This window comes from Sceloporus occidentalis, unplaced genomic scaffold, assembly GCF_023333645.1.
Source record: "Sceloporus occidentalis isolate IW3139 unplaced genomic scaffold, rSceOcc1.0.p SCAF_54, whole genome shotgun sequence".
Taxonomy (NCBI): domain Eukaryota; kingdom Metazoa; phylum Chordata; class Lepidosauria; order Squamata; family Phrynosomatidae; genus Sceloporus; species Sceloporus occidentalis.
The window spans coordinates 1,460,398-1,593,629 of record NW_028317034.1 but is presented as its reverse complement, the minus strand read 5'-3'; the positions used below and the strand labels follow the sequence as shown (position 1 = coordinate 1,593,629).

Here is a 133,232-nt window from a genome sequence, read left to right as displayed (position 1 = left end):
TTTAATATAGCAATCACACTCCTATCATGCACAAGCAGCCAACACATGAACATCACTTTGAGCCTCCCTGTGCCCTTGCCCCTTACTTACACATCCATGCTATCACACACACATATTCATTCATTCCCTGATTCACGCAGACTCATACACCCTCCTCCACCATTACCTGAACTGCAGATCTTCTGGTGCCGCTCGCAGACTTTGTTTCCATCTGCATTGCTCGAACTCTGAGTGAACTTCTCTTGTCCAGCACACGGGAGCAGGAACGGAGCGGAGTCATGTGATGTGATGTACATTCGCCTAACTCCACTGGATTCCTGTGTTTCCTCACTGAGCAACACAGAGGTAAGCGGGAAAAAAAATAATAAAAATCTACAACCACTGTATAAGACGCACCCTGTTTTTACACCACAAATTTTTCAAAAAAAGGTGCGTCTTATACATGGGGAAATACGGTATATTCTGGCGAAAGTGGTAGAATGAAACTGAATGTTAAAGGTTTCTGCTTCTCATTTTTTTACAGTTAGTGCCTCTCATCCACTCATGTTTGAGACCAGTAACACATTCTTCATGTTGTGTTTATCCTTCATCAGCATTATCCAAGTAGGCATCAATGCATGGTTTCATGCATACGTCACACCTACTCAAAGAAGAACAGAGAAAAAAATGTAGACACTTTATTTAGAACTTTCAACTACTATATTTTTCATGAACAATTTTTCAGTTAAAGTAAAAAAAATAATTACAATGTAGCATAATAAATTGTCAACATTGTGGTTACTTTCCATGGTTGCATAAGCAAAGTACTGGTTCATATTATTAATTAGAGAACTGTTCCAGGTGTCATGTAGTGGTGTTAAATACATATTCACTTACTCTATTAACTGACAGGCTAAATGCCTTAGTAGCCTCCTAACAGTCCCAAAAGAGTAAAAGTCTATTAGATGTCACCTTTTCAGATTCAGAATTCATTGTTTCATATGTCATACGCAGGGGTATACCTAGAGTATTTGGCACCCAGGGCAGATTCTGTATGTGCCCCCCCCCCCAAAAAAATAATGTTGGCCAGAATATTTATTTCACAAATGTTTATCTGTATGTCAACTGGAAAAATTATTAACTCATAAATAAATTAAATGCGTTTAAATAAATAACATTTACTGAACAGATATGGTACATCGTAATACTACTATATACTGACCCAGACATTGACAGACAGCCTGCCTGTGCCACCGCTGCCCATTTAGCAGCCTGCCTGTGCCACCTCTTCTCCTGAAACAGCCTGCCTGTGCCCCGAAAACGCCTGCCGGTGTCTCCTCTGCCGCTGAAACAGTCAGCCTGTGTCATCTCTGCTGCTGAAACAGCCTGCCTGTGCCACCTCTGCCCCTGAGGCAGCCTGCCTGTGCCACCTCTGCCCCTGAGGCAGCCTGGCTGTGCCACCTCTGCCCCTGAGGCAGCCTGGCTGTGCCCTGAAACAGCCTGCCTGTGTCACATCTGCCCCAAAGCAACCTGCCTGTGCCATCTCTGCCCCTGAAGCAGCCTGCCTGTGCCCCGAAACACCCTGCCTGTGCCACCTCTTCCCTGAAGCAACCTGCCTGTGCCTCCTTTGCCCCTGTAACAGCCTACGGAAAGTAAAGTGCCAGGAAACAGATGATCAAATACACACCAGGACAGGCTCTGCCACACCGACACACCAAACACACACCAGGACAGGCCCTGCCACATAGACACCCAGACACACACACACACACACCAGGACAGGCTCTGCCACACCGACACCCAGACACACACACCAGGACAGGCTCTGCCACACCGACACCAAAACACACAGACCAGGACAGGCTCTGACACACTGACAGACAGACAAAAGCACACCAGGACAGGCCCTGTCACACTGACACCCAGACACACACACCAGGACAGGCTTTGACACCCACCAGACGGGCTAAGCTACAACAATAATAAAAATATATATATTTTCCACACTGCTTTGTCATTGACCCCCCTTTTATTGTTTTTGCCCCTTTTGTGTAATGGCCCCAGTTGCTACCCTTGTGTATTGATGCCGCCAGCATAGATAAAATGCTGCCCTGCAGCACGGGGGATGTATAGACTCATGGAAGGAACAAACTGGTTGTTCCTTCCATGAGTCTATACATCCCACGTACTGCAGGGCAGCATTTTATCTGGGCTGGTAAGCAGAATGTAAAAGCTGTGCGTGTCCTGGAAAACATGGCCAATGTAGTCACCCTAATGCGCCCACACCCTTGTGTATTGCCCCCAGCTAGCCCCACATTGTCTATTTATCCCACCGCCCAGCCCCCCTTTATTATTGATTTATGTGATGCCCTCAGCCAGCACCCTCTTGTGAATTAATGCCCCCCCTTAGCACCCAGATTTCACTCACAGGATCTGCCCAACACCCAGAATGGATAGGACTTCCCACGTTTGCCCCTCAAACAGACTCCCTGTGCAATGCTTCCCCCCCCACATTACACATCCATGCAATCACACACGTATTCATTAATTTATTATTCTCATTCATTCACTCATATATTAATTTCCCCACTTAGATACTAATCATTTACAGATACTCATTCATTCACTCATTGACAGATACTCATTCATTCCCTCAATCACGCGTACTCATTCAAACAACCTCCCTCCACCCCCTTACCTGAACTGCAGATCACTCTGTGCCACTCGCAGACTTCTGCAGGAGCTGCTGCTGCGTTCTTGCCTTGTACCGCCCGGGAAAGCAGGAACGGAGCGGAGTCATGTGACGTGACGAACAAGAGGGCGTCTGTGGAAGTGATCACGGTTAATGTAGGCTTTTGTCCCGCATTAAAGACAGTCATGGCGGTCTTTCGGCTGCATCGGCCACTCGCCGGCCTTTTTATTAACATTTAGGGCCATTTCTGCACCTAAACAGTAACTAACTTCATTCATTCACCCACTCACTCTCCCGCACCCCCTTACCTCTCTTGCTGTCTAGATGTCTATGCAGCGCCAAGGCTGCCTAACACAAGCCCTAAACTTACTGCTGTGGCACCCACCCACTGTATGAGGAAACTCTTTCCCCGCCCAGGTTTCTGCTCCCTCTGCGTGGCGCGGGACAGCAGTAAGCTGCGGGCCTGTGTTAGGCGGCCGGCAGGCCACCAGGCACTCCCTGGATGAGTGGTACCCAGGGCATACTGCCCCCCTCGCTCCCCCTTAGTTACGCTACCTCCATTACAAAATGTTAAGGATGATGTATTTCCTATTCAGTATAGAACGTAGGCTTTTCCCCAAAATCTGTACAACTAAATCTGTTGTGTTTACCACAAAGGGTAGATGGGGATTTTTCTTGGCTGCTTCAGACTAAAACAACATAAGAAGCAGCATCTAGCGGTATACCACAACAATGTGGAATTTAGTGTAATATACACTAATGCACAAAGTAAATGCACTAATGTTGTCAATATGGACTTTAAGAAACCTAGGTCTTGAGCCTTTATTGAAACCTCTGTGCAAGAACTTGGGATTAGATGAATATCACCTCAATATATTTTGTGCGACACCAATAACCAAAGATCTTCTGGATAGCTTTCCCCTCTAATCAAGAGACTTCTTGATCTAGATATTGCCCTAGCCAAATCTTCCATTTAGCTTCAAACTGTCAGTCGAAGGTATCACTGAAACAGAAAAAGTGTTCTTAACAGTTCCTCAAACCATTGACTTCTCTGCCAGTAATAAAACAAAGTATATTTATGAAGCTGCAAATGGATTCTCAACCTGCACATAACTGCAGCCATGTTTATGCGAGTTAAAGACTCAATGTATGCATTAATTAACTACAAGTTGCTTCTTAGTGGCAAATGTGCCCCCCAGGGGAATCCTACATGATATGTCAGTACCTTCTCCATGAACACTTCGTAGAAAATAAGCCTTTGGGATATAGAGCCTAAGTATACCCCTCTCATCTCCATCCTCTGCTCAGGAGACTTGGGGTGATATGTATAATAAAATAAATATGTGAATCATGGACCCCAAGTTGTCCCTTCTCCCACATTTTGCTGGACTCATGAATGGGCCCCACTGACTTAAACGGAGCTTATTCAAGTGAAGGGAGGATGCAATACAATGGTGAATGTCAATAAGTGCCATGATGACGTGGACGTGCAGTAGGTGTAAGCAGACATGCTAGATACTGTGACAGCACGACGTGTACTCCGACTGGGTACATCCGCCAAACCGTGCTTCCTTTTGCCAAGACACCAGTGGTTAACCCCTTCAGCGCTGGACGACACTAGCACTGGCAAGGCGAAGCTGGACCACAATACAATGGAGGCATGCTGAGCTTAGCTAAACAGTGCTAATATTGTCCTGAAAAGGACAATAAGTTGTAATAGCAGCCCACTTCAGTCATCAGAGAGAACTAATGTTGAGGTGGAAAACATAAACTGAGTTAATTAGAGCAGGAGTATAAACTCATCAACCACCTCCAGCAATGCCCACCCGACAAAGAGTCACTATTTCTGGCATCAATCCTGGGGTACCAATAGAGAGCACAGGGTCCAAAGAAGTTATGTTCCAAAAAGCGACTCGATCCGTTGTTGGAACCCTGAGTGATAGCACTGCAAGCGTCACCAGGGAATAGTCTGCACAATAGCCGGACCAGAGTTCCAGAGTCGCGGTTGGGTAAAGCCCAGTTCTAAAAATTGGTAATAAAACCAGTTTTCTCAAATGAGCTCCCCCTTCGTAACACCTCTGATTGTGGCCCACCACAAGCACAGCATAACCCCAAAAACAGCAAGATGGTGGGACAACTTACATCTGTTACAACCTTAGTTGCAAATGTCGACAGGCATCACCGCAGTTCCTAGCTAGCGCACAGTTCCATGTATTTGCAGCTAGGTCCTTTCCAGGTGCATGGAGCGTTTGTGGCTATGTATAGACCCCCTAAGCCAGCTACCTCATGGAAGTCTGGTTAGGGCAGACCAGACAGGGTTTCCCGGTTACCCTGGGCCCTCAATGAACACAGGGTGACTTAGACAAAAGCGCGGAAGGGGCAGGCAGGGAGTCACTCCATGAAACCTAGCCCCAGGTTAGCCTCAGGGGGTTACCATGACAGATACATAATATAAATGGTTTGAATCTATACACTCTTGAACATCTAAACTATTGGGCTGCCGGGGCACAGGAAGACCTGTACATGCTCCAATGCAACCAGTGGCATTTTACTTCCACTGCTATTCTTTATGGGGTGCATTATTTTTTGGGGGGGGGACCAAACATAAGGATTCTCTGGATGGATCTTTAAAAGGGAATGGACAAAGTAAAAGACCCAAAGGTTGCTTGAATGGTTCTCACTCTACAGTATGCCACTCAGTAGTGTAAAGACAGGTAGGAGTTTTAATTCTAGTTTGTATTGAAACACTAATGCCCCGTGGAGGGAGGGGGAGCAGCAAAGGATGAGTTCCATGCCTTTCCAAAGTGTTTTTTTTAAGCACATTAATCCTCTTTGCTCAACTGACAGGGTGATACATGTCCCCAACAGTTTATTTTTTTTAATACTCCCATCCAGCAGGCACAGGATAGGGTCCATACCTTCCATAGTTTATCATGAATATCCCCAACCCACAGAGAATAGGAGGGAAAATACTTGGGCTCTATCATCATCTAAGTATCCTTGCCTGGGCCAAAGGTGGCAGGTCCATAGAGACAATAGTAACCTTGCTTCAAAACCATGGCTTTAATTTTTGCCTGTTTCAGTTGAGGACATGAGTCCTGCTTAGGTGCGCTCGTATAAATCGGTCCCAAAAATATATATAAGAAAACAAAAAATTTGTGTAGAAATCAAAAAAACACCTTCAAAAAAACATCATCAAATTTCAATTAATTCACATGGTTATCAAGGTATCATACAGGATAATGCCAGGCTGTCCACCATCCGAAGCTCAATAACAGCCGAACCTCAGTTGAAGTTGTGTAACGCAGCTGGACAATGCTCCTAGGCTTCAAAGTAAATCTACCATACAGTGGTTACAAAACAAGAAAAATACGCTTTTTGGAGCGGCCCAGTCCTTAACCCATTAGAGATGCTGTAGAGTGACCTGAGGAGAGCCGTTTACACTAGACATCTTAGGCTATGTGGCTTACCTTAAGAAGTTCCGTAAAGAAAATTTCCTCCTGAATGTTTTCCAGGTCTGATCCTTGCTTGAGGTTATTGCAGCCAAAGGAGGTTCGACTAGTTATTAAATACAAGGGTTCACTTACTTCTTCCACAAGCACTGTAAGTGTTTAACGGGTGCGTTCAATAAAGACATGAAAGATTATAACTGATTGTGCGTAATTAACTTAAGCACATTTGCCTATACTTGTGACTTACATATAGATCACATTTTATCAACAATTACTTTCTTTTTCTTGCCACTGTGTACACTACTATTCAAAAGCTTGGGGTCACTTAGAGATAATGATTTTTCATTTAAATAATATCCTTCAAACTTTGATTTTGTTGATGAATCCTCAAGTTGCAGTAATTACAGCCTTGCTGACCTTCTTATACCATACACTCAAGCTGCTCCCACAATAGCTCTACAGGATTGAGGTCTGACTGTGTTGGCCACTCCATTATAGTCAGAATAGCAGCTGAACGCTTCTTGCATTTTTGGAGCTGTGCTTTGTGTCATAGTCCTGTTGTAGGAGGAAATTTGCTCCAATCAAGAGCCATCCACAAGGTATGGCATGCATTGCAAAATGGAGCGATAGCCCTTCTTAATCAAGATCCCTTTAACCTTATATAAATTTCCCACTTTACACCACCAAGACCATCACATTGCTTCCACCATGCTTGGCAGATGTCGTCAAGCACTCCTCCAACATCTTTTCATTTGCTCTGCATTTCATGAATGTTTTTCTTTGTGATTCGAACGCCTCAAACTTTGATTCGTCATTCACACTGTTTTCCAATCTCCCTCTGCCCAGAGTCTGTGTTGTTTTGCCCATTATCTTTTTTTCAGCCAGCGTAATATGGCTTTTTCTTTGCAACTCTGCCTAGAAGGCCAGTATTCCAGAGTCGTCTCTTCACTGTTGACAGTAAGACCACTGTTTTGCTGGTACTATTTAATGAAGCTCCTAGTTGAGGCATCTGTTTCTCAGCTTAGACACTCTTGTACTTGTCCTCTTGCTCAGTTGTGCACTGGGGCACTTCCAGTCCTTTTTTTATTCTGGGTACAGCCAGTTTGCGCTGTTCTGCAAAGGGAGTAGTATACAATGTTTATCCGAGATCTTTATTGCCAATTTCTCACAAATGTACAAATACTGGCAAGGAATATACCATCAAAAATTTCATACACTGTAACACCAAAAATGTTATTTACTTACTACAATGTAAGTGTGGGATACAGTATATAGGCAGGACCACAAGAGAATTCAAAGTTCGAGCACTTGAACATTTGGGAGGGATTCGAAACAAAAATATCACAGTGTCCCCAGACACTGTAATACATGTAACCATTTTTCATTATCAGAATTCCTAATGATAGGGATAGACTCAGTAACTGCCCATTGGAGAGGAGGCAATATCATTTCCACCCTATCGAGAAAAGAAACTCAATGGATTTTTAATTTCCAAACATATAAAAAAGTTGGCCTCAATACTGATCTGGACATCCTCACTTTTATATGATCCCTATAAACACCTATACTCTAAAATGGTTTCTAATATATTGTTAAATATGTCTAAATATATTTTTAAAATTAAGTTTTTAAATAATTTATTCTATTTTTCAAAATTAACTTTTAATTAATTTATTTTTTGAATTTATTTTTTAAAGCAATTTATTTTTTAAATTGATTAGTTAATTCTTAAATATGATAATTTATTTGATATAATTTACCCTATTTTTAATTAATTCATTCTTTTCAAATGGATCAATTTTTAAAAACAGTTAATGTATCATCATATTTTGGAGCAAATACATTTTTCATTGGGTAATATAAAATATTCCCATATCTTACCAACAAACATATCCATATCAGCCATACTCAAATTATCAAGTATGTCTGCATTTAAGTACATTCATGACAAGTTCCCATAGTAGAATTAAATTGCCTTTTACTTAGAATACATATCTATATGTACCCGTTCCTGTTTACATATTTATCCGCACCCTTATCTCTCCTATCCATCAATCTCATCATCACATTGTTTCCCCAAACTATAATTTTTACTCTCATTCGTCAGATTAGCTCCGTATCCAGTCCATTCCTATTATATTATTTATTTATTTTCACCCGGTGCATACAAAATCATTTATTTAGTCTTACTCGATATATACATAACTCTTGCCTCTTTTACCTCCCCTATACTTCACTCACGAGTAAAAACTCAGGATCGCTCCTGAAGTTTTAAAGAACTGCAAGATCCGATACCTCTACAAGAGGTAGGACTATATCCATTCAGGGAGGAGGAGCCGAAAGAGACAGAAGCGTCTACGTTGCTTGGATACGCTGCAACCCACAGACGCTATACGCACGGACGGAATGAGGTGGAGCCGAAAGAGCCGAAAGTCTACGTTGCCTGGATACGCCACAACCCACAGACACCACACGCACGGACGGAATGACGTTCTCTCCTACAGGCGTCCGCGGCAAGACTGAAACGGACGGTTTTTAAAGCGAACTCTCACAACAAATAATACACGCTACGATTGCGGATCACCATTGCGGACCACTTTAACTTTATTCTCCTGAGGAAGCCCAGTTTATCAGGGCGAAACGCGTTGAGATATAGAAGAAAAAATCTGCATTTTTTTCTGATCAGAGATCACCTATTCACCTATATATATTTATTTGAACTCAACCATCCTGTAAGTGCATATCTACTTGCTTATACACAGCATAGGAAGTTACTGCACCATGTGGTTGTTTTCCGTTTTATATTTATAGAATTTTATAGAATAAAGAACAGACTTTACTTTTGAAGAGCCTCTTGTACTGACACTGTTTGTGAGTGCATTTAAATATTTTTCACATATCTGAATTCATATCAACAATATTACACTATCATACATTTTTCTTTTTTCCCCAATATACACATGCGCTCCGATTGCTGTTTTGTACAATTTCTCACATGGAATAGTCTTTACATGTGCACTGTATTTTTAGTTCTTTTGATGTTATTTTAATAGACAAAAGTGGCCCCAATATATAAGACAATATTATGTAATATCATTGTACTGTCTCTTCCAAAGCTATCACTTTTTGAGGAGGATAGCGGTACAAAATCACCTACCCTCATATCATGCCTCGTTTATCTAACCTGTGTTTTCCTTCTGTTCCCAAAGGGAACATGCATATATGTTTTAAGTCATAGATGTATCTACTATATGTAGTGGATACACAGTGCTACATATTTGCATATTTAGTTATAGGATCAGATACCCAAATTGAAGTAATCATGTTTTCTAGCTGCGATGAGCACTTTCAGGCATCTGGTTGGCAGAGCTCTTGGTGCAGGGTTGGGTGATGCTTGTTTTGTACTGGTTTATTAATAGACATTTAGACATGGAGAAACAAACTCTGTGGCTTATGTAATACAGATAGATACTTACATAAATGTGCATACCATGTCCAATACTCACGCCTGGAGGGTTGCACTAAAGATTGCAAACCAACCTAAAATGGGACAACAATGTAGATAATCATATAATCAAATTAAATAACGTAAAATACATGTAAGAATGAAACCGAGTCATAGTATATATATTGTTTAATGTTTATGTCATTTTTCAAGATATATATTAAAACGCTTTCCCAACAGACAGGCACTCAAACACACAGCAGCATAAAAATATCACAAAAAAAATACAAAGCCGTACAATAGGTAAACTATAATTGTCTACTAAATATTGGCTCCAGTGATTCCTGAGTAGCAACGGGTAGGAGATAATTGTTGTTTGTTAAAACAAAATCTAAATATCCTCTAAAATATTTTACATACGATCATGACACAGAAAATCAGTGTCTGCAATAAAGATCAATTCAATTTAAAACAATAAAATGTCAAGCACACCTGTAAGAAGTGTAGTGGTGACTAAAACAATTAATTCTGCATTTAAGACTTATCTTTGGAGAAAACCGTTCAGAACAGAGGTGACCAAAACTTCACTAAAATACATCTTTTTATTCGTCATTTTCTTAATTAGCATTACAAAGGATGCAATACGTATTTTGCCATGCTAAACGCACCATGATGAATTAAATATTTACACATCAAATATTTCAGAGTGTCCTACCTTGCACTTTGCTAATTATAAAGCAGATATGGTTGTGCTATACAAAGCAATTGTGCACAGCAGAAACATTATAGGAATGAAAGAAACTGTAGCATTTACAGAAAACCATTATGACAACTATATTCGTGCAATGTAATTTCTTCTTTCAAATATTTCAGGACTGAATTAGAAAATGCTGTGTCAATATTTGACTGCTGAAGACAAAAATTACCAAGACACCTGCGCTTCAAAAGTTAATACAAAGATTGCCAATAAAAAGTAAAAATGCACTCCAGTTCTCCTACTGAAATCAACAGAGGTTCAGCTGACATATTTGAAGGTTAAAGGAGTAAGCCCACTCGCAAATACATGAGTTGAACTCCCACAGACTTCAAAGAAGTTCAACTCTTATACCTGTGAGGGACTTCTGATTTAGACAAACAGGAGAAGAGTCAAAAGTCTAATTTTTTGTCTTCTAAATAAAATAAATTAAAAAAGAATATATATATATATATATATATATATATATATATATATATATAAAATAAAAATGCAAGCATCCAGTGAAATGCACTTGAATCAGACTTCACTGGAGTGTTTCTTTAAGATTTCTAGTAAACCCTTACAACATGTCAAAGTAAAAAGAAAAAAAAAAAAAAAAAAAGACAGATCTCTTACTGGAATTTTATTGCTCTGTTCTTGACATAAAGTACACAATAAAAAAAAAATACTCTCTAAAAATTACATGAACAGAGCTGCTAGTGTTTTTGCAAAAATATACATTTAATAAAAAACTTCATCTAAGTATGTTTTTCTTATTTATTTTTTTTACAATGCAAATGAGTAACGTTCATGAACCATACATTTTACACAAGTCTAACGTTATGTTTAAAATTGGGAATAATCAAAACCTAGCGTTTTCCTATGTGGTATATGCATTGTTGGCTATAGTACATCATTTGGTTATAGAAAATGTGGTTGGTGCCTTTTGGAATAATAAAACTAGAAACTTCAAATAATTACTAGACTTCCCACTCTTTTTCCTATTATAGTGTTAACTAAGAGAATTTAGATTAGATTGGTAAGGCTTCAAGTGTGCTTGCATCTGTCCTTCACTTGCCTTCGCTGCCTTTTTCTTTGTCTTAGGTTAACAAATTATATTTAGATGAGTATACCTTCAAGTACCAGGCTGACAAATAACAAAGACATCTGTAAAAACAATTTAACAAAATATCTACCGGTAAGAACTGAAGCCAGTTAAGTCATGCAAATTGAATTTCTTTATGGTTAACTGCAGCACACCCCACATCCTGTGGTCCATCACGGAGCTTCACCATCACCTTCATTATTTAACTTCATTCATCAAAAATAACAATAATAATAAAAAAAGAAATGCGTGGAAGGAGCAGCTTTCCATGATAAGCAGATGTACCATGAAAATGTGTAGTCCATCCATGGGAGATATTCCTGAAGGCAATCATCCCAAGTGGGTAAACAAAACTTAATCACTATCAGACTCCTCTTTATATTTGGCTCTAATGGCTTGTCCATTCTGTAGTGGCATTTCCTCATAGTCGCTCCTGTTAACAAAAAGGTACTTATTAGACTGGAGTAAGATTGCTAATGCAATTACCACTGCAATAAAACCTGAGATACTCCAGATCCCAGTGGCCATTTTTGTTATTAAGTTGTTGAGAGCATTCACAGTGCTTGCAAAACCCACATGAGAGCAGAAGAAAAATGTATCGGTTAGCCCGTTTTCTATATTACCTATCCTAATGATAATAATTAACTTTTTCACATTTATTTGTAAATTTAGATATTTCTGCATACCTTACTTAGTTACAAAAGCAAATCACAAGTGTAAAAACGTAACCAATTTCTTGTGTATCACAATGTACACAACCGATGCCAGCTTGTATCAGTTTGGATAGCATCTACCTGGCCAGCTACCCAAAAAACACAACTCACGATATTCTGATGTTATCTGCACGCTAAGTTTTTAAATGGACAAATAACAAACCTACGTAGGATTAGGTATGTAGATCTGGCTCTAAATGTAATTGTGAATAATTACTAGAGGAATCAGGGTATCCAAATATATGTTGTAAAAAAGAAAATTAAATGAAAGTGAAAAGCAGCTCCAATATAGCTAATATCTGTAAATTAAAAACATATTCTAGGTGTATTATCTCAGTTCTTGAGCGTATATACTTGGCTTACCCATAAATCACATCGTCATCTGAGTCATTCAGCATTGAAAAGGCAGGATTATCCTTTAACTGAGACTCTGCGGGAAAACACAGTACAGAGAACGATGATTTCATATTGAGGGTTATAGAACACCGAGCACAAATCAGCAACAGAAACCAAAGCACGAGGGGTAAAACTAGGAAAACCGGATAGAGGTTAGAGAATTGTGCATTACACCACAGTAGCAAGCTTTATGGTCAGGTATCTAATAATAATAATAATTCAAAAAAAGAGTGGCAGTTAGCACATTGACCTTGTTCCTATGTTGCATTAGTCAATGAAAAGCTGATGTATCCAGCCATGATTCTCTCTAAGATACTCCCATATAAACACTGCCATTAAAGAAGCAGTAGTCAATTGTATGTATATTAGCAAAACATCTGTGTTCATATAGCATATATGTGTCTGGTGCTTCTTTGATACTGATTCCTGCTTTTAGTTGAGGCCGCTGGCAGAGTGATATCAGACAGGGGTCTTATTTAACGACTTCAGCAACTAAGCCAATTCTAACACCTATCTGCATGCAGTAAAATGCACCGGCGGTATGCAAAATGAATTTTAACATAAAATAGGACTGGAGTGCTTGTATTCAAATATTAGAGAAAGGCATGGGTACCAAGAGCATGCAACTTTCTTGGTTACACATGCTCCATAATAGGATGGATCAAACATACAGATCTTACACTTACCATAAAGAGCATTTTTTGATGGTGAGTACACAAAGGCCAGCGTGTAAAGATAAAAATTCAGAAGGCCATAAAAGGATAAGAATTCCGCAGGTGATAACAAGTAAAGGAAATAATACCAAGTCATGGCCATAGTGGTAGCATGCAACTGGAAATGGTTTGCAAAACAGGGTAACATTTCAGTTAGAGTGTTCACGCAATAATTGCTTAGAGCAATGGCTTTCAATTCCAGGCATTTAAGGCTGTAGACATGTCAGGAATTCTGTGTATCAGTGTCTGAAAAGAAGTAATTTATTTTTTTATTATCGAGGTGCCCACGCACACGCTGGGATATCCTTAAACTGTGGTCTGCGTGCAGCTCTCAAAGCCTGGAGCTGGAAACCACTGGCTTTTACTATTTTGGAAACATGGAATGACCGCAAGTACATAAAAACAGTAATTATTATTAGAATCTGAGGTAGTTATAATAAAAATGGCACAAATTATTTCCTTTGAATATATTCATAAATGGTACTTGGGTTTGGCTATATAGAAACAACATGACTGCACCAATGTATGCGTTCTACTGCAATTTCTTTAATCTGCCATGTAAAAAAAGTAACTGGCACATCCAATGTATAAAAAAAAAAAGTCAGGACTCGCAAAAAAATAGTTGATTGTAAGCTGGCGAGCAGGGCCCTCTCTACCTATAAGCATCACATGCACGTGGCATCTTTATGTAGCACCTTAAATATCTTATATGTAAAAAGACACTGCACCTTGACAACAACATCAAAAAAACCACAATATGAGCACCCCTTGAAGCACACAGGTGTTTATAAAGCAAATAATACCTATATAAAATACATTATCTGTTGACTGATGTTTCTTTAAAGACATATCAAATGTTGAAGTACACACAAGATAATAAGTACACGGTGACTGACAGAAGTGCAGGCAACCTTTGCCCACCAGGTGAGACAGACTTCCACAGTTAAAGGTTGGCTAAGGACAAAGGTTTATAGAAATCCCTCCCAAATAACCAAAAGGCAGAATTCCTATCGAGAAAACCTGAAGGGAAAAAAAACTCTCTCTAAACGTTCTAAATGACCTAAAGATTTCCAATCTTTGGAACGGGAAGAAAATGAACTAAACGGCCATTTTTGGAAGACAATATCTACGTCCAGTGCACCTGGTAGCCAGTGACCAAGATTGGCAGACCACCTACAGAAAAAAAACAAACAGTTTTTTTGTGAAGTATTCATGGACAGTAGAGCAAGCAGGTTTGATATATAACCCCCCTCTGATGCAAACAATCAGAGTGGGGTTATTTGCCATCTAATGGCAAACATGCTGGACTGCCGCACTGGCAAGAATTCCTGCATTTCAAGGAGATGACTGTCAGTACTGCCAGAGAGGACCGATGGTCACGGCTACGGAGGAACCTCTCTAACCCAGCTATGCCCCTATGTCACCAAGTGTGCTGCCTGCGATAGCAAAAAATACACATTTAGTCAGTATAGTTCTTGATTCACAAACTGATATGTTTTGATATATACCCCCTTACGGGCATTTATGTAAACAAGCCATAAAACACAGACTAGACCCACAAGATTTGCATTCATGTGGGGATGACACGTAATGACGACGACGTAAAGGTAACTAGTTAAAGGATATAATTCTGATAATGAGTAGACAGCTCTGCAACAAAGTTATCCTGTAGAACTTGCGCGCCAAACCTCAGGTAAAGAATAACAATGCTGAAGGAAAAAAAAACAAAAAAAAGACATTGAAAAGTAAATATATACATTCTCATAAATGTGATAATGATGAACACACAGAACAGCCAGAGTGACATTACAATAAACTTTTACAAAACAATCCTCCTCCCTCTGAGGACGAAATGAGTCCCAGTAGTAGCGTGTAGTTGCAGTATGTTGAATTTGATGTATAGCGATATAATTTATACATGCATGCAAATAGATTATATCGACGCACAAAGTGCCTCTGGGATTCTCATTCAGAAATATGGCACCTGACCATTACAAGTTGTATGCACACAGCAAAGACAGTTTAACCTACACAGTAAGTGGTAATATTTGTGATCTTGGCCAGCAGGAATAATGCGTCCTCTGGAAAACCTTCTTGGGAATCTCATATAATGTGGTTTTATCAGATAATTAAAACAGAGTGCTAGTGAAGCCAGATATATAACACACAAAAGTAACACAATGTCAAGAGGTTTCCTTTAATGGTGCTTCAGTGACAGGAAGTTAATCCCAGTGCAAAAAATTAATGCTATAATGAGTTGGGTAATCTCTGGCTTTGGCTGGGAAAGCCCACTGACAGGTAGTGTGCATCAACTTCACAAAAGTAAATGTCAAGATATCAGAGAAAGGTCATGGATGAGAGTTTCTATGATGCAGGAGATTTCACTTCTTTGTTTTAAAAGGCTCAATGTACATATGACTGCTCAATGATAATATTAAAAACGAGAGCTTGTTAAACTCAGAACCGGTGATTTTGACTAATCTGTCAAATAAAAAAAGTTGTACTGATCTGGATTATTTTTCCAAGTTAAGGTTATGGAGAGGAAGTGACTTTTAAAGCCCTTTCCTGACTTTTGTAAGTAAGCAATGAAATACAATGCCTATGGAACGAATAATTTTCTTTAGTGACTTTCAAATCCAGTCAAGATTGCTTTGTTTTCAGCATCTCAATGATGCTCTTTACCACCTTTATTGTTTTCATATCCACTAGTAACGTATGACATTATTTAGCCCAGCACTTCCATAATCAATTTGCACTAGCCCTTTATGGATGCTTTGTAATTTAGTGTCTATTCAAAATGTAACATTCTACATGCTTTAATGGCAATCACAAACATACCTGATGATAAGCACCACAAAAGTTAAAGCTGTGAGAAATTTTAGCCTCAAATCTATAAAAAAAAATACCAAGAAAAAAAAGTTAAGATAGAGTTTAAAAAACGAACATGTATTCATTTTGTTTTTCTAATCAAAATCCCATAGAAGCCAATTTTATCCAACCAAGGACCCCATTGTTTTATAATATATATATATATATATATATATATATATATATATATATATATATATATAGCTATATCTCCTCTAATATATATATTAGAGGATATATATTATTTTATGCAAATTTATTATACTACTAATAGGGAATCCATAGCACTTTATTTTTCTATGACACCATACATTTTAAGGCAAACAATAGTTCTATGGATTGAAAAAATAAAAGAAACTGCTACTTACCAACATATGGCATATTTCGAATTTCGGTACATGCCCGTATCATTAAAAACAGTAGATACAAGACGTACACAGCAGCTACCACCAAAAAGAAAATTTTCATCCCCTGTAGCAATGAAACATAATGCAAACTATTAGCTTACTGGTTGTTTTTGTAGCTACAGTAAAATAAGATATGCTTATGAAGAATTAAAAAAGTATTAAATATGACATAACAGGTCTTTGTTCTGTAAGTGAATCATTTTACATGAAATGCAATGGGAGTTGCCAAATGGTTTTAATATTAATCCAACACCAAATAAGAATTACTTTGCCCATCTAGCCTGCCTAGTAAGACGTAAGACTCAGACCATAGTCTCATTTTTCATTTTATATGTGTCTTATTCTAATTGTAAAGCAGAACTAATGGCTCCATAATATGCTTTAACAAAATAAAAACATTTTCTCCATCTTAATTTGTTTTTATTACTTAATACATTGTAGGCAAGGAATAAAAATGACTTACCTCAAAATTGCCAGTGTCTACTCTGTACTGGTAAGTCGGATCATGCAATTCATTAACGCTGAAAAGAGTAAAGAAAAACAAGCACTTCAAGACTAAAAAGACAAAAGACTTGTGACTGCTCCAACGGAAATAAACATTAATGTAATATGTGAAACAAAAATAAAAATTATATCCTTGTTTCTACAATAACTTGTTATAAGATATTTATTTTCACTACTACAAATTAAAATCATGAAACCCGCAGCGTAATCACAAAAAGGCCACCACCCAATTGCTTACCAAATGATATTTTTTATTTTTATTACACCAATTGTAATTGCCTCCCAATTCTACACTTCTCAATATGTAGTACTTTTCTGTTTGTTGTCTATTTCCTTTAATTAATTAACTTTGAATTGTTAGCAAATTTTCCCCCATTTTGTTGTAGACTTTGTCTATGGTTGATTTAATGTTGCATATATAATGTGTATAATACATATATATATATATATATATATATTTTGTTTGTTTGTTTACTCACATATGCAGTTTATGCATGTTTATGTTTCCTTGCTCACTTTTATTGGCATTCACATTGTGACATTACTTTACCCCACTGCAATCTTCTTTCCAGAATGCTACCACCAGTCCAATATTTTTCACCCATGTTATTCTTCATCTGCTGCACTCCTTTGCAAAGCTGTCTATTGGCTTATATTAGCCAATATACATTGCATAGCTATATTGCATAGCTTGAAGAATCAAGTTCATGGGCCTAACATACAAGTCATACAGGATTCTGCTACACCACACAGTTACAAAGTCATCATAAAATATTTATTTTATTCTATTCTATTTTTTTTTTAGAAGACTTTTCTACATTTTTGGGGAAAGCATGAGAAAAATCTATGTGCAATTTAAAGACAATGCTTACGTTTGCCATATTCCTAAGGTCACAGAAGCAAGCCACAGCAGACCAACAATGAACAGCTTGGGTAGATAGAACGGCAAGCATTTTCTCTCGCCCTGGAAAAAAAGGTTTAACGTTAATAATGCTGCATTTTATAAGTAGCATTTTAAACAAAAAATATACCAAGTAATCATCAATGTCATGTAATTTATGAAAAACACCCTAATCATGAGGCTGGCATATTTAGCTAAAGTGACATTGCACCCCTGACTACATGTTCTATTTTGTGTAGCTTTCAGTGCTATTTACAATATTTAGCACTTGTTTTCTTCCTCACCTACCTCCTTCATCTGAAGCAGGTTATGCACCCAAGCACAATGTCCATACATAAGCAAGACACCTTGCAAATATGTAAGCTGGGTTATCACTAAAGTCAATAGGAGCACTGGCAATACTTTTGTTCTTTCCCAAGTTTGTAGGTTTCCACAGAACTCACAAGTTAATACAACTGACCTTTGGCATAGCACATTTATGTGAGTAGGCACATAGGTACAGTAGTTTTGGTCTGCATTCAGGAAAGTGCTATATTAGCAGATTCCAAAGTTCTTAGCTCTTCCTAAGTTTCAGTGGACCCCTTGCAGGCACAAATGTCTGAATAAAGTTTAGCCCAAGTCGATGTGAAAATAGGTCACCTCCAGTCCTCATGGGTTAGCATGTATCTTTATGACATAAGGGCTACATTGCCTCTGAATTTCATTTTCCTCATCCTATATCAGTTATTTCTCAGCTCTACTGAAACTTGCATACTTATGTAACCAACAACTGTTTTATTTCAGTTGGAATCAGCAGAGCGCCTTTGTATCTGATGCAATAGCTTTCTAGCTAAAGATGATAAAGAGGTAGGCAACACTGTTCAACAATCTTCTGTATTTCTACATTTAGTAGAATTGATAAAGTAGAAAATAAGCAATGTAAAATATATTGGCTACCTGCACCCGAATTCCATGATAAACACATAACCAGAAGAGCAGCAGCGCACAGAGAAAGAGTGACTGGAAAAGGTCATCCAACATTCCAGGAAACCAACTGTTCATTAAGAATGTGAGAGGGAAGAACGGGTCTGTCAGGGAGAAGAGACAGAACGTCTAAGAATTTAAAGAGCATTTTGATGGCGCCCCTATTCATTCTGATATTCAGTTCACCAATACTATAAATCCACAAGAGAAGCAAATGCGTAGATTCCATTTACACATGAAAACATAACAAAAAGGTTAATCTACTGCAATAAGAGGTTTAACAGACTGCTAGGTTGTTAACCACAAAACATATTTCTATGGGGGGAAAAAACATTAAAGTAATATCCCACATATTACATACCATTGTAAAGGAGCAGCAGGGGTAAAAGGACAGACATCCACTTCTGCTCTATGCCCCAATCCCTCATAGAGAACTTCCGTAGGGAATGTGCAAATAAGCACTGCAAGTAATGAAATGGGTTCATTAATCCACAGCTAATTCTGCTTTAGGCAGTCTGAAATATGTGCAGAGAATGTAAGATGGAATCGCATACTGGTTCCTTGACATAGTCAACCTCATAACCATTTAGCAGTCACTACATTGTCCATACAATGCTCATGTTGTTCCTTCTTATACTACAATACTGAGGCCTTTGTTCTTAAAAATCAAACTTGTGATCTCGTGCAAACATATCACAAATATAAACAGCAGGTAAAAAGGTAATAAAAATATTAAAGTCCCTCATTTATTCTCAAAGACGGCATTTAATCATACTTGTGTATTTTTTTAAATTCACTGTACTCACCGTCACCATGAATGTGAGCACCACAAACACAAACCGAAACCAGATTTCCACTTGCGAAAACGTTGGGTTGTAGGTTTTCCACTAGAAGAAAAAAAATACATGTAAATAAGAGTTCTTAGTAGTAGAGTCTTTATGATAGAAGCGTGTTTGATTGTCTCGTCCTTAGCTTTAGGGTAACTGGTTGTATTTGTAGTAAGTTGCAAAATAAACCCACTGACTTAATGGCGTGAATGGGGTAAACACTGATGTTTTCTCCCTTAACCCTCAAGAGACTGACGTTTTACTGAAGATGTAGCCAGAAATATACTAGCCACTAAACTTTTTAATGAAAAAAAAATATGGAATTTTGATTTGAGAAAAATATCTAAATGATTTAAAAAAAAAAAAGACATTTAATTATAAAATGATTATTATAGGAAAAGTATTTTTAATTTTCTAAAATGCTTTTGGGTACTGCCAAAAGTAAACTTTAAAACAGGAGGTATATTTGAGGGTCTTATAACTAGTTGATTTGGGTCAGAGTAGAGGTATAAATGCCAACTGCATTGAGACACATGGTTTACTGTGTTTGAAGCTTTTTGATCCTTTAAGTGATTTCTTTTAGACTGTGCTAGAGGTTTTAGCATAATTTACCAGTCCATTGATCAAACATATGTGTTAACACAAACAGTGCGTTACAGGGGAATACTTACTGTAAAGGTTATGGCTGTGATGGGGTACATTAATAGCTTTAGATTTTCAAAGCTGACATTTACTGTGTACTGTGTGTAATTTAAGTAGCCCATATGAGCCACAATGATTTCATCACATTTCTGTAATAAAATAAAAAGAAAGTATGAGCAACGCAAATGACATCTTTAGAAATAAACGCATAAAGAGTCCCATCGCAGAGAAAGTCATAACTGAATCAGCACTGAAAACCAGATTTCATTTTTGTCAGCTCCGACAGAGACATATTTATTAATTTCCAATGATCCTTGAGTGAACATAGATGTGCATAAGCTCTGGCAAAAGACTAAGCTGATTCTCATCATGCCTCCGGAATGAGTGCCTGAGAACACAGCAACAATTACCAAAGGGATGTGGCAGCTTCCACATACATCACAACATATAAGTGTCATACATTAGTATTAGAAATAGAATTGATGGTACTCCAAATTGTCAGTGGCTTTCACACATCAACAGCAAAAAGAGCGCAGACTTCTAACATTCAATTTTGAAACACAGATGTCATAATTTTATCAATGATGACTTTTAAGAAATGGCACAAGTGGAATTATTTTTATTATTGTTATTTTATTATTAAAATATATTATTATTACTCTGCCAACAGCGGAACACACAAAGGCAAAGTGAAACATACCTGCGCGCAGCTAATGGTTCTGGGCCGTACGTGTTCTTGGTTATTGATAAAAGTCACAGTGGCATCTGTTGTTACGCCGCGTATTTTCACTGTCATAGTGATATTAGTTTGGATTTTTAGAGCTGTAGAAGGATAAGAATAACAAATGAGAAACAGATAAAACGAAACAATTACTAAATACCAAAACATTGTTTTAAATGCCTGCTATATAAGTCAGAGTCTTGGAATGAGCAAGGTGGAGGCGTCAAACCTCAAAACAATACTCTGGTATTGGGATGGTTTGGGCCTTAACATAATAATAAAGAAAGAAAGAAAGAAAATAGCATTACTATCCCCTTAAATGTTCCATATATATCCGTACCAAGATAAACATTAACAAATGATCAGAAGTTATTGCTCTTTCTGTGCCCTGGCAGTGTTCTTCCTATTACATTGGGTACATGTACACTTCTTCTTTCTAGCAAGTTGTGAGTTTCCACTAGATTTGTTCTTTTAAGGATTTGACAAAACCCACCAAATGGTAAACAACTGGCGTATGGCATATTGAAGATGAATTGTAATGTGAAATTGAAATGTTTTACTCTACAGAAAGGGCCGTAGATATCTGGAATATACATCCACAGGCAAATACAGCAGAAGATTTCCAGAACGCTTGGGACATGCAATATACTGATGTAATGAATAGATAGGGTTAGTGAAAGGTGCAGACTAGATGAGCTGATTGGTAAATCAAATTAATGGCAAATATTTCTTAATTCTGGTTCTCCAGGAGTGCCTGCTACAGTCTTCTCCACATTATGATTCAAAATGCTTTTCTGCAGTGAGGACAGACTTTAATCACGTCAAGTGTATATGTTGTTAAGATGTATGTAAACATTTATCATTTGTGGCCGATATTTTCTACTTTAAGAAAGAGTCAAATTGTGAATAGCTTACCATCAGCCTTGTTCAGTTGTATTTGACATGTGAGCCATAGTTGCTGATTATATGTGGATAGGACTGGAGATTTTAAATCATGCTTGGAAGAACATAAAACACAAGAGTTAAAAAAAAATGCATTCCACAGAAAAAGCCATTGTGGCTTATAGAATATTTCAACATTCCATTAAGCCTATTGAAAATTTTAATTTTTGTAAGACATGTACATATCAATCAAAATCCTTTTTTTTTTTTTTCTTAAAAAATCTTCTGAAACAAAAATGCACACACATAGGATACATTTTAAACGAATATCTGTTTCCACACACTCTGGAATATAGCAAAATCAAAAAGCCAAAGCTGCCATTTTTGAGATGCTGGAACCAGCCCAATCTGACATCAACAATCATACTACGGTCAAAGTCACTTAAATAATGCTTCTTTCCCATTCTAAACAAGAACTATACCTCTTGGCTATTTATACCTTCTTTTTATATTCAAGTAAAAGCATTCATTTATTAGTAGAGTTTTTAAGAGGCTTGTCACCTACTGAAATTTCCTCTTAAAGCCCATTGATGTTTGGCCCAGGATGATGGCTAAGAAGTCACGCAAACAAAAACATCCTTACCTTGGACGCATTTCCTGCTGTTGGTCCAACTGCTGTAGATTCAATAATGTTTGGTCCTAACAGAATAGAATGGACCACAATAACAATAATTCAGTAGCAAGCAGCTACATTAATAGCGCAGGCTGCATGAAAGATTTCTGAACTCATAATTTCAACTGCCCTTAAAGACTGAAGAATCACTTAAAATGCCCTTTATATTATAATATAATAATATACTGTACCACACTTTATAAAATACATGCGTGGTCGAAGTACGAAACAGGCGTTAAAAAAAAATGTTTAGAACAATGTATCCATGTTAATAATATCATTAAAAAAAATAGCTGTCACCAAGGAGTTTTAAACCACATTATTTATGTACATTCCATCACAATGCAATGTTAGTGCATATGATAGCAGAGAGGTCAAGTTAAATTTCCATGTGTCCCCCTTGCAAATGTATGGAGGGACTCTGCAGTGTAGAATGATTATTATTATTAGAATCAAGTAAATACCGGTAAATGTAACTCTTTCTACAACCTAAGTTCTAAAAGTTTGTATATTATAAGATTTTCCCATAATATATCTGAAAAAATAGACTTTTGGCATTTTGGAGTAGTTTCTCAACTATGAATTTAAATCACAAACTAAACACAAAAACTAAAATAGGATTATTTCAATATGTAATCATTCTGCATATCAGGTGATTTTATTTAAGCATATCTAAGACAGCCTGGTGAAAAAATGTTGATAATGTTATAACTTGAAATATTGCATACAAGAATTTGTTTTAGGATTTATGAAACATTATTTTCATATCAATTATTAAATGTTAAAATGTAATGTTAAACTAGGATTTTATTAATGCACTGCATATATATCTACTTATGGACCATCTCAAAAAACTCCGAAATCATTTACATTTACGGTTGAGGTTTTATTAGGTTTATATTGAAAGAAAAAGAAATATGTGCCCTGTCGAGTTAAGAAAACATGATAAAGTATGAAGACAAAAATATGTGTGAAAGTATGGGAGTGAATTATTGAAGAATGTTGATAGACAAGAATGAATTCTAATAGAAAGTACATATATTGCCCAAGCACAACAATGGCTGTGGCGTAACTTAAATAATCGCTTAATTTAAAGGAAAACATTTTTTTTACCCTGTAATCTTTCTAACACAGCCTTAAGTCAGTTTCTCCCCAATATTTTTCCCTCTGCCTTACTTTTGATGACATATGTTACACAGCTAGGGGGAGTGGGGGCAGGCATGAGATATATATATATATATATATATATATATCAGCCCTCTATATGATTTGGGCTGATATATATCATATGAGTTATTTGCAAATAATTTCTAAGCCTTAAAACACAAACCATGTAACATTGTTAAAAAGTTTCTTACCCGCAACACCGATAAAAACTGTCAACCCAAAGCAGATGAAGAAAACAACAAACACCAGAACAAAGTGGCGTTTCGAGAGGGTGTACAGTCGCATAGGGGCCAACCTGTAACACACAAGAAATCATGTTAAGCTCTCATATAGTGGAGGTACATGCAGTAGACCTAATTTGAGGATACTTTATCTCAATCATCTTCCTATTGACTTTAAGCTTATTTTACCTTTTGAATCGAATTCTAATGTTTCTTTACGCTGAGCACCACAAGGTGGCCAGAAGGATAAGGTAGGTGGGTGGGTGGGTGGTCCTGCAGCAAGTAAACCTTACTCATCTCCTTCCCTATCCGAATTTGGTCACCTGATACAATACACTAAATAAACCTCTTTTATAGGGTTTACAATTTAGTACTATATATGTAGTAGCAACCCTTATGCTCAGTGGGAGCAGCCATCTTAAATGCTTGATGACGGGTAATAACTGAGTCCCAATACAGTTACCCTTCTGAAAGCCTAATCAGTAATGATCCGCAAAGTGCACCATATCCTGTTGGAGGTGTATTATTGGATCAAACTAACATTTAAATGTCCTCAGCTGGGTGCCGACATACTGGGAACAAAGGGAGGAAATCTAGAACACCAAATAATATACCCTAAGAATAAAAGGATTTGAAAGTGTATTTGTTACATACATAAACTGTATGGCCTGTCTTTAGTATATGTGGCAAAACAGATGTTCTTAAATCAGGGGAAGATCTTTTCTAAAAAGTCCTGATCGGTGCTCCTTCATTTGAAGATATATCTAATTTTGCTGTATAACTGCAGAAGACATACTTTATTTGCTCAACAAAACCAGCATATTGTGAGTAAGCCAAATATTTGGATAACTGTATTTGTTTAAGTATATTTTTAAATTGTGTTTTATCGGTATCCATCTGACACTTCAGGGATCTCTAAAATTATGAAACACGGACAATAAATGCAATTGAACCATGAAGTAGATTAATCCGGGTCCCTAATACACATCATTTTTCATAGAATTGGGCTCTATTCTCTAAATAGAGCCCAATGCAGAAAGAGCTTGGCACGCCTAGTATAATGTATAGTTAAATCAGTGAGATTTCTTCCAAGTCTCCTGTTAAATTTGATTTGACTTTACTAAGAAGGTGGTAGAAAAGCAGAATAGCCTCGCAGCAGAAGTGTTACAGGCTGAATATAAGAGACCAAGGACTGTGTCTTTATATCAGGAAAAATGGCCAGACTAGATGGTTCTTATTTGCCCTAAAATTCTATGTATCTAAGTGTTATGAAAATGATTTTCCCATTTTATGATTTACGTCATAGACAGCAGAATGACAGTAGAATTAATTTAATATAAAGGCTGAACTATTGACCTACTGGTCAATAGTTGTCCTAGGATCCCAACAACAACAATAACAACAAAGTTGCTATACAAGCTATCCTAGCCTGAGGCGATAACAGCCAGTTCTTGCGTTATTGGTGTTGCTTAGTTACATATAGGCAGAGGCACATTTTCTTTTGATTCACATGTGTGTAGGTATAGGATGTGTTAGTGATTCCGGTGTGCATGGTTACAACCAAAATATTGTGCACCTTTCAACCGAAAAAACTGTCACCTGTTTTGTAAGCGCCCTGGGTTATAGACCGGAATCCTTCCCACGTTTCATCAAGTAGTCGTTATGACCAACGGAGTTCCACTTGATATTGTTTTGCTGGGTTTCTTCATCATCTCTGTAAGCTGACCATCTACCGAAGCTAAGTATTATTGTTATGTTATTGCAATCTGTTAAGACTGGTGTGTGATTTTAATTCTGCTGATCATTAAAGTATAATTACCATTCACCACAGTATTTAAGTATTTCTCACCATATGATCGACTGGAATACCTCATATTATATACCATTTGTATATCAAGATACAGAGTGTATATAGATTAAATAAATTTTATTGTTGTTATTAAGGTTCCCTGATTACCTTAATTAAATAATTTAAAGTTAGAATCAGGCCACAACCAAAACAATTGGCGTAGTCGGCAGGATTCGAACCTGCGCGGGGATTGTTGGGAGAATTATTTGTTGTTTTGCAGTAATAATTGCTTGTTGTTACGGTGTGTTAGTTTAAGATGTTTGCTTTGTTTAAAAAGAGATCACCAGCTGTGGGAAGGCAAGAACGGTCTAAGTATGGAACTATTCCTGAGTGGGCTAGTTTCGGTTGTTGGCAGTCTGTAGCTCAAGAGTTGATTAAATATGCCGCCCCAATATACCCTGAGACTGGGACAGAGTTGGGGAACCATGCTTTAAGGTTGAATCTGAGTGTGTATGGTAAAAATGAGCGAAAGGCTGCGAGTGAGACAGGATGGATTATTATGCAGGCATTGCAGAGAGAAGTGCAAAAGAGGTTAGAGTTAGAAAGTAAGTTTCAATCTGTGCAAGATGAATTGATAATGACTAAAGAATGTATGCATAGCAATGCTGCACGAGCTACACAGCTGGAAGATAAGTGTGCAACTTTAGTTGTAAACAAAATTAATAAAAAGAGATACCAGAAAGGTAAAAAACCTATGCCAGTCACTAAAGTTAAGGCAATGGTTATGAATTGTGGATGGGATGAGGAATCATTTATGTCTTCCTCAGATGAGGAGAATGAGTATGTTATTGTTTCTGATAGTGAGAATGAAAAGCAAAAGGCCCGCCCAATAATAACTCAACAACGGAAACGTAAGATTCACAGAGACCCTGATGGGAATCTAGGAATGCGTGAAACTGCACGTGATGAAGTGAATGAGGTTGTGCGTGGTTATACTCAAACTGAATTAACCGAACTGGCAAAGAATTTTAAGCAGAGTGTGGATGAGAGCATTGGAGAATGGCTGCTTAGACTCTGGGACTCTGGGGCAGATAGCGTAATGTTGAATGCCACAGAAGCAGTTGCTATGGGTCAGATTTCTCTCCATCCACAGGTTCGACAGGTTTTGAGGAAAGTTAGAGAGATTAAAGGGAATTTTCCTATGCTAGATATGGTTCGCCATGCTATGTTACAAGTGTTCCCTTCCCATGTAGATATTGAACCTACTACTCCTTGGTTTACAATAAAAGAAGCTATTAATAGAGTAAGGATTATGGGTTGTGTTGCTGGTATGGATACTGATAACTGGGAGGGACCAGATATGGAAGATTTTACAACTAGTATGCGATCACGTTTCTTAAAAACTGCACCACTGGCTATGAGACCTTCTCTGTTGTCATTGCTTAGTGGGTTGGGGAGTGCTGGAAAAGTACATCAAATAACCGCATTATTAGCTGAAGTGGGAGAATTAGAACAAGAAATGAGGCCTAAGAAGGGGGTGTTTAAAGCAAATAAATCAGGAGAGGTAACAGGGAGAGTGACACCTAGTGGAAGGATTAAGATTTCTAGAAAACAAATGTGGATTGATTTGTTAAAAGCTGGGGTGCCCCGAGAGGAAATAAATGGTATTACAACCACTGAAATGTTAAAAAAATGGAAAGAGGTTGTAAAAAGCAATGTGCAGAAAAATATGCAGGTACAGAAAATGGGTGACATTGACACATTTGAGGAAATATATTTACTAGATATTTTATCCTCTGAGACCTCACAAGACAACACACAATCTCAAACACAGAAAAATAAAACACATCACCCACATAACATAATCGCAACCGCTAAGACCAAAGATACAAATAGAGTACAGACAAAACCCCTTTACCCTACAGATGACTTGCTGATTCACGAACAGACTAATTGGGCAGATGTAACACAATATTGACAAGATGGCAGATCTCCGGTAGTACATGTATCATCAGTATCTGCTGGAGATCGTCGCCCACATGTACCATTGACTGTTTGGTGGGGAAGGGGGAGGGAAGCAACCCAGGTACTAGCATTGGTAGATACTGGGGCAGAAGTAAGTGTACTTCATGGTAATCCTTCAAAACTGTCAGGACCCATAGTGAGGGTGGAAGGTTTGGGTGGGAGGATTACAAAAGCAGTACAGGTTAATGTATCACTATCCATAAACAAAGGCCCCAAATTTAAAGCAAATGTTTTGGTTACAGAATTGCCAGACAACATTTTGGGAATTGATGTTCTTATGGGACAAAGTATTCAGACACAATGGGGGGTATTTACTTTCGGGTTTCCGCACAAGCCATATTACCTTAGACCAGTCAAGGATATTGTGCGGGGACATGCAAAGTGGACACCAGTGGTGATTCCTCCCCCAGATATGCCGGTTTGCTTGAAGCAATACCGACTTCCTGGGGGACAAAAAGAGATTAGTGAAACGATTGCTAAACTTTTAGAATCCGGTGTAGTGCGACCCGCTGTTAGCCCTTTTAATGCGCCCGTGTTTCCTGTTAAAAAGTCTGAGGGCTCTTGGCGTTTGACAATAGATTATCGGGGATTAAACAGGGTAGCGCCTCCTTTGAGCGCAGCTGTCCCGGATATTGTCACTGTGATTGAAAAAATAGCCAAACAGGCCGGAGCATGGCACGCGGTAATCGATTTAGCGAATGCCTTCTTTTCGATCCCCATTGCACCAGAGTCACAGGACCAGCTTGCTTTTACTTGGGAGGGAAGACAGTATACCTTTCAAGTACTGCCACAAGGATATCTACATTCTCCTACCATCTGTCATGGATTAATAGCAAGAGATTTAAGCACATTAACCCTAAAGACTCCTATATTCCATTACATAGATGATATCATGCTTACAGGAACTAAGGAGGAGGTTGAGGAAGCACTCCCATTGCTGGTAAATCATTTGACTGGAAGAGGTTGGGCTATCAACAAGGATAAAGTACAAGGACCTGCTACAGAGGTAAAATTCTTGGGTATGCTATGGACAGGTCCTGTGCGTAAAATACCACAGCCCGTGTTGGACACCATCCAGAATACACCTGAGCCTACTACAATCAAAGAAGCCCAAAAGTTTTTGGGGGCTGTGGGATATTGGAGAGCCTTTATTCCACATCTTGGACTTTTGTTGCGTCCTATTTACAATGTTACTAGGAAAAAGTCTACTTTTGCATGGGGACATGAACAACATACCGCATTCGTTGCAGCAAAGGAAGCGATTATACAGCATCAAGGCCTGGGACCTATTCGTTCAGGAGCGCCATTTCAATTGGACGTTATGGTAACTGATAATGTGGCATCTTGGGGATTGTGGCAGCCGCACCAAGAAAAAGGTCAAAGAGCTGTTCCCATTGGTTTCTGGTCAAAGCAACTGACAGGTGCTCAGCAGAGATATACTCCATTAGAAAAAAATCTACTGACTGCCTACCTGGCCCTACAACATGTGGAACCTATGACCGGAACAAGCCCAGTAAGTGTAAGGACTGATTTGCCTATTGCAGGCTGGGTGCGTGATGATGGACTACCATTAAAGACAGCTGTGGCACAAAACCAGACATTGATGAAGTGGAAGTGGTACTTACAAGAAAGAGGTGGAATCAAAGCAGGCGAAATTAAAGAATTAACAAAGCTTCTCTCTGGTTTAGTGACTTATGAAACCTTATCGCACCCCACTTTCAGAGAGGTACCAATACTACAGCCTTCTCCAATCAAATCAGCTCCACCTTATGAGCAACTGAATGAGGACCAGCGAATTACCGCATGGTTTACAGATGGGTCAGCTGTCCTGACGTATAAAGGAAGGAAGTGGACTGCTGTAGCATACAACCCAAAACAACAACTTATTCTTCAAGAAAAAGGAAACGGAGGTTCAAGTCAATATGCTGAACTGGTTGCCGTATCAATGTTGCTTGAAGAAACAGAAGATCATCAGATCTTCATCTACACTGACAGCTGGGCAGTATACAAAGCGTGTACAACCTGGATGCCCGCTTGGAAAGCTAATAAGTGGCTTATTCATGGTAAACCAGTGTGGGGTGGAGAAGAGCTGTGGGGGAAGATCTGGAATACATCAAACACCCGTATAATCCATATGGGTCATGTAAGTGCTCATATGAAAGAGACTTTAGGAAATGAAAATCCTAACAACACGGCTGACAAATTAACAAGAGTACATCAAGCAAAAGATGCAGACCCAGTGGATCCAGTACTATTAAGGTTGGCAGCTTGGGCCCACGACATGGCAGGCCATAGAGGAAATGCAGCCACATTTGAGTGGGCACGAACAAGAGGATATCCAATTACTTTTGAGATGATTACACAAGCACAAGCAGCATGCCCTACCTGCAGTGAAATAAAAAAATGGCCTCTAACTAAGCAAGCTCATGGACATTTAAATAGAGGTAAAAAAGCTGGACAAATTTGGCAGTTAGATTATATCGGTCCATTGCCAAAAGGAAGAGGAGGACTGATATACTGCTGCACTGCAGTGGACACATTTTCAGGACTGTTAAAGGTTTTCCCTTGTAAACATGCCAATCAAGCATCAACACTCCAAATGTTACAAAGTATAGTCACTGCTTATGGACTACCATCAGAAATACAGACTGACAATGGAACTCACTTCACTGGACAGCTCATCCAGCAGTGGGCTCAAGACTCTGGGATACAATGGATATATCACATCCCCTATCATCCCCAAGCCTCAGGGTTGATAGAACGGTGCAATGGGCTTCTAAAAGAGCAAATTCGCAAGCTGACCCCAACCAAAACACTGAGAGGGTGGGATCGGGTACTTCCACAAGCAGTAATGATATTAAATAACAGACCGATAGGAAGGTTTTCACCCTATGAAAGACTGACTGGTAAAGCAGATACGCTGACAGTAGCACTAAGACTGAAATTTATAGGGACACTTCCTGTACAGGTGGGAAAAAACAAATTCAGGGTTAACACTCAAAATGTGATCAAGGTAGAAGAGGGAGGAGAATGGCTAACATGTAAATTATGTATAGGTGGTCAGGTACCTGAAGGGACAGAAGTGATTCTCCAACTGACTGATGAGTTATGTAAGAATGAGTGGATGACTTTAGGGAATGTTAACACAAAATCTGAATTTTGGGAAGCGTCACTTACTAGGGAATCATCAGGGGTTTTAACATTAGGAACAGAGTTGGGCATTCTATCAATCTGGATACCCAAGCCACTCCTGATCACATGGGATAAAAGTAGCCCAATGCAAACAGGTTCCAAAGTTTGGGTCCTCCCTACAGCTGGTAATCAACAAAATAGACAGGCAGGTGAAGTAATAGCTGATGGGCCTGGTGATACTAAAGCTGTTTTGTTAAGAGGAGATGCTTACCCTGTCTTCTTTCCTTCCAACAGGCTTGTGGCGATTTAAATCCAATGGATCCATGGTCATCAAATTCATATATGAATTTACTGGCGAGATACTCAGGAATATCAAATAGCACTGAATGTTGGATATGTGGAGCCATTTCTTTCAGTGAGGAAGGTGGATACCCATTTATCGGTGTTCCGTGGACATTGGAAGACTTGAAACGAATCAATACAACTGGATTCGGCTGGTACAGAGAAGAGGGGATGCCACATTCTACTGAGAGACTGCGTATTCTGAATATCCCAAAAGAAGGAACTGTTTGTGTCACTTCAAGTACAAATGGGAATAATGCTACCCAATTGGGCCATTCAAATTGCAGCTCTGCTTGGATCAAGGGTCATGGTAATGCTGATCATTGGAACATAATAGTCAATGAATCCACTCCCATTATAAAGATTATAAAAACTCCAACCGGTGGTATAATAAAAAGACTGAACTTTCCTTTTATAGCCCATATGATGGACACATGCTTTAGTGGACCTCCTGATGACAGTTACAATGTTCTCCCTAGAGGTGTATATTTTCTGTGTGGAAACTGGGCATACAGATGGTTACCACAGTATTGGGAAGGGGAATGTTATATTGGCTCAATTATTCCAGCAATACGCAGAGTAAATGAGTTTCCTACTGGTAGAATTAGGAATCGTAGATGGACTAATTTTATTGGGGATATAGAAGCGAATTCAGGAATAGTATTCCCTTCATATGGTGTTTATTGGGCTTTTAATAGATTGGAAACACTGTATAAATTATTTGATGAAGCTTTAAACTCTACAATGGACTCAATCGATAAATTATCTCAGGAGCAAATACAAATTAGGGCAGTTGCATTGCAGAATAGGTTAGCCCTAGATTATCTTTTAGCAGCTAAGGGAGGTGTATGTGGTTTAGTTGGTAACGAATGCTGTACTTACATCATAAATAATGCTGGAGCAATATCACATGATTTATCTAAAATAGTAGATATACAAAAGAAGCTCCATGAGCCTCCAGATCAGAGACTATTCAGCTGGTTTGGAAATTTAGGCGGAATTGTGGTACACTGGATGCTAATGTTTATTGTAATTTGTGCTCTTGCTTACCTATGCCTCTCATGTATTCAATGTGTCATGAAGCGTGTCATATGTAAAAGGTCTTTGCCCATAGGAAAAGTTTCAATGCATGATATGAATGGTGCTCTATGACGAAAACCAACAGGTGGTTTGTTATGAAAATGATTTTCCCATTTTATGATTTACGTCATAGACAGCAGAATGACAGTAGAATTAATTTAATATAAAGGCTGAACTATTGACCTACTGGTCAATAGTTGTCCTAGGATCCCAACAACAACAATAACAACAAAGTTGCTATACAAGCTATCCTAGCCTGAGGCGATAACAGCCAGTTCTTGCGTTATTGGTGTTGCTTAGTTACATATAGGCAGAGGCACATTTTGTTTTGATTCACATGTGTGTAGGTATAGGATGTGTTAGTGATTCCGGTGTGCATGGTTACAACCAAAATATTGTGCACCTTTCAACCGAAAAAACTGTCACTAGTTTACCATTGATACGGTTGCTATTTACATAGCAACCTATCAATACTATAGTAAAAAACACCTTAAAAAGAACCATACACCATATGCTAGTGGAACTTCAATCCAGGGCTTGATGGTGCCTGGATCCAGAGGGCTTCACCTGTTTTGTAAGCGCCCTGGGTTATAGACCGGAATCCTTCCCACGTTTCATCAAGTAGTCGTTATGACCAACGGAGTTCCACTTGATATTGTTTTGCTGGGTTTCTTCATCATCTCTGTAAGCTGACCATCTACCGAAGCTAAGTATTATTGTTATGTTATTGCAATCTGTTAAGACTGGTGTGTGATTTTAATTCTGCTGATCATTAAAGTATAATTACCATTCACCACAGTATTTAAGTATTTCTCACCATATGATCGACTGGAATACCTCATATTATATACCATTTGTATATCAAGATACAGAGTGTATATAGATTAAATAAATTTTATTGTTGTTATTAAGGTTCCCTGATTACCTTAATTAAATAATTTAAAGTTAGAATCAGGCCACAACCAAAACACTAAGTAACCCCATTGTGAAGCACGTAGGTTTCTTTCCTAAAAAGCGAGTAGGGGAGCAGTAGTGAAATGATATATTTTATATTAATTACTTTACTATTTATTATGAAGGGGCACCAACTCCTTCTGTTACAGAGCCTGGTTTTTCAAGTATAATTAAAAGTTACTGCATTACAGTTTATCTGTCATTTTACCAAAACATTACATTTTACAGTAATAAAAACATTCTGTGTGGGCTGCTCACCAAAGCTGCAGTTGTCCCGCCACCTACAAGACCTCTTAGAACCACAATGGCGTCTGCAGCTAAAGTGCCCCCTAAAAGTATTGCTGAATGCGTGACTGAGCAGAATTCCTGTACATCTGCTCAACAGTCTCCTCCATCTCAGACTATTATGTCAGATGCTTTACAGGAGAACAAAGAGCTGGAGCAACTAGAGGAGCCGCAGCACGATGTGCCTTACTTCCGAAACATACTGAAGTCTGAGACTGAGCGGCTTTTCATACTGTCCACGGAGTGGGAAAAAAAAGTTGATGCAGACATTCCAGAGGATGCAAAGGGTCTGATACGCACAACTGTTGGGCAAACACGACTCCTAATTACAGAGCGGTTTAAACAGTTTGAGGGACTTGTGGACAACTGTGAATTCAAGCGTGGTGAAAAGGAAACGACGTGCACAGATCTCAATGGTTTCTGGGATATGATCTACTTTCAGGTTGAAGATGTGGGTAAGAAGTTTGTCAATCTTGGGAAGCTAGAAGAGAACTCATGGCAACAAAACACAGTTCAGACCAAAAAAGCTGTAAAAAAGAGAATTGTTTCAGTACCAAAGCAGAGTCAAGGTGATAATGGGAGGGCTGCAGCTCGAAGTCGTCTCGCTACAATTAAAGCTGCCCTGAAAGACAAAGGAAAGCCAACAGAACCAGTAGCTGAAGTAGCCTCAGATCTCCCCAAGCAGCTTGATCTGGTAGTCTTTGACGCTGGGTTCTTTTGAATTGAGAGCCCTGCCAAACCAAAAAATTACTAAGATTGATTCTGATGGAATCCCTCTCTGAGGAAGCTGCTGTCCATCAAACATGGTAGAAAAATAATATTCTCTTCGTCTTCCTGCCACATACTTTTGCGGCCTATTTGCCCACATTGAATTTTAATATACACAATAAATAACATTTTTCTGTTTTCTTTGAAAAAAGAAAAAAAAAACATTCTGTGTGCATATGGCGTCTTAGTTTACTTCTCAAGATCTGCATGATTACTCATCCTCATGTCCTCTCTCATTTATTGTTGAAAGATAAGTTGCCGATTATTGACGAAGCACAGGTCTCACCTTCCGAAAAGCACAAACTATAGGTAGTTTTAATTGTCACATTTAATTATGCAAAAAGCATTCATGGTGACCTTTAAGTGTCGTATCTTGTCTGTTCTTTTTATAACCACATTCCTTAGAGTCCTTTCAAGTCATACCCTTTAATAGAACCAGCTTTTTTTGAAAACTAGCCCCAGGTCATCTACCCTAATATCTGGTTCTTCTAGTGTGACCAGTGTATAGTGAAAACCTGAATTGTTGTGTTTAGAAACCCTGCTGGGTTTACACAGTCACACCTGAAAAAGGAAAACCACATTTAACCTAGAACAGTTATCTTCTGATTCCAGTTTTTCCAGTGTGATTTACATGTGGTACATCCATGGTTTACTACAATTGCACATTACTATTTCTACCCATATCTCAGACACAAGGGGCGGCACTAACCCAGTTTGTGAAGCCTAAATATTGTCACCAATCTGCAGCATAGTTAAGCAAATATATTGTGCACTGCGTTTGTGGGCATATGTATGGTGCATAGTCAGTGTGTGTATATGTACGGGGCTGGAGTCAGTGTGTGTATATGTACGGGGCTGGAGTCAGTGTGTGTGTATGTACGGGGCTAGAGTCAGTGTGTGTATGTACGGGGCTGGAGTCAGTGTGTGTGTATGTACGGGGCTGGAGTCAGTGTGTGTGTATGTACGGGGCTGGAGTCAGTGTGTGTGTATGTACGGGGCTGGAGTCAGTGTGTGTGTATGTACGGGGCTGGAGTCAGTGTGTGTGTATGTACGGGGCTGGAGTCAGTGTGTGTGTATGTACGGGGCTGGAGTCAGTGTGTGTGTATGTACGGGGCTGGAGTCAGTGTGTGTGTATGTACGGGGCTGGAGTCAGTGTGTGTGTATGTACGGGGCTGGAGTCAGTGTGTGTGTATGTACGGGGCTGGAGTCAGTGTGTGTGTATGTACGGGGCTGGAGTCAGTGTGTGTGTATGTACGGGGCTGGAGTCAGTGTGTGTGTATGTACGGGGCTGGAGTCAGTGTGTGTGTATGTACGGGGCTGGAGTCAGTGTGTGTGTATGTACGGGGCTGGAGTCAGTGTGTGTGTGTATGTACGGGGCTGGAGTCAGTGTGTGTGTATGTACGGGGCTGGAGTCAGTGTGTGTGTATGTACGGGGCTGGAGTCAGTGTGTGTGTATGTACGGGGCTGGAGTCAGTGTGTGTGTCTGTGTATATATACTGTAGTATCAGTGTGTATGTGTGTATATGTATAGTGCTGGAGTCAGTGCGTGTGTAAATGTTTAGTGCCAGAGACAGCATGTCTACTGTATTGTAGTGCCAGATTCAGGTTGTATGTGCCCATAGTGTTAGAGTGTGTAATTTTATATATGTATAGTGTTAGTTTGTGTGGGTGTGTGGTGCTATATGATGTCGTTTTTGTTACAGTATGGCATTAGCATGAATGTGTATGCCAACATAGTGTTAGAGGGTGTCTATGGTGTTAGTGTGTGTGATTGGTGTAAGCATGTGTGTGCACGAGTGTAAGGTGTTAGTGTTTGTGAGAATAATATGTTAGCCTCTGTTACTCTATGGCAGGGGCGTCCAACATGCGGCCTGCGAGACCTCGAGGTGCGGCCCACGTAAGATCAGCAGCCAGGGCAACCGATCTTACCCGGGCCGCACCTCGAGCCCTGCTACTTACCTGTGGGAGGGTCTTCTGTACTGCATAGAGGAAACGGAACCTAGCAGAGTTCACGTGACATCACATGACTCTGCTCCAGTCCTGCTTCCTCTGTGCAGTAGCAGAGAACGCAGAGGGAGGCCACGCCCTCTGCTGAAGTCTGTGAGCGGCATCGAGGAGCTGCAGTGCAGGTAAGGGGGTGGGGAGGGTGTTTGAATGAGTATGCGTGATTGAGGGAATGAATCTGTGAATTAATGAGTATATGAATGAATGAGTGTGTGTGTGATAGCATGGATGTGTAAGTGCTGGAACCTAGGCATGATGGGATTGTGATTGCTGTTAGCAATCACACTCCTATCATGCCAAGTCAGCCAGTACATGCTGAAACCTAGCTAGCTGTCCCATTGTGTATTGATGCTGCCAGCAGTATGGGGTCTGCACATCACTTACACCCACCCTGTACCAGCATGTACTGGCTGACTTGGAATAATAGGAGTGTGATTGCTAACAGCAATCACAGTCCCATCATGCCTAGGTTCCAGCATTTACTGGTTGGATGTGTAAGTGCTGGAACCTAGGCATGATGGGACTTTGATTGCTGTTAGCAATCACACTCCTATCATGCCAAGTCAGCAAGTACATGCTGAAACCTAGCTAGCTGTCCCCCTTGTGTATTGATGCTGCCAGCAGTATGGGGTCTACACATCACTTACAGCCACCCTGTACCAGCATTTTCATTTTGGTGCATCTCTAGAATAAATAAAAGTATTTCATTTTTAATTATCCTGAATTTGCAGTCACAAACCTTTCTAGGCCCAGAAATCAGTGAGAGGAAAAGTAAAGGTTTTGTGCCATTTACTTTATTTTAATCTGCATATTTTATTAAAGGCCATATTTTCTCACAGTGAAAAATGAGTGCGGCCCTCGCACGTATACAATTCTGATGAAGTGGCCCACTGCAGAAAAAACTTGGACACCCCTGCTCTATGGTGTTAGAGTATGTAATTGTATGTTAGTGAATGTTAAGGCTCAACAAACCCTGGGCACTAGGGGGGAAAACGCTGACTCCTAGATCCAAACTAAATTTATCGAACCATGGACTAGTCATTCACAAGGATGAAAGTGCGTCAAACTTCTTTTGGACAGAGTTGCTTCCACCTGAATCAGTGATGCCCACTTTGCAGATACAATGCTTGGTACACAGAAGACGGCTCCAAGGACCACCACCAAGGAATGATTTTTAGATGACTATAAGGATGGAGATTCTTCACATCATTCTGGATTCCAACGAGCCTATAGAATTTGTGGAGAGCCTAGTTGTAAAGCAAGTTGAATATGCCAAAGATGATGGCTTGACAAAATGTGATGATATTTTAGGTACACTTCCTGCTTATGCGCTGTCAGTGCATGGGAGTAGTGCAGCCACTTGTTCTAACTAGATGCATGCAAATTGGCTGCCCTTATGCTTTTACTGGAGCTCCATTAAAGTAGACTTTGTAAGATTTTCTGATAGGACACTTCACGTCACCTTTTACATATTAAGCTTGCCGTTATCTCAGCTAATTATGCCATACCTATTCAATACATGTGGGAGAAAGCCTTAGTCTAGGCTTCAACCTCCAACATGCACACTGGATCACATGCCCTAAAGGGGTCATCTTTCTGTATGTACATACAGGGACAAATAGTGCATTGATCTTTCTACACATATTTTAGAAACATTACTTTACATTGCCACATAATCAATTTGCAGTTAAGTCATCATATGTTTTTAAAACTACAGAGCCTAGCTAAAAAGCACACATGGTCCAGGATATGGACCAAGAACACAATCTACAGGTCCATAACATAAACATAATAGAGCGGCGTGCATCAGAAAACTCTAGACACAGCCCTCTGTAACCTTAAAGTAAATGCTGTATTCAAATTCACCGTCCAAAGTCTGTTAATCAGCTTATAAGACAACTCAACACTGGCAGGCTTTTAAGAATGACACCAACGTGCATCCCTTCTTCTAACAGTTTTTAATATGGTCATTCATCCTTGTTGACCTTACCCGCTCAATACTATGTCTAGATAGTGTCCGAGTGCTGGAAAGAAACTATATAACAATACTTCGCAGAAGCATGTAGCACACCTCGCCAAGCACAAACCACCATGTCAGTAACGATTAACACAATGATTTTCAAAAATATATCACTATTCTAGATGATGCAGAAAACCGGTAGGTAAAAATCACTCACATCAATATTCTAGCACAGAACAAGTTTGCATTTTACATGTTTTACGTCAATTTATGAAAACACGGCACTAAAGTACTATGTGTCTTTGGCTCAGAAAACAGAAGACGTGTATATGGATACATTTTTGGTTCACCATAGAAATCAAGGGTAATAATGAAATGTATACAATATGTACTAATAAATTAGGATATTTACACTAAAATATTTTAAAACAAACCTTAACAACCAGACATTCAAGCCAAAAACATTTAATGATTATATAATATTTAATATCCCTTTATTCTTAAATATTATATATGTATTAACCCTTTAAAAGAAATACGAGTGAAACAGGCCCAAGGGCACTAATGGTGCCTGTTCTTTTACTTGGCCAGAATTAGTTATCTCCTATCTGATCACTCTTTTTTTTCTTGCGGTGGTCACGTCAGTCTTCTGTATGTCAGCCTGGATCAAATTCTCTTTTCTTTCACTCTGTCAATCCCCTGGTATACCTGCTGGGCAGGCCAGGAACACCTAATGGAATCACAAAAGCTACACCTAACAATTTAAGGGCCAAGTTTATAGCAAGACACCCAAGAGATCTGGGCCAATTAACCGTAGCTCTAGGACACCAGTCATGTCAAAGTACTGGTAAAAAAAAAAAATCATTTCTCCAAACAATTGAACACTCAAGCTCCTTAAACAAGGGGAATGTATATGTCCCTTAAACTGGGATGCAACTGTATTGTGGTGAGTGGTGCATTAACCGGGCCGTGTCATCGTGGATAGGGCATGATGGGTGAACCTTCTGCATCTATGCCTAAAGCACATCATATAAAAACATGCAGCATTCAGACCAGGTATTTTTTTTTTATGCAGCCAGACAGTATTTCTTCTCCTTCTGCTTCCATCGTCACATACCTCGGGGATGCTTCAAATACAAACACAACCTGGGACTGACTTCTTCAAACCCATATTGCCGTCTCAAGGCACCAAAGGGAATCAATAATATGGCGAGGGATCACGCGCTAAATGATGTGATATTTCATTCCAGAAAACTCCTGGCAATTATAGTAATTGTTTCTTTATATACTTCAGACTAAGTTGTAGACATATGCCAAGAGTCTAAAATCTAAAACAGCGTTACTTTTGTTGGCATTTGGCAATAAAGAGGTTAAATCCTGCCACGCAATACTTTACCCAGGTACAATTCTAGAAAGTTGTGTTTTTTTTTATCAGGCAAAATGATTGCATCACGTGACAATGTATTAATAAGCTCCGTGCTTTTCTTAAACCTTCCTCACCAAGAAGTGCACTTATTTAGCTAACTGGATATCCGGAAGACAAAAGTGAAAATGCTTTAAATGGCCAAACCCATTACACGAAACATACATTGGACATCTTTTACCTAGAGCATACGGGAGATTATTCCCCTTATGCATGAATGGGACTTCACATCCTCTGTCTAACAACACAGTAATAACTATAGAATAATTATGTCATTATTACGGACGTCTCCGCACACCCCTAAACTTACGGCTCCATTGCGCGCACCCGACGTATTCGTGTCCCCTAAAAACGAGTTGATTTTGGACCTGCCACCTCACTGGGGCTGGTACAGCCACTACTCAATGGATCCACCCACTTCCGCATATGTCATGGACACGCCCTCTCACCGCAAACTTCCAGTACCAATATACGAAGCGATTCTCTCCCGTGTAATGCCCGAGCGAGGAATAGAGATATCGTCACGTGACAATGCCGGCAAATTGCCGCCATCTTTGATTCTGGAAGAGAAAGAACTTATTTATTTCTGAGATGGATCGTTATTGTATTTTCCCGAGGATAAATATTGCATCAATTATTATTTCAGGTTCTTATTTGCAAAGTTCTTCTAATCGTTCAAAATTAATTTTACGCCAGCCGTTAATGCAAACACGAGACAAGGGTTCCTGTCATATAAGAGTAGATGAACGCGGACGGACCGCCATACAGGAGATGGGCAGCAGTGCAGAGAAAGCTGATGGGATTTTAGTTTTGTATTTGCAGCGGAGATGATATTAACGTATCTACATATTATTTATATATATATATATATATATATATATATATATATATATATATATATATATGTATACACACACACACACAGTATATTTAATATGTAGCTATTACTGATGCCCACCACCATTCCTAAGCCTAGATCTGTATAGACTGAATTGGTTTAAATGTGGGGGTGGGGGGTGTCCTGTGACATCAGCGGGTAGTCTTGGTCGCGTTCCACAAGTGTAGGCTCCTAGTATGCTTATTAATGCAGTTATAAGACATTTGTGCTATAGTTCCGTGAGGTGGAGTATCCAGAGACCAGGGTGGGCCATACCAATATTGGTTAAAGCTACTTTTTAAAGACCAGGCCAAGATTTTAAAGAGGCCAAGCTTCTGGAATCAAGGCCAGTCTGGTCAAGTTCATTCCTATAATGCTGTTTTGCTTTACTTTGCAATAATACATGGGTTTTATGTGTAAGTGCTTACAAAAAGTGGGTTCTTGCTTGGGTCTCTGACCAATCAGCAGCACTCATTCCCAGGGAATAGAGCCTTGCGTTGGGAGGGTGACTGATGGACTGAGCTACCGTATTTGCTCGATTATAAGACAAGTTTTTATTCAGATGCAAATGCACTGAAAAATACCCCCTCGTCTTATAATTGGGGTCGTCTTGTAATCAGACCTCAAATAGGTCTGACTATGAGACTAAGATCCAGATCCCCAGCAGCGCTCACCGGGGAATTGTCTCTTGACAGCCGGGGAAGGTCTACGCGATGGACGCAGACAACCCCCGCTGCTAACCGCACCTCCTTTCGGCTGCAGCGGACGTTGCCTACGAGAATCGCATAGACGTCTACACGCTGCCCAGACAACACACCGGGAGTCCGAAGCACCGGTAAGATTTTGTTTGGGGGGGGGGTTAAATAGGGGCCATGAGGCATTTCTGTAGGCAGTGTCCCATAATATGCCTTTTAACCCCCTTAATGCCAGAGTGGCATATAGGGGTATAAGGCATTTCTGGAAGCAGAGTGGCACATAGGGGCCAAAAGGCATATCATGGGGCACAGTGGCATTTAGAGGGTTAAAAGGCATATCATGGGGCACAGTGGCATATAGGGGGTTTAAGGCATTTATGGGGCAGAGTGACAAGCCTGGGGGCAGATGTGCATAACTGGAAGATAAAAAGGAATTAAAAACAAAATATTTTTCTCAATCATAGCTTTTATTAACAAAAAAATGTTCACATAGTTTACATGAATTAACATTTACTGGTAAAACTTTTTTCCTATAGGGTCGTCTTATATTCAGGCTTTTTCTTTTTTCCTAAATTAATATTCATATTTTGGGAGGGTCGTCTTATAATTGAGCAAATACGGTACTTTAGTCATGACGTTCCAGGCCATCATGAAAGCTTTTCTGGTATGTTTTTATCACAACCTGGAATTTCATGGCGGTTTTAAAGAGTTAAAGTTCCTGATCAACCCTTTAAACAGCATCTGTGTAACTAGTAAGTTTATTGTAAGCAGAATATTTTACAAACAAATGTTTCAAGTTCCAATATAATATTGTTCTACATGCATTAAGGGAGAGCAATCCAATGAGTTTTTTCCAAGTTGGAGAGACCTCAGTGCATAGAGTCCCTCATCTCATCCTCTAGACTGTAAGCTCGTTTGACCAGAGCCCTCCTCACCTGTTGTCTCTGTTAGTCAATTTGTTATGTTACATACTACTAGTTATGTCCTCTCTACCCATTGTACAGCGCTACGGAATTTGATGGCGCTATATAAAACAATAAATAATCATCTTTCCTTGGTGCAGCTAAACCCCAAGCTTGACTTAAATAATCACTTGTTACTCCTGAGGTTACTACGCATAACATTTCCAAGATTTCTGGTTGTGGTATTGCTTTCATATAAATATTTGTCCATAAATTAATTTTTCTGGCCTGCTCACAAAACTAGTTATGTATGGTATATCATTTGTCATTGATTCTAGCTTTAAGCCTAGACATCTACTAGACAAATACCATGACTCTTTATAATGTGGCCTTATGGTCTTAATCACTAGACCCTGACGTTCTGCCTAAAAAGAGTCTATGACCGAAGAATTTAATTGGACAAGCAGGACTTTTACAACATTGTCATAAAGAATCTGCTCAGTGTGGTGTTAAAGCAGGCAGTTGCCCAAAATGCAACCTCTAGATTTTGCTTATAAAAAGACATTTATTGGATGAAAAAGAAAGAAAACCTTCTCCAGTCCTAAACTACATTACAGCACTGTATTTAATGTAAAGAAAATTGTTTTCCCCTTTAACGGTCCATAAAAATTCTGTAGTCACTGTTGGCAACGATACATTACCATTATTTGCCATTACATAAGAATACAATATACAACTACCAACCTGGCTCCAGAGATTGGAGCAGAAGCAGAACACGCTGCGTAACTCTCTTTGTCGATTTGCCCTGGTTTAACAGCTACAGAAATTCTCCAGAATGCAGATATTTTTTATTTAAAACTGAGCACCTCATTTTTTCTTCCTTAAAGGCTTGGGAATATCTAAACCTCACTTTCCAAATGTGTCCCCTTCTTTATGAATACCTTCTCTTGAACAAACAGGGAACGTGTAATAGAAGGCAAGCATAAAATTACATTGAATCTTTATTCTAGCCAGTGAGTATATGGGTACATGTGATTAACTTGCCATGTTTTCATTCATTGCTACCATATTGATCTCCATTTTTATATACACAAGCTGTTTACACTGAGAATACAAAGGCATATTCATTTCATTTTGCTAGCAAACAAATATGACGGTCCTTTTTACAATCTGATGGTGCAAACCATAAAATGTGTAATATTACCTGTAAAATCGATCATCCTTGTAGGGCGTCAGATCCTCCTTCAATTCTCTGTAAGCATCGCTGAGCTTTTTGCAGAAGTCCTTAAAATCATTACACAGGGAGCTTTCAAATGCGGCATAATCAGGATCCATTGTATTGAGTTTCACCTCCCATGTATCATCTTACAAGAACAGTGAAAGGCAAATGTGAGCTCTGCTACCTGTGTCATCCATTCATTTACTATCATTCCATCATTTCCTAGCTGCTCGTTGTTCCTTATTTTGCCAGTCCCACTGCTTGATGTAATTAGGTCTAGCCAGCTGCTTCCTCTCTGTGCGGGGAGGAGCAGACCACCCACACATCAGTGCTGCCATCTATCTATTGTTGGTTAAGGCACTCTACTATAGCAAAGCAGCAATGTCTTCTCGTACTTAGGTGTTAATGATAACAGAGAAGCCGTGCTCAGGTAGAGGACACAATAGGATAGTCGCAATTCAATAATAATAATGGACACATAATAATAATAGATTCAATAGACAATTGTCCTGCAGCAGAAGTAAAAACAAAGCTAATCGCTAATAAATGTAGCTGTTCTGAGAACGTACAAGAAATAATTGTCTTTGGCACTCAAAGTAGATTGCAGCCAGTCCAAGTTAAAAAAAAAAAAAAAAAAAACTGTCCACAGTTTTAGATAATTTTCCAGCCACATTATTTGTGCACATTTCGGTGCAAAAAGGATAACTTAAAATGACACTACAGCCAACAAATGTACTTTAATGCATATGATAGCTGAGAGGAATCCTCCTATATGCATTTGCCCCCTTGCCTGCCTCACATCTCCTTGCATGTGATATACTTACAGCCACAGACCACTGTACGCAGTTAAAAGTGCACCCATTTACTTCAAGCGCCCGGTCAGTGGCAACAGGCCCGGACTGGGTATCTAGCACACCAGACAAATGCCTCGTGTGCTGCTGGTTGTGCGCATTCCATGCTCCTCCAATTTACCACTTCAGAGTGCAGCCACTGGTTGGATATGCCAGACCACACGTTATGTGAGCATGAGAGGTTCTATAGCCAAGTTGCAACTAGCTAACAACATTCTAGCCACCATTTGTAGGTTCAAGGTGAAAACAAGTGTTTTAGCCAATAGAAGCCAGCCGCATGGAAAACCTGTAGTAAAAAAGCCAAGCCAAACTATAAGCTGCATGAAACTGGGAAAGAGAAGGAAGCATAACTGTAAACTGTAGCCAAGTTCAAATGTAATAACTGCCATGAACTAGTGCACCGAATAACTCAGAAATACCACTTGCTTAAATGAGCACCGATTAATTACCTTTTGTGGCTACTTGGTGTCAGCTAATAACCGAAAGACCCAGGAGAGTTGCATTATGCCACTGCCACTTATGTCGCTTATGCAAGCAGGAACGGAACCCCTATAGAACAGAGCCCCTTGGCTGGCAACAGGACAAGGCATACAAAGAGAGCATCAAAGTCAGGACAAGTCAGGTCAGGGTACTAGAGTGCAGCAAGGTCAGCACAAGCCAGGTGAGGATACCAGGAAGCAGTGACGAGTCAGGATACTGGAGAGCAGTGAGATCAAGGAAAGTCAGGGTCAGTGTTCCCTCTAAGCTGTGCGCTTGTGCGCACACGTCCAAAACTAATTTTTTTGAAACTTTATGCGGTGCAGATATTGTGCGCACAAAATTTTTGCTCTCTGAAAATTTTTGCACAAGAGAAAATTTCTGCGCACGCCAACTAAGAAAAATTAGATGGAACATTGATCAGGGTCACTGAGTGTAAACAATGTAAAAAAGCAGAAAATATACAAAACACTACTGAAGAAAATAACCACAAAAATGTATCATCCAAGGGCTGCAGGGTATAGACTGATGCTGTCATCACCGTTTTTTAGTGGAGAAAGGGACAGGGGCTTCTTCTCTAGAAGCCAGAAAGGGAGCTGGGAGGATGCAGACATCGGTTTCAGGATCTCAGGCAAGTTCTGACTGGTTGTGGTTTAAATTCTCTCACCAAGATATTCATTATGAAGAGCTAAACTGGTAAGTTCTTCCAACAAGAAGAGCTGATCTGGCCCTGCATAATGCATGATTCAGTGGGTGAGCAAAGTTGAGAGAAATCTCACTGATGCAACTACCGTATTTTCCGGCGTATAAGACGACCCCCAACTTTTCCAGTTAAAATATAGAGTTTGGGCTATACTCGCCGTATAAGACTACCCCTATACCCAGTATACAACAACCAGCCAATCACTGGTAAGGTACATCGCTTGCTGTGATTGGCTGGTTGTTGTATATATAGCCTGCTTGGATTGGGTGGGTCAGCTCTCCCTAACATATGCCTGTCCACACACACATGTATAGACATACACTGCCCTCACACACATATACACGTACAGACCAGCTTACAAACACACATATACACATACACTGCCCATACACAGACATATACATACATACATACACTGCCCTTACACACACACACACATATATATATATATATATCTCTACACATACTAACATACGCCTGTCCATACATACACATTTATACACTGCCCTCACCACACACCCCTGCCTTTACACACACGCACACTTTTCAGACCTCTGCTTTACTGCTCCCTCATCACTACGCGCCGGCAATTGATGCCGAGCGCCGGGACATGACATCATCCCCACGCTCGTCATCAATTGCTTGCGCGTACTGATTAGGGAGCACGGAAGCCGAGGTCTGAAGTGCCAGACCTCGAGCTCCCTAATGTTGGGCTAGTTAGAGGGAGATCGTGATCTCCCCAACCAGCCCTGCTCATCAGGCACCCGCTGATCAGGGCTAGTTGGGGAGATCGCGATTTTGCACCTACCTCGGCGCGGCCCAGAGGACCGGCCCAAGGGAGGCGGCTTCTCCGTTTGCCCCTCCCCTAGAGATTCGTGATTCTCCAGTCCGGCTCGGTAAGTTTCAGTACCCGGCGTATAAGACTGGGGTACTTTTGATTCGACTTTTGATTCGATTTTTGATTCGATTTTCATGGGTTAAAAAGTCGTCTTACACGCTGGAAAATATGGTATTTATTATAGAAGGTCATTAAGGGGGAAATGGGTGGAAAGTGGGGCATGTCAGGACCCCGCTTCCACGACCCAGAGGATTCGGGTGTCGACTGATGTCGGAGTCTCCAGGCGAAACCCGACAAGAGAGACAGTGAATGACTGCCAGCAAAACAAAGTTCATAAACTTGAATTTGTCCTCAAGAATTACTCTATGTTCTATATATCTATATTCTTACCAAGTTCATCCAATGCCAATTTCTGTGATATTGAAAGATTGTGGTTCCAGTTTAAATCTTTAGCTGTAATTTTCTCAAGATCATCAGTCACTAATTTAATGAATATGTCAATACCAGAAACATCTGAAAAAAAGGGGTGTAAATTGGTTTTTTGCCTTTTGTCAATGGATCATCATCTGATATTTGGTCATCCAACAAAGACATAAGGTTATGTAGACATGTAGGATCCCTAGTTGCAGGCTTCAAGTCTTGGCTTCTTTAAGATCCTTACATCTGAACTGAGCATACAATGATAATATCCGCGCAAATGTATATCATTATTATTTTTTTTAATACAATAACTTATTATCTACACAATTTTATTACACACCAATTAAGTTATGGTTATTTAGTGCATATAGTTATTTTGCACACACGACACAATTGATACTTTATTTTATTTTCATTACCTATTTTAATGTATGTATATCAAACCTATGACATGATGAACTCCTGGATCTAGTCACTTTGTACATACAAATGAAACATATTTTTGGCCCATACAATATGTTTTTTTCATAATGGCATGTGTAATACATTGTTTGTTTTTTTTTATTATTTACACAGTATTATTTACATTTACTTAATGTTCGTTTGTGTTATCATACTTCCTATTAGTTTGATGTTTTAAGTAACATTTCTTTATAATATATTATTTGTATCATGATTGGCACTATATGAATATTCATTTAGTTAGTAATTTTGTCTGTATTAGATCACTTGCTGTGAACCACTTTTTACTTTGTAATTCATTCAGAGTTCAGGAGATAGTTATAACTATTATTATTATCTTTTATGTATATAGCGCCAACAATTTAGAAGTGCTTCTTACGATACATATATTCAAGGGGTATGACAAGAGTAGAATTGACTTATCGGATCCTTCGGTTGAACCTCTTTATTGCTGATCGGTTGGCCTCTTCCCCGTTGCACACTCACAAGAGTAGACTGCATCTCCAGGGGAGACACCTCTTTGTTACTCATTGGAGCTCTCCAACAAGCCCACTTAATAATAATTGGTCCAAGTTTCTCTACTTCTACAAAGCCTTTGACTTCAATTAAATTCAATCTCCTCCCACTGATATTGGGGCATGTCTGTATTTTGGCTTCTAGTTACAGTATATGCTTCAGCTGTATCCAGCAATATGGGCAGATTAGATTTTCTTTTAGTTATGGCAGCAACCTTTGTGTCAGGGCTCGGGTAAGCAGGTAAGTAGGAGCCCAGTTGCAGAGGATATCAGAGGCTCAATTTGTACCCCACTATGCATCATTAACTGAACGAAGGTAAAGACAGGCAAAATGAAGCACTGTAGGCTGAACCTTAATATGAGATGGTCTGTATTGAAGAAACTGACAAGACAGGTAAGTACAGGCTGTAAGTCTCTTGACAGGGTGCTGAGGCTAGAATGTTAACGCGGCAGGAACACGGATAGGGGACAGGCTCCTCAGATAAACGGTTGGAATGTCCTCAGACAGGGAACCGGACACACAGCAGGGAGCCCTCAGGCAGAGCAGACGTAGTCAGGCAGGTCGGCTCAAAACAAGAAGGACAGTATCAAAGCCAAATTTGAATCCAGAAAGAGGGTCAGAACAAGCCGGGTCAACATGAGCAGTGGAAGAGACAAATCAGGAACCAAGGGATGAAGTCAGAAGCAAGCCAGGTCACAATGGGTTAATAAAAAAACCGAATGCTGCTAGCAGGAGAACAAGGCCAGATAAACTGCAATGCAAATGCCCTGAATGGGGGAGTAAGCAGGTATTTAAAGGGGAGGGCTGCACCCAGGTAAGGAAATACAGCTTTATTTTATTTTTTTTATTTTTTTTTTTAGAGCCCGAGGTGCGTGCTCCTGGGTGCTGCACTCTGTGCCATAAGGCATAACCCAGACAAATCCCCCCCCCCATGGGAGGGTCGGATCTTGAGTCACCCCGAAGGGTAAGACTCCATTGCTGGGCTTATTTGAAGAGAGGAAAGGGGCGATAGGCACCCAATCCTCCTGCAGCAAAATCCAGCTTCACTGCGTCTAAAAGAAACAGTGTCCAAAACAAAGGTGCCAAAAAACGTGTGCCAACTCAAAGTGGGGGCCTCGCCGTGAATTTCGAAAAACCATGAGATCAATAAGAGAAAATAATTAATGGGCACTCGTGAAATCACAAAGTGATGAATAAATTAGAAAAAAAATAATTTAGGGGCGGCCATTTCTGGCCTAGCCAGATTCAAAAATAAATTCTTCTCCCCAAGACCTGATGGTTCAGGGGGAAAAGTAAGTGCAAAGCAACCGCCAGTGCGACTGTGCGCTCACCGAAATACAGCTAGTCCACACGGTGCTGTGATCAGACAGGCGGCCTCTAGAGGCTGTCACATATATGACAGGTATACACAAATACAGTGTCCGGGCTAACATGGTGGTATCCTGACACTTTGCTTCAAGAACAGCAAACTACTTCACAACCTAGCACTATAACGCTGGTCCATATCCAGTGTCAGGCACTAGCTTTCAGTCAGTGTATCTGAGCATGGGGTGACTACCTATGCCTTCATTAATTATATTACTTTTTCAATAATATTTTTAATCTAAAACAGACACACCAGTACTGAGCAACAGTAGTATTTTTTACCATATCAAGGATTATTGCCTGTGTCTGTTTGTGTGACTATGTGTGTAATGTATGGTAATAAGAGGGGGTAATGTCACGACTTACCTTTCTTCCTGGGAGTCTTCATCCGGACGTCGTCGCTCCCGCTCGCGGCAAAACGGCTGATCGCGAGTCTCTGCTCCACGGCTCCATTCTGGAGACTGCTTAGGCGGACCTGAGCCCAGCTCGGGGGCGTGGCTTCTCGTGGCACCGGATTTAAATGTCCTGAAGTCCTGCTTGCAGTTACCCTTATGTGGCCTTCGTGTGCAGACGCTCTAGCAGTTCTCTTCATTTTTGTGATATCCTGTGTACCGACTACTGGCTTGTGTGACTACCTTCTCCGTGTACCGATTCCTGGCTTGCTTCCAACGCTCTATTTAGCAGATCCAGTCCTACTACATTTATTCTCCGCTACTGCCATTATTTTACTCAGAGACTGCCTATATATTGCCTATATCCTGCCTACTCTCTGGCTGATATCTCTCCTGCCCTGTGTGTTCCTTTTGGGGTCTCCCCATTCGGTACCTCTCAGGGTGAAGATTGGGCTGAACAGGTTTTGGGTTACAGGTGCATGACAGTTCTCTGAATATACTCATATCTATTAATAGTGAAGTTAATAATCTGAAACTGCTCATCTCTGTAATGATTGTACGTATACTATAATATAAATATTATTGAATCTGAATCCCATTGAATCAGTGTGTATGTGAGATATAGATAATATAAAATGTATTTAATGTGTATGTGACAGTGTGTATTTGTGAATCAATGTGTATGTGACAGTGTGTATTTGTGAATCAATGTGTATGTGAAAGATTCTCTATTAAGGGGGAAGGACTGTGAAACCAAAGGGAATTGTCCTCAGTAGAGCATAATGAAATCAGCCCTTACAATCAAATTGGGTTTCTCTCTCAAGATTCCAACCACCATCCTAGTTTCTGTGACTATACCTTTGTGATAAGATCTGCTTATTGAAATAGAGTAAAAACATTTACTTTTCCTCTCACTGATTTCTGGGCCTAGAAAGTTTTCTCCTCTGAAGTAACTACAAATTAAGGACAGTGCATTATCTCTGGATAGGTAAAATTTGTTCAATTTATTCCTACAGAAAGTTAATTGCTAGTAAACAGTTGGCCAAACACATACACCAGGACAGGCTCTGCCACACTGACACCCAAACACACATACCAGGACAGGCTCTGCCACACCGACACCCAAGAACACATCGGGACAAGCTCTGCCACACAGACACCCAAGCACACATCAGGACAGGTTCTGCCACACCGACACCCAAGCACACATCAGGACAGGCTCTGCCACAACACACAAGTACACACCAGGACAGGCTCTGCCACGCAAACACCCAACACATGCACACCAGGGCAGGCTCTGCCACACCAACACCCAAACACACACACAGCACGACAGTCTCTGCCACACCCACATTCAGAAGGGCTACACCAGGGGTGTCCAAGTTTTTTCTGCAGTGGGCCACTTCATCAGAATTGTACACGTGCGATGGCCGCACTGATTTTTCACTGTGAGAAAATATGGCCTTTGATAAAATATGCAGATTAAAATAAAGTAAATGACACAAAACCTTTACTTTTCCTCTCACTGATTTCTGGGCCTAGAAAGTTTTGTGACTACAAATTCAGGATTCCGGATAAGTAAAAATGAAATAGTTCTATTTATTTAGGGATACACTGAAATGAAAATTCTGGACCAAAACCGAAAATTCAGGGTTCACTTAGCCGAAACCAAAAGACCCCCACCTTTAAAAATAATAAAAAATCCCACACTTTTAATAAAAGTAAGTTACACACCAAAATTGTGCAAAAAATGTAATAACAATGTTAATATATATATATATATATATATATATATATTATGATTGTTAACAGCAATCTCAGGCATACCCAGGTTCCAGCATGTACTTGTTGGCTGGGCATGATAGGAGTGTGATTGCTGACAACAATCATATATAAATTAATATTGTTATTGTATTTTTTTTGTCCAGTTTTGGTGTGTTAACCACACTTTTATTAAAAGTAAGTAATACACCACAATTGGACAAAACAATTCAACAATATGATTTGGCATGATAGGAGTGTGATTGCTAACAGCAATTACACTCCTTTTATACCCAGGCAACCAGTAAATGCTGGAACCTAGGCATGATGGGACTGTGATTGCTGTTAGCAATCACACTCCTATCATGCCAAGTCAGCCAGTACATGCTGGTACAGGGTGGCTGTAAGTGATGTGCAGACCCCATACTGCTGGCAGCATCAATACACAAGGGGGGCAGCTAGCCAGGTTTCAGCATGTACTGGCTGACTTGGCATGATAGGAGTGTGATTGCTAACAGCAATCACAGTCCCATCATGCCTAGGTTCCAGCACTTACACATCCATGCTATCACACACACCCATTCATTCATATACTCATTCATTCACAGATTCATTCCCTCAATCACGCATACACATTCAAACACCCTCCCCCACCCCCTTACCTGCACTGCAGCCCTATCGATGCCGCTCACAGACTTCAGCAGGAGGCGCCGCCTCTCTCTGCGTTCTCTTGTACTGCACAGAGGAAGCAGGACTGGAGCAGAGTCATGTGATGTCACGTGAACTCTGCTGGGTTCTGCTTCCTCTGTGCAGTACAAAAGACCCTCCCACAGGTAAGTAACAGGGCTCTTGTGATCCCGGTTGCCCTGGCAGCCGATCTCACACGGGCCGCACCTCGAGGTGCCGCATTTGGCCCGCGAGCCGCATGTTGGACACTCCTGGGCTAAGCTAAAACAATAAAAAAATATATTTTCCGCAATGCTTTGTTGTTGACCCCCCCTTTTGTGTTTTTGCCCCTTGTGTATAGTTGATTCCTTTCATGAGTCATACACCTGCCCCTTGTGTATTGATGCCGACAGCACAGATAAAATGCTGCCCTGGGGGATGTATATGTATATATCTGACTAGTTGGTTCCTTCCATGAGTCAATACATCCCCCATACTGCATGGCAGTATTTTATGTGGGCTGGTCAGCAATATGTAGAAGTTATATCTAATGCCCCCACACTCTTGTGTATTGCCCCCAGCCAGCCCCACATTGTATATTTCTACAACCACCGAGCCACCCCCTTAAGTATTGATTTATGTGATGCCTCAAGCCAGCACCCACCCCTATAGTATCACTTCAGCCCTGGCACCCTCATTGGATTTACAGGATCTGCTCAACCACCCAGATTGGAAGCACAGGACTTGCCACCTTTGCCCCCAAACAGCCTGCCTGTGGCATCCTACCCTCAAACAGCCTTCCTGTGCTGTGCTTTCCCCCCCCCCCCACTTACACATCCATGCTATCACACACATATTCATTCATTTACTCAAGGCATTAGTTTTGGAAGGACTATCATATAAGCTAAAAAAAATTATTTTGGTAAACCACCCCCCACCCACCTCTGATTAAAAAAATCTACACAAACGGGGAGAAATAATCCTACAAAATTTCTTATAGTCGTTTGAAAAGCCATCTGGCCTTATGTAGTTTTAAATGTTTAATTGATTTCTCAATTTCCTCCACAGTAATTTCTTTGGATAAGAAGTTTTGGTATTCTTTATTAAGAGTATCTAAGTTTAAAAGCTTGCATTGCACTTAGGGGTGGCTGCCGTATTTCAGGGCCTTTCCGCAGATTTTCAGAATTTCCTGCAAATTCTTCCGCTATATCCTGGGGGCTTTTTATTTTAGCTCAGGATGTGTTTTTTATGCAACTATCGTGGTAATTTAGCCTTAGTGGTACCATAGTCCTGGTCCCCCCTCCCCCCTCAATAAATGATACCCGTTACTTTGCATCCCACTTGGTGGAGTTCTTTCCCCAGAGCAGCACACTTTACTCCGTTAATTATAGCGGCTATCTACCTGTAGCTGTGTCAGAATTCCACCCTGTCAACCTGGAATCTGTATTTATCCGCTGCAGCCTCTAGAGACTGCCTGTCTGTACACAGTACCCTGTAGGCTAACGAGCTGACCTGCTGCCTCTGCTTTCCTGGGTGTAACCCTAACCTTTAAATAGCTGCTTCCTCCTCCATTGGATGCCCTTGCATTGCAGTTTAGCAGCCCATTGCTGTGGCTCTGTACCATGTTCTGAATCGTTCCTGGCATCCTGCTTCTGATCTTCGGCTTGATATTGACCGCTCTCCTTCATTCCGTATCTGGCTTTTCTGAGCCCAGCTACACAGAGCGGGCCCCTGCCAGTTCAGCTGCATAGAGTGGCTTCCTGCAGTGTGCCCCTCCACAGGGCCTCCTGCCATGTGCCCCTCCAGAGGGCTTCCTGCCATGTGCCCGGTTCCCTGTCAAGAGACTTACAGCCTGTACTTGCCTGTCTTCCAGCTTCTCCAATACATACCATATCATACTATTCAGCCTGTGGTGTGTTTCATTTCGCCTGTTTGTATCATTCTTCCAGTTATAATGCATCATGGGGTAAAAACTGAGCCTTTGGTATCCCCTGCGACTGGGCTCCTACCTGACCTGTTCCCGAGTCCTGACAAGATGATAGTACTACGTGGAAGGCAGCAGTGGCAGCCAGAGACCTCTCGGCAGACACTTGATTACCGCTACAAAGATATTGGGGGTAAAGCCAGGTGCCATTAGGTGATTCCAGTTCGCATATAAATTAACCCCTTGATGACCCGGTCCGGGCACGTCATGGAAAAACAAGTCGTTTACGACAAATGACATGCCAGGACCGTCATTTGTTAAAACGGGGGAAAAAAAAAAATCGATCCATGATCGATTTTTTCACCCAAATGGCGTTGCTGTAATGCCTCGACCTCGAGGCATTCAGCAACGCCACGATCGGCACCAGGGGCCATGTCTGGCCCCTCCCCGGGGCGTCAACATCCGCCATACATTGTATGGCGGAGGACGCCCATTTTAAAAGCGTTTAGGAGGCGATCAACGATCACCTCCTAAACTTAAATTGTGTCGCTGCAATGCCTCGATGAGGAGGCATCCAGCGACACCAAACACTTACGTCTGGATGGACTGCACCATCAGCAAGATGGCGGCGGCCCAGGAAAAAAAATAATAAAGATGAAAAAGCTCGCTAGATAGTCTACAGACCCTCTAGAGAACTCTGGCTCCACTTGCAGGTTGAATACAGGTACTGCATTCAACCATGCAAGTCAATAGAGCCCAGCTTTCTAATCACAGTGTGATTAGTAAAAATAAAGAAAAAAATAAAATTTATAATAATTAGAAAATTTTTTTTTTTTAAAAACCAGTAAAATGTAAAAATCATTTTCCCACTGATGTTCAGGGGAACCTTCAAGTTGAAAAAAAAATTAAAAAAAGGCTAAAATAATAAAATATATATATAAAAAATATATTTTTGTGAGCAAGTCCTAAAATTAGCACATTAGCTTAAAACAATTCTCGCATGGAAAGAGTTAAAATACTGGCATATTAAATGCCCATGGGGTGTCTACTTTTAAAAAATGTATGATTTGATGGGGTAAATTGAATTGGCCGGGTTCAACAATGTCCCAATTAACATGGGGGGAAGGATGGCCACACATCTAATTTCCAATTAGAAAAATGCACACGTACCAAATGTGGCCTTTTAGTTCCCCCCAAAAATGGCAAACCCATGCATGTGGGATATCACTGTACTCAGGAGATGTTGCTGAACACATATTGGGGTGTCGTGTGACAGCGGCATATACCAGGAGCTGTAAATTCATACATAACATACCTATGTGTATGTGTGGGGGAAAAATACACACAAAAGAATACTACTGCAAACTTTGAAAAAATTCCGGTGGTAAAATGTGTGCATGCAAAGAGTTAAAATACCAGCATTTAAAATACCCTGGGGTGTCTAGTTTTCAAAAATATATTAGTTTGTTGGGCACACTGAAATAGCCCGGCTCAAAGATGTACCAAATAGGGCATGGGCAGTGGATCCCCAAATGCCAAAGTTCAACATTGAAAAATGCGCATGCCCCAAATGTGGCCCTTTTGCCCCCAAACAGCCAGGCAAAATCATTCATGTGAGGTATCCCTGTACTCAGGAGATGTTGCTAAACACATATCGGGGTGTTTTGTGATAGTGACATATACGAGAACCTTTTAATTCATACCTGAAATAAAATGACTACCACAAAGTTTGACAAAGACTGGTGGTAGATATGGTGCATGGAAAGAGTTAAAATACTAGCATTTACAATACCCTGGGGTGTCTAGTTTTCAAAAATATATGGCTTTATTGGGCATACTGAAATGGCCCGGCTCAAAGATGTACCAAATAGGGCATGGGCAGTTGATCGCCAAACGCCAAAGTTCAACATTGAAAATGCGCATGCCCCAAATGTGACCCTTTTGCCCCCAAACAGCCAGGCAAAATCATTCATGTGAGGTATCTCTGTACTCAGGAGATGTTGCTAAACACATATTGGGGTGTTTTATGATAGTGACATATACCAGAACCTGTTTATTCATACCTGAAGTAAAATGTGTGTGAAAAAACAAATGCAAAAAAAATTACTACCATGAAGTTTGACAAAGGCTGATGGTAGAATTAGTGCTTGGAAAGGGTTAAAATACTAGCATTTGGAATACCCTGGGCTGTCTAGTTTTCAAAAATATATGACTTGATGGGGTAAATTGCATTGGCCGGCTTCAAAGATACCCGAAATGGCACATGGGGCGAAGAATTACCAGATTTGGGAAAAAATGGCTTTGAAATAGCAAAACGCTACCTGTACTTATTGCCCCATAATGTGTAGAAAAAAGCAAAAAAGCATAAAAACATTGGGTATTTCTAAACTCAGGACAAATAGTAGAATCTATTTAGCAGGTTTTTTCATTACCTTTTATATATGAGTAAAAGATTTTTCAACTAAAAGTTAGAAACTTTTTTTCATTTTTTTCAAAAATTTTCACCATATTTTATACTTTTTTTAATAGTAAATAATATGATACAATCAAAACAATGTCATCTAAAGAAAGCCCTTCTTGTCCTGAAAAAAACAATATCTAATGTGTGTGGGTTCAGTAAACGGGAAAGAAGAAAATTACAACTAAACACGAGCAGCGCAGAAATGTTAAAACGGCCATTGTCACGAAGGGTACAAAAAGTTAAATCAGCCTTTGTCACGAAGGGGTTAAATTTGCTGCAGTTAAGCTGAGATCAAGCATGCATTGCAAGGTGAAGCAAGCTACTAACGGCCCCAGCCCGAAACAGTGTCCACTTATCTGCAGCCTCTTCCTTGCAATATATTTGGTCAGACAAGAGAGAGGTATCGTCCTTAAATATTGTGCAGATGAAGCTTTCAGGTGACTTTCACTATTCCAGGATAGTATTGGATTAGATGTTATTAACAAGAAAATGCCTTCTGGTTTCACGAAAAATTAACAAAATAACTTTTCCGGAAAATACTTTGACCCCCTTCATTTGTTTTTCTTGTCTACTTCTTTTTCTTCTTTTCCCCTCTCCGGCACTTTTCATTTAGTTAGGATGTGCTGAATACATTTAATATATTTCATTAATTTTCAAGTCTTGCCAACAGGTGGTGCTGTATCAGTATATACACAACATTCATTGTCAATACACCGATCAGCCCTAACATTTTGACCACTGACAGGTGAAGTGAATAACACTAATAACCATGACACCTGTCAGTGGGTGGGATATACATCAGACAGCAAGTGAACATTTCATCATCAAAGTTAATATGTTAGAAACAGGAAAAATAGGCAAGCATAAGGATCTGAAAAATCTCAGTGACTTTAACAAGGATTAAATTCCGATGGCTGAATGACTGGGTAAGAAGAACTGTCTGTGAACCAGTGACAGGCTCATGGGCAGCCAAGTCTCATTGATGCATGTGGGGGGTGAGTGAAGGCTGGCCTGCGTGGTCAAATCTAACAGACCAGCTACTGTAGCTCAAATTGCTGAACAAGTTTGTGCTGGTTCTGATGGATAGCTCTGTCATCCTTAGCTCTGTCATCCAGGGCTGTGATATATTAAGTCTCTGATAGTAGCCACTGAATAAGGTCCCCCACTCCATCTGGCTGTCACACCTTCTGGCCCACAGGTTGTTGGCATGTTTGAAGTTATCTGAAACCACTTGGAGGGTTTAATAAAGCATGACCTAAAATCTGGGTTACTAGTTAAGTAGATGGGGTAACATCGCCAACGTAATTTTGGTCTCCAGCGAGTGTAATACAAGCATGATCTGGGGCATGATCTGAGAGCTATATATTTTGTATCTTAGTGCGATATATGTTTGGCAGAAGCTGAGGGGCAACCAAAAAAGAATTGGTGTTTAGGGTGTGCCATGGAACAACTAATTGTAGATTTTGTGTGAAAAGCGTGATACCTTCTTGCTTTGTGATGTTTTGGATCTGTGGTTCAAATCTGTCAAACTTTTTATCTTGCAATGCATTAAAGTTTTCTTCCAAGATAATGTTCCAACAAAGCACAATAAAAATGGTCATTTGTTGAGTTATGGGTGTACAGACGTATCCACAGATATTTTCTTATCAATAACTAGCTTTAGAAATAAGTACCTTTTTTTTTTTTTAATTAGTATAGTTTAGTGTTTTATTTAGGACAATCGCCACCCCCCTTGTAGTTGAAGTTGAATGATGCAATTATCCATTCCTCAATCCACATGACATGTGCTGGTTACTCTTTGTCCCCGCGGATGATCTTCTGGAGGTGATAGTTGAAGCCCCTATATATGTATATATTAATAGATATTTTACCATTGAGTTGTCTTGTGTTACAATTTATGGGGGAGGCGCAGGTACAATTTACAGTACACCCCATATTTTTGTAAATATTTTATTATCTTTTCATGTGACAATACTGAAGAACTCTGCTACAATGTAAAGTAGTGAGTGTACAGCCTGTATATCAGTGTACATTTGCTGTCCCCTCAAAATAACTCAACACACAGCCATTAATGTCTAAACCTTGGAAACAAAAGTACACCCCTAAGTGGAACTGTCCAAATTGGTCCCAAAGTGTTTTTTTGTGTGGCCACCATTATTTTCCAGCACTGCCTTAACCCTCTTGGGCAGAGTTTACCAGAACTTCACAGGTTGCCACTGGAGTCCTCATCCACTCCTCCATGACGACATTACAGAGCTGGTGGATGTTAGAGACCTTGTGCTCCCCCACCTTCCGTTTGAGGATGCCCCACAGATGCTCAATAGGGTTTAGGGCTGGAGACATGCTTGGCCAGTCCATCACCTTTACCTTCAGCTTCTTTAACAAGGCAGTTGGAGGTGTGTTTGGTGTCATTATCATGTTGGAATACTGCCCTGCGGCCCAGTCTCCAAGGGAGGGGATCATGCCCTGCTTCATTATGTCACAGTACATGTTGGCATTCATGATTCCCTCAATGAACTGTAGCTCCCCAGTGCCGGCAGCACTCATGCAGGCCCAGACCATGACACTCCCACCACCATGCTTGACTGTAGGCAAGACATACTTGTCTTTCTACTCCTCACCTGGTTGCAGCCACACACGCTTGACACCATCTGAACCACAGGACATGGTTCCAGTAATCTATGTCCTTAGTATGCTTGTATTCAGCAAACTTTTTGTGGGCTTACTTGTGCATTAACTTTAGAAGAGGCTTCCTTCTGGGATGACATGCAGACCAATTTGTGCGGAGTATGGTCTGAACACAGACAGGCTGACCCCCCCCGCTATTTCAACCTCTGCAGCAATGCCGACAGCACTCATACGTCTATTTTCCAAAGATAACCTTGTCTATGACGCTGAGCATGTACACTCAACTTCTTTGGTCGACCATGGTGAGGCCTGTTCTGAGTGGAACCTGTCCTGTATGGTCTTGGCCACCGTGCTGCAGCTCAGTTTCAGGATCTTGGCAATCTTCTTATAGCCTAGCCCAACTTTATTTAGAGCAACAATTCTTTTTTTTCAGATCCTCAGAGAGTTCTTTGCCATGAGGTGCCATGTTGAACTTCCGGTGACCAGTATGAGAGCGATAACATCAAATTTAACACACCTGCTCCCCATTCACACCTGAGACCTTGTAACACTAACAAGTCACATGACACCAGGGAGGGAAAACTGCTAATTGGGCCCAATTTGGACATTTCCACTTAGGGGTGTACTCACTTTTGTTGCCAAGGTTTAGACATTAATAGCTGTGTGTGGAGTTATTTTGAGGGGACAGCAAATTTACACCATTATACAGGCTATACACTCACTACTTTACATCATAGCAGAGAGTCATTTCTTCAGTGTTGTCACATGAAAAGATATAATAAAATATTTTAAAAAAATGTGAGGGGTGTACTCACTTTTGTGAGAAACTGTATTTGTTAATGACAGTTTGTTTTGGATAAAAACACAAATTTGCCCAGTAGAAAATTAACATGTTTTCATTTCAAGGTTAATATAGGTTTATTAAATGTACCTAAATTTAGTTATGCCTTTTTCATTACTTCTGGGCTGAACTGACAACAACATATTATTTTTGGAGGAGATCTATTAACATTACAATTTACTTTTCTCAGAAAGAAAATGAGAATATACACTCACTGGCCACCTTATTAGGTACACCTGTTCAATTGCTTGTTAACACAAATAGCTAATCAGCCAATCACATGGCAGCAACTCAATTTTGGAATGTAGACGTGGTCAAGACAACTTGCTGAAGTTGAAACCGAGCATCAGAATGGGGAAGAAAGGGGATTAAAGTTAACATTGCATGGTTGTTGGTGCCAGACGGGCTGGTTGGAGTACTTAAAAAAAATAAAAAATAAAAAAAAAAATATTGCTGATCTACTGGGATTTTCACGCACAACCATCTTTAGGGTTTACAGAGAATGGTCCATTAAGAGAAAATATTCAGTGAGCTGCAGTTGTGTAGAGGGAAATGCCTTGCTGATGTCAGAGGTAAGAGGAGAATGGGCAGAAGGGTTCGAGTAGATAGAAAGGCAACAGTAACTAAAATAATCACACGTTACAACCTAGGTATGAAGCATACCATCTCTGAATGCACAGTACATCGAGCCTTGAAGCACATGGGCTACAGCAGCAGCAGACCACACCTGGTTCCACTCTTGTCATCTAAGAACAGGAAACTGAGACTCAAAATTGGACAATAGAAGACTGGAAGAGCATTGCCTGGTCTGATGAGTCTCGATTCCAGCTGTGACATTCAGATGGCAGGGTCAAACTTTGGCGTAAACAACATGAAAGCATGGATCCATCCTGCCTTGTATCAACGGTTCAGGCTGGTGGTGTAGTGGTGTGGGAAAAATTTTCTTGGCACTCTTTGGGCCCCTTAGTACGAATTGAGCATCATTTAAACGCGACAGCCTACCCGAGTATTGTTGCTGACCGTGTTCATCCCTTTATGGCCACAGTGTACGCATCTTCTGATGGCTACTTCTAGCAGGAAAATGCACCATGTGGCAAAGCTTACACCATATCAAACTGGTTTCTTGAACATGACAATGAGTTCACTGTACTCCACATTCACCAGATCTCAATCCAATAGAGTACCTTTGGGATGTGGTGGAACGGGAGATCTGCATCATGGATGTGCAGCCGACAAATCTGCAGCAACTGCGTGATGCCATCATGTCCATATGGACCAAAATCTCTGAGGAATGTGTCCAGCACCTTGTAGAAAGTATGCCACAAAGAATGAAGGCAGTTTTGAAGACAAAAGGGGGTCCAACCTAGTACTAGCAAGGTGTACCTGGCCAGTGAGTCTATTTTCGTACATATAAACACACACGCACACAAACACTTACCTTTGTCAAAAGGTTTTGTTTTCCAGAAACAAAAAGTTTACAAAATTACGAAAATCACATTCAAGTAACCATAGACGACATGGGTATCCACGTGTGTATCTATGACAAATCAGCCAAGGAACACCATCAAGGCTATAACAGACTTGAGTGTTGAGTGGAGAAGCTCACCCAAGTACTTAAGGCCACATTCCAAGGTGGTAGTCGCAGCCTTTTCTACCTTTCTTCTCAGCTGTCACAGCAAATAAATATTATAGATGCTTATTATGAAGACTGTACCTATTAAAAACACCAAACTTTCAAATTTTCCAGTCTGAAACTTTTTTTTCTGTTTTATTAAGCAACAGCTATATAACCTTTACACATCCAACTCATCATGGAGGAAAACAAGGTAGTCCGTTCCATACAGTCAATGACTATCTACATCTAAGTGTCCAAACACACCACATAATGCTTTCTAGGTACCTGCCACACAATCTTTTACAGTACATAACACATAGTAAAAACAGACAAAGATGGAATTGGGTATTTTGTTTTAACAATGCAATCTGCAATGAGTTTACACTGTAATGTATTAAAAATATGCACAAATAAGTAAAAAGAGTATATATAGTGTTATATTACAGCTCATGCCAAAACATCTATAAGGCTTCCACATTATCGACCAATGTAATCTGGGATCCATTTTCTGCACAGTTCTGATTAGATTGAAAAATCAGTAGAAAAAATGTGACGCTTGGGCAAAATACATACAAAGGATGTCTAAAGATACAGTATCAAAGTTAGATTTTTGAAAATAGATATGAATACAAAGTGATCATATCTCTAATCAATGGCATGCTGTTTAATCTACACAATAGAATGTTATAAAATGTATGTCATTAGGTTCATGTGTACTAGAAGCAAAGTTGAATTTGAAAATGAGAACAAAGAGCGAGGGGGAAAAACTGCCAAGCTGTAGCCACTATGAAGACAAGTCTAAGTCAAATCTGTCAGCAGCATTTGTCATAAAACAGTATAATGGATCTCCTTTACGTAAGTAATAGAGAGTTTTCATGAAACATTATGCAAGGAAATTAGCTGTAAATATTTGACTTAAAATCAAGATCCTTTTATGTACTAGAAAATATATTGTTATATTTGACTGGTACAGTAGATACTTTCCTGTGCGCCAGTCATTATTTCTCCTTCATATTTGGAACCAATGGTCTTTAGACATGAAGATGAAAAGGAGTGCATGAATAAACATTTGTTTATAATAGATAGATTGCAACAAGAAAAACATAAAAATGAAACATTTCATAAGGTAGCTTGATCATACCAAATTGTTTCTGTGAAGGTAATACACAAAAACTATTTTATATTTTTTTTGTGAATTTAAAAAGATATTGCAAATTGTGATCTTTCACAATAATTCTAATTTAACAGCTTTTGGGAACTTTACTCTGCATTCCCTAAATATAGACCAAAAAAACAATTGAATCACTTTTCATAGCATATGCGCAGCATTCTATTACATGACAATTTATGGAGGGAATATAGCTATTAAGATAAAAAGAACAGTGATTTGGCACATTGCTTAGTAGCTGTATCCTTCTTTTTGGACAGAAAACCAGAAAAAAAGATGAGTTTGATAGAGATTTCTTTTTACAGGGCACATAGACAATTAACTTTATTTTCTACTCTATTTTTTTTAAGCGTGTATCGCAGAAAGCGGTTTGAGGGTCTCAAACTAAATCTGTCCGTATCTTCCGTTTTGATTTATCCAGGTGATCAGAAAAAAAATAGTAAACAATTAACTGGGTACGGATTATTTGTTTCTTCTACTTACTTATTACTAGGAAAACAGGACACATGGAACGTGTGAAATAAAAAAACATATTGCAAGATCATCAACACCTTCACTTACAGATGTCATTTTTAACCAGTGAATTTTATTTTTGCACATCTAATTATTCACATATTGATGAGTGACAAGTTCAATACCCCTCAGTTAGCCATTTCACTGTTGTGAGGCCAGCCCCACATGTAGAAGTAATGCATAGTAAGACCCCTCTAACAGTGTAGGTTTCACGTCAAGCAGGTAGTTGCTTTAGAATAACATTATATGTATTGGACCTTGTATTACATGTGAAGACAGAATTATTCTGCTGAATTGAAAACTTATTTTAAACAACACGGCCCCTTTTACCTTTATCATTTTAAAAGGAAGCAAAATTCCAGGATGCTCCAACACTGGGTATTATTTAGCAATAGCTAAAAAGTGCAATTTTTAAAAATAGAGGGCACATCTGATATACAAGACGTACACTGGAAACAATATTTTTACTGTCTAGTAGTATTTTGATACTGGAGTATATAACCCCCTCTCTCAGTGCATACTTTTATTTGCCTACAATCCTCCCTTAAAATGTAGCAAGTGTCTTGGTTATGTGCAAAGCATTGGACTGTAAACGGCATTTCTTTATGCCTCTAAGGATATTTTTAGAGAGGTTTTCATCCATTTGCTTAGCCTCTATTTTTTATTTATTTCATTTTTTTTGGTTTTTTTTTTTTTTGTTTTTTTTTTTTTTAGAGATGCTGTTACCCAATATGCTGAGTGCCATTGTTAAGATTATTCTCTTAACTCATTACAAGTAAACAACTGGAATTCAACATCTTTGCCATTGTCTAAAACACAACTATTGTTTTTAAGTTTGGCATAGATATTTTTCCAACTCTTGACACATAAATACTGTAATTTCTTACTAAACAAGGGTAAACAAAGACATTATGATCTCAAAAAGAGATTTCAAAAAGGTTCTTGAACGTAAATATTTAATAAAAAGAAAAAAAAAGTTTTTTGATGCCCACTTAAAAATAATAATGCATTCAAGTATCAGAAAATCTCAAAGTTTAGTTGCCAGTTTAAGTGGGACACACTAAATATTGACAAAAAAGTTCAACAAACCAAGGTCATGTTTGACAAAATATATTATAAATAAGGCAGTTTCCCCATGTAATTACTCTAACATCAAGTTCACCAAACACAACAAAACAAATCCATCAATACAAGCCAAAAGCCACATTTCCACCAGAACATTAAATGGCTCCCGCTCAGAACACCAGCAATATTGCATTATAATAATAATAAAAAAACAAAAACAACAAAAAAACAGCCTGCACCTAGGCATTTATTCTTTCCAGTTTAATTGTGTAAATGCTTATCTGTTCCAGATACCTATTCTGCCTAAACTCTGCATTCATGCCAGAAAACCCAGAAGTGAAATGTCCTTCTTCCGTCACTAACTCATTTAAGACGCTGAGTCACATTGGCCAGAGCAACTGCAAAAGCTTGGACGGCTGAAAATGGATATTGAAAGTCCAAAATGTATGCATTTCCATCTATTCTTCCAAACTGCATTACCTGCAAGACCCAAATAGAAATCATAGTTACATTCTCTTTAGCAATATATTATTACAGCTGACACATTTATGTTAATGGGAATTACTTTTCTGGGTCAGTGTAACATCTCATACTAAAGCATACTCAAGCACATCATAATTAATGGAAAAAAATGACAGGACAATTTGTACATTTGGTCATTTTTAAGTTAATGGTAAGCATTTTTTGAAGAGATAATTTGACAGCATTCTTTATTTGCTCAACATGTAATTTATTAACCAATTCATACACTTGATGTTAATCTTAAAGACAAATAACATGCTATAACAAAGGACAAAAGAGAACGGGATATGAAAGTTTAAGCTTTATTCTCACAGGAGAAAATAAGGAAAGTGTGTTATGGTCCTTTGAGATACTTTTAACAACATATCACAATCACTTAAGTCACAATTTTATCTATCTGCGACTTAACACTCTCAATGCACCTCATTTTCCATTTACTAAATAGTTTCTAAGCAGATTAGATTTCTTCAAAAGCAGGACAGATTTGTAAAATTTGGGGCTAAACTTTTGTCTGTTGGCGCAGAAATAAGATTGAATAAATGCTTCCAAATTCAATAACTAGGTTCAATACAAACAGTAAATATAAAATAGATAATAAAGCATTCCATACCTGTCTTCCTTCCAGCTCAATTTGAAAATTTTTTGCAGATTCCTGAGTGACCCGTCCACCAAAGTCCAACTGGTATACTTGGGTTGCCTCATTCCACAAAGGCTGCTTGTTTGCCATCACATAGACAAAGCCTTGGCTTCCTAACCTCCCATCATCTTTTTCGTTAGCTTTCCGACATTTGAATTCATCCAAGTCACTAGCTGTTCGCAGATTCCGCTTGGTTTTCCATCCCTTTTTATTGCTCTGGCTCTGGTTCATCAATTCATCCCCACTGATGAAAAGCTCAGGCTCACTCTCTGAACTATCCTGAAACTCATTTGTCTTATTCAGCTTCTTTGTTTTTAGCTGGTCTTTCTGGCTTTTGACTTTCTTTTTCTCTCGTCCAAGTCGGGGACTTGCAATGAGAGAATTGAAATCCCCTAGTGTCCTTGCCTCTTTTTTACCTTTACCCTCTGTGATGGCCTGTACATTCCCTTCCTCAGCTCTGCTATCTAACCGCTTCCGATTTTTTTTAGCAAACTTATCAGTTCTCTGGGGTGCGGGACTTTCTGTCAAGGACAAAACTTCTTGAAAATTATCAGCAGTTTCTACCATAACTTCTGTACCCACATTACTTTGGAGCTCTGGCTGGGGGGGAGAAAGGACAGTCTTTTCTGGTGCCAAATGTGGCTTTGGTGGAAGGGTGGATTGTGAATTCTGCACAGGGGGACATGCACTGTAAACATTCCACGTATGCAATGCTATTGCAGGAAGCTGTAAGCCATTACAATTACTGCTTCCAGGGTACATTGGTGGCAAGGGGCAACAAGGCAGGTTGGGTGGATATGTTGTTGGCTCCTGTTGCACATATTGTGCTGGAGATGAAGTCTCCTTTGGGGAACAAGGGTTTTGCACAAGAGGAGGGATGCTATAGTTTCCATTGTAGGATACCCCGACTCCATAATTTGCTTGAAATGTTGCAGAGGGGCTGGTTGGAGATTTTGGGGAAATAAACGGAACCCGTGATGAATCTAAATGATGGCTTTGCTGAATGATTAAAGGTGGAGGCCTCTGAGGAAGAGGGAGTGTGTTATGACCAGTCCTTTCCTGAGGAACCCATACATCTTCACTTACCATAGGTTCCCAATGATAGGGAGGAGGGCGTTTTATAGTTAAGCCTGACTCTGTTAGGTTTATGTGTCTCACTGGCTTCTCTACCTGGCAGTGCTGGGAAACAGCTTCATCTTCTGTGAAAGCTGAGTTAATGTAATCTGTCCTGTCTCTGCAAGTTTCAGATGGGCTCAAAAGATTATATGAGGACTGGGATGCTAAAGGAGTCGCACTGGTTGAATGAACAATTACAGTACTCTGCTGTGAGCCACGCCCTGTGGACACATCAGCACGGTTATTCCCAGTACCAAGGGTATTAGTGCTGATATTGCCACTATGATTACTGATACTGTTGCTAATTACACCGGTGCCATTGCTGCACTGACTACACGTGTACAGTGTTGAAGGTGTCCTTTGTTGGTACTGTCCACTTACAGCATTGCTCTTTGATTTGTGAGGATGCTGCAGAGTGGATCTCTGATTATCTACCATTTGAGCCATTTTCAGTGCAGCCTCTCTGCTATTCCTTCGTAGTGTGGCATGGATAAGACTGCTATCTATTCTCTGAGCCATATTCCTTCCTTGAGCAAGCTGTGCAGCTATCTCAGGGTATGGCGGGGGATCTCCTGGAGGTATGGAATAACGAGGAACTGTCAGTCTGTTCAGAGTGGCACTAGTGCAGGGCTGCTTAATCTTTTTTTCTGTTGCAGAAACCCTGAGGGTGGCTGAGCTTCCTGGCCCTGGAAGAGTGTATGTATTTTGAGTGCAAAGGATTCTGGTTCGTGGTCTGCACACTTCTTCAACATTGCCACTGCTATCAAATGTTGTTATTCGTTCATATCCCAGAGGAGTCTGGTAGTGCCCACTTGTGAATAGGGGAAAATCCCCCTTCTTTAAGCAGAGATCTGCAGGAGGTTGTGTGATAGGAGGAGGAGGTGCTGCCGATGTTGGAGGAGCTGGTATCGTCCCTGGGTATGGAGGAGGAGGATTGAGTTTGCTCATCTGCATCTCTTGAACAGTTGTAAAAACAACAGACTCGCTTTCTGCAAACTGCGGGATTGACCTCAAAGGTTTTACCTTTTGTGTATGTTCATGGTCTCTATCATTATGATCAGTTACAGATATTTGTGCAGCACCCTGTGGAGTATGAGGTGTTTGGGTTGAGTGGGAGAGCTGGGATGAATAAGACATCTGCGCTGAGTGCGACATCTGTGTTGAGTTTGGGAGCTGGGATGAGTGAGGCATTTGGGTTGAGTGTAGGAGGTGGGATGAGTGAGGCACATGAGATGTGTGAGGCACATGGGATGAGTGCGGGAGCTGGACTGAAGGCGATATCTGGGTTGAGTGGGAGAGCTGAGATGAGTGAGGCACGTAGGATGAGTGTGGGACCTGGATCGAGGGGGGCAATTGGGCCGAGTGAGGCATCTGGGATGAGTGGGAGAGCTGGGCTGAGTGAGGCATCAGGGTTGAGTGGGAGAACTGGGATGAGTGAGGCGTCTGGGCTGAGTGGGAGAGCTGGGATGAGTGAGGCGTCTGGGCTGAGTGGGAGAGCTGGGATGAGTGAGGCGTCTGGGTTGAGTGGGAGAGCTGGGATGAGTGAGGCGTCTGGGTTGAGTGGGAGAGCTGGGATGAGTGAGGCGTCTGGGCTGGGTGAGAGAGCTGGGATGAGTGAAGCATCTGGGCTGAGTGAGGGAGCTGGGATGAGTGAGGCATATGGGACGAGTGAGGCAGCTGGGCTGCGTGGTAGATGTGAGATGAGTGAGGCATTTGGGCTGAATGGGAGACCTGGGATGAAAGTGGAATTTGGGTTGAGTGGGGTAGCTGGGATGAACTAGACATTTGGGTCGAGTGAGAGAGCTGGGATGAATGAGGCAGCTGGGTCGAGTGGAGTAGCTGTGATGAATGAGGCAGCTGGGTCGAGTGGGGTAGCTGTGATGAATGTGGCAGCTGGGTCAAGTGGGGTAGCTGTGATGGATGAGGCAGCTGGGCCGAGTGGGGTAGCTGTGATGGATGAGGCAGCTGGGTTGAGTGGGGTAGCTGTGATGGATGAGGCAGCTGGGCCGAGTGGGGTAGCTGTGATGGATGAGGCAGCTGGGCCGAGTGGGTGAGCTGTGATGGATGAGGCAGCTGGGCCGAGTGGGTGAGCTGTGATGGATGAGGCAGCTGGGCCGAGTGGGTGAGCTGTGATGGATGAGGCAGCTGGGCCGAGTGGGTGAGCTGTGATGGATGAGGCAGCTGGGCCGAGTGGGTGAGCTGTGATGGATGAGGCAGCTGGGCCGAGTGGGGTAGCTGGGCCGAGTGGGGTAGCTGGGATGGATGTGGCAGCTGTGTTGAGTGGGGTAGCTGGGATGAATGTGGCAGCTGTGGATTATGTGAAATTTGTGATGGATAAGGAACCTGATGTGGAACCTGTGACAGATGAGGAACCTGCTGTGTAGGCTGAGGGGGCTGCAGACGTCCCATTTCTACTCCACCAAATATTACTTGGCCTGGATTAGAGTAACGATTGGGAACTGGGTATTGAATTGCATTTTCGCCTGGATGATCAGTTGGTGCAGCAACAACCATTTGATTGGACAATACATCTAGCTGTACATTTTGATTGGCTAACAATGACTGGACCAATCCTATACTTTGAGTTGGAGACATGGCTTGAGCAGAGCTATGAATAGGTGCTATGGGTATATTCACTGTGCAAGGCGGGTTGTTTTCAGGTGCTCCAGATGTCCCACTTACTGCAAAAAGACAAGAACACAGGGAAATAAGTTTATATACATTAAATCAATTCACATCAATTATATCAATGAATGCATCAAACATATAAATGACATAAAAAGCTGAAATCCAACACCATTTAATGCATCCTTTCATTTATAAAAGTAGAGGAGGTTCCTTTATTTGCCAACCGTGCAATGTGGGACAATAAGACTAAAGGACAAGGTCAAGAAACTTTACTCACACATTATCTGGCTTATATAACAGTGTATGTATGTATGTATATATGTATATATATATATATATATATATATATATATATATATATACACACCATATTTGCTCGATTATAAGTCGAGGTTTTTTCCAGAGCAAATGCTCTGAAAAATACCCCTCGTCTTATAATCAGGGCCGTCTTATAATCAGGGTCGTCTTATAATCAGACCTCAAATAGGTCTGATTATGAGACTAAGATCCAGATCCCCCGCAGCAATTTTGGGGACCTGGATCCTCCTGTGTTATGCCCCCCCAACTTACCGGTGCTTCTGAGTCCCCGGTGCTTAGTCCGGGCTGCGTGTAGAGCTCTACGCGATACAATCACGTAGAGCTCTACACGCTTCCCGGACTAAGCACTGGGGACTCAGAAGCACCGGTAAGTTGGAGGGGGGGGGGGGGCATAACACAGGAGGATGCAGGGGACCTGGATCCTCCTGTGTTATGCCCCCCCCCTCTCCAACTTACTGGTGCTTCTGAGTCCCCGGTGCTTAGTCCGGGCAGCGTGTAGAGACCTACGCGATTCGTTTGGAGGAGGGAGGAGTGTTAAATGGGGGGTGTAAGGCATTTCTGGAGGCAGAGTGCCCTGTGAAATGCCTTTTAACCCCTTTAATGCCACTCTTCCTCCTGAAATGCCTTTTACCTCCCTATATGCCACTCTGCCCCATAATATGCCTTTTAACCCCCTAAATGCCAGAGTGGCATATAGGGGTATAAGGCATTTCTGGAGGCAGAGTGGCACATAGGGGGTCAAAAGGCATATCATGGGGCACAGTGGCATATAGAGGGTTAAAAGGTGTATCATGGGGCACAGTGACATTTAGAGGGTTAAAAGGCATATCATGGGGCACAGTGGCATATATGGGGTATAAGGCATTTCTGGGGCAGAGTGGCAAGCCTGGGGGCAGATGTGCATAACTGGGGGGGCAGGTTGAAAAAAAAAAAAGGAAAAAGTTTTGACATGATTTATCTTTGACTCGTTCTTTAAAATCACAAGAACCTGGCATTTTAACAGGGGTGTGTAGACTTTTTATATCCACTGTGTGTGTGTGTGTATATATTTATATAATCAGTTTATTGTTGTGTGTTTCACATATAGTTGGTTTTCTATGCATTTTAATTTTATTTATTTTACAGAGGATGATACCACTGATGCTGCAGAACATATTAATGAAATGCATTTTAGGCCACTTAATTACAAGTTGGCAGATTCATGACCCCAGGCTGAGTTGTGTTTACAAATGTTTGCTTTTACAAACAGCTCAAAAGTGTTATTTAATATTTGCAGCATATATTATGAAATACTGTTTTGAGTTTAATTGCCAGTTTAGTTCGTTACTATTCTAGCTTTGTAATGTTTTATAGTCGATGAGTCTCGACAGCAACAGATAAATGCTGTAAATGCCTTCGAGGCTGATCAAATTGCTATAGGTTGAGTTCCCACTCTCCTAAGTGGGAGTAAACCTGTTATTCTCAACAAGAAAATGTCTTAAAGTCTTGAAATGGAGCATGATTAGTAGGGCTGCAACTAACGATTATTTTCATAATCAATTTTTTTCAAATAATCGGAAAAAAAATGTACATTTTTTATTTAAAATAATTTAATGAATGAGCTGGGTGTTAAAAACAAACAGAATAAAAAAAAATTAGCTTTTCTTGTTTTTATTTCCCAACCTGCCCCCCAGTTATACACATCTGAGTCCACGCTTGCCACTCTGCCTCCCAGATATGCCATATACGCCCTATATGCCTTATACCCTCCTGATATGCCACTGTGCCCCCAGATATGCCTTATACCCCTGATATGCCACTCTGCCCCCAGATATGCCTTATACCCACCAGTTACACCTTATATTCTCCCTGATACTCCCCCGACTTGCTCCAGACTCCCTGGTGTCTAGTGGGGGCAGCCGTCATAGAAGCCCCAGCGGAAGTGGAGGGCATTAGCGGAGGATGTCTGCGCACATTGCACAGATGTCCACCAGCTGTTAGAGAGGAGGAACCAGGTCCCGTTCAACGCTGCAGAGGATCCTCCTCTCTGGCAGCCGGTGAACATAGCGCGATGCGCGCAGACAACCTTCGCTGCTGCTGGCCGGTACATCCGCCGGGGCTTCTACTGCAGTGCTGCGGGTGATCTGGATCTTGGTGTTATTATCCTACCTCTATTTGAGATCGGATTATAAAATGAGGGGTATTTTTCAGAGCATTCGTTCTGAAAAAACCCTCATCTTATATTCCATAAAATCGATTCAACTAATCGATAATGAAAATCATTGACAACGATTAGTTGTTGCAGCCCTAATGATTAGTAACATTGTTTATGCCCCCCTACTGACAAACAAAGGACATGGCAGTGACTGTACGCAAACACTTAAGGAGATATGTATTTAACTTAAAATATATAGAATAAAAAAAACTTCTCTTCTTACTAGACAAGGCAGTTTACAGATGTACACACATTAGCAATGCCTTAAGAAGCATCACATGCAATAAAGAAACGGACAAAGAAAATCAATAATTTGGACCTTTTCAGACCTTGCCCTGAACGTTACGGAGTATACCTTACATAGTTATTCCATGAGGACTGTTTTGAAGGATGGTACTTACTGATTTTGTTCTTAATGTGTTCATATTTTTCAACTTTGTAAGCTTCCTTACCCTAGCAGTTTCTAAGTTTTCTTTTTCTTTCTTTCTTTCATGTTGTTGCTACTACCCAGTATATCGCGATACAACACAGACAAAATGTGACGCTGTTTGCCTTTCTAATACTCTACTTAAATACAATACCAATAAGAAATAGGGATTCTTGTCTGAAACAGGAATAAGCACATCATAGAAATACAGGTCAGAGAATAATCATGATGCAGACACTTACCAGGTAAATCATCCTCATCCTCACTGAAGACATTAGTATTGAATACTGGCAAATTAATATAGTCCATGGATATTTTTCTCACTTCTGGAAGGTAGATGGTCATTTGCCTTGGTTGCAAGTGCAGCAAACTTGTTTTATAAATTACTATTAAACAAACAAAAAAAAAGAATAACATACATGTTATACATGTTCTACTCCTAATTGAAATAGAACATTTTAATCTATAATTTAGCTTGCATATTTTAAATATTTATTACATTTGTAACAAATAAAAATAATAAAAAATATTTTGGTAACTAAGATGACAAGGTCACAGTGAAGTCTAGACAGATATATTTATAATAAAATACTATCTTACCAGCTCCGAGATTGGCTGGGAGGAAGGCTGCAAGTCCCACAATTTTAAATTTGGTCCCCCAAATATTGGATGTGACCTGGGCAAGGTAGTTATGCTGCTGTCAAAACAAATACAAGGTTATGACAAAAAGGCACATAAAAAAACACTTTTTACAAAATATTTATACATATATGTACACTACCATCCAAACATTTGGGGTCACTTAACTGTCTTCATAGAAAATTCGGTAATTTCTAGCTACGCTAAAATAATTGCAAAAGGGTTTTCTAATGATCATTTAACCTTTTAAACTTAAACTTGGATTAGTGAACACAACATGACATCAGAACACAGGAGTTATTCATGCCGATAAAGAGCCCCTGTACCCCTACAAAGATATTCCATTAAAAATCATCCGTTTCCAGCTACAATAGTAATTTACAACATTAACAATGTCTGCACTGTATTTCATGTTATATATATATATATATATATATATATATATATATATATATATATATATATATATATATATATATATATATATATATTTCTACTAAAGGTAGCAACAAATTCTGCTACAACAAAAAATAAACCATATATTTGATATAAAGTAGGGCTCTCTTATAAACTCATAGAAATATAAATAAAACATAATACATTATTTGTGATAATATAAAAAAACCTATACTAAAATTTTACAATTTAACTTATTTCTTCTACACAGCAGGTACCACTGCTGAACCATTACCTCCTTTATGCAATGTTCCCTGATTGTGTTTTTTTTTGTTTTCTAGAAGGCCACATCGTACCCTTATATTTTACCTTATACTGGATGTTTATTTAATAAATACTACTGGTTTGGGGGGGTAGTGATTTTTTTTTAATTATTTTTTTAGTGGTAGGGCTAGATGATATTGGGGGTACATTTTTTATTAATGTTCTATTTGTTGCAGAGGTCCCTTTTGGGGATCTCATATCTTATGGACACTAGTGATGTCACAGTGACATCACTGGGCTCGCTATAAAAAGTCAGGGCGTACAGGTACGTCCTAAAGGGCTTCATGACACCTTTGAATGGATGTACCCGTACTGAATTAATTTTTGTCTTCACTCTTATATATTCACTAAAATTATCTTCCATGGTCTGAATGTTTGGAAATGCTGCTTAAGTGTACTGATCTTACCTGACTGATATCATCCAAAGGAAATTCTCTGCGGGTTAAGCTGGGTGAGCCGATAGAAGGCTTTCTAATAGGGAGTCGAGGGGACCTTGTAACCTCTTGAGCAGCCCTAGATAACTTTGGCGATTTTCTGGCTTCTATGTTAATCCTATTAGAAAAATAAAATCAATCTACAGCATTTAAAAAGGTATCAATAGTGAAAAAAAAATGTAAAGGAGACTTGTCCTAAATATCAAGTAGGGCAAGCACTAAGTCACCAGATATTGCATAACAATCAGAAGCACGTGGGTGCAGTTGGTAAAACACATTTTATATTTTTAGCCTGTTATTATTCATATGCTATTAAGGTATACCTTCGAGAGTGGTTGCCAAACTTATTGTGTTTCTAAATATGCTGGATAAACCAAAAGGCTCATCTATCGTTCATTCCAGGTCCACATAGTGTGGGACAGTTACTCCTCCACACAATGTGCATTATGTGTAAAATGTGATACCAGTGATCCTGGTACAAAGTTTGAAATGTGGTCTTATGGCAACCAATGACATTGGCCAATCAGCAGGAATTGGTTGATATGTAGATAAAATAACTTTAATTGCACAGAAACAGAACAGTTAAAATGTTGAGCTATGGTTTTGTGAGATAACTATTGGGAGTGGAGGAGAAAAAAGTCAGTAACCATCACCATTAGATATGGTATTCTGAGGCACAGACAAGATATAGAGGAGCTCGTTCACCGTTATGTCACCAAACTAAGACTGTATTATGAAGGGCCAACATATGTCTTCTCATGGGAGAAGCCTGAAACTCTCTCCCCTCTCCCCATGGACCAAATGAAAGAGTAGCAGGAAAAAGACACATCAGACCAACACAACTCAATGGGTCATTGTTTCCCCCCAGTGAATGGTGAAGCAAAATTAAAATTATAGGACTTTCATTTAAAGCATGGAGTCTATACAAAAGTGAACAATGCAGAGCTTCAGTAATTATTTATGACTAATCCAACCAGAACATCAGCCATTTCAGGCATATAAGCATTAGCTTATAAAGCATAAGTGCTAAGCAAAAATATATATTAGTATAGAACTTGTGTGCCCTCTGTTCTGGACAAAGAACTGCTGATGCAGAATTACCAGATTTCTCTGTATGTTGGAATTTAAAACCAATGCTGATTTGCATTATTTGTTCCCAGTTCTAAGGGCCACCAGGGCACCCTGATAAAAGCCTAGATTTATTTTGGCTCAAAATAAAATTATTAATAGACATGTAAAAGTCAAAATTAAGAAAAATGATTGAGACCTGGGAAGCTTGGGAGATTTGCTGGCTCTTGTGATCTTTGGAGATTTCTTGGCTGCCCAGTCATCACTCAGTTCAATATCGCTGGAATCCGAGCAATTACAGCTGTCGATCACAGATGAGATCAATCCGTTTCCATATATTTCATCTGCCATAACAGTAACAGAAATAATAAATCATTAGTAGCCATCGGCAAGGGAATATGCACCTCGAGGTACAGCTGCTGCAGGATTATACAGCTGCATTAGCTGGCAATCAAAGGCCAATTTGAAGCAGGTAAAACTTGGATGGATTCCATTTGTCAGCAAGCGTTATTGCCTGGGGCAACACATATTACTTCCTGGTTTAATTAGATTGTAAGTTATTTCAGGCAGGGACATATTGGAATTCTTCCTCCATGGGACAGACTATATACAAAGAAAATGTTCTTAATTGTTGATACTTGGAACTATGGGGAAAGCATGAGATTCAGAAACATGAAGCCATCAAGATATAATAGCATAGACAGTTACAACTGGCTTAGCGTTAGACATTCTCAAAACAAGTCTGCTGTGCCCAAGTAGTATTGAATTGTCTTTATTGTTTTATTCTCAGCCATCTTTCTTGAATGCATTTACAGCTATAAAAACATAAGATACTAAAGATACTGCTAAATACTGCTCAGTGTCAGAGCAGTGAGCAATGAATTAGGACAATTAATATAAACATGGGAAATGTAAATATCATTTACCCCCAGGGTTCCTGAAACTACACATGAAATAATAGTTACCGGTTTTTGTATCAGTTTTGGGATCCATGATGACAAACTCGGGGCGTAGTTTGCTGATTCGTCTTCCTTTTAGAACAGGGACAAGTCCACCCAAGTATTCCAAGTATAAAGTGTAGCAAGGACCACCGACCTCTGGGTCATCTTCTGTTCGTTTCATAGTGCAATGCAATCTCTCATTACCAGATGTAGGGTAGCTAACAAAATCTCGCATGTTGTTAGGGTCAGGAATCGGAGGCTACATGGAAAACAGTACACACAATAAATTGCTAATACAATAAAATATGCCTGCAATGTGTGAAGTATATACATCAGGTGGTGGCTTAACCGTGAATGCTGTTGGAGCATGAATGTTTTTACACTACTCCACTCTACCCGGTGGATTACAGCTTGGATGAACCTGATCATACTTGCTGAAGGTCATGGTGCACAATAGTTCATGTATCCTTTTTTTTTCTATATCGCCTAATAAAAAAGGTACCAACTAAATACTTCATGCCCAGAAAGGTACTGTTAAAATCTCTGAAGGGATATGGCTAAAAACAAAGTAAGTGGAAGAGGCCAGCTGCTTTTGTTCATATTAACAAGACTGGAAGAGTAATAACGGCTAGTTTTAATGGTGATCAACCATCACTCCATCTATTTATTTTTATTTATCTATCATAATGGAAGCCATAATTAATAATAAAAAAAACCAAAAAAAATCCAAAGTGAAAGACAACAAAATGTTAAGAGTGACTAGGAGCTATTTTTGCTTTTAAGGTTTCATGGCAGCTACATTGTCCTCTAGAAATATGGGCACTCTTCCTCAAAAGCAAAGAAGCCTGTTTAAAATTGTCTTTATTGTTTAATCTTTTGATTTTTTTCTTCAAACAATACACATAAATGCTCTGCTCTCCTGGATATCAAGCAATTGCAAACACAACACAGGTTTAGCAAAAAAATTAAATAAAAATTGTTAAATATATGTGTGACACAATTATTGGCACCCCTAGTTTAAGTATATTCCCAGTGATTTTTTAGTACACTTGGGTGACTAGGAACAGGAAATTGTTCAGCCAGGACTTCCTGTTTCACAGGGGTATAAATATTAGCTAACACATAGGCCAAATTCTTATAGTCATTCATCATAATAGGTAAGACCAAGGAATATAGCCGTTAGGTTGTTGAGCTTCACAAAATGGGAAGTGGCTATAAGAAAATTTCAAAAGCATTTCCACCATCACGGCAATAATTGGGAAATGTTATGAATCAACCTGGAAGAGGACATGTGTCTATATTGTCTGAACACAATGTGAAGAGGATAGTTGGAGTAGATTGAGATCTCAAGCATCACAGCTTTAGAATTGCAGAAGTAAGTTGCATCTTGGGGTTAGGAAGTCTCCAAAACTACAATCCAACGTCACCTACATCACCACAAGTTGTTTGGAATGGTTTCAAGAAAAAAAGCCTCTACTCTCATACAAAAACAAACCCAACAGTCTCCTGTTTGCCAGTCAATACCGGAACTTCAAATGGGATCAGTTTTTATGGTCAGATGTAACCAAAATAGAGCTTTTAGGGAATAAACACCAAAGGTAGTTTTGGTGTACACAGAGAGGTAGCCATATGGAAAAGTACCTTATGCCCATGGTTAAATATGGTGGTGGCTTATTAATGTTTTGGGGCTGTTTTTCTGCCAGAGGACCTGGACATTTTGTTAGGATACATGGCATCATGGACTCTATCAAATATCAACAGATATTAAATGACAACCTCACTGCCTCTGCCAGAAAGCTTAAAATGGGTCATGGTTGCATCTTCCGGCAGGACAATGATCCAAAACATACCTCAAAATCAAGACAAAAATGGTTTACATTTTTGTGTATCGTTTGAAGAAAAAAAACAAAGGCTTAAACAATAGACAAGACAATTTCCCATAGCCTTCTTTGCTCATATTTACCAAAGGTACCAATATTTGTGGATGGCACCATAGATGCTACATCTAACATCCCTTAATAGTTTGTATAAGAGTATAATATATAAGCCTAACAAAGATAATGAATCAATGTTTATATTAATGGCCTTATGGCATTAAGTCTGTGGTTTGCCAAAACAAATTATTTTTCTCTCCTAAGAAACTGTGCAAGTGTTATAATCAGTTGCACTATAATGGTTGTGGATAAGATAGATAAGTTGCACATTTCTTCTACATAAATAAATAGTGAGACTGAGGTGCATTTTACAGTGCAGTCTAGTTACTAGTGGTTACCTTAATTGTAGGTACAAAAGCAGTGGTGAGGTACGAGCAGAGCCGAGGAGGCAAATTCAGCTTGCTGATGTCCTTATCATCACGCAAAGAACTGGCAATCGATTGCTGGCAGAGGAGCTGCAAACTGGCAACTCGGTGCTCCACACGTACAACGTAGAGGGCAGGACCCGAGGCCAGGAACAGACGAGAGTCTCTGTGGCCCCAGCAGATGGATGTGATAGGGCGCTGCATGATAAACAAAGCAGAGGGAAAAAAGTTTAAAAAAAGCGGGAAAAAAAACCTCTCAAAATAGAATACAAACTCTGATGTGTAATAACCCGTTATTATCAGTAGTTAATACTTGTAACTTGTGAAAACGCACAGGTTTTGGAGAAAAATATTCTCATCACTTGATTATGTGAATAATGATGATAAACAGCGTTGTACATAAAAGGAGAAGGAAAGGAAATACATTCAAGATGTAACTAAAACGCCTTAATTAAAAGAGGTCCACAGACTTCCAGTCAGATCATATACACTGTTACAATTAAATTATCATTACCATAATCCGTTCACACTACAAAAGTTTCAAATAATAACAAAAGTTCCAGCGCTGCAGCCAGCAGACCCCTCTGTGGCCTGTATCCAGGGCCGGCCCAAGACATAGTGCCGCCTGGGGCGAAGTTTGAAATGACGCCACCCCCCACTTCCGACACCACTGCTCATTATCTACCCTATCCCCCCCCCCCCTTTTTACTTCACTTACCTTCCAGCAGTCCTGCGGCGAGTATCCCTGCTCTGCCGCGGTGCACGCTGCTTCACTGCTGAGCGCCGGAAATGACGTCATATTTCGGCGCTCAGCATTACAAGCCAGCACCGAGACCAACCTAGAGGGCTCGCAGAGGAGAGAGAGGGCTTGTGGCGAGTACAATGCTCATTCACACTTGTATGAGAGAGATGAGTCTGTATACATCTCCTGCAAGCTTAGGAGCTAGGGGACATGGAAAGAGGCAAATGCACAGGGGGCAGATCTTGTAGAATCGCTACATGAATTTGCAAGGGGGTCAAAATTGAAACATCATATGCATTAAAGTCCCTTTCAGAATTATGAGTCTAGTTATACCTGCACTGGGGTCTCTAAAGTGTATATATGTTCTCCACGGACATTGTAGAATTTGATTAGAGCGCTCTTCAGAGAAGCCCCATTGCCAAGGTCGGGCAACATATTCTGTTTTTCAATTCCTGCAACTGCCAGCAGGTCTCCTTGTGTACACCACTGGACCACTACATCTAAAATAGACAAAACACAATAGTAAATTTAAGTCTACTGGCACATTAGTATGAATTTAACACCCTGATGTTTTGGTGAATGGTATTATGTTGTGTTTGCACTTTTATGAATTCTGAGCAAGACTACTTTGAGACAAGACCATACTCACAAAAGTGTATTTTCTTTTGTTTTCCTAGTTAATAAAACAAAGTTATTGCCGCAGCTTGGAGATCCTAATAAAACAAAATCCCCTTGGGGGATTCCAGGTAAGTGGCTGCTTTGCAATCTTTAGTGGTTTAGTGGCTTTTTATGGAAGATATTCCTCAAGACAAGCACTAGAGACAATAATCGCCTACAGCAACACCAAAGAAAATCAGTGACGACCATTGAATAGTTGCCATTTTCCATTCCTTAGTGTTACATACATGCTCAATTATTTTAAATGAAGATGACCTAAGCAGTAAATATATTTGTTGCAAACATAAAATCTATGTATTTATGCAATTTTGTTCTGTTGCTTAATATTCATCATGAATATATACTATATTTTATTTATGAACAACTGTTATCTATCTCCATTACAGCTGTCTAATTGTTAGCTGTCCCCCCCCCCCCAAATTCTGCTGATGGGCACATCAACATATTCCACTCCATCAATTGCTGCAATTGTTTCAATAATGGTGTTAAGTTCCCCATCCAAGCTGTAGCAGGCCACGAACAAGGTGATGAATATGGAAATTCATATATTTTATGGAAATAAAAATCCATAAATACAAACAAATACATCCTACCTTTTAACCCTGAGCGAATGATAGTTGGTGACAAGTCATCATAGTTGTTCATTAAACTAATATCACCAGATGTAAAGCCAACTGTGAGCAGAGGTTTGATGTTCTCCACTGGTATGGGATATGCAGCTGGACCATCTGAAAAGATCAACCAAAAGCAAATCAGGAAATTGAAAATTCTCCTTTTAAAACATTACTGTACAGGTTTTGTTTTACTTAGCAAACTGCCCCTACTACAAGTTTTCCCTTGTCTGTTGTCTCTTGCAATACCACTGGCGGATCCAGCAGGGGGCAAGGGGATGAAGAGGTAAGTCCTGACACCTGGACTTGCACCTTTATCCCCCTAATTTCCAGGAGAAGGAGGAGTTGAGCGAGGTCACGCAATGCACGAGTAGTTCTTTCATAAACAAGGAGATTTCCAAGTAACCCCAAACTTTTCAACAGATATGTATGTGCATTTGCTAAGAACCGACTGCATTAATAAAAATTATTCTTTATAGAGGCGAATTAGGTGGCAAAATCACGCTCAACTGGCCGATGTCCTGTACATATATTATTACCTTGCGGTGGAGAATAATCGTCAGAGTCTGTGTCACTTTCGCTGCTGTCTTCTACCAAGAAGCTGGGGTAATTCCAGGACATGCTCAAAATGCCATCTGACTCATGCAGTAGAACATGTGCCAGCATTCTGCCGTGGCAGTCCATTACTATAACCTGGCCATCAGCAGTACCAAACAATACCTGGAAGTAAAAGCAAGACTGTTTGATCTGTTTCAACTGGTAGTTAATTACGGGAGCTCTACACTTGAAACAACCATTACAGCAGAGACTCGACCCACTGAAAGTTAAGCATAACTGAAGCCACCTCTCAGCGCTAAAGTCTCCTGCAGTGGGCACAATATGTTTACAGTGATAATGTAGACAACCTTTCTGGAGTTTAACCCCTTCGTGACAAAGGCTGATTTTACTTTTTGTACCCTTCGTGACAATGGCCTTTTTAACATTTCTGCGCTGCTCGTGTTTAGCTGTAATTTTCTTCTTTCCCGTTTACTGAACCCACACACATTAGATATTGTTTTTTTCAGGACAAGAAGGGCTTTCTTTAGATGACATTGTTTTGATTGTATCTTATTATTTACTACTAAAAAAAGTATAAAATATGGTGAAAAACTTAGAAAAAAATGACTGTTTCTAACTTTTAGTTGAAAAATCTTTTACTCATCTATAAAAGGTAATGAAAAAACCTGCTAAATAGATTCTACTATTTGTCCTGAGTTTAGAAATACCCAATGTTTTTATGTTTTTTTGCTTTTTTCTACCCATTATGGGGCAATAAGTACAGGTAGCGTTTTGCTATTTCAAAGCCATTTTTTCCAAATCTGGTAATTCTTCCCCCCATGTGCCATTTCGGGTATCTTTGAACCCGGCCAATGCAATTTACCCCATCAAGTCATATATTTTTGAAAACTAGACACCCCAGGGTATTTCAAATGCTAGTATTTTAACTCTTTCCATGCACCATATCTACCACCAGTCTTTGTCAAACTTTGTGGTAGTCATTTTTTTGCATTTGTTTTGCCACACACATTTTACTTCAGGTATGAATTAAAATGTTCTCGTTTATGTCACTATCACAAAACACCCCAATATGTGTTCAGCAACATCTCCTGAGCGCAGTGATACCCCACATGAATGATTTTGCCTGGCTGTTTGGGGGCAAAAGGGCCACATTTGGGGCATGCGCATTTTTCAATGTTGAACTTTGGCATTTGGGGATCCACTGCCCATGCCCTATTTGGTACATCTTTGAGCCGGGCCATTTCAGTGTGCCCAACAAAACCATATATTTTTGAAAACTAGACACCCCAGGGTATTTTAAATGCTGGTATTTTAACTCTTTGCATGCACACATTTTACCACCAGCATTGTTTCAAAGTTTGCAGTAGTATTTTTGTGTGTGTATTTTTCCCACACACACCTACTTTATGTATGAATTTACAGCTCCTGGTATATGCCGCTGTCACACGACACCCCAATATGTGTTCAGCAACATCTCCTGAGTACAGTGATACCCCACATGCATGAATTTGTCATTTTTTGGGGGAACTAAAAGGCCACATTTGGTACGTTTGCATTTTTCTAATTGGAAATTAGATGTGTGGCCATCCTTCCCCCGGTGTTAATTGGGACCTTGTTGAACCTGGCCAATTCAATTTACCCCATCAAATCATACCTTTTTTAAAAGTAGACACCCCACGGGCATTTAATATGCCAGTATTTTAACTCTTTCCATGCGAGAATTGTTTTAAGCTAATATGCTAATTTTAGGACTTGCTCACAAAAATATATTTTTTATATATATATTTTATATTTTGTTGCCTTTTTTAAAAAAAAATTTTAAACATTTTTTTTTCAACTTGGAGGTTCCCCTGATAGTGACATCAGTGGGAAATGATTTTTACATTTTACTGTTTTTTTACTATTTTTTTCTAATTATTAATTTTATTTTTTTATTTTTTTTTTACTAATCACAATGTGATTAGAAAGCTGGGCTCCATTGACTTGCATGGTGAATGCAGTACCTGTATTCAACCTGCAAGTGGAGCCAGAGTTCTCTAGATGGTCTGGAGACCGTCTAGCGAGCTTTTAAAACTTGCTTGTTTCTCTTGCAGGGCGGCGGCCATCTTCCTTGATGGCGAAGATCACCGGCAGCTGCGGCTGTGACCGCTCTCCGGAGCGGTCACAGCCCACCGAAAGGTAAGTGTTTGGTGTCGCTGGATGCCTCCTGATCGAGGCATTCCAGCGACACCATTTAAGTTTAGGAGGCGATCGTTGATCGCCTCCTAAACGCTTTTAAAACGGGCGTCCGCCGCCATACAAAGTATGGCGGATGTTGACGCCCCGTGGAGGGGCCAGAGATGGCCCCTTCGTGCCGATCGCGGCGTTGCTGAATGCCTCGAGGTCGAGGCATTCAGCAACGCTTTTTGGGTGCAGAAAGCGAAAGTAGATCGCTTTCTGCACCCGTTTAAAGACGTGCCGGTCCTGGCACGTCAATTGTCGTAAAGCACATGCTTTTCCGTGTCGTGCCAGGACCGGCAATTGTCGTTAAGGGGTTAAAGGACACTCCTACAGTCTAAATTAGTGGATTTCAGATTTCAGTTACTGGATTGTTCCCCATTTAAATGTGTACCAGAGTTTTGTGAACAGAACTATAGCAAAGAAAACTGAACATTTTGTACTGTGAACTGAATAAAGAGGGACATTAGGCTGGAGAGCAAGAGGGCCTTGGAGTGTTGGACCCCATCTTAACTTAAAATCTTGTGGCTACACGTAGACATCAAACCCTATATTTCACAGTTTTCTTGGGATTCCTGAAATGATACATAACGGCGCATGCCATTAGAACAAAAAATTAAGAAACTGAACTTAGCAAATTAAAACATATTTTTGTTTAGGTCTAATTTTGAAGATGAACGTGGCAAAGGTGAAATAAGACAAGTTGCTCATTGTTTAGATTATGAAGCGTTTTCTAACTGCAGTTATGCCAGAGGCATAATTTCTCTCTGCTTTCTTTGATATCTAGTCCCTGTTGGCATTGCTTCGGTATTATCATCAATCACAAACACTTAATTTAGCATAGTCATCTCTTGCTGCGTCTTCTCTGGGTACACTCAAACACGTGTTAAAATTCTCCTTTCAATTAATTAGCCTGCAGGTCTCAAAGCTTTAATAGCAACAGGGAGTGAGAAGGCACATGAATCATGCTATTGGTCTTGCTGTAACGGTCCAGTGGCATACATTTTGGTTACTGTTAGGGCTACAACTAATCAATAAAATCGATAATGACATTTGTTGGCAATGATTTTCATTATCGATTAGTTGAATCGATTTTTATCGATTATAAAATGAGGGTAAGGTATACTCCGTAACGTTCAGGGCAAGGTCTGAAAAGGTCCAAATTATTTGTCTGTTTCTTTATTGCATGTGATGCTTCTTAAGGCATTGCTAATGTGTGTACATCTGTAAACTGCCTTGTCTAGTAAGAAGAGAAGTTTTTTTTATTCAATATATTTTAAGTTAAATACATATCTCCTTAAGTGTTTGCGTACAGTCACTGCCATGTCCTTTTTTTGTCAGTAGGGGGGCGTAAACAATGTTACTAATCATTAGGGCTGCAACAACTAATGTTGTCAATGATTTTCATTATCGATTAGTTGAATCGATTTTATGGAATATAAAATGAGGGTTTTTTTCAGAACAAATGCTCTGAAAAATACCCCTAGTTTTATAATCCGTTTCAGTGTGACTCACAGCAGCAGTTACTACTTACAGTCCCTCCCTGCAGTCAGACTGGCCCCGCCCCTTCCGTTATCCCAGTCCCACTGACAATTGGCCCCGCCCATTTCTTATAGCGTCCACATGGCTAAGACACTCATCTGAGTATAACATGAATATTTCGCCTGCTGAAAGTTAGGGAAGGTGGGGGTTAATTTAGGGGCAGTTGTGGTTAATGGGGTGTTTAGGGTTAATTTAGGGGCAGTTGAAGTAAATGGGGTGTTTAGGGTTAATTTAGGGGCATTTGTGGTTAATGAGGTGTTTAGGGTTAATTTAGGGACAGTTGTGGTTAATGGGGTGTTTATGGTTAATTTAGGGGCAGTTGTGGTTGATGGGGTCTTTAGGGTTAATTTAATGCTGAGGGTTAATTAATTTAATAAAGTTAACTTAAGGTGCAGTTAGATGTAAAGGGGGGCAAACTAAGGGGAATCTAAATCCTGGGGGCAGTGAAGATTAATCCTGTATTTATTTATAAAAGTATTGTGTATGTGTGCTGTGAACGAATCTGTGAATCTATGAGGGCACTATGGCATATCTGGGGGTATACAGCATATCTGGGGAGGAGGGAGTGGCATATCTGGGGGTATAAGGCATATTAGAGGGCACAGTGGCATATCAGGGGGTATAAGGCATATAAGGGGTATAAGGCATATATGGGGAGGGCAGTGTGGCATGTCTGGGAGGCAGTGTGGCATATCAGGGGAGGACAGAGTGGCGTATCAGGGGGTATAAGGCATATCAGGGGGCACAGTGGCATATCTGGGGAAGACGGAGTGGCCTATCAGGGGGTATAAGGTATATGTTAAGAGGGCGGACTGGCATATCTGGGAGGCTGCGTGGCAAGCCTGGGCTCAAATATGCATAACTGGGGTGGAGGCAGGTTGGGAAATAAAAACAAGAAATGCATTTTATCAAAGTTTTTTTGTATTCTGCCGTTTGTTTTTAACATCCTGTTTGTTTATTAAATTATTTTAAATAAATGAAAAATTTACATTCATTTTTTTATCCGATTAATTGAAAAAATAATCGGCCAACTAATCGATTATGAAAATAATTGTTAGTTGCAGCCCTAGAAAGATACCACTATAAATGTGATAAACAAACAAAAAATATGAAATATACTAGCCACAGCTTTTTAAACAGATCGTCTTTATGAATAAAGAGCTGCCATCAAACAGATTTGAATTTATGTCAAAAATTGCAATAGAGAACAGTATTTAAAATAGTGTAACAAATAATATATTAAGTGACTAAAGTGTCATGTAAATGCAGCATTTAATTTTCATTTTCATACCAAATTTCAGCCTCTCTGAATTGATTTACTAAAATTGTAACTCCTTCTTCTTGTATTGTAATCATTGTAATTTATTTTGAAGATATTAGTCTACATTATGCGGCCAAAACTTTATTAATTATTACTCTTAAAAGTATCTTTCCTCATCCAAGACTTTACATAGAAAGAATAGGTGAAAAGAACTATATGACATAGAATAATCATTAATTTGAACAGGCAGTCAGGAGATCCCATGACATGCGTAAGTTGAGTGCGTGTGTATAGGATACATGCAGGGCCTGATACATTTGGTTTGCATCTAGGAGTCTTCCCAAAAATGAAAGACCTCTTACATTTTTTTCACCAATCATTTTCTATAGTTGAGTATCTCCCTTCTCCTTTCTAAGGTGACATTCCTCCATCATATGTTCACTTAATATTATACATATATATAATAATTTGGAAAATGCTAAATATAGCTTTGTCTATACCAAGCAGTTTTGATTTTCTTTGGACCAGAGAAATACAAAATAAAGAACTAGCACAACAAATAAGATCCTAACAAGTTAATTTATTATGAACTACAAGGGTTCAAACCACCTAACATTTAGAAGTGGTTGAGTTGTTTTATTGAGGACGATGAAATCAAGGAAGAGATCGTCCCATGCGATGAGGAGGGCGAAGCTTGGGCCTCTGGGTTCCAATTGGAGATGACATCCCACATCCAGTAGGACCGGTGGCTTCCACAGACACTGCAGGGAAACTAAAGGTTTTCTGCAGGAATTCACCAGGGCGACGGAGCTTCGGCCGCTGATATCCAGTGGGAGCTGGGATCTCAAATATCGCAGGACCGGTGGTTCTCTCCATGAGGGCTTTGGTTTCTGCTTGCTCCTGATACAGAAGCCTTAGTTGTTCTTCCAGCCCTGAGTATGAATTTGTCATGTCCCTAAAATTATTCTCTAAAGCTTGTAACTCAGCTTTTTTCTCATTCACCTCCGCATATAGTGAGCATGCCGCTTTAAACCATCCGGTCAGCTCCCTCTCTTTTGAGAGAAGGCGGGCATACACTCTGTCCACTTCATTCTTCAGCTCTTCTGGATCCTCTTCAGCTAGTTCAAAAAATAATTTTTGGACTATATCTTGGCTGCTGCCTACCAAGGTTCGGCACTGTGGACAAGTTTTTCTTTCAGCCGCGTAAAACCATTGCAGCACACACTCCTGATGGAAAAGGTGTCCGCAGCAAAGGGCTGTCACATTGCAGGTGTTATTAAAAGTGACGCGACAAATACTGCACAGTGCCCGAATGGACATGGTTGCACTTCACTCCTCTCGATACTGTCACCTCTACACCACAAAGAAGAGTGTCTACACGCATCTCTTTGATCCTACTGTGAGTGTTCTAATGCTTGTGATGTCAAATAGCAACTACTGTGTTTACCGTGACGGTGATGTAAACACTGCTCCTAAGACTCAATAGCATATTTTCTGCTTTTATTTTTATGTATTTATTGTTATCTGTCTATAAAATAATTTAAAAAAAACAAATTGTCAGGCTTGTTGTAATGCAAGTAATATTCAAAATATGTAATCACTAATAGATGGTGCCATGATGATAACAGGACCACGTCTTTGTGATATCAGAACAGGATTTAGACATTATCCACCTTACATGGGAACATTAATGCATATGATAAATATATTTGGTGTCCCGCTCGCTCATGCCTCTCTAGGACATTAAACCGCCGAGGCAGAGTGGTGTATAGGGGAGGCAGAGTGGGGTATGGGGGGTATAATGAATTTCAGAGTGGCATATCTGGGGGAGGCAGAGTGGTGAATCAGGTAGTATAATGAATTTCAGGGTGGTATAGGGCATTTATGGGGGCAGAGTGACATATCCGGGTGCACAGTGGCATATAGGGAGGTATAAGGCATAAATCGGGGGTGAGTGGCATATTGGAAGGTATAAGGCATATCAGGGGGCACAGTGGCATATAAGGGGTATAAGGCATATCGATATTAGGCATATCAGGGGCATAAGACATATCAGGGGGCTCAGTTGCATATCACTGGCATTTAAGGAGTATAAGGCATATCAGGGGGCACAGTGGCATATAAGGGGGCAAAGTGGCATATCAGGGGGCACAGTGGAATCTTTGGCATATAGGAGGTATAAGGCATATCTGGGGCAGAGTGGCAAGCTGGGGGTCAGGTGTGCATAACTGGGGGGCAGTTTGGCAATAAAAGAAAATACAAACAAGAGGCTTTTTTCTCATAGTTTTTATTAAATATGAAAAAATAGTTAACATATCAATTAATATTTACTAATAACTTTGTATTAAAACCTAGTTTGAGAAACACTGTGTTTGGGTTCTTGTAGCTTTTATTATGTCAGTAAAATAAGAAGGTGGATAGAGAAATGCCATTGTGATAAAGAGATGAAAGTGTACATTTTCTAAGTTTTTTATTCTGCTGGGGTTTGTTCATTCCATTATTTTAAATAAAAAATAACAGTTTTTTTGTTAACCAATTAATCGAAAAAAAAAAAAAAAATCGGCCAACTAATCGATTATTAAAATAATCGTTAGTTACAGCCCTAGTTACTGTACATTTCCACTGTTGACTTCAAAGGATGCTAGTTTTGTTCCTTAGCTGCTGTATGCGCTTTTTAACCCCCTTTCACTAAAGAGACCAAACAAGGGACTCTAAACGGAATTAGTGCAAGCAGATGTTTGTTATAGGGATCTCGCCATCTAAGTTTTCCATTAACCCCTTCGTGACAAAGGCTGATTTAACTTTTTGTACCCTTCGTGACAATGGCTGTTTTAACATTTCTGCGCTGCTCGTGTTTAGTTGTAATTTTCTTCTTTCCCGTTTACTGAACCCACACACATTAGATATTGTTTTTTTCAGGACAAGAAGGGCTTTCTTTAGATGACATTGTTTTGATTGTATCATATTATTTACTATTAAAAAAAGTATAAAATATGGTGAAAAATTTACAAAAAAATGACTGTTTCTAACTTTTAGTTGAAAAATCTTTTACTCATCTATAAAAGGTAATGAAAAAACCTGCTAAATAGATTCTACTATTTGTCCTGAGTTTAGAAATACCCAATGTTTTTATGTTTTTTTGCTTTTTTCTACACATTATGGAGCAAAAAAGTACAGGTAGCGTTTTGCTATTTCAAAGCCATTTTTTCCAAATCTGGTAATTCTTCCCCCCATGTGCCATTTCGGGTATCTTTGAAGCCGGCCAATACAATTTACCCCATCAAGTCATATATTTTTGAAAACTAGACAGCCCAGGGTTATCCAAATGCTAGTATTTTAACCCTTTCCAAGCACTAATTCTACCATCATCCTTTGTCAAACTTTATGGTAGTCATTTTTTTTGCATTTGTTTTTTTTCACACACATTTTACTTTAGGTATGAATAAAAACAGGTTCCGGTATATGTCACTATCATAAAACACCCCAATATGTGTTTAGCAACATCTCCTGAGTACAGCGATACCTCACATGAATGATTTTGCCTGGCTGTTTGGGGCAAAAGGGCCACATTTGGGGCATGCGCATTTTTCAATGTTGAACTTTGGCATTTGGGGATCCACTGCCCATGCCCTATTTGGTACATCTTTGAGCCGGGCCATTTCAGTATGCCCAATAAAGCCATATATTTTTGAAAACTAGACACCACAGGGTATTTCAAATGCTAGTATTTTAACTCTTTCCATGCACCATATCTACCACCAGTCTTTGTCAAACTTTGTGGTAGTCATTTTTTTGCATTTGTTTTGTCACACACACTTTACTATAGGTATGAATTAAAAAGTTCTAGTATATGTCACTATCACAAAACACCCCAATATGTGTTCAGCAACATCTCATAAGCGCAGTGATACCCCACATGAATGATTTTGCCTGGCTGTTTGGGGGCAAAAGGGCCACATTTGGGGCATGCACATTTTTCAATGTTGAACTTTGGCATTTGGGGATCCACTGCCCATGCCCTATTTGGTACATCTTTGAGCCGGGCCATTTCAGTGTGCCCAACAAAACCATATATTTTTGAAAACTAGACACCATAGGGTATTTTAACTCTTTGCATGCATACACTTTACCACCAGCATTTTTTCAAAGTTTGCAGTAGTATTTTTGTGTGTGTATTTTTCCCACACACACCTACTTTATGTATGAATATATGTGTTCAGCAACATCTCCTGAGTACAGTGATACCCCACATGCATGGGTTTGTCATTTTTGGGGGGAACTAAAAGGCCACATTTGGTACGTGTGCATTTTTCTAATTGGAAATTAGATGTGTGGCCATCCTTCCCCCTCCGTGTTAATTGGGACATTGTTGAATCCGGCCAATTCAATTTACCCCATCAAATCATACATTTTTTAAAAGTAGACACCCCATGGACATTTAATATGCCAGTATTTTAACTCTTTCCATGCGAGAATTGTTTTAAGCTAATGTGCTAAATTTAGGATTTGCTCACAAAAATATATTTTTTATATATATATTTTAATTTTTTTTTGCCTTTTTTAAAACATTTTTAACATTTTTTTTTTAACTTGAAGGTTCCCCTGATAGTGACATCAGAGGGAAATTATTTTTACATTTGACTGGTTTTTACTATTTTTTTTCTAATTATTATTAATTTCATTTTATTTTTTCTAATCACACTGTGATTAGAAAGCTGGGCTCCATTGACTTGCATGGTTGAACGCAGTACCTGTATTCAACCTGCAAGTGGAGCCAGAGTTCACTAGAGGGTCTGGAGACCGTCTAGCGAACCTTTTCATCTTTATTATTTTTTTTCCCGGGCCGCCGCCATCTTGCTGATGGCGAAGATCACCGGCAGCTGCGGCTGTGACCGCTCTCCGGAACGGTCACAGTCCATCAAGAGGTAAGTGTTTGGTGTCGCTGGATGCCTTCTGATCGAGGCATTCCAGCGACACCATTTAAGTTTAGGAGGAGATCGTTGATCGCCTCCTAAACGCTTTTAAAACGGGCGTCCGCCGCCATATATTGTATGGCGGATGTTGACGCCCCGGGGAGGGGCCAGACATGGCCCCTGATTCCGATCATGGCATTGCTGAATGCCTCGAGGTCGAGGCATTACAGCAACGCCGTTTGGGTAAAAAAAAAAAAAAAATCGATCACGGATCGATTTTTTTTCCCCGTTTTAACAAATGCCGGTCCTGGCACGTCATTTGTCGTTAACGACATGTTTTTCCGTGACGTGCCCGGACTGGCAATTGTCATCAAGGTGTTAAGCAAATATTTGACACATATTTCTGAATATCACAGGATGATCTTAAAGAGGAGCTGTCACATTACGTTTTATTAAAAACTGATAGCAAATTCATTAGCACTGCTGTCATAACTGAATCCAGCAATGAAAACCATCTATCATATCATGTATTCATTTGTACTGATTGACATCTAAAGCGCCATCATATTCAGCAGCACTGTACAATTGGTAAACTTGACATAAGTGCATAAGATAACAAATAGGACGTACAGTAACGAAAGGTAATCCATGGAACCCAAGATACACCGGAAGTTAAAAGTTTTACAAGAGCTTTGTTGGCAGACTTATTTAACCAGTTACTATTAGCAGGAGTAGTTCCAGAAGACTGGAAGTTGGCAGCTATAGAACAACTTCACACAAAAAAAAAAAAAAAAAAAAAGCAGAAAAGACCATTAAGTAAAGACCGTCAACTACAGACCAGTAAGTTTTACGTCGGTAGTTAGCAAATTAATGGAAAGCATGCTAAATTATAGGATTAACTATCTGGAAGGAAATGATCAGAAACAGCACAGGTTTACTGCAGGTAATCTTGTCAAACTAACTTATTTTTTTGACCGGTTAACTAAAATAATAGATGAGGGAGGAATGGTTTGATATAGCCTATCTAGATTTCAGTAAAACATTCAACACTGTCCCTCATAGAAGACTTATAAATAAATTGCAGTCTTTGGGTTTGGATGCAAAAATAGTTGAATGGATAACGTGACAGCAGGACTTGTTATTAGTAGGGTACTTCAGTATTGAGGTACTTTTTGATACTTTTATTTATGTATTTTTGCAGATGATACAAAGGCCTGCAACAGGATAGACCTTCCAGGTGGAATAAGTCAAATGGCAAATGACTTAAGTAAGTTAGAAAAATGGTTGCAAGTGCGGCAACTGCGGTTTAACGTTGATAGGAAAAATAATGCACTTTGGATGTAAATATCCCAAGGCAGAACATAGCATTGGGGACACTGTTTTGTTAGTGATGGTGAGTATTTATTTCTGATGACTGAAAAGTAAGCAGATAATGCAGTAATGTGTGTGGAAAAGCATGCAGGGTGCTGGGTTGTATCGCTAGAGGCATTAGCAGCAGGAAGAGGTAGGTGATTATGCCGCTTTCCAGATCTCTGGTCAGACCTCACCTAGTGTACAGTTCTGGAGACCCCCATCTCCAGAATATAAAGAGGACCCTCTTCATACAAGATAATAATCTATTTTAGGGTATATTACAAAAGAAAAGGGAAAGATAATCTAGAACGTGACTGATTCCCTTTAATGGACGTCATCAATACATGGTTTATGTGCAAGTTTAAAAAGGTACCCCATGGTATATAAGCATACTGGAGTATAAGGCATATTAGAGGGCACAGTGGCATATCAGGGGTATAAGGCATATAGGGGGTATAAGGCATATAGGGGATTTAAGGCATATGTGGGGAGGGCAGTGTGGCATGTCTGGGAGGCAGTGTGGCATATCAGGGGTAGAAGCAGGTTGAGAAATAAAAACAAGAAATGCATTTTATCAAAGTTTTTTTTGTATTCTGGATGTATTTTGTTTTTAACATCCTGTTTGTTTATTACATTATTTTAAATAAAAAAAAATGAATGTACATTTTTCAATCAGATTAATCGAAAAAATAATAGATTATGAAAATAATTGTTAGTTGCAGCCCTAGAAAGATACCACTATAAATGTGATAAACAAACAAAAAATATGAAATATACTAGCCACAGCTTTTTAAACAGATCATCTTTATGAATAAAGAGCTGCCATCAAATAGATTTTAATTTTATGTCAAAAATTGCAATAGAGAACAGTATTTAAAATAGTGTAACAAATAATATATTAAGTGACTAAAGTGTCATGTAAATGCAGCATTTAATTTTCATTTTCATACCAAATTTCAGCCTCTCTGAATTGATTTACTAAAATTGTAACTCCTTCTTCTTGTATTGTAATCATTGTAATTTATTTTGAAGATATTAGTCTACATTATGCGGCCAAAACTTTATTAATTATTACTCTTAAAAGTATCTTTCCTCATCCAAGACTTTACATAGAAAGAATAGGTGAAAAGAACTATATGACATAGAATAATCATTAATTTGAACAGGCAGTCAGGAGATCCCATGACATGCGTAAGTTGAGTGCGTGTGTATAGGATACATGCAGGGCCTGATACATTTGGTTTGCATCTAGGAGTCTTCCCAAAAATGAAAGACCTCTTACATTTTTTTCACCAATCATTTTCTATAGTTGAGTATCTCCCTTCTCCTTTCTAAGGTGACATTCCTCCATCATATGTTCACTTAATATTATACATATATATAATAATTTGGAAAATGCTAAATATAGCTTTGTCTATACCAAGCAGTTTTGATTTTCTTTGGACCAGAGAAATACAAAATAAAGAACTAGCACAACAAATAAGATCCTAACAAGTTAATTTATTATGAACTACAAGGGTTCAAACCACCTAACATTTAGAAGTGGTTGAGTTGTTTTATTGAGGACGATGAAATCAAGGAAGAGATCGTCCCATGCGATGAGGAGGGCGAAGCTTGGGCCTCTGGGTTCCAATTGGAGATGACATCCCACATCCAGTAGGACCGGTGGCTTCCACAGACACTGCAGGGAAACTAAAGGTTTTCTGCAGGAATTCACCAGGGCGACGGAGCTTCGGCCGCTGATATCCAGTGGGAGCTGGGATCTCAAATATCGCAGGACCGGTGGTTCTCTCCATGAGGGCTTTGGTTTCTGCTTGCTCCTGATACAGAAGCCTTAGTTGTTCTTCCAGCCCTGAGTATGAATTTGTCATGTCCCTAAAATTATTCTCTAAAGCTTGTAACTCAGCTTTTTTCTCATTCACCTCCGCATATAGTGAGCATGCCGCTTTAAACCATCCGGTCAGCTCCCTCTCTTTTGAGAGAAGGCGGGCATACACTCTGTCCGCTTCATTCTTCAGCTCTTCTGGATCCTCTTCAGCTAGTTCAAAAAATAATTTTTGGACTATATCTTGGCTGCTGCCTACCAAGGTTCGGCACTGTGGACAAGTTTTTCTTTCAGCCGCGTAAAACCATTGCAGCACACACTCCTGATGGAAAAGGTGTCCGCAGCAAAGGGCTGTCACATTGCAGGTGTTATTAAAAGTGACGCGACAAATACTGCACAGTGCCCGAATGGACATGGTTGCACTTCACTCCTCTCGATACTGTCACCTCTACACCACAAAGAAGAGTGTCTACACGCATCTCTTTCATCCCTACTGTGAGTGTTCTAATGCTTGTGATGTCAAATAGCAACTACTGTGTTTACCGTGACGGCGATGTAAACACTGCTCCTAAGACTCAATAGCATATTTTCTGCTTTTATTTTTATGTATTTATTGTTATCGGTCTATAAAATAATTTAAAAAACCCACCGAAATTGTCAGGCTTGTTGTAATGCATGTAATATTCAAAATATGTAATCACTAATAGATGGTGCCATGATGATAACAGGACCACGTCTATGTGATATCAGAACAGGATTTAGACATTATCCACCTTACATGGGAACATTAATGCATATGATAAATATATTTGGTGTCCCGCTCGCTCATGCCTCTCTAGGACATTAAACCGCCCCTTTAATATACCCATCCAATTTGTTGTCAACAAGAAAGTCCTCAGCTGCACCACCTTTTTTCACAGTTTAGGAAGGATATCGGCTCAAATAAAACGTATTGAATATACTAGACACAGCTATGTATGGATGTTATTGGCTGACATGAAATACAGTGGTGTATGGGGGGTATAATGAATGTCAGGGTAGGAGAGTGGTGTATGGGGGGTATAATGAATTTCAGGGAGGCAGAGTGGTGTATGGGGGGTATAATGAATTTCAGGGTAGCAGAGTGACATATCTGGGGGAGGCAGAGTGGTGTATAGGGAAGGCAGAGTGGGGTATGGGGGGTATAATGAATTTCAGAGTGGCATATCTGGGGGAGGCAGAGTGGTGAATCAGGGAGTATAATGAATTTCAGGGTGGTGTAGGGCATTCATGGGGGCAGAGTGGCATATCAGGGTGCACAGTGGCATATAGGGAGGTATAAGGCATAAATCGGGGGTGAGTGGCATATTGGAAGGTATAAGGCATATCAGGGGGCACAGTGGCATATAAGGGGTATAAGGCATATCGATATTAGGCATATCAGGGGCATAAGACATATCAGGGGGCTCAGTTGCATATCACTGGCATATAAGGAGTATAAGGCATATCAGGGGGCAAAGTGGCATATCAGGGGGCACAGTGGAATCTTTGGCATATAGGAGGTATAAGGCATAACTGGGGCAGAGTGGCAAGCTGGGGGTCAGGTGTGCATAACTGGGGGGCAGTTTGGCAATAAAAGAAAATACAAACAAGAGGCTTTTTTCTCATAGTTTTTATTAAATATGAAAAAATAGTTAACATATCAATTAATATTTACTAATAACTTTGTATTAAAACCTAGTTTGAGAAACACTGTGTTTGGGTTCTTGTAGCTTTTATTATGTCAGTAAAATAAGAAGGAGGATAGAGAAATGCCATTGTGATAAAGAGATGAAAGTGTACATTTTCTAAGTTTTTTATTCTGCTGGGGTTTGTTCATTCCATTATTTTAAATAAAAAAGAACATTTTTTTGTTATCCAATTAATGGAAAAAAAAAAAAGCCAACTAATCGATTAAAATAATCATTAGTTGCAGCCCTAGTTAGCGTACATTTCCACTGTTGACTTCAAAGGATGCTAGCTAGATGCAAGGGACTCTAAACAGAATTAGTGCAAGCAGATGTTTGTTATAGGGATCTAGCCATCTAAGTTTTCCATTAAACAAATGTGACACATATTTCTGAATATCACAGGATGATCTTAAAGAAGAGCTGTCACATTACGTTTTATTAAAAACTGATAGCAAATTCATTAGCACTGCTGTCATAACTGAATCCAGCAATGAAAACCATCTATCATATCATGTATTCATTTGTACTGATTGACATCTAAAGCGCCATCATATTCAGCAGCACTGTACAATTGGTAAACTTGACATAAGTGCATAAGATAACAAATAGGACGTACAGAAACGAAAGGTAATCCATGGAACCCAAGATACACCGGATGTTAAAAGTTTTACAAGAGCTTTGTTGGCAGACTTATTTAACCAGTTACTATTAGCAGGAGTAGTTCCAGAAGACTGGAAGTTGGCAGCTATAGTACCACTTCACAAAAAAGTAAAGACCGTCAACTACAGACCAGTAAGTCTTACGTCGGTAGTTAGCAAATTAATGGAAAGCATGCTAAATTATAGGATTAACTATCTGGAAGGAAATGATCAGAAACAGCACAGGTTTACTGCAGGTAATCTTGTCAAACTAACTTATTTTTTTGATCGGTTAATTAAAATAATAGATGAGGGAGGAATGGTTTGATATAGCCTATCTAGATTTCAGTAAAACATTCAACACTGTCCCTCATAGAAGACTTATAAATAAATTGCAGTCTTTGGGTTTGGATGCAAAAATAGTTGAATGGATAACGTGACAGCAGGACTTGTTATTAGTAGGGTACTTCAGTATTGAGGTACTTTTTGATACTTTTATTTATGTATTTTTGCAGATGATACAAAGGCCTGCAACAGGATAGACCTTCCAGGTGGAATAAGTCAAATGGCAAATGACTTAAGTAAGTTAGAAAAATGGTTGCAAGTGCGGCAACTGCGGTTTAACGTTGATAGGAAAAATAATGCACTTTGGATGTAAATATCCCAAGGCAGAACATAGCATTGGGGACACTGTTTTGTTAGTGATGGTGAGTATTTATTTCTGATGACTGAAAAGTAAGCAGATAATGCAGTAATGTGTGTGGAAAAGCATGCAGGGTGCTGGGTTGTATCGCTAGAGGCATTAGCAGCAGGAAGAGGTAGGTGATTATGCCGCTTTCCAGATCTCTGGTCAGACCTCACCTAGTGTACAGTTCTGGAGACCCCCATCTCCAGAATATAAAGAGGACCCTCTTCATACAAGATAATAATCTATTTTAGGGTATATTACAAAAGAAAAGATAATCTAGAACGTGACTGATTCCCTTTAATGGAAGTCATCAATACATGGTTTATGTGCAAGTTTAAAACGGTACCCCATGGTTATAAAGCAAGGTTCATTAAAAAAAGGGGGCCTCAGAGGGGATATGATAGCATTATATAAATATAATCGGGGCCAATACAAACCATTCTGTGAAAATCTATTTATAAACAGGACTATGCATAGGACACGTGGTCACGCGTTTAGACTGGAAGAAAGGAGATTTAGTATAAGGCAAAGGAAAGGTTTTTTTACAGTAAGGGCAATAAGGATGTGGAATTCTCTGCCTGCAGAGGTATTTTTATCAGAGTCTGTACAGACGTTTAAACAGCAACTGGATGTATACTTGCAAGAACATAATGTTCAGGAATATATTTTTTTAATTATGGGGAAACAGCTTCTTGATCCAAGGAGATATATGACTGCCATTCTTGGGTGAAGAAGGATTTTTTTCCCCCTAGTTTGTGAAAAATTAAAAGGAGCCACAACTGGGGCTTTTTTGCCTTCTTTTGGATCAACAGGAAGAAATAAACAGAAAGAGGACAGGCTGAACTTGATGGACACATGTCTTTTTTCAGCATATGTAACTATGTATCTAAAAGGGAAATCCCACTAAAATATGTAACCCCTTATTTTTCCAACTTTTCAGACTTTGACACCCTGCCAGTCTTTCTGGCTAATGAAGGCTTTTGGAAAAAGGATTCCACTGTACAAGCAGGACTTAATAAGCATCGTCATTAAGAATCAGCTCAGTGTGGTGTTTGAGAAGAAGTGTGTCAGAGAAGAATGAAATAGCCATTTTTGTCAATGCTAACCTATATTACAGTATACAGCTCTATATTTTATACTCAATGAGCATATTTTTGCTTCCATTAAGACTTTCCCTCTAAGGGGAGTTTTAAACACATACAAACGTATGATAGCATCTTATACCACACACAAAACTACTGCATTTTTATATATATATGCTTTCAATACTCCTTAAGGAAATCAAGCTAAATTACTGTACATGAAGATCATTTTAGACTGCTGATGAGCGTCTGGATTTAATGATATGCCAACAATTAACATCAGGGAGCAAATCCAGGTTAATAACTGCTCCGGAGATATGAGTTTCTAGCATATGGTTGTTTCCAAAAATAGAAATTCCCATTAACTATTTTTCACTGCAGTTTAGTGCTCTTTGCTTATAAAAAAAAAAGGTATACAACTTTTACCAATTTATATGTTCCACATGCGCACAGTACTAACAAATGAGAATTCTTTTCACGACTAATCAAAACGTGTAAAAGACATGTAAAACACCTGAAAGAAATGAAAATCAATCACACTACAACATATTTAACATTGCATATGAACAATTACATTGGTCACAATAATGATTTGTGAATATATGTGACCAGAACAATGTTTCAGAACGGATATACCGGTAATTTGTGAATAAAGTAAATAGAATTTTTGTATAACCATGATTTAAAAAAACAAAAAAACATTACTTAAATCTCAAAATAAAAATCAATTCTCTTGTTCTTGCATTCAAGGCTGATGGACCTTGATGCATTGTACATGTAGGAACACTACTGATATTATGCACACTTTCCAAAACAGCAGTACCTAGGAGATCTCATTCATAAAACAGAAGCTTTTTCTCCTCTCGCATATCCCTGGGGAGTGTTTCAGACTGCATTAGCATTTAAATCTATGTGATTTGCGGGCTAATGATAAGCTCTTTCGATTCCCAGCCATGCATAAATTGTTAAATACCTGCTGATCATCTGGTGTCCAGATCCCACAGGTGATTTGACTCTCCAAGTTTATCTCTGATGACCAATGTCTTTGACCGCTCACTGAACCGACCAGCACAAATCCATCTCTGTATGAAATCAAGGCTTGTGTTCCATCGTGACTCCATGTAAAGTCGCTCACCTAAAGGAAAAAAAAACAAAAAAACACGTGATTGAGATCTGCATAAAATAACAATATAAAAATGCATCTTAAAGATGTTCTAGTAGCACTAAATTGACCAATCAGAAGACGAATTATATGTTTTAAGCCATACGAAGGGATGCGAATAAAAGCATATGGGCCAGGGGACATTTGAGACCCAAAGAAGGAGCATGCCTCGCCTAGCCCTTGGGATTCATTCACTATGACTATCGTATTGAAAGAACATAATGGGTATACCTTCATGCAAACAAAACAGAGGAAGGTATGTAAGAAGAAGAAGTGTCATTACGCAATCTCAACCTTTTCAAGCAATTGATGATTTTTTTTGTAAGTGCTGCTGGGAATCCGAGTTCAATCGTATCGCTGAATTACTACTTAAAATGCACGGAGAGGAAGCAGCAAGGAGCATCTGGACAGCTAATTAATGAGATGCTTCTAGGTATAGCAGATAAATCGGCGTTCTCAGAATCTCATTGTGCTTTAGCTATAGAAAAACTGCTGTAGAGCTCTTAGGTTTCTCCTCTAAAAATAAAGGCTTGTGGCTCTGGTCACCTGTTCCTCCTACACGTCAGAAAGAAACCCATGATTTACAATAAACTAAACCAAAGGCTATCTCTCCGCAGCAAGCCACACTAGTCTGGAGATATTTTCAAGTGCGTTCAGATACCATTCAAAAATAAAATAACTTATTGTTGCTTTGAAAATAGCTGATAATGATCCAAGCTCTTCTAGAAACAAAAGGATGGTATTAATAAAGAATACATCAAGGGTGAATGTTACATTTTGGGGAATCGCCATGGAAACTGATGGACTCTACATTTATCACTTTGACAAGAATATATAAAATTTGCATGTTTTGTGCTGGGTTTGATAACCATACATAAAAGGGGATTTATGATAGTTTGAATAACAAGTTACAAATTTAGTACATTTTCTGTGCCATTTTAGCTACATAAAATGTATACACATATATAGATTACCTTATTTTTGAAAGAAAACCAAATATATATATATATATATATATATATATATATATATACACACACAATTCTCAATGTAATAACTATTTAAAATGCTTGGTTTTCTTTTTTTTTTTTTTTTCTTCTTTCTCTTTGACCTGTAATTGAACTCTGCGTCCTAAACCTTTTTTTATGCTGCATTATTTTCATTTTGCATGCAGCATTTTAATGCATATTAACTACATTCCATGCCTTTTTCAAATGGACAGAGGGGTTACCTAAGCCTCTGTGGATATTAATCTAATGTTAATCTAATTTGGCCATGGCCATGAGTGCTTAGATAGGAGTGTGTGCACAGTTTTACGTCATATGTGGTTCATGCCTTGTGGGGAAAGAGACAAATGAGACAGATTATAAGTGCTGACCCTTTAATGCCCGCAATAAGGAGCCGAGTCTCTGAATACATAATCTGTGTGTATCTTCCATATGGCTTGCAGGTCATTCCAAGAGAAGATGTCACTTAGACATTTTATAGCATAATCAAATAATTTATTGAACCCCCCCCCCTTTTTTTTGTTTCCCAATAAGTGTAGTTGGTCTTAGTATATTTTAGAAATATATATCCTGGAACCTGATATCTGGTCTCAGTGTGGCAGGTCCAGCATTATTGATATCTGTATATAACCTTAGCTAAGTGAATACACTAAGCAATACATTATCAGTCATTATAGATGTATGATATTTGTTTGAATAATAAGTTATTATATTGCACTTTAAAACTTTTTTGACTGGAGACTTTATGGACCCCAGGAATCTCTCTCTTATAATATAACTGGGTCCATTTATTTTTTGTTTATTATTTTTTGTTTCTATTTTTTGAAACTTAAAAAGGGATCTTTCACTTAGTAAAACCCATTAGCCCCAACGGTGCAGTTTTTAAGATTAAAAAACATTTCTACTTAAAACTCGGTAAGTGGCTAGATTCCTAAAGACTTCATTGTCCCTTAAAGGGGTTAACTCCTCTACACACTCTGAGTACAACAAGAATCCTGTTTTACTTTTTAGAAAGTGCATATAACAGAAACAGAGGAACATTATTACCTTAACAGAGCTTCCTGGAAAAGACCCACACAATGTAGCTTCCTAACTGGAAGCCATCATCATTCAAATCACGTCGCCTAAAGCTGCCAGCCTACAGTTGAAAGCTGAAGCTGTATACATGGCTTCAAATTAAAGCACTTCTGTAGGTGAATACATGTTTTGATGTAACAAAACATTTTATTTATGTAACAGTAGCCATTGGGTTGTGGATAGAATATAAATGTTGATGACTTGTGGTTAAACACATTTTCTTGTGTTAATTGCAGTTTACCTGAGCTCCACGATCATTGACCAGCTCCACGGACCATCTGCCTTCATACTGGATCCACACAAATATGCCTCCATCTGCATCACAGGTTGCCAGCTTTTGGAAAGGTTCGTTCCATCTCACGAGCACCACCTGAAAAACAACACAAACAAGATCAATCAACATTACCAATAGCTTTGAGCATGGGTTTAATAACGATCCTGCTTGTTATGATTCATCACCTCCTAATTTATCTTTTCAGGCCTCGGAAGTGCCAGCCATTTATCACTCCAAAAAGCATTTTTTTTTCTTAGTTGAAGTGTACTTTTTGGCAATAAGTAGATTTGAATTAAATAAACAGATGAGATTATGAGACGCAATGCTATGAGGCTCTTCTCTTACAATTCAGAAGAGACAGAGGAGATTCTATAGCATGGTTTCTGTCACCAGATCAACCGGCGAAGGGGCTTCTATTCTACTAAATAGGATATAGTCTAAACGTGATATTCAAAAACAAGGGTTTATAGTGCTGCTGCCACTACCAAATATCGCAATGGGACATCACCGTTTTTCTTTTTTCTTCCACATTTAGAACAGCAATTGTTCTCACAAAAGAAAGAGTACAGAGGATGGGCATAGACATTGGATAAGGCTGTGAGCTCAACATTAAACACAATCCTGTTGGCTCTGAATGTGTAACATAACTTAATACACTTATATGTTTCCATGCCACTTGTCCCACCAAGTATAATGACAGCAGTACACATCCCTCAAGACATTTGTAGCAGCAGCTTCCCCTGCAATACAGTGTCCAGGGTGCCTCCCTGTTTGTTACTCTCCCAGATTTATTTTGTCAACACACTCAAACACTAACACAACCGTAAGATTTTGGCTTACACTTGAAGATTTGTTTTTTTTTTTTAATAAAATAGGTCAGGTACACGATGTTAAATGCAGCATAAAGAAACACCACAAAGCTAGGGCTGGGCATAATTCAGATGAAATGATGGCACCTGCGTAAATAGCCTATACATGACATACAATCAAACATACAATCATGTAACTGTGTACAAAAGAAAAAGAAATATATACAATACACAAAACACATTTACTCCATCATATTCTATTTTAATTTCGAATGGCAAGGTGTTAAACATTTCATGTAGGTTTACCGTTCTTTGTGTATTTAAAAATGCATTTTTTACCAAATCCATCAAATTATAACATTGCCAAAAGATGCACAGTGCCATTGGCTCATAAAGGCCATAGATGTTAGACACATGCATTCTATAGAAATGAGGAGGGACTCCCAACTAAACAAACCTAAGACCTTAGATTTTTATTTGAATTTCATTTTTTTCACTCTCAATCACTTTTCTTACACTCTCATTCTCTCTAACACCATCTCTGAGTGTCCGCTTCTGTGTCCTTGTCTCCTTGCCCCGCTTCTTCTGTTGCATCTTCTTGTTCTTCTGTCTTCGTCTGCTGCTCCTTGTGTCTTCTTTCTTCGTCTGCTTCTGAACCCGGCCTTCCAGTGAACTTCCGCAAAAGGGTGAAGCCTCCAGGCACACCTACTCCGCGTCCGTGTCTGTGCTCTTTTGCACGAGTACACAGAGAGGCCAGAATAATGCAGATAGATCCGCAGAGAAAGAGGGCTGCAGAAAAGCTTCTCTTTCTCTGTGAATCTGCCTTCATTATTCTGCGCTCCTGGTGTATTTGCGCAAAAGGGTGGAGCCTCCAGGTACACCCTCTCCCTGATTGGAGGAATCGTGGTCTTTTTGTCCATTTGCACAAGTCTAAATAGATACTGCATAACAAAAATGCAAAACAGGATTTTTTTAAATTACGGAAGAATAAAAATAATATAAAAAAGGTGTTAGTGCCATTAAATTCTTAGATCTGCAGATGCATATTAGGTTGCAAATCCCCCCCCCAAAAAAAAATAAAAAAATAGGTGAGAATACAATGACATCACTTTCAAAATACACTCAAATAATCAAAGCATATACTAATTTAATTTTATACGATAAAATTCCTTTATTATTTTATTTCCTGCCCTCTGGAAATATAACCATTCTATCCTATGTTCTATCAACAATGAGTGAGAATAAGAACTAGACTCAATGCAAACATAGAAAGATCCATCCACATTACTTGGCAAGTATTGATGCTGGAGGTAAGAACCGGTGCCCACTAATTGTTAGGACAATTAAGTTGCATTCATCATAACACCTATCAATGTATCTCGATACCTGTCCGGGAAATAAAATGTGGTGTAGACAGGAATGCAGTGCCTACATCTGGTAATTAAAGTGTTACGCTCACGGCTGCAATGAAAACAGCGAAGTAGGCTGACTTCTACTAAACAGATATAGTTAATTGTGGTTCAGTGACTCGCACATCTCTAGCAGTTTAGCTTAGCACACAAGACAAATTGATTTTCCCTGAAAGCATACTGTGCTGTTGGAAGGACCTAGACAGAGTGAAAAAAAGAAAGCATAATCACACTATGTGATATGCATACGCAATTATTCGACTTTAACATATAGAAACTCTCCATTCTATTTACCCAGATAATAACTCTTACTGTCGTTTTATCACAAAATTGCTCTTCTGCGTTCAGTATTTCTTGCAGCATATTTCTATATTCTCTGCTGCGAACAGCATCCTAATTATGCATGCATCAGGAGGTAATACCAGACACTGATTAACAGCAGTAGATCGTGCCCTGTCTAACACTACACAGAATGTAGGTCTGCAATCTCGAACAGCAGGGGCCCAAAACGGCTAATGAAATCCAATGACACGGTCTAATACAGATCTGTGGTGCCGCAACAGGGAAGGATGGCATAATACAATAAAGCTTTGCATTAAAAGGGAAGGAGTGCAGTGTAACATCTCACCTATAACACATTAACACGTACACAATGGGTGCATAAATACATTTATATATTACATTATTAGCCTGGGGGGGCACTACAACTATCCTTTCCATGAGGGGATTTTTCAGAAGACTCTTCCCCCTGCCCCTCAGCTATTTTCCATGCAGGAGATGCGTTCAGCCAAACACATCTTCACGCACATGATATATTTACTTAAACTCCGTGGTCTGACTCCCGTGGAAAGTGCTCCCATTTATTTCAATAGGAATGCTTTCCTGCCACTGATTGGTTGCTTTAAGTAGTAGAAAGAACTGCTGGTCCACTGAGGAAGAGGGCAGCTGCTGGGTTTTTGTTTTTTTCATGTTTGAAGAATGCATATTAAAGCATTTACTTAATTTGTGGGGGTGTCAGGAACATAATAATAATAATTATAATAACAATTATATTTTCCTGTCTCCTAGATTCTCAATTAAAGCCATTTTGGATTTTTATTTATAATTATTCAGAAACTAGGATACGGTCCATCCCTAGGGATTAAAATAATATAGCACATAAATGAGGCCCCATAATAATACATACCGTACATTTGGACTGTGGGGAAAGATACTGCCTATGTGCTATGTTCCTGCCCTATAAGTAATCTGTATTTTCCTACATCTTCAAAGAGTATGACTGTAAAAAATATTAATAAGCTTCGCATGCCAGCAGATAAAGTCGCTAGTCTATGTCAAACCTCTATCTAGTCAGCTAGATTTTCCCACTTATCACAAGCAAGTAGACTAGTAGGAAAAGATCTCAGACATGCATAATAATAATTACCAAAGTACATCCTTTAAACTGATTGTAACTGCTTATGCAGGCAAAACGGCATCGCCGCAAGTTAATTGCTGCCCTCTGAGGCCAGGCAAATCCCATAACCCAAAAGCCCTGTCTGAGAGCACTCTGAGTTGTTCTGTGATGAGACAGTGATGACAATAACGAGAGACGTGTCCTGGGAGCTGCACAGGCCGAGCTGAATCATGAATTCAAGAGCAGTTTCAGACACGACGACATACAGCGTACTGCAGTCACATATAACCAAGGGAATTATTGATTCTCTAATCATTTAAATTTTACGATTTGTGACAAACACAGTTCCTCGGGGACACATGGTAGACAGTCAGAAATGAGCAATATGTTTTAAATGTCGAGGGGAAAAAGAAAAGTCACAGGGAGCAAAACCTAATGTTCTTAATGACAGATGTGTTAGCATACCACTTTTTTTCTCAAAAAAAGCAACTGAAATCAATCGCCGTATTTCATTTATGAAAGAGTAAAGGCCATGTATAACCACTTTTATAATAGACAGGACCTCTTTCTGCATAATATAGTGCTAGCATTGCAGGGAGTAGTGGTTTTATGGCGAACACATAAGTAAGAGCACCTACAGCATTGTGACTGTATCAAGGTGTAGGGGATATTATATGGCGTAAAGAATTCTATAGCTGGAGTGTTCTTCAAGTGTATTCATTGGGCCAGTATAAAAGACTTGGTTGTTGTTTTGGTGTTGACTGATAAAAGAGGATTAGATCGACTGATTCTGGTGGTGACTGCACAACACTTAAAGAATAACTCTTTATTCAGAAACCGTATATACAGTATGCACCTTTATTAGGCCTAACAATGTGTGTTTTGAACAGATAGTTAAGTGGTTGTTTTGTTATAAGCACATTTAAACTCTTGCTATAAAGTAATCAGATGGAAGTAAAGTCAATGACATCGTAAAGATCTTTTTCAAGATATCCCTAAATGCATTGACAGAGATGAAGGTTAAAAAACATGCTAGTTTTAGCCAGAAATAGGGGAACGTTACCTCCATGGGCAGTCAAATAATCCATGGATCAACAAGTAATACATTTTGATGTTTAACTCTGAAAACTCTTCAAAAACAGTTATCTTTAAAACGCCTCCACAATACCATAGGTAGTGGTATTCCATCCCTAAGTCCCATACTAAGTGGCCTTGTTATCTGTTCTGCCCCTGGTATAAAGATGATGCCTACCATGGCCTCATACAGACCTTGAATTTAAGGTTCCCATTATGCTTCTCTCTTTTGGAGAGTAAAAAAAAAAATTTCCAGTAACATTATGCATAGCTCCTTCTGGGCCTGGTGGTTATTTAAGTAACTGTTGCCTTTCTGTCATCTTGAACCAGTCTGCCCATTCTCCTCTGACATCAAGAAGACATTGTCGTCCACGCAACAGTCACTCACTGGATATTTTCTTTTTTGGACCATTCTCTGTAAACCCTAGAGATGGTTGTGCATTAAAGTAATCCCATTAAAATGCCAGTAGATCAGCAGTTTCTGAAATACTCAGACCAGTCTGTCTGGCACCAACAACCATGCCACGTTCAAAGTGACTTAAATCCCCTTTCTTCCCAATTCTAATGCTTGTTTTGAGCTTCAGCAGTTGATTAGCTATTTGTGTTAACAAATAATTAAACAGGTGTACATAATAAAGTGGCCAGTGAGTATATATACACGGTATATACAAAAATATACAAAAAGCCAAATATGTTTGCCTCCCTCAGGTGAAGTATAACATCTGTGGGCTAGTAGAAATGTTCAGCCATGGGTGTACAAAATAAATGCTTCTGGGTCTGTTAGGCTACACATGGAAAGCTTCCTTATTAGCTTTCAGGGCACATTTTTTTTTTAACCTTTAAAACACGAACAGCAATGATGACTTCAGCCGATAACAACATGGTTCATTTATTCTAAATAGCCAGTAATAAGGTACAGTGATTTTAATATTTGATGTTTTTTGCTTCAGAAGGGAAATGGCTTTAGAACATAATTTACACTTTGACGGCAGACTATAAAAGGATATCCTGTTCTACATCTTGAAATACACAGTTTCTTCATCTATTTATGCACTGCATTTGATTTCAATAGAGTCCAATAAAACCTCATTCAGGATGGATGCCACAAAAAACACATACACCGGCCCATTCTGTAGGCCAACTAAAGGCTAGCAAGCTGCTTGTCAGATATGGCCATCATGGGTTTTCCTATAGCATCTCCACGGTCTGAATATTTCCTGGCTTCATTTAAATAGTATTGTATGGTATATAACCCATATGTATACAGTAAGCACCATGTGTTTGACAACATTGTTGTTTTATCTCTGGTTTGAAAAAATATATATATTTTTTTTTTTTACAAATTCACTGCCCCACAACCAGTCAATACAAAATGTCTTTAGAGAATGTTGTAGTAAAGATTGGCATTAGGAGTACCTGGTGAAGAGAATCATTTACTTTAGGTACAAAGATGAAAAATACTTTTTTTTTTAGTCAGATTTTAGGAAAATGCTGTATTTATATCTGAATTCACCCTGGAGCCTGTAGTCAATATAAAAGCTGATGGATTATGCTTTATTTTGTTTCTCTTCACAGTGTAAAAAAAAAAAAAAAAAAAAAAAAAAAAGTGTTTTTTTCCCGAAGTTCTATCAATTATCTTAATGATTTGTGTGCATTTCAGGCAGGCAGCGAGAGGGCATTTAACTTGACAGATTCATTTCGATCATTGTCATTTTGAAGTAAATTCTACAGCCCTACATAGTACAGTGAAATTATTTTCTTGCAGATACTCATAAAACCTGACAAGCTGCAAGCCGCCAGTTGAGCAGCACTACACTATGTAATTCATTTTTTGGAATAAAAATATTTCTCCCAACTTGGTACAAACCAGTCACCAGGTTGTTGATGAGTTGGTCAAGAATTAAGATTAAGAGACTGTTAGGTCTCCAACAAAACAACCCTGCACATAAAGAGACCTATTTTGCCTCCATCCACCCTCTGGGTTTTTACCATCTTTATCATGTGATAAACACATTTGGAAAGGATGAACTAGATGGAATAATATAACTAGCTACCCAGTGATGAATTGGGTCTAGGTTACCATTTTATATTCTAATATATGTGTAAAAATTAGGATTGAGTATAATCTGGAATATCCCATTTAGTCTTTAAATGAAAAGTCACTACATTTCTATCTCTTACGACATATAATGCCAATATACCTCTAGTACACCTATATGGGATTACATTAACACTATACAGTCTTTGCAGATTATAAGGGTTTGCTTAATTAGTACACATCAAACACTGTATACCGGATTTATTGGTAATATATTAAAATGTTATAAATAATCCAAAATATTAAAGTTTAAATATGGTATTTTTCCAAGAACAGCTAGACTCCTTGCTGCCCCTCTATTTTACAAATAATATAATGTAGTTTATACAGAAAACACTAATTTTAACCAATGTAAATTTCCACACAATCTTAACAGTAATGCCAGCAATACCTACATTGAATACAAATACTTTATCTGTCCACACAGCATGATAAACCAAAATATTCACCGAACTTCAACTTAATAATAAAAGTATAGACAGACTTGAGCTACTTGAAAGATCATCATATACATTTGTATGACAAGATGTTTCTTATAATAGCATAATGGTGTTTATTTTCGAAACCAATTAAGATGATACTGCTTTAGGCAGGAGAAAGCAAACAGTAACATCCACACGACTATAATTACAATAATGTAATAATAAAAAAAAGCTAAAATCTAAGATGTTACCTGCCAAAAAGTTTAAACAATAATACCAGGACATCAAAATGTATTTTTTAAGTGTGTGTAAATCAATATCTCTGGTAGAGATGACTGCACAGTAGGTCCATAAAACTTGATCCCAGAGTGTCTATGGTTTTTCTAAGTACTATGTAATAAAATGATTATTGGGTTTTCTCACGAAGGAACGTTGCAGACTTTGTCTGGGAACCTTAAAGAGCCTGAAGCCTCAGGAGTGAAATGCAACAAATCCAGATGTACACAACTCATAGTAGAAAATGCCGGTATAAATCAACACCTCTGATAACCTGTCAGCCACCAGGTGTTCATCTCATTGTAAGATCTTAATTTACAGGAAGGAGAAAACTTTGTAGAGAGGTAGAACAACTAAGAACACATTGAGGTGGAGATGTAGAATTTGGCTTGTATAGGCAAAACATCTGATTTTGATACCAGACCTTGATATGACCTCCAAACTTACTAAAACATAAGGAGAAAAAAAAATCCAGTTCTACCACCATGAGGCTTGAGAAATCATTAACAGCAAATCACCCCCAACAATATTATCATTATTTGCTTCATATAGTGCCATCATATTCCATAGCACTGTACAATGGGTAGACAGGACATAACAAATAGCATATAACTTAAGATTACTTACAGAACAGGTGAGGAGGACCATGCTCAAACGATATAGGATGATTGTGTTTTTCCCCCAAAATATAATTATACTTCACATGCATCTGTGAATTGTGTGGTTTGTATAGCAGCAAGTAGCCAGAACATGTTATTATTAATTAGTGAGGATTAAGCTTTGTGCCATTATCGCAGCAGTATTCTATCAGTGGAAATGTTCAGTGAGTTGGTGACAAAGGCTAGAGTATCAAAACATTCTAGAGACTTGGCACATCAACACAAGTAATCCTAAAGGACCCTATAAATGCAATAACAATGCACATAATTTATACCATGTTCCAACATTCCTGCAAAACAACAGATGGTCTTTGGCGAATACCTCGTTTTAGGGAACAAAACAGTTTACCTACTTCTTTGATGTGTCAATTTGCATAAAACAGGTGTGCAGATTTGGTAATAGTTCTTAACATCTTGTTAATGTAGTTTTGGAGTGAAAAAAATAAGGATTACTTAAAAAACCCAAACCTCTATATTAACAGTTATAGCAAGGAGAATATATATTTTTTTAAAGAAACTAGATAAGTGGCTCAGCAATTTTATAGGGCTGCAACTAACGATTATTTTTATAATCGATTGTTGGCCGATATAAACAGCAGAATAAAAAAACTTTGATTGAGAAAAATGCATTTCTTGTTTTTATTTCCCAATCTGCCCCGAGTTATGCACATCTGAGCCCAGGCTTGCCACTGTCACCCAGACATGCCCTTTACCCCCTGTATGCCTTATACCCTCCAATATGTGCCTCTGTTACATACTACTTGTATTATATATATATATATATATATATACACACACACACACACACACACCAGCTTACAAACACACAAATACCTACACTGCTCTTACACACACCTGACCATATACATACACTGACCTTACACACACATATATATACACACACACTGCACTTACACCCCTTTCTCCCCATCTTCTATCTTCCATCCAGTTGTGGGAGCGTGAGGTCTGTCATTTCAGACCTCTGCTTTACTGCTCCCTCATCACTACGCACTGGCAATTGATGCCGAGTGCCGGGATATGACGTCATCCCCGCGCTCGGCATCAATAGCCGGCACGTAGTGATTAGGGAGCACGGAAGCAGAGGTCTGAAATGCCAGACCTCGAGCTCCCTAATGTTGGGCTAGTTAGAGGGAGGTCGTGATCTCCCCAACCAGCCCTGCTCATCGGGCACCCGCTGATCAGGGCTAGTTGGGGAGATCACGATCTTGCACCTACCTCGGCGCGGCCCTGAAGACCGGTCCAGGGGAGGCGGCTTCTCCACTCGCCCCTCCCCTAGAGATTTGTGATTCTCCTGTCTGGCTCGGTAAGTTTCAGTACCCGGCGTATAAGACGACCCCCGACTTTTGATTAGATTTTCACGGGTTAAAAAGTCATCTTATACGCCGGAAAATATCGGAACAACCTACTTACCTGCCTCCCTCTCTCCCGACTATCCCCTCTACAATCTGTGCTCAATGCATCTGCCAGGCTAATCTAATAGAGTGTCTCACCTGACGCTCTGCATCTGCTGCACCTCTATGCAAGTCCCTCCACTGGCTCCCCATCCATAGCAGAATTAAATTCAAAATACTCACTCTATCCTACAAAGCTCTCACTAACACTGCTCCCCTCCAGCTATCCTCCCTCATCAGCAAATATACTCTAGCCCACCCTCTAAGATCTAACAATGACCTGCTCCTTGCATCTTCACTTCTCACCTCCTCCCACGCCCACATACAGGACTTCTCTTGCGCAGCACCAACACTCTGGAACTCTCTTCCCCGTGCTGTCCGACTCTCACCAACTCTATCCTCCTGCAAACTTTTCTCTTCAGGGAAGCCTACCACTGACATAAACTCCCAGTACATTTACATCATTCACTACCACGCAGTCCTCACCTCCTGTTTCTCACCCCTTATCCACCTAGATTGTAAGTTCGTGCAGGAACAGGGCCCTCCATTCCTCTTGTATCTGTCAATTGCTTGTCATTTTGTACTTTGTCGTTATCTGTAAAATTTTTACCTTGTACAGCACTGCGGAATCTGTTGGCGCTTTATAAATAAAGTATAATATTATTATTATTAATAATAACCGGACCATCACACCAACACTACCGTTAAAAATGTTTGGGGTCACTTAGAAATGTCCTTGTTTTTGAAAGAAAATCCAGTTTTGTCCATTAAAATAACATGAAATGAATCAGAAATACAGCGTAGACATATATATATAGTTTTAACATATCTCTAACAGCTATTTACCCATTGTAAAAGCGTCAAGCTATTTTCATTTATTGACACTTTTACAGTCAGTAAATTCTCTATATTCTCGTATGGTTATGCTTCTGGTATGGCCAAAATATATGTAATACTTCTGTAACTATTCTGTTAATTTGATCTATTCTCCAATCATAATTTTCTTCAAAGCAAATTTCCTTTCTGTAAATTGTGAATCTTTACCAAACCATTTAAAACATGTTTTAGTTTGTGTTAATATTTTATACAAACGCTCAGGCTTGTTTTAACTGCATAATTCATTTTGCGTGTAACCAGAGGCTTTCCTTAAGTCCCAGAATACTCTTCACTTTTTTAAAAGAACTATGTCCCAATTAACATGGGGGGGAAGGATGGCCACACATCTAATTTCCAATTAGAAAAATGCACACGTACCAAGTGTGGCCTTTTAGTTCCCCCAAAAAATGACAAACCAATGCATGTGGGGTATCACTGTACTCAGGAGATGTTGCTGAACACATATTGGGGTGTCGTGTGACAGCGGCATAAACCAGGAGCTGTAAATTCATACATAACATAGGTGTGCGGGGGAAAAATACACACAAAAGAATACTACTGCAAACTTTGAAAAAATTCTGGTGGTAAAATGTGTGCATGCAAAGAGTTAAAATACCAGCATTTAAAATACCCTGGGGTGTCTAGTTTTCAAAAATATATGGTTTTGTTGTGCACACTGAAATGGCCCGGCTCAAAGATGTACCAAATAGGGCATGGGCAGTGGATCCCCAAATGCCAAAGTTCAACATTGAAAAATGCGCATGCCCCAAATGTGGCCCTTTTGCCCCAAACAGCCAGGCAAAATCATTCATGTAAGGTATCGCTGTACTCAGGAGATGTTGCTAAACACATATTGGGGTGTTTTATGATAGTGACATATACCAGAACCTGTTTATTCATACCTAAAGTAAAATGTGTGTGACAAAACAAATGCAAAAAAAATTACTACCATCGGATCGGTAATTGTCATCAAGGGGTTAAACGTAAGACTGGATAGTAAAACCTTGACACAATTTGTGAGGATAGGTTGGTACTCAAGTCTCTTGGCCATCTGTAAGGCTTAGTACCTGCACTATATATAAAAATATTTAGCACAATGTAACATTATAATACTGTACCATGCAGAGCCGTAGCTAGCTCCTTTTGCGCCAGAGGCAAGAATGGAAAAATGTGCCCCCCAGCTATTTTATTTTTTTTTAAACAGAGGTTATTACTGTTGTTACTACCTTTACACACACCTGCCCATAAACACACATATACACATACACGCTGCCTTTAAACATACCTGCCCATTAACACACATACGCATACACTGCCCTTGCATACACTGCCCTTACACGCGACTGCCCATAAACACACATATACTGCCCTTACACACACCTGCTCAGAAACACACATACACTGCACCTACACAACCCTGCCTTTACACACACACCAACTTACAAACATATAAATACCTACACTGCTCTTACACACACCAGCTTACAATCACACACACACATATACACAGCCCTTACACCCCTTTTCTCCCCATCGCCCATACACACACACACACACACTGCCCATACACACACACCAGCTTACAAACACACACACATATACTCAGCCCTTACACCCCTTTTCTCCCCATCTCTTACTTTTCTCATCTTCCATCATCTTTCATCCTGTCATGGCAGCGATTTTAACCCCTTCAGTCCCAGGGGTTTTGGTACCACAAGTCCCGGAGCAATTTTGCCATTTTTGCAGTATATCGGATCAGAGATTATTCTCCTTTCCTGCGAACAGTGTACCCATGTAAACTATATATTGTTTTTTCAAGGAGAGAGAGGGCTTTCTTTTGATACCATAGTTAGATACCGTATTTGCTCGATTATAAGACGACCCTGATTATAAGACGACCCCCAAAATCTAAATATTAATTTAGGAAAAAAACAAAAAGCCTGAATATAAGACTACCCTATAGGAAAAAAAAGTTTTACCAGTAAATATTAATTCATGTAAACAATATTTTCATATTTAATAAAAGCTATGATTGAGAAAAATATATTTTTTTTTTATTTCCTTTTATTTGCCAACCTGCCCCCCCTCAGTTATGCACATCTGCCCCCAGGGTTGCCATTCTTCCCCCAGAAATGCCTTATACCCCCTATTTGCCACTCTGCCCCATGATGTGCCTTTTAACCCTCTATATGCCACTCTGCCTCCAGAAATGTCTTATACCCTCCTATATGCCACTCTGCCCCATGATATGCCTTTTAATCCCCTATATGCCAGAGTGGCATATAGGGGGTTAAAAGGCATATCATGGGGCAGAGTGGCATATAGGGGGTTAAAAGGCATTTCTGGAGGTATATATATATATAACTGCTAACAGCAATCACACTCCTATCAAGCCAAGGCAGCCAGTACATGCTGGAACCTGAGGATGACAGGAGTGTGAGTACAGCCTTCCTATGCCATGCTACCACCACCCTTACACATCCATACTAACACACACTCATTCACAAACATTTAAATACTCATTCATTCCATTAATCACACATACTTCACACATTAATCACAAAAACCCTCCCCCACCCCCTTACCTGAACTGCAGATCTCTCACTCGCAGACTTCTGCAGGGGCCCGGCTGTGAGTGCAACTTCTCTGGCCCCGCCCCCAGAGGAAGGAGGGGGGAGGCGGAGTTATGTGACACTCTTCTAGCTTCCTATTCTCCTGCTGCTCGCGACCAAAGCCCGGTAAGTAGCCTGGCCCCAGCAGACATTTTGAGGTCTGATTAGAAGACGACCTCGATTATAAGACGAGGGGTATTTTTCAGAGCATTTGCTCTGAAAAAAGACCTCGTCTTATAATCGAGCAAATACGGTAATTAGCTGAAAATGTAGGTTTAGAAATTTCTGTAAAATTAGGTTAAAAAAAAACTAATTATTTATATATTTTCCCCTCTGAATCCTCACAAAATTAGGTAAAGTGACAGAAAATCCCCTCCAAATGTATCAATTCAGGTGTTCTGATTTCACAAATACCTAATTTATATAGAATTTCCATACTTTCCCAGCACTTATAGGGAACATACTATAAGGTGTACATTATTCTTTACAAAGCTGTAGAATGTTTACATTAGGTATGATGGGATTGCAACTCTTATTTTAAACAAGTAAACCAGAAATACCCACAAAAGTATATATTTTTGTAAAGCAAACAACCCAGACTATCCTATCAGGGCTATTTGGCCACCAATCTCTGTCATATGTGGGTGCAGAAATTATTTCCTGTGCTTTTTTCACCAACACTTCTGCGTTGCTTAGGTTTTTTTGCACAGGGTATGTGTTACAGCAGAGAAACCCAGCCAAAATTGTTTAGCTGCATCTCCTGATACCCCACATCCTTAGTTGTTTTTTGTTTGTTTGTTATTTCTAGAGGGCCATATCCATCCCTTACATATAGTCCCCTATAGGGTAGTATTTTTTGTACTTACGGGTTGGGGGTTGTGAACTGGGGCAGGAGGGTTATACCTTTTAGATGTTGTGTTAGGGCAATAGGATGGAAGCGTTTTTTTTCTTTTTTAATTATCTTTTTTATAATTTGTTTTATTTAATTTTTTGCATTTTTTTTTTTAAAAACACATTTGCACTGTTATCAGTGCAATATGGTTAGAGGTCCTCTTAGGGACCTCTTGAACATGTTATTAATGCCAGTGATGTCATATGACATCACTTAGCTCACGTTGTTTATTTTTTATTATTATTTATTGTATTATTTTAGTGATTTTTTTATTGTATTTTAAATGTTTTTGTTTATTTAAAAAAAATCACTAACACTTTTTTTCTTTTTGTTGATTTGTGTTTCAGCATGTGAAAGGAGTGAGGAGCATGATTTCTCACTCTCCTCCCTGCAATTCCCCCTGCAACGATCACACTTTGATCTCTATGCAAGTGTAAGATGTGGTAGGTGGTGGACTCCGGTTTGCAGGATAACTCACGGCAAAATCGCAGAATAGGAACAGATCCACTAAATGGAGCGTAGGTCAGTACACTAAGCCGGGTTTAGGGTAACAGAGAAACAGCAAAGTCCCTAAAACAATAGCCGGAACACAAGAATACAGGAAAGCCATTTAGTAGCCAAGGTCATCTGTGCTCAGTGCTCAGTTATTGTGCCAAGTAGAGCTATTTACCTTCGTGTTTCCTGTGATCCTGAGTTATTGTGCACCGAACCTGGCTATTCTTGTGACTCTGCTGCCTTCCCCAGTCCTGACCTTGGCTACTAAACAGCTTTCCTGAATTCCTGTGTACCGAACCTGGCTATTCCTGTGACTCTGCTGCCTTCCCCAGTCCTGACCTTGGCTACTAAACGGCTTTCCTGTATTATTGTGTACCGAACCTGGCTATTGGTTTACAGACTTTGCTGTTTCTCTGAAACCCTAAACCCGGCTTTGTGTAATGACCTACGCTGCATTTAGTGGATCTGTTCCTATTCTGCGATTTTGCTGTGAGTTATCCGGACTTCACCACCTACCACACCTTACATAATAACTGAGCCAGTATGGAGCCCACAGGACTAACCAACACCATCTCTACACTAACTCAGCAGATGACCGCCATGAATCAGTCCCTTCAAGAGCTCCAGGCGAGTCAGAATCAATGAGACAACAAATGCATCTGATTCAGCTACAACAGAATGCTCCGGACCTTCTCTCATCATTTCATCAACGTTACCCAGAGCGACCAGGTCCCGTTAGAGGCCGGAGACCTCTTGTTGGGAGGGGGAACTGTCAGGGTCCGTGTACCGGACCCCGACGTAGTAACTCACCCGCTTAGAAGCAGTTTGGCTGGAGGTGGAGGAAGGTGCGACGCGGTATCTGGTACCCGCGGATAGCGGGTACTCGGGTGAGTTAATACGTTGAGGTCCGGTACACAGACCCTGACAGCAAGTCCCCATAGACTTGCATAGAGATCACAGTGTCTGTGATCAGTAAAGTTGTAACTGTGTTCTACAAGAATGAAAGATAATATAAAAACAGGATACTTAGCTTTTTAACCCTTCTATTCATTCATCGGAACACATATGTGGTAGCTTCCCCAAGGACTCTTCCTTCAAAAAGCCCCTTATAACAGATATATGGAAAAACAGAACAAATTCTGGGGATACAGCTTTAAAAGTACTCTGTAAAAAGAATAAAAACCACAAATGGTGCAATAACGTTTAAAAGGTTTAAAACAGCCCCCACTAGTTGTGGACTAGTTATAATGCATCAAGAAACATTGTTAGCTTATGTTTCTTGATGCATTATAACTAGTCCCTGATGAAGTCAGCATATGACGAAACGCGTTGGACTTAGTTTCTTAAAGCATTAAGCATTTTTAATGGGCTATTGTAAATAAAGAGCTTTTGGAAGATACTCTGCCTATCATTCGTTTGTATCCAGCAGATGACCGGTTTTTAAAACTTTGAGGTGGTTTTAAAAGTTCCAGCAAACCTCCAGGATTCCTAAGATACAGGCTTATCTTAAAGGCGCAGTACCTACTACAATCTTGTGAGTGTGGCACAACTAGTGGGGGCTGTTTTAAACCTTTTAAACGTTATTGCACCATTTGGGGTTTTTATTCTTTTTACAGAGTACTTTTAAAGCTGTATCCCCAGAATTTGGCCTGTTTTTCCATATGTCTGTGATCAGTGCCTCATCGGAGTGATCGGATATCCCAGCAGGGTCTAGACAGACCCTGCAGGAGGTATCCTGTCCTCCGATTACCTTCCGGGTGACGTCAGCAGTGACGCGACCTGGAAGGGAATGCCCGATCACGTGGTCAGGCATTTCAAACTAACAGTTCTCCGGTGTTTGCACTGGCAGCTGTTATAGGCGATCACGAAGCAGAAAGCCAGGCTTCTGCTGATAGAGGGGAGCCCAGGCTGATTTCCTGTGTAGCAGCAGAGATGTGTCCCTGCCGCTGCAAGAAGGTCAGGACGTACCGGTACGTCAATATGGGTTTCTTGAGATGCATTTTATGGACATACCAGTACGTCCATAGGGGACTGAAGGGGTTAAACTCACCAATAGAGCAATCCATATAATGATGGTACAAAAGGAAAAAAAACATATTGGCTGGGTTGGGGAACAAACTTATTACGTGTTCTTCTGTGGTACCTAAATTACATTCATTTCTAGAGCACCAGTCATTTTGTAGCAGCATGAGTAGTAGTATCAGAAGACTATTGCCATATCTCATTCATAGCAAGGAGGTTTAGGCAGTTAGAAATAAAGAGGTTAGACAGAAATGGTAGGCAGTATGTGCAGAAGAGGAGGGGGTAGCAAGGGTAAGTGATGATGGAGATATTATAGTTGCTGTTTCTTATGAAATGCCTGACGACAAGAGCAGGCAGAAATTGTCGGACCAGGGTTGGGTTCAATGTCAGCTGAATATGGAAGGAAGAGAAGAGGTGGGACTGAGATTTGTTGTGATACGCTGCATTTATCGATGTTTGGTTGGTAATAGGGAAGTTCATTTGATGCAAGCTGGGGTGATAAGTGAATAGATGGTGACCTGTAGATTACAGTGGTGTTATGGGAGGGGAGAAGCAATGCACTCAAGTGGGGAGGGAAGAAGAAAACATGTAACAAATAGGAAACATAGTGAGTTGGGTGAGATAAGCATTATAACCCTTTCAAAACGGTGTGTATTACATACCGTAATGACAGGAGTTTTGTCATAGTACCATATATGTTTTCCTTATAAAAATATGTATTTTATACTACTGCATTTAGGGGTTTGGGGTAAAATCAAACTGAGCAAGACGAGTTATCGCTCAAACATTATATAGGTCACAAAATACCAAAAAGGTCTAGAAAGAAGCAAAACCATACATCAATCTTGATTACATAACAATTGCAGTCAAGTATTTATGGATATTTATGTTCAAGTCAACAGCAAAGGTATCTATACACAAAACAGAAATTCTTATGTCATAAATGATAGTGAAAATTAAAGAAGCAGGAGCAAAAAAAAAATAAAAGTTGTTTAAGAAATTAAAGATACAAAAGCCATGTCTTTTACATAAACAGGGTGAGCTGTCCAATGTATTAGCCTCAGGAGGAACATTAATTTCAAACGACTATAATGAGGAAACTCGAAGTGCATGCTTGAGCTACCTTGTTTAATTATAGGAAAATCACCTTGAGCACAAAAAGAATTTATATATCACTATGAGACACGGTCATATATAACGGTACCCGTCATCATTCAACTGAAAAACGAAAAAAAAAAAAAATACATGAATGCCATGGATTTGAATAAAACCTAGCTCAGTCTCATCTACTAAGGAAAAATCTACTGACCAACTATTAGACACAAATATTTAGAGCTTTACTACTAGCAACGCCTTCTAATTATATTTAAGTACGTTGCCAGTACTTTATGATGCATTATTTATCTAAAAGCAAAACCTGACATTTAGAAGAAGCTGCAAGTACACCACACTCTTCATTGGCCAATGTTAATTTAAATGAGATGCTCTGCTATTATATGTATTAATGGCTCTAGAGTCCCTTTAATGTCCTTGTCTCAGTCCAAGAAGAGAAAAGCCACATTTAGTCACAGAATGTCCACTCCAGTCATTTAAACAACACAATGTTTTGATATTTCTGTGAGATTGGTTATTTTATTACAAGAAAATCCATTTCACACAAGAGCGGGAAGTGGAAACTCCAGCCCAATTTCAAAAGCTGACCGGCAGCCATTCCACCAGGCACTTGCTTTAACGTGACCCCAATAGCATCCTGAATAAGAAAAAGGGCCCAACTCCGCAAGAAAGAAATTGAGGTGCTGACATGACAACTCACTAAGAACTACAGGAAATTGTTTTCAAAATGGGACTGAACTAGGCTTCAATTCTATTTAATATAGGTTGTTCTCTTCATTCTGGTATTTTGTTATCCTTCCATACTCACATCAATTTTCCTTAGTCATACTTCAAATTGATTATTTATATAAAGTTAACCATCTACGATCGGCCTTCATTTTAGGCCAAACAAACTAGCTAGCTACTACTAACAGGTCACTCAAATACTTTCACAGTCTATTTCCCTAGTCCTGTCATCCTTTGAGGCCACGTCACATCTTCTTGCTCTTCAGGAAGGATAGCAGAGACATATTAGAAAATGGTCGATTAGCTGTTCTACATAATTATATGGCTGGGAGAGTTAAGGCGATGACAAAAAAGCATTTGTAGTCTTCATATCGGAGATCACACACATGAATACTTCCTAATGCATATTATGGCATTTCTTCTCTTGTGGTCCCTACAGCTTCATGAGATTGTTCTCAGGTGGAAGTGCGGATAATAGAAACTAAAAACAAATGCTGGCTTTCAACCAAAAACACTTTTTTTCCACATTGCTAACAGCAGCCACAGTTTCCAAGTACCAATAAAACAATGTATTTGATTTTTGCAGTTTACAAAGAATTAGGCTTGTGTAAAATAATACATTAAAGGTGCAGGTTCACTTAGACAAAACAATTTAATTCTCTGGTATGTTATGCAAACAAACCGAATAAAATCTGCTATTTTATTGTTTCATCCAAACATTTTATCACATAAAACTCAGACACTTCTAAAAAGCAGTTCTTTGGTTTCTATGGCAACAACCATCTTATGTGACACATGACAGGTAATGGTCCCTCCCCAAGAAAAAAATTATAAAGCCAAATTTTATATGACTGAACAATTATTACAATTAAGTAGGGTATGGGCTGAGGGTCATCAGAAGGCAAATGCCAAACCATCCATGTCCTCTGTCCTCGAGGGAGTTTTTAAGGATGTAAGGGTTAAAGGGGTTAAGGAACACAGCCCTGAATTTGCAATTGCATAGAACCTGAGCTTTTACACAAATCTGAAATCAATGTTCAGGCCTGAACCACTCAACACGTACATCTAACAGATTCCCCTGAAAATGTATATGCCGACTCATATACAGTAAAGAAAGGCAAAGGTAAGCCGTAAATAGCGAGTCTCACAAACGGATAGCATAGACAAAGAATTTACTGCATAGCCAAAAACAAAACATGATGTCATCAAAATGTGTGGTTTTCTGTTATCATTGCCACCTCAAAACACTACTACTGTTTTATTGACCAAAATCTAGGTATAAAGGTATATTCTACATTTTTCATTATGTATTAAAATGTATATAAAAACTTTGATTATGTCTATCCACATTTTGTAAGATTTCGTAAGTCTTCTTCAAACTGATCTCAAGGAGAAAAAAAAGAAACAGTCATACACATGATGCATACCATAGTCATATGGTACGAGGAGTTTATATATTCATATATTATGATTAGGGCTGCAACAACTAATCGATAAAATCGATAATAATCGATAATGAAAATCGTTGCCAACGAATTTCATTATCGATTAGTTGAATCGATTTTTATCGATTATTAAATGAGGGTTTTTTTCAGAGCAAACGCTCTGAAAAATCCCCCTCATTATTACATAATCCGTTTTAGTGACTCACAGCAGCAGCTCCTACTTACCAGTCCCTCCCTGTAATCACTGTGACAACTGGCCCCGCCCCTTCCTTCTCCCAGAAGGCCAGAACCACATGGCTGTGATACTCATCTAACTGTAAGTATAAAATTAATATTTGGGCTGCTGAAAGTTAGGGGAGGTGGGAGTTAATTTAGGGGCAGTTATGGTTAATGGGGTGTTTAGGGTTAATTTAGGGGCAGCTATGGTTAATAGGGTGTTTAGGGTTAATTTAGGGGCAGCTATGGTTAATGGTGTGTTTAGGGTTAATTTAGGAGCAGCTGTGGTTAATGGGGTGTTTGGGGTTAATTTAGGAGCAGCTGTGGTTAATGGGGTGTTTGGGGTTAATTTGAGGCAGTTTTGGTTAATGGTATGTTTAGGGTTAATTTAGGGGCTGTTGTGGTTCATGGGGTGTTTAGGGTTAATTTAGGGGATGCTGTGGTTGATGGGGTCTTTAGGGTTAATTTAATGATGAGGACTGAGGGTTAATTTTATTAATTTATTAAAGTTAACTTAAGGTGCAGTTAGAGATAAAGGGGGGCAAACTAAGGGGAATCTAAATCCTGGGGGCAGTGAAGATTAACCCAGTACTTATTTATAAAAGTATGGTCTGTGACTCTATGAGGGGACTATGAGATATCTGGGGGTATAAGGCATATAGGGTATATAAGGCATATGTGGGGAGGGCAGTGTGGCATGTCTGGGGAGGACAGAGTGGTGTATCAGGGTGTATAAGGCAGATCTGGGGCCACAGTGGCATATCTGGGGGTAGAGTGGAGTGGCATATGTGGGGAGGGCAGTGTGGCATGTCTGGGGAGGATGGAGTGGTGTATCGGGGTATAAGGTGTATCAGGCACAGTGGCATATGTGGGGGTAGAGTGGAGTGACATATGTGGGAGGCAGCGTGGAGTGGCATATTTGGGAGGCAGCGTGGAGTGGCATATGTGGGAGGCAGAGTGGAGTGGTATATGTGGGGGGCAGCGTGGAGTGGCATATGTGGGAGGCAGCGTGGCAAGCCTGGGCTCAAACGTGCATAAATTGGGGGGGGGCTGGTTGCGAAATAAAGGCAAGAAATGCATTTTATCAAAGTTTTTTTATTATGCTGTTTGTATTTAATATAATTTGTTTATTAAATTATTTTAAATAAATGAAAAATTTACATTCATTTTTTTTATCCGATTAATCGAAAAAATAATCGGCCAACTAATCGATTATGAAAATAATCGTTAGTTGCAGCCCTAATTATGATTAATGAATACCCCCATCAACAAGCCATTGAAGATCCATATATGAAAAAAGAACAAACACGAAAATCAACATTAACAGAAGCCAGTAATGATTTAATAATAATATTATATATGAATTTATTGCACTATTCTCACTTTACAATATGTATGTTTATATTCAAGTAGTCATCAACATGTTATTATGCACTTTATTATCTGATTATATATATATTTAAAATTACTGTAATTTTTCACTTAATTTTTATATTTATTCACTCTGATGATTAATTATTTATATTGATATCTATTTTTGGCACAGGAATCTACTTATGAATGTTCATTATATACATGAGGATATATATGAATTTATGCACTTAACACCTTATTTACTTACAATAATTGTTCATTTTGTACACACCCAATGCACTTTATATTTATATATTTATATACTTTTTATATTTTTATATTTATTTATTAAGAATTGCCTTTATTAATATAGTTAGGTGTCATTCTGGCATATTGTGACCGTTGTAAACGTAAGACAAGTTCCGAGCCGAGTCCTAGTGCGCATGCTCGAGAAATAGTTTCGACGGACCTGCGCGCTGTGGGGGTGGGCATCGGACACGAAGCAGTGAATTGCAGGGCGGAGACGCAGCATCGGCGCCTATTTGGGTTTCGGCACATAACTTCCGATGGGAGGGGTATAAATACTTTCATACGACAAGGCAGTAATAGCGACCCCTTGAAAAAGGAGAACCGAAACGGCGTAGGGGAAGTGGAGGTTAATATGGGTAAGCACTTTTTAGGACGTCCTTTTGATTATTTGGATTAATCATATATTTATTGAAACTGTTTTAAGTCCTTTACATGTTTACAGAATCAATGGGTGCACTCCATAGTGAGTAATAGGAAATAATATTTAAATTACTAAGCACTTTATGTTTGATTCATTGTTTACATGCACTTGAGGCACTTTATGTATATGCTACCATAGCTCCTCCATATGCTCTGATTAGTTTCCTAGAAACCTCTGTTGTCTAAATTATGAAATACTGTATATGTTTTTATATTCAATAATTTTTTGTACAATAAAACAATATATTTTTTAATATAAGGGCTTGTGTAGAACTCTTTTCATACCAGGTATACAAGTTTATAGGAGTTTCCCTGTTTTGAGGATGAGATCCTTATATACACCATAGTATTTATAATATTATGTTGTTTATGGAAGGTGTAGTAGGATTCGTTTGTGTTATACCATAGTCATAGTAGTCTTCAATAACAAACCCGACTCATGTTATTGATAAATCACAAACAATGTAAACACCAAGGTGGCTAAAGCAGGTTATTTTATATGCTCAAAACATTGCTATTTTTTATCAAAAACATCTTTTCAGAAACATTACATAAAAAGGAGAGCACAAGGGTGAAACTACCTATAGCTGTGATTTGTGGTAGAACCAGCATTATTTAAGTGTGCATCATGTCTCATTTTGTCATATGATGCACTACAGTAACTGTCTCACTTACATTTCTTTTTTGAAGAAAAAAAAGTGTAAATTTTTTCTTCATCATGCAAAATGCCTTCTTAGCCCTAAAATGACAACAGAGTTCTAGCACAACAGGATATATCAAAAGTCCTAGAAGTATTTTAGGTTAAGTAGTGGTGCATCTGTCTTCTACAGGATTGCTGGGCACCTGTTTGTCATGCCAAGCTCACTGCGGAGACATTTCTACATACTTGTTATTGCAGAAACGACAAGCTAAGGTGAAATCAGAAATCGAAATCCAAAGAGCATGTTCAATGGGTGGCCTCCTGACTCGTGATCTTTTATGACGATATAATGAATTTAGAGCCTATTATGAAGATCTTATAGCTCTAATACATCCGTTGTTAAATCCACAACAAAAACAAACAAGATAAAAAGGTTATGTTCTAAGGTTGTTCCGATTCATCAAGACCATTACCAGTACACTACTTTCAGTTACTTAGCTTTGCAGCTTGCCCCAGTTCTGAAATATCTCAAAACTTGTAAAGAAATGCATTTAAAAAGCAACATACTTCCTCTTTATAGTTGGACGGGGTTTGTCATTAATAAATCTATAATAAGTAACAGATTAGCATGGACTGCAATGGGGAAAAAAAGTGATATTTTGTATCTAAGTTAATGAATATTGCCTGTCATGTCAAGGCATGAGATGGCCTGTCCAGGCCACTAAAGCAATGGGCTAAGCCCAGTATGTAAATATGTTGTAGTCTTTGATCCAGGGGGATACAGGATATACGTTAATCACCGGGCTGAGGCCATAAATTCAATGAGCAGAAAGCATCACCAGAGCTGTACTTAAGGTGTTGTAAAATGTAGTGGGGCATCTGCTCTGGACCACCACCAGAATGTCCAGGTTTTAGCCTTTTGGTAGATACCAAACATGGAAAAGGTGCATGTTCCTGTTATGAGTTATGAAAATGTCTCCCATTAGATTTGGTGTCCATATATTCACAAAAAATGAGGAATGTAATGATGACAAAATGATCGAAGTATGCTGTTAATTGCAGGTTTTGGGGAACATTGTGTATTTTCAGGTAAAACTTTGAACCGCTGTCCCTCACAGGTCTGACTGAGTGGGCCATAAATTGTCAGGCCAAACTTTTGATCCTCCTAGGTAAAACCCAGGGCTCTGGCCTTTTGGAAACACTCTGGTATCTATATAATATGGGTTTTGGATAATCAAAGAGAGAATTTCCTTTTAACAAACTCATGGAGAACTTTACCATCTGAATCTCCCACATGGACTTATATACCAGTAATTCTATGTAAGGGTTTCTTGTGTTTTCTCCAATTTTATGGACTGTTTTACCAATTTGTAACCATTAATTTAGTTTTTGTACTTATGTAAACAGCACTGAAACCTTTTTTTCAGATTAAATGTGCCAAAAGAGTTAATCATATAGGTCTGATTATTAAGGTAATTCTTTTGTTATACTGTAATTCTATTATGTGTGTGGTAACCTAACACACTTGTATATAAAGTCTTGCTGGGGGCACCAAATGGTTTACCGGGGGGGGGGCGTGTAGGAGGGATTTCAGGGGTTAAGTTATTGGTTGGTGGGAGTAGTAACGGGTAACCAAGGATCTTATGTCCTTAACCTTTTCACACACTTCCCCTCTCCTAAGCCAGGCCCATAGCCCTCGCTCATGACATTGCCCAATATATCTCTGTTTTTATCCCACATTTTCCTTTTCTTGTCTACAGGAGGACTACTATTTCATTACCTGTGACAGACTTAACTCAACTGGCAACTGAACCCAGCTCTATACCTTTTAGAATCTCGTCAATGAGTTTACAGACTAATGGAAAGTCTTTACATCTCCTTTGTCCGGACAATACAAGGCTTTTGCACTTTTCTGTTTTTTCTGTCTTGTAGTAAGTTGGTTATTTAAATCGTATATTTGTCCCATAAGTTAGTGAATAACTAAACTATTTAACCAAACTTGTAGTTTCAGACCTAAGATCATAAACCAGTGACATATGCTAGAGAGAAACTAAACTGGGTGACAGTATTTAAAGGGACAGTATAATGTTCCTGACATCCCCGCTATAAAGGAATGCATTCTTCCAAAACATAAAAAAAAAGTAAAGCACTTACCTGACACAGAAGTTGCAGTCCTGCTGCAAAAGCTGCCCTCTTCCTCCATGATCTAACATTTTGTGCCACTGGTTGGTTGCTTAAAACCCTCAATTATATCTAAACATACATTGAGGGGTGCTTTGCAAATATACTGCCATCAATTCCAAACATTAACAGAAGACCAATCTTTAATATAGGTCTCCTGTAACTAACGTTAACTAGCGTAAAGCATCAATTGCAAATAGATTGCTTGTGAACTCCTTTGGCATTTAAGGGGCTTGTAGGGTCTTACCAGCTCTCTATAGACAACAAAACCACACTTAATATTCAGATATTAAGATTCATTTTTCTCTGTACGTAAAAGGGCCTTTTTTGACAAGTAGCTTTTGGAATAAGGTTACTGCTTAAAGCGAATCAACAATTATTTGGACTGTTCTAACACAATGCCGAAAGTAGGTGTAAAAAAGAACAAAAAGATAAAAGCATAATTAAAAACACAAAAAAACTGTATAACCTTTTCAATTCAGTAACTTATACTTTACAATAAAAATGACATTATTTCCTTGCAAAACTGAAGTTTAAACAAAGAAGCCAGACTTACCTCACTATTGTGACCCCTTAGGTTGAAGTTGGTTCTCTGTGGAGTGTTTCTGTCTCTCCGGCAGTGGCTTAAAGTGAATGTGACTCCAACAACGCCTCTTCCATTTCCAGTAGCCAGCCACCCTTCTTCATAATAACGTCTCCTGCATACAGGTTTTTCTTTCTCGCTTTTTGGAACTCTGCCTTTCCATGAAAGGCATAAGATGTTGGAATCACTACAAAGGACGGGTCCATGCTCTACGGATGCGTGCATGCTTATAAAAGTCTTCGGTTAGTCCCCCCACACAAGTAAAAAAATATAATAAATAAGTAACTAAACAAAGTTCCCAAAGTCAGGTGCATTTAAATTAGTCCAAAGTCCTCAAAATGTTGCAGATGACCTTGAACCACTCAGTAGGTCAGTGTTGATGCGCATCCTCTCAATGCATAGTAGCAGATATCCATGTACAAAAGGATGATGGCAATTTGGCTTACAAAACTAGCCAGCACTCTGGATTCTCAGTGTGAGTGTTGTGTGGTTTAATGTTTCCTTTGGACAATCATGATTACTGCTCTCTTTCAAGGTGCTACAAAGACCAAGGTACCTTAGTGGCACCTTGCTATGCAAAGTGTCAAGCAGCCTGAGATTCTTGTTTCAGGGTTTCTGAAACACACAGCCCAGTGACAAAGCTAACATGATTCCAAAAGGTGAGGATTGTAAAGGTTTAGGTTTCAAGTATTTTAAGGCTTAAACAACTCCAATTTCCTTTAGAGCCACAACAATACTGTTGTACCTTTCATGCATCTCTGACTGTGTGTCATGTCCTAGCATGTTTCTGCTGACCAAACATTTGCATAAAAAGCAAAAGGAGAAGGCACACACACTGCAAAATTGTATCCGAGCCCAACAACTTCCCCACCACTTTTTACAGTTGTACAAAACAGGGGGAGGTGGGGTAAATCAAAATTTGAGTACAGTGTCCAATGCTATACTCATTTTGGTTGCACAGCTAACCATTAAAGTGTTTCACTTTAAGCCAAATATCCAGGGATCAAAATACAATTGCGTTTTTCAGAACCCCAATTGTATGTGTTAGGTAATACTAATTCGGCCATTTTTACTTTGTTTTTTTTTTATATAGATTATGTGCCTGATAATGAGGATTCACTCTGTTAAAGCCTTGATGCACCCATTTTTTTATCTTTCCATTGGCATGTCCAATTACATAAATCCAATAGTCTTAAGTCAATAAGTTACAGTCGGCATAACCGACAAAGGTGTAGAGTGCCTAAATGGAGGATTGCTTAAAGATTTTCCACCGTTTCATTTTCTTAATTCTTCCGAGAAATCTTCTCCAAGTCCATAGGTGTCACTAGAAGAAATGCCCTGGCGTTCTCAGTCTCTCAATAGCAATGTTAAAAACAAGCAAAAATGGGCATGTCCATATTAAGAACTAGCCAACCATCAACCTACAATTTATTTGATATTTTAAGCCATGGTGGGAAGCGAGAGAAGTTATACAAGACGGGGGGAAAAAGTGAAGCCTTTTAGCTGATTGCCCGGACGTGTCTTTCTTTACAGAGCCCTTCTGGCTATTCGTCGTATATTAGGTGCTGTCCTTTTTATTCTGCTCGACACTCGAAATTTTCATATATTCCTAGTGGCCCAAAAAAAAGCACAAATTATCTCTCAAAAATAATCATTTTGTACTAACAAATTGAAACTTCTGTGCTAATTGGATCCTCAAATAATTTTTTCCAGTTGGGAGATACAGAATAATTTATTTGATAAAGTTGTTTGTGTGTATAGCTGCCTGCACAAATCCACTGTTAGCAAGCGTTGTGTGAATAGGTCTTCTTTGGCAGTGATGTGGCTAATTGAAAGAGGGAAGGGTCGGTCCAGGGAAAATAATGTTGCTGTTGCCTATAGAAGAAAGAGATGAAAAAGAAAAAAAAATCAAAATCGGCATAGAAACGGGTCAGGCTAATCATTTCTTTTATATTCTTTTATCTGTAGATTATCAGAAATTGGGTTTCATTTTACACAAATAGATATACATGCACATAATGCAACAGAAATCCTTCTGCCATGCATTCTACCCAACAGCTTGTTAAAAGGAATGACCTAAAATATAACACCATCACACACAATGCTAACTTACTTACCAGGCAGCTGCCCCCTGTCAATAAGGCAGTGCTGCCAAAGATCTATACATGCGCATGAGCTCATGGACACTGTCCACAAACCGCTTTCTCTCCCAGCCAATGCGTTCACAAATGTCTTGCCACTGACACACTAGGTTGATGGCGCATGAAAAGGGGAAAGGACTTATTTATTATTATTATGTATTGTTTTATATAGCGCCATCGAAATCCGTAGTGCTGTACAATGGGACTTAAAAACAATAGTATTTATAACATTATTTAGAAACAATATATTTGATATATTAAGGGGAAATAATGAAATAAAATAATGCAATAAAAATATAAGAAAATATTAAATGTAGGTAGACACATGCATCTTGTATTGCATCACAAACACATCATAAAGCAATTTTTGGGTCCTTCACTTTTGTATACAATAAACTTTTAAAGTATATGTTCTTCCATATTCACACAAATAACGGTCATTACATTATTTAAAAAATGCAAAAAGACTTCCCAACGATGCTTCATGTTTAAACCATAATTATCGAACAGCTTGTTACACTGAAAACACTTGAAGGGCTTAAGTTGACCTAGCAGCCCCGACATATACACACACACACACACACACACACACACAAAACGAAGAGCTTACTGCTTTTTATTATATTAAAGCTTATACAATTTAAAATTGCAAAATTCTAGTCCGACTAAAATTGTGCTGAAGTGGATACTAGACCTTTCTATAACAAAAAAGGATTTTACTACAGAATTGTAGTCTATTTAAAAAAACACTCGTTACCATGTCATGATCTGTTGTCGTTAAGCTGTTACAAACTTCCTTCAGCAAATATATTTTACCTTGATGTAACATATTTCAAAAGCTTTATAAAAATGAAAATTAAAAAAAAAAACCTTTAAATTCGCCGAACACAATCAAACACTGTATTTAATATTATAATTTTGAGGAATTGAGTTTTGATGTTGGTCAAAACTGCACTACACAAGAGTACAGGGAATCTCGCGTGGCATTCAGCTGTGTTGAAACACGCAGTCGGTGTACAATTTCAACAAACGTTATTCATCTATTTGCATGACTCCCGCATGTTTAAACAAAGCCTAAGGCTCAGTTCTGCTCTAGGCTCACCACACCTTACAGTGTACGTGGAGTGAAATGCTCAGAGCAGGCACCTCTTGTGCTTATTATTCAGGTAGGAAAATTTTTACTACTTATATAAAGCAAATAATCCTTCACAGCTATCCTACTTTTGCTTAAACCAATGGATTAATATAAAGCTCTAAAATAAATTAAATTAGAACGTAGTACAATTCTGACTTAGTACTCAATGTAGATATTCTAATTCTTTATACAAAAATAGATTCTATTTCATATTACATCTGTCATATTGGTGTTATATTAATTTCTAAAGCCTAAGCATTCCTTCGAGGTCCACAAGGGCTGGCCCTTCTACCCAACTGAGTTGGTGGAAGTGAAGAAACAAGGGTATTAGATAAAGGGAAGTTGGTAACACTGGAATTTAGAGTGGTATAGTAGACTGCATTAGTCAAGACAGATCGCCCTACCAGGATATCTCATTGCCAAGGAGTTCCGTTGCATAGTAGCTATACCACTTACACTGTGTAGGTCCATGGCTAAACAATAAAGCTTCTCACTTGCTTCCCAACCCGTCCTCATATGTTGTACTTAAGCAGAAGACGCTTAGCACTAAGAAGGAATGTCTCTGGTAAGTAAGTCCTGATGAGCGTTTGAAGACACTGCTCCCGGTCAAGCCTTGGGGAGCACCTCACCTGATATATGCCACTGGAGGGCCAAAGGTGGGGCTCATAATCACAGTATTACTCATGGCCTCATTAAAGGGATATTCATGCACATATTTTTCCAGGATAAAGTGATGAACAATATCAATCTACATTTGAAATAAAAATAGACTTTTGATAACAAGCAGAGAATACCATTTAATCTTAGCCTTTGGTTTTAAAGGATCAAGCCATTGCAGCAATCTCAACTATGCTTTAAAGCTCTGACACGGCTGAAATAATTGTTTACAGGCATTCAAGTGAAGCAGGAAGAAAGACATGTTTGAAAGGTGCATTCTCCCGTTACTGCTTGTTGCAGCAGCTGTGAATGATATACAAGATTTTCTCCATAACATTCAAGACATAATGTAAGATTAAAAAAAAATATAGAATGTATATCTTTATTACTGGGAAGTGCTATAAAATCATATGCTATTGTAACAAAGGGGGACCTTCTTAGCAATGAATGTATATTAAAATACTTTGTAAGCATATGAATGTGCATTCATGAAACCTGCACAACTCGCCCTCCCTCACACTCTCTCACTATCTGTCTCCCTACCGTCTCTACCAACCACTTCCATGTCACTGTCTCCTTTCTGCAACTATGCTTCTTCTCTTGTTGTTCTTTCTCCTTCGTCCACTTCTCTACGCCATCGCTATCTGCCCCTGCCCATTTCTGCAAAAGGGCAGAGCCTCCAGGTACATCCTCTCCCAGATTGAGGGAGAGGCCGTCTCTGTGGCTCTATCCTTTTGGGGCACGTACTCAGAGAGGCTAGAATAATGAAGACGGATTTGCGAAGAAAGATTTTTTTCTTCAATTAGAGAGGAGGTTATACCCATTCTTTTGTGCAAGTGCTCCGGGAAACCAGGTTAACAAAACGGACAGCAGGAAAAAGCGGACGAAAGACAAAGAACAAGAAGAGGCAAATTGCAGGAAAGAAGACAGGTACTCAGAAGCAGTTGGCGGAGAAGGTAAGAAGACATTAGGAGAGAAAGAGTGAATAAAAGTGTGAGTGAAAAAAATGAAATGCAAACAAAGCTCTCGTTTAAATTACAATTTATACAAACTCTAGTTCCTACTGAAGTGAAAGGGAGTGCTTTGTGTACACACGGTGGGTCTAATCCAGTTTACATGGTCCGTCCTGGTCATTTAGGCAATTGCGGTCTAACCGGATGTTTACTGTGCAGGCTCTTGTGTCCAGGCCTTTTCTCACACATAGTGATTCAATGAGAAGTATCAGTCATGCAACCCATCATCTGTCTTTTTATGTTGGTGAATTTATATTAACAGATTGACATTGGACTATTCCTTTTAAATACACTAGTAACACAAAATGTTACAAAAAGCCAAGTCATTTAAAACAAAAGTTTAAAAATAATATTAATCAGAACGTACAAGCGGACTGTTTTCACATTTTTGCAATGGTTTGGTCTGTGATTAGAGCTAGAAAGCAACTAGCTGTTATAGTCACTTTAATGCATATAATAGTCAAGAGTCCTCTGTCCTGAGAGCCTAGGTTGCCCCTATCCTCTGAAATGCCCTTCCCGGCATATCAGTCTTTCCTCCTTGGTCAAATCCAACAGATGAGCTACTGTAGCTCAAACTGCTAAAAAATGTAAAGCCGATTCTGATAGATAGGTCTCAGAACACACAGTGTATCGCGGTTTGTTGCGTATGGGGCTGCGTAGACACAGGCCATTCAGGGTGTCAATGCTGACCCCTGTCAACTGCCGAAAGCACCTACAATGGGCACGCGAGCCTAAGAACTGGACCACAGAGCAATGAAAGAAGGTGGCCTGGTCTGATGAATCACGTTTTCACAGATGGCCGGGTGCGTGTGCACCGCTTGGCAACAGGATGCCTCAATGGAGGCCCCACTTTGTAATTTACAGAACTTAAACGTCTTGGTGCCAGATACCACAGCGCACCTTCAGAGGTCTAGTGGAGTTCCTGCCTCGACAGGTCAGGGCTGTTTTGCCAGAAAAATGGGGACCTACACAATATTATGCAGGTGGTCATAATGTTATGGCTGATGGCTATGTGTGTATATATATATATATATATATATATATATATATATATATATATATATATATATATATATATACACACACACACACACACACATACACACACACACATAATTAGCTCCTAATAAATTCCATACCTGTTTTTTGCAATAAATATCAGTAAATGTAAAAAAAACTGAGAATATGAGTGGGAGATGCTCAGTGTTTCACTGCAAAACCATTACCACCAGCCGAAAATTACAAGCGTGTACAGGAACAAAAATGAATTATATTGTTGTCTGTATCATACAGAGCCATGTACCCTCTGTGTATGGGTAATATAATCAACAATTAGGGGGGATAAGTATAGGGAAAGAAACAGATAAACCTCATTACACAAGAACAGTAAACACGGCAGCAAAGGATCCAAAGCAATCTGCATGTCTGCCTTTTGAACCA

General features: G+C 39.3%; 2 protein-coding genes across 6 annotated transcripts; both read right to left on the bottom strand.

The window, feature by feature from the left end:
* Nucleotides 1-11,763: 11,763 nt before the first annotated feature.
* LOC149288018 (transmembrane protein 181-like) lies at nucleotides 11,764-43,578 on the bottom strand. 2 transcript variants are annotated; one of them, XM_089492197.1, is made up of 17 exons: nucleotides 43,448-43,578; nucleotides 23,946-24,081; nucleotides 23,169-23,195; nucleotides 21,980-22,061; nucleotides 21,044-21,165; nucleotides 20,373-20,492; nucleotides 19,681-19,761; nucleotides 19,236-19,335; nucleotides 18,848-18,978; nucleotides 17,883-17,974; nucleotides 16,970-17,027; nucleotides 16,468-16,570; nucleotides 16,070-16,121; nucleotides 14,858-14,940; nucleotides 13,205-13,294; nucleotides 12,486-12,552; nucleotides 11,764-11,842 (listed from the first exon to the last, which is right to left on the bottom strand). In XM_089492197.1, the coding sequence occupies exons 1-17, from the start codon at nucleotides 43,576-43,578 to the stop codon at nucleotides 11,764-11,766; spliced, it is 1,554 nt and encodes a 517-aa protein (XP_089348323.1). The 2 variants fall into 2 exon arrangements, with proteins under 2 accessions (XP_089348323.1, XP_089348322.1); XM_089492196.1 differs by lacking the exon at nucleotides 23,169-23,195 and adding an exon at nucleotides 22,572-22,645 and having other exon boundaries at nucleotides 23,978-24,081.
* A 20,913-nt stretch (nucleotides 43,579-64,491) lies between these two features.
* Nucleotides 64,492-127,071, bottom strand: LOC149288017 (tubby-related protein 4-like). 4 transcript variants are annotated; one of them, XM_089492210.1, is made up of 16 exons: nucleotides 126,820-127,071; nucleotides 101,376-101,504; nucleotides 98,862-99,023; nucleotides 80,642-80,822; nucleotides 80,085-80,219; nucleotides 79,147-79,313; nucleotides 78,045-78,269; nucleotides 75,797-76,031; nucleotides 75,031-75,175; nucleotides 73,737-73,881; nucleotides 72,571-72,664; nucleotides 72,213-72,356; nucleotides 68,770-69,084; nucleotides 66,715-67,494; nucleotides 65,261-66,624; nucleotides 64,492-64,608 (listed from the first exon to the last, which is right to left on the bottom strand). In XM_089492210.1, the coding sequence occupies exons 1-16, from the start codon at nucleotides 127,069-127,071 to the stop codon at nucleotides 64,492-64,494; spliced, it is 4,590 nt and encodes a 1,529-aa protein (XP_089348336.1). The 4 variants fall into 4 exon arrangements, with proteins under 4 accessions (XP_089348336.1, XP_089348333.1, XP_089348334.1 ...); XM_089492207.1 differs by having other exon boundaries at nucleotides 65,261-67,493; nucleotides 68,736-69,084; XM_089492208.1 differs by having other exon boundaries at nucleotides 65,261-67,486; nucleotides 68,759-69,084.
* Between the last annotated feature and the right edge of the window lie 6,161 nt (nucleotides 127,072-133,232).

Bases quoted from the DNA above. Each gene is read 5' to 3' on its own strand.
- LOC149288018 (XM_089492196.1), bottom strand. From the start codon at position 43,578: ATGGATCCTGATTATGCCGCATTTGAAAGCTCCCTGTGTAATGATTTT. The intron at 16,122-16,467 runs GTAAGTAGCAGT...TTTTTTTTATAG, and splicing joins TCGAAATATGCCATATGTTG to ATTTGAGGCTAAAATTTCTC. The intron at 12,553-13,204 runs GTAAGTGTAAGA...GTTTTCCCGCAG, and splicing joins ATCAAAAAATGCTCTTTATG to AGTCTCAGTTAAAGGATAAT.
- LOC149288017 (XM_089492207.1), bottom strand. From the start codon at position 127,071: ATGCACGCATCCGTAGAGCATGGACCCGTCCTTTGTAGTGATTCCAAC. The intron at 101,505-126,819 runs GTAAGTCTGGCT...GTTGTTTTTCAG, and splicing joins TAAGGGGTCACAATAGTGAG to GTGGTGCTCGTGAGATGGAA. The intron at 80,220-80,641 runs GTAATAATATAT...TGATCTTTTCAG, and splicing joins CGATTATTCTCCACCGCAAG to ATGGTCCAGCTGCATATCCC.